This window comes from Phacochoerus africanus, chromosome 11 (assembly GCF_016906955.1).
Source record: "Phacochoerus africanus isolate WHEZ1 chromosome 11, ROS_Pafr_v1, whole genome shotgun sequence".
Lineage (NCBI taxonomy): Eukaryota > Metazoa > Chordata > Mammalia > Artiodactyla > Suidae > Phacochoerus > Phacochoerus africanus.
The window spans coordinates 99,509,439-99,653,617 of NC_062554.1; the positions used below are offsets into that span (position 1 = coordinate 99,509,439).

A 144,179-nucleotide genomic window follows, 5' to 3' on the forward strand; every position below is an offset into this window, starting at 1 on the left:
TTTTGTTTTTTTATATGGTTTCTATTTTTTTAGATGAACTTCATATTTTGTTCATGCATTTTTTTTCTTAATTTTAGTTGTCTGTGTATTTGTATAGTTCACAAGACTTCTTTAAGAGAATTATTCTGATTTCTTCATCTGACAATTCATAGACCTCCATTTCTTTAGGGTGAGTTTTTGGAGCTTTATTAGTTTACTTTGGTGGTGTCATGTGTACCTAAATTTTTGTGATTCTTGATTTCTTACACCAGTATCAGCATATTTGAGTAAATGGTCTCTTCTTCCAGACTTTACATCTTACCTTGGCAGAGACAGTTCTTCTCCAGTCACCTCAGTTTGAGCTTCTGAATGTATCTACTTGTAACATCCCTGGGTAGGTACAGATTGTTATGAGGGTCTGGTTTTGGTTGAGGCCACTGTCAAAGCTATGAGGTTGGGGGTGTGGGGTGCTATTGGCTGAGAATAATCAGTTCTATGACTATAATTACTGTTTAGTCATAGTCTTATGACTTAATTTCTTAATTTCTGAATCAGGCAAGGCTGTAGGATGGGTTCTGCAGTTTTGTAGGTTCTCTGGTCAGACTTATTAGATGTTTGGGATTGGATACTATACTCAGTAGTAGGAGGAGCTCTGAATTAGCTTCCCTGACCTGACTGGACAGCATAAGGGGCCCCAGGGACTTCATGGCTCATTGTTTGAGGATCTCAATTAGGAAAAACTCTTCACTGAAAACCCTGTCCAGATGGGACAACTGGTTTTTCTCCAAAGAGGGAGAAAGTCCTAGGCTGGACTCTGTTCAAGTGCTACAAGAAGCAGAGATGTTAGATGGGCCATACAGCATCTTGGGCACTCTAGTTAATCCTGATCACACAAGCTAATGTCTATCTTCAGCAAGGGGTGGGGCCGTAAATTAGTTTCCTTTCCTAGGTAGAGAGAAAACTGGCTCCAAGCCTGGAAAGGCTCTTTGTTTTTGGTCTTGACTCAAACTGATCCATGCATCAAGTTTTCTGCCTGCACAGGGCCACTGCCTTTGCCCTGTGAACAGTGAAGTCTGCCTGCCAGCTACTCTGCTCAAGTATTACTAGGCTATGCAGATTTCCATGTCTTTTGGCACACTTTCTGGTCAGTCAGGGTTGGGAGCTATCCTTAGCAGTGCATGGAGCTATGAGTCAGCCCCAACGCCCTCACCTGGGTGGGAGCCGACCTGCCTCCAAAGTCAACAGTGTCCTTCTTTAAGGAAATTGCTCCTCCCTTCAACATCACAATCAGATTCTCAGTGGTCAAGCCTGGCAGATTCTCATGTAATTTCCCTGGGGTGAGATTGGAATAGGGACTCCCAAGAACTGAATCACAATGCTGAGGGAGCTGGATATTCACTCTGGGCTCTCTTTTGCCATTGTAGGAACCACAGGCTCAGGGATGGCTTCCCAGTGTGGTGCTGCTGGCCTGGGGGTGGGGCAGTGTGACATGTAGTTGCTTCTCTTACCCTTCAAATGCAGTCTGTTCTGATCTCTGTGATGCAAGGGTATACTTCAGCTTCACTTTGTGTTCCAGGGTTTTCTCAGTAGTGTCTTGCCCATGAATAGTTAGTTGTTTTTTCATGGAGTGGGGGAGCAAAATCAGTAACGATATATGCTGCCATCTTGGTGATGTCAGTCCTGCATTTTTAAGTTGCTTTTTGATTTGCTGTTAACCGTAGTGTCTATATGTAGAGCTGGTTTAACAGGTCAAACGTTTCCCAGCTGTCCTTGACAATAAAGAAACAGAAAGGACTTTTTTTTTTTTTTTTTGCCAACAGTTCAAGAAAAAGAAAGGTAACATTTAATTAGAAAGTATGGAACTTTTATACAGCCTATTAGATGAACTCTTGCCAAATTTGAGACAAATCATGTTGAGAAAGAGCTCTGGGCTGGAACTGCCAGCCAAGTGTGTGAAGTCTTTAGCTGCTTAATAGACAGAATAATCATAGACCTAACAAAAAAAAAAATGGACTCTAAGAAATTAGGTAGAGGATTGATGCTGCTTTTTTCCCATGAAAAATACTATTTCCAACATGAACCATGATGTATTTAAGTGAACTTAAGTGCAATTTACTAATTTAGTGATACAAAGGATAAAAACAGAATTAATAGATATAAGATAGGGCTTATGTATGAGCATGATTTGATTTCTTAAAAATGGATTATTTCAAACATTAGATATAAAAATACATGAATATAAATTTACTGGAATCTTAATATCTTTAATGGACATATAATCATTTAATTAATAATGAGTAAGTTGATATAAAATCTAGTCTTTTTCTTCTTGTAATTGTTAGAGCAACTTAAATGGGCTTTAAACATTTAGGCTATTACAAACTTAGAAAGCAAAATAAAACTAGACATATTTCTAAAATGTATCTTGATAATTTCAACTATTTACAAATGAAATCACTGATATATTGCAATATAGTATTATTTGATACACATAGTACCAAGGAGAAAACATCTTATTTCTCATGGAATGACTTATGTGTGTATACTCTAGTGAGAATTATAGCTACAATGTGCATACATGTAAAATAACCTTTTTCAGATTGATACTATCAAACTAATGAACTCAAATCCTGAGGAAAGTTTGAGAATCTAGAAAACAAATTATACAAACAGATGTGATTTTATTGCTGTCTTCTGTCTTTATGAAAAAACAAAGCATGCACCTAAGGTCTTGGCATATTCGCTATCCTATGCTGATTTAAGCCCTGCAGAATATCAGATTCCTGTCCTCCTCCACACCTCCAGGGAGCTACTCTTGCCGAAAAAAAGTTCAGAAGCATTTCTAATGCATGACTGTGCTTAGCCCAGTACTGTGGGAGGTGTGGAGGAAGAAGGAATTTGGCTGGAGGAATTGAAACGTATTAAAAAACAAAACACAACACAATAACATTAAAAAAAAAAAAACACTAATGTTGTGATTTGGTTTGAGAACACTAAAGAGATGGGTTTGTAAACCAGGATTTAGTACTTTTCCAGTACTCTGATGAGTTTTTTCCTATTCAGTGTACTGGAACTAGAAGTAGAAATATAGCTAATTGAAAAACTCAGTTTTATGATATGGATTTAAAATGTGTATTTCTCTCTTTTATTATAGCTGACATATTTGAAGTGAGAATGAGCTAGTCCACCCTCCCCCACCACACACACACACAGTAAAGGCCATATCCCATCAAACCAAACCAGAGTATTTTATAACTGGAATAGTCTTCAAGCTTTAGCTTTTTATCCATGATATTTGCTTCTTTAAAACTTGGGACCTTTTTTATGGTCTGCAAATAGAGATTTTTTTTTAGAAGAAAAAAGAAATGTTTTTCACTTTCCAAAGAGAAAGAAAATGCAAGATGCTTGAGTATTTGATATACTCCACGAGGCACATTAACCATTTAAGAAGAAACGGGTGGAATTTTGAAGATATATTTAGTTTAACCCAGTATATCCAAAATGTTAACTTAACATGTACATTCTTTTCTCATGTGAGTCTTAGAATTCCTGTGTGTGTTTTCCCCTCACACCACATCTCAGTTTGGACCAGCTAATATTTCAAGTGCTCTCGAGTCATATGTGGGTAGTGGCTGCAGTGTTAGCCCAGCTCTAGTGTTTGTAAAGCAGCAGGATAACACACAGGGGCTTCCTTACACATGTCTTTGTATGGCCTTTGATAAGCTAATGTTCACCAAGCACACTTCTCAAAGTCTGCTTAGGCAAGACCATTTGGGACACGCTGCATACACCCTATGGCACTCCTAGGAAAAACTTCTTGTTGCCACTGGATTCCAAAGCCATGGCAGACAATTAACTTAGAGCCCTGGATTTTTCTCACAGTCTGCCACTTACCAGAGAGTCAACATTACAGTGGATATTTAACTTTCTTACTTTGTCTCCTTATCTAAAAAATGGAACTTTGACCAAGGACATTACAAGGCTGCTCTGATAACTAAATGAGAGCATCAGTAAAGCACCATGAGAAGCGCCAAGCACACAACAGACACCTGGGAAACGTATTACATATGCATTTTCTACATATATTTATGACATTAGAAAGGACAGAGTATCTGTAATAGATTAAAAACTTACATAAATGTTTATATGGTTTGGTGGGTTTTTTTTTTTTTCCTTGGCTTTTTAGGGCTGCACCCATGGTATATGGAGGTTCCCAGGCTTGGAGTCCATTCAGAGCTGTAGCCGCTAGCCTACACCACAACCACAGCAATGCCAGATCTGAGCTGAGTTTGCGACATACACCACAGCTCATGGCAACGCTGAATCCTTAACCACTGAGTGAGGCCAGGGATCCAACCTGCATCCTCATAGATACTAGTCAGATTTGTTTCCACTGAGTTATGACGGGAACTCATAGCTGATGACTTTTGAATGAACCCTATTACATTAGTAAAAAATAGATACAGATATTCTTTTTCAAATGCCTTTCTATTTTAGGTTATTAAAAATATTGAATATAGTTCCCTGTGTGCTATATGTAAAATAAAGCACTAGTTTGTTTTCAATCTGTGCTTAGAAGCCTTAGGTGCAAGAAATTGGCGGAGTACACATCTCAGAGAGAAGAATGGACACTTTATACTGGCTCCAAGCCTTCCTCTCTACCTTTAGCCAGGACTCTTTAATCATTAGACGTTAGATGAATTTCCTTTTGAAGAAAAAGGTACATAGTTAAAAGTAATTGGTAATCTATTAATAAAAGGAATTTAAGAATGGAGTAAAATGTGTGTCCAAGCCTGTAAAAAAGTTCCACTTATTAGAGATTAATTGCATTGGGAAGTAGGTTGCTATGAGAAATTGTCACATATTAACAAATACTTAAGTTTGTGAAAAAGAGAAATGTGTCATGTTCTAGTGCAATTCTGCACAGTGTCCTGCACAAATTAGATACAATAATTTGCTGTTAGAATGGTTCACATTCTACAAGCTATAGAATTGATAATTCAGTATCACTTTTTTTGAATGAATACATTTTTATTCATAGACAAGTACCATTTTTGGTATCAAAGGCCATCAGACATCTATTTTTTATTGAGATATATTAGCTTAAGGTGTATAAGAGACTTCATATTTGTATAGAATATTTAGTATCCATCACCATACATAGTTTAAAATAGTTTTTTCTTGTGATGAAAACTTTCAAGAGTTACTCTCTTAGCAACTTTCAAATATATAAGATAGTATTATTAACTATAGTTATCACGCTGAATTTTACATCCCCACGAATTTTACAACTAGAAATCTGTACCATCTGACCACCTTCACCCATTTCCCCCACTCCAACCCACCCCTCACCCACGGCAAGCACCAGTCTGTTGTCTGTATCTATGAGCTGAATTTTTTAAAAAGATACCATATATAAGTGGGATCATATGGTATTTGTCTTTGTGTGATTTATTTCACTTAGTATAATACCCTTAAGGCCCATCCATGTTGTTGTAAATGGCAGGATTACCTTCTTTTATTTTACTGAATAATATTCCACTGTGTGTTTATGTGATATCTCACACACACACACACACACACACACACACACACACATGATATTACATTTTCCTCATCTATCTATGCATCAGTGGATCCTTAGATTTATTTCATATCTTGCCTATTATAAATAATGCTGCTGTGAACCTGGCACAGATATCTCTTCCACATTGTATTTTTTTTTCCTCTGGATATATTCCTAGAAGTGGAATTACTGGGTCACATAATGTTCAATTTTTAATTTTTTTAGGAAAGCTCCATGCTGTTTTCCATAGTGGCTACAACTATTTGCATTTGTACCAGCAGTGCTCAATAATTCCATTTTCTTCACATCCTTACCAATGCTTGTTAGTCCTTGTCTTCTTATGTAATAACCATTCTAACAGGTATGAATGATGTGATAGTTCACTGAAGTTTCGATTTGCAGTTCCCTGATGGTTAGTGATGTTGAGTGCTTTTCATGGACCTGTTATCCATCTGTATGTCTTCTTCTGTAAAAGGTCTATTCAGATCCTCTGCTCATTTTAAAATCAGATTGTGTGTATTTTTTGCTAATTACATATTGGTTTTCAGAGGACATATCAGATGTATGGCTTGTAAATTTTTCCCTCATTCTGTATGTTGCCTTTTCAGTTTATTTATGGTTTTATTCACTGTGCAGAGTCTTTTTTAGTTTGATGTAGTCCCACTTACCTGTTTTTGTTTTGTTAACTGTATTTTGGTGTCGAACATAAAAAATCATCACCAAGATCTGTGTCAAGTAACTTACTAAATGTTTCCAAGAGTTTTATAGTTTCAGTCTTATCAAAGTCTTTAATCCATTTGCAGTTCTTTTATATGGTGTAAGATAGTGGTCCAGTTTCATTCTTTTGCATGTAGCTCTCCAGTTTTCCAAACACCATTAATTAAAGAGATTGTCCTTTTCTCACTGTATATTCTGGAATCCTCTGTCTTAAATTAATTGACCATGTATGGGTGGATTTCTTTCTGGACTCTATTCTGCTCCTCAGATCTATGTGTCTGTTTTTATGCCCATGTCATACTTTTTGATTACTGTAGCTTTGTAATATAGTTTGAAATCGGGTAGCATGCCTCTAGGTTTGTTCTTCTTGCTCCAAATAGCTGTAGATGACTGAAAACTTTTGTGGTTCCATACGAAAGTTAGGATTGTTTGTTCTGTTTCTGTGAAAAACACCATTATAATTTTGATAAGAATGGTATTGAATCTGTAGATTTATTTGGGCTGTATGACTGTTGTAATAATTTTTTTTGTTTTGTTTTGTTTTTTGTCTTTTTGCTATTTCTTGGGCCACTCCCAGGGCATATGGAGATTCCCAGGCTAGGGGTCCAGTTGGAGCTGTAGCCATCAGCCTACACCAGAGCCACAGCAACGCAGGATCCGAGCCGCGTCTGCAACCTACACCACAGCTCACGGCAACGCCGGATCATTAACCCACTGAGCAAGGGCAGGGACCGAACCCGCAACCTCATGGTTCCTAGTTGGATTCGTTAACCACTGCGCCACGACGGGAACTCCTGTTTTAATAATTTTAAGTCTTGCAGTCCATGAGCATAGAATATCTTTCCGTTTGTCTTCAATTTCTTTTCTCAATGCCTTATAGTTTTTAATGTACTACTCTTTAACCTTCTTGCTTAAAATTTATTCCTAGATAGTTTATTCCTTTTGATACAGTTGTAAATGAGATTGTTTTCTTAATTTATCTTTCTGATAGTTTTTTATTAGTGATAGAAAGGCAACAGATTTTTGTATATTGATTGTATAGCCTGTAACTTTACTGAATTTGCTTATTGTTTGCCTATTCTAATAGGAAACAGCTTTTTTTTTTCCTCTTTTTCTTTTTTAGTGCTGCACCCATGGTAAATGGAAGATCACAGTCTAGGAGTTGAATTGGAGTTGCAGCTGCCAGCCTACACCACAGCCACAGCAATGCCAGAGCCAAACCTAGTCTGCAACTTACACCACAACTCATGAGAACACTGGATCCTTAACCCACTGAGTGGGACCAGGGATAGAACCCACATCTTCATGAATACTAGTTGGGTTCATTACTGCTGAGCCACAATGGGAACTCCACAGTGGTTTTAAAGTATGAAAACGTATATAGTCCTATGGGACCACAAACACAAATTCTACTGGCCATCAGAGCCAGGTGATTTGGAGACATATTCTGGGCAGCAAAAATCGGGGCGTCAGGTGAGTGTTCAAAGCCCTTTCCAGGAGATACTGCCATTCAGGAGTGAGATGGAGAGAGCATAAAGGTGATGTCCCCTGGCCTCCTTCCCCAGAGAGCACTCCAGTAGCCCCTAGATGTGTGCAATCTCAAAAGCCTGCCCCTTTGGTTGCAACTCCAGGACAAGCAAATAGACATCTTTCCCCTAAAGACTGCAGGTGTGTTTCAGTCTACTGTCTGTGCAGCTGCCTGGGGGTGGTAACCAGCTACAAATAGTCTCTCTGTTTGTTAAAGTCCCATGAAACCTGTGTATGAAAGCAGCATGGACCATCATAAACAGGCATTCAAGGGGCATCCTCTGGTTGACAGCCAGAAAAACTAGGTCATCAGACATGTGTACAAGTGCCCCTCTAGGAAATTTTCTCACCCAAAGAGGTAGCAGAGGGAGAGTGAAAAGATAGTGCCAGCCTTCCGAAGTCGCTGGAGAGGATTAGCATTGGCCTTTAGCTGTGTGTTTAATTAGTAGCCCTCCCCTCAGGCTGAAGCTGTGAAGATGAGCTAATGTAACTCTTTCACAGAAAGACTGGGCACCTCAATCTCTTGTCTTTTGCTGGGCCCTGGGGATGGTAGCCTGTTAAGAACACTTTCTCTATGTGTAATTGTCCGGTGGGAACCATGAGTGTAAGCCCCACTGGCCACTAGAGCAGCCAGGCATTCTAAAGGGGTCCCCTGGACAGTAACTGTAAAAACTGGGGCCCCAGATGAGGGTGAAAGCACCTTTCTAGGAGATGCCAGTGACCTGAAGCTAGGAGGCAGAGTGAGCCTGCTGGCCTCTGTCAGCAGAAAGTATTTCAGTGGTCCCCTAGATGTGCATTGAATTAGATGCCTGCCACTCAGCTTCATGCTTGAAGATCAGCAAATAAACCTCTTTGGCAGAAAGTCTGGGTGCTTTTCCTTTGGCTGCCTCTGTGATGGGCCCTGGCATGGGTGAGTCTGTGTATTCCAGCCCCTTGAGTAGTGTTTCTCCATTTGCTGTAGTCTTGCGGGTCTCATAGGGATGAAATCCCTGGCTTTCAAAACTAGATGTTTTGGGTGTTAATCTCTCAGTTGCAGGCCTTAAAAGTTGGGGTGACCAATGTAGCTTGGGGTTTTGGGCTCTCCCCTGACTGTGGGTCGCCATGCTCGGATGGGTTTTATGACAAGATCGTATCTCAGTCTCTCTTCCCTGCTTCGATGTGTTGTTTTTTCTTTTTCTCTCATTTGCCCAGTGTGCAGGAGTTGCTCATCTAGTTTGGGGTTTATTATTCAGAAGAATTAGTTCCATATGTAGCTGTAAATTCAGTCTGTCCAGGGGAGGAGGTGAGTTCAGGATCTGCCTATGTTGACCTATGGAACTGGAACCCAGTATTATTTGATTCACTGGAAATTAAAGACAGAATTGTTTAGAAGTAGCTTTGACCTCACTCATTTTGATTTTCAAAAGTAAGGGTAAAAGCTGAATTACTGTGACATTTTCACAGAAAATAATTAAAATTCAAGAAGGCATAAGTGAAAATTTCAGGTAATATTCAGTCTTATCAGTGGTATATTTTTAAGACTAGCTTTACAATAAAAATTGCAAAAATATGTCAAGTTAGTAGAAATTAACTGCAAAATTATAAATCTAAATTAATAATGAAAAAAGAAAATCCTAGTAAGATAGAGAATACATATTTAATGTGTTTGAGCAGGAGTAAAATTAATCTTAAGAACCCCTTCATAGACACCTCTGTTGGAAAAGGAGTTTCTTTGATTTGGATTCTTAGGTTCTCTAAAGTCCTCCTCCATTTACTGGCTTTTAAGTGAGGCACTATGCAATTCAGAAAGATACAGTACCTTCTTTTGCTAAAAGTGGCACATTATCACCTGCTAAAACAGTACTTAAATCTGTTTTGATTTATCTTCTATGTATAATTTGCTGAATACTATGGCCTCATTTTTAATCAATTTCAATTTTTTTTTTTGTTGTTAGGGATTTTTTTGTGGTTGTTTGGTTTTGGGGGGTTTTTTTTTTGTTTTTTTTTTTTGGCATTTTAGCGCTACACCTGTTATGGAAGTTCCCAGGCTAGGAGTTGAATTACAGCAGCAGCTGCCACCAGATCTAAGCCATGTCTGCAACCTATACCACAGCTCATGGCAACAGTGATCCTTAACCCACTTAATAAGGCTAGGGATCGATCCCGCATCCTCACAGATATTAGTTGGGTCCATAACCTGCTGAACCACAACAGGAAGGCCAATTTTAATGTATTCTTAATTGAAATAACTATCCCTTGGCAACAATAGTGTTTCCACTCAGTTTATTGGTATGGAGACCCAGAAAGATAGCCAGTAAATCAAAGAAGTTGGAAATAACTGACCTCATATATGATGCTTGAGATTTATAACATGGTAGGACTGTCCCAGTTCAGGCCTCCTCAGCCCTGGCCTGCATAATTCCTTCTTGTGCATATTTGGGTTTTTCTGGACTTGATGAAATGCATTTCATAACTTTTAAAGTAACTAAAAATTCCAAGTAAATAATAGAACACATCACAACAGACACCAAGTCAAGCAGTTGTTGGTTAAGGGAAAAATGCCCAGGAAACAGGCCAATGAAATTGTGAAATATGACTCCTGATATAAAGGCATTTTAATTATTAAGCTAGGGTTTTCAAAAGTAACTGCAAGAGAAAATTTCCCAAACTTTAAAATGACATAAATTTCTTTTAGTTGCATTAAATAAGTAATGCAATAAATGACATAAATAAATCATTAATGATAAAAACTTTTCTGATTAATCACTATTTTTTTCAGGTGATAAAAAATAGGCTAAGAAAAATTAAATAACTTGCCCAAGTTTACCAGATTAATAGGGGTAGATTCAAGACTGGAACTCAGACTAAATGCCAGTGCTTAGGCCACCCCTGGCCCTCCCCCTACACCCACTTTCTATTTCTATCTAAATTAACACACTAAGCAATGATGATGCTATTATCTGTAATATAGATTAAATTATTAACTAAATTCCTTTCCATGTGCTTTTTGGCCTTCTGTACGTCTTCTTTGGAGAAATGTCTATTCAGGTATTCTGCCCATTTTTCAGTTGGGTGGTTTGTTTTCTGCTGTTGAGTCATATGAGTTGTTCATATATTTTGGAGATTAAGCCATTGTCAGTTGTCATCATTTGAAACTGTTTTCTCCCATTCCATATGTTATCTTTTTTCATGGTTGCCTTTGCCATGCAAGAGCTTGTAAGTTTGATTAGATCCCATTGGTTTATTTATTTATTTATTTATTTTCTATTGCTTTGGGAGACTGACCTAAGAAAATATTTGTACTGTTGATGTCAGAGTATTCTGCTTATGTTCTCTTATACAAGTTTTATGGTCTCTTATGTTTAAATCTTTAAGCCATTTTGAGTTTTTGTTTGTGCGTGGTATGAGGGTGTGTTCTAGTTTCACTGATTTACATGCAGCTGTTCAGTTTTCCCAGCACCATTTGGTGAAAAGACTCTTTTTCCCATTTTATATTCTTGCCTCCTTTGTCAAAGATTAATTGACCATAAGTGTCTGGGTGTATTTCTGTGTTCTCTATTTCTGTTCCATTGGTCTGTATATCTGTTTTGGTACTAGTACCACACTGTCTTGATGACCGTAGCTTTGTAATATTGCCTGAAGTCTTGGAGAGTTATGCCTCCTGCTTGATTTTTGTTCCTCCAGATTGCTTTGGCAATTCTGGATCTTTTACAGTTCCATATAGATTTTTGGATTGCTTGTTCTATTTCTGTGTCATGGGTAATTTGATAGGGATTGCATTGAATCCATAGATCACTTTGGGTAGTATGGCCATTTTTATGATACTGTTCTTCTAACCAGGAGCATTGTATATCTTTCAATTTATTTGAAGCCTCTTTGATTTCCTTGATTAATGTTTCATAGTTCTCAGCATGTAAGTATTTCACCTCCTTAGTCAGGTTTATTCCTAGGTATTTAATTTTTTTGGGTGGGTGCAATTTTAAAAGGTATTGTATTTTTGTATTCCTTCTCTAATATTTCATTGTTACACAGAAATGCAACTGATTTCTGAATGTTAATCTTGTATCTGCTACTTTGCTGAATTCATTGATCAGTTCGAGTAGTTTTTGTGTGAAGTCCTTAGGGTTTTCTCTGTATAATATCATGTCATCTACATAGAGTGACAATTTTACATCTTCTCTTACAATTTGAATACCTTTTATTGCTTTGACTGCTGTGGCTAGGACTTCCCATACTATGTTGAATGAAAATGAGAGTGGGCGTCCTTGTCTTATTCCAGGTTTTAATGAGAATGAATTAGAGACTCTCATACTAAGTGAAGTCAGAAAGAGAAAGACAAATACCGTATGATATCACATATGTGGAATCTAATATATGGCACAAATGAACCTATCTAAAGAAACAAACTCATGGACATGAAGAAGAGACTTGTGGTTGCCAAGGGGGAGGGGGAGGGATGGAGATGGACTGGAAGTTTAGGGTTAGGAGATGCAAACTATTAGATTTGGATTGGATAAGCAATGAGATCCTGCTGTATAGCACAGGGGCACTATATCTAATCACTTGTGATAGAGCATGGAGGATAATGTATAAAACTAAGTCACATTGCTATATAGCAGAGATTGACAATATTGTAAATAAAAAATGTTAAAAAGATAACATGAATATCTTTGAAACAAGATAGAGTATCAATGTATTTTTAAAATGTTTATGTATTTTTATTGAGCTATGTTTGACATATAACATATATTAGTTCATTAGTACAACATAATGATTGTATATTTGTATGTATAGTAAAATGGTCACCACAATAAATCTAGGTAACATTTACCATACATAGTTGCATTTTTTTTTATTATGACAAGAACTTTTAAAATTTACTCCAAACATGCCATGGAGTGTTACTAACTATAGTCACCATGCTATTATATCCTCATGACTTATTTTATAGCTGGAAGTTTGCATCTTTGGACTCTCTTTACCCATTTTGCCCACCTTCACACACCACCTCTGGCAACCACCAATGTTTTCTGTGTCCATCAGCTGAACTTTTTTTTCAGATTCCACACATATGATATCACGTATTTGTCTTTCTCTGACTGACTGACTTAGCATAATGTGCTCCTTAAGGTCCATCCATGTTCCTGAAAATGGCAAGATTTCATTTGTTTTATGGATAATTCCTCTGTGTATATCACATTTTGTCCATTTCCAACCCACGGACACTCAGGTTGTTTCCATGTCTTGGGTATTTTAAATAATGCTGCCATGAACATGATGATTCATGTCTTTTTGAGTCAGTTTTCACATTCTTTGGATAAATATCCCAAAGTAGAATTGCTGAATCATATCATAGCTCTGTATTTAATAGGAAACTTGGTCCTATTTTCTATAGTGACTCCTCCAATTTACATTCCCCACCAACAAGGCACAAGGGTTCCTGTTCACCACATCCTTACCAATACATTTCTTATCTTTTTGGTAATAGCCATTTAAATAGGTGTGAGGTGGTGGGTAGCTCATTGTGGTTTTGGTATTTCTCTAAGATTTAGTGATGTTAAGCAACTTATTATGGACCTGCTGTCCACCTGTATATGTCTCTTTTGGAAAAATGTCATGTTACCAGGCTCTTTTAAAATCAGATTGTGGGGGCTTTATTGCTACTGAATTGTGTATTTTGGGATATTAACTATCTCCTTATAAGATATATGATTTGCCATTTTTTTTAAGTCCTATTCCACAGGCTGCCTTTTCATTGATGGATTCCTTTGCTGTGCAGAAGCAGCTTTTGAGTTTGATGTACTCCCACTTAATTTTTGCTTTTGTTGCCTTTGATTTTGGTATCAAATCTAAAAAATTATCACCAAGATCAATGTCTAGGAGCTTACTGCCTATGTTTTCTTCTCAGAGTTTTATGTTTTCAAGCTTTATATTCAAGCCATTAATCCATCTTGGCTGGATTTTTGTGTGGTATATGCTAGTGGTCCAGTTTCATTCTTTTGCATGTGGTTGTCCAGTTTTCCCAATACCATTTATTAAAGAGACTGTCCCTTCCTCATTGCGTATTCTCGGCTCCTTTGTCATAAATTAATTGACCAGATATGCCTAGTTTATCTTTGGGCTCTATGTTCTGTTTCTCAGATCTGTGTGTCTATTTTGATGCCAATACCACAATAATTTACTATAGCTTCCTAATATAGTTTGAAATAATGCAGCATGAGGCTTCCAGCTTTGTTCTATCTTACGTGTTTTTAATCTAAATATTATGATTCATATAAACTCAGAGATGAATGAGAATAATTAAAAGACATACATTTTCTGGAAATAAGGTAGCATTCTTCAGACTTCTGAAGTAAGAAATCATAGGTTTGACACCGTGATCATGCTTATTAACCTGAGCCTTTCTCACTCTAAATCAGTTACTGTTGGCAATTAGCAAGAACATATATGCATGACAGGATTTTTTTTTTCCAGTAAAAGACTGAACATGAATGAATTAAATGAAGCAGAAAAGGTTTTTTGTTTTTGACTGAAAAACTCTCCACTGAGAGATTCAATGAATGATGGTAGAATAACAAAATCAGAGGGTGAGGACTAGTTTACAGGGAAAATGATGATGAATTTGGTTGGGGTATACTGAGTTGAAACAGGCAATCAATTCTCAGAAGGGGATATCAAGCAGACAGATTCCCAATGTGGCAGCACACCTCATGAGAAAACGGGGCAGAGAAAACTCAAGCTTCTAAAGTAGGTGAAACTGCAAAATGACAGCACAAATGAAGAAATGAATATACTATAGACTGATACTTAAATGCTAATGCAAAACATGTATTTAGCCAATAGGTTTGTAAAATTTTAAAAATTCAAATTTATTAAGTTTTATTAGTAACACAATTACACAGAATAAATTTCAGGAATTCATCAATGATGTCACCAATGTGTGCTTCTTTGTGGCTTTTTAAACCACTACTTCTCATGATTCAAATTTACTAATAGGAGAGTTGAATTTCATACATAGCTTCATAATATGAATATAACAGGTCTTCCATCCATAAAATTAATGAAAACATATCTTTCATGAAAGGCACATAAAGAATCTAAACTAATACACTTAAAGGATTTTGGTAACTTTGAATTTCTTTACATTACAAAGGAGAAAAACAAATCCCCAAAATGAAACAGTTGTGAATGTAGTTTCTGGTTACACACACACATAAACACACACAGACACATGCACACACAACAGACAGACTTCAACAAAACGATAGCACACAACTAAATTTAGAAACTACTTACCCACAAAGGTTACTGAAAGACTAACCTTTTCAAGATGAGTTTCAAAAAGAAAAGAGAAGTAGGGTATGGAATGCTATTCATTTTGCTATAATGAGGTCACAGAGATACACCATGAATGAATAAAACAAAAATGACTATAAAGTTCAGTATCTAGCTGATGTGTAACACTTATTTGAGCATACAACCACTGACTTAAATGCTATTACTCATTTTCTAAGTGTAATTGCCCATTTCATTCTCAGAAATAACAGCGCAATTTAAAAAGAAATGATAAACTCAAGCGAGTGGAAGAAATTTGAATAATCTAATGGAAAAAAGTAATTTTAATATAGCATGATAATTAAATTTCAAATTAGTTACAAATGTGAGTTTAAAGCTTGCATTGTATCAGCAGCAGAATATTCAAAGATCTTTCTTGTTATCTTCCAAGCAAGGAGCTATCATGTATGGTAGGTACGAGGGATTTCCCAAAGGAAATACACAAATGAATGTCTCAAAATTCATTATGCTAACTTATTTTTTACCCACAAAAATGCTCTCACATCCACCTAAACTTAGTTATAAATAAAACTGTAGTTATTTAAAGTGTATAAAAATTAATCTAGCATTACCTTTAAGGCAATGCATGAATACATCCAAATATTAAAATTCAAAGTGAAAACAAACCAACTGAATAAAAATTGTTTATAAGTCTAAGATAGTGTACTATCTTCAAAAACCTGAAATTTTACAGTTTTCAAACCAATTCTATTAGCATGCACTCTTCAAAGAAAAACTGAAATGCATACAATGTTTAACTGATCCAAAGGCAGGTATAGTCATCCTCTTCAAGAACATTTCAATAAAACACATTAAATTTAAAGAACAAATCATGTTATTAAAATAGTTTGTGCAGTGTTTGTACAAATAACATTTTTATGATCATTGGTATACATATAATCAAGACAAAGGCTTCAATGTGTCCTACTATTTAATTACTGTACTTAAAAATTTACAGGACATGAACATAAATAAAAAGCTGTTTAAAACTGGCAAACATGATAATAGTCTGTCACTGAGTACAAAGTACTTTAATATTTGTTATTTCCAAAGCCATCACGCTAAAATTCTAAGTTGCCGCTCTTATTACCTAAAAGTAATGTGGAAAATTAAAGTCATAAATACATGTATACATACATTTTCATATTTACACTTACGTAGAAGTCATCCATATACTAGAGCCCAGCTTTAACACTGCCCTTAGTTTCACATTGCAGGACCACCTCTCAAATTTAAGAAAGGTCCTTACATTACTTTCAGTTAAAAACAAATAAAAACAAAAACACAACAACTTTGGTCAGGTCCCAGATGCATCTGTCATATATTCTGTGTTGGTGCAAGACTCTAGTCTAGAGAGATCCATATATAAGTACTCATTTGGTTTGAAAATGCATTTTACCATTAACTGCAAAACTCAGAAGAGACCACAATCTTTAAGATTATTTTTTATGATGACATCTGTTACAGCATCAAAGACAAACTGCACATTCTTGGTATCCGTGGCACATGTGAAGTGGGTGTATATTTCCTTGGTGTCCTTTCTTTTATTGAGGTCTTCGAACTGACATTGAATATATGCAGCTGCCTCTTCATATGTGTTTGAGCCTGAGATGGGAAAAGGAAAGAAACATAAGGTAAAAATTTAAGATGAATACACAGCTAAGTAACACGCACCTTAAAATACTGGAATCAGTTTCATATGTATCAAATATGTGGATTCAATTAATCATCTTATCAAGAACAGGATAAATGATTTAAGTGAAATGTACCCAATGTTAATCACCCTTTAATAAGTTAGCCTTAAAAAAAGCCCCAAAACCAAAAACAGGGTATTCCATGTCCTCCATGACCTTTGCTCCTGCCTTAATCTCAAACTGTTGGATCCTCTTTTTTTTTTTCTTATCCTTTTTACTCTACATCCCAACACTGAACCACTCAGTTTCCTGGTGGTGGCATGCTATCTCAATTTTAGCCTTAGTGGCTGATCAAGAAATGCTAGCCTGGAGTTCCCATCATGGCGCAGTGGTTAATGAATCCCACTAGAAAGCATGAGGTTGTGGGTTCAATCCCTGGCCTTGCTCAGTGGGTTAAGGATCCGGCGTTGCCGTGAGCTGTGGTGTAGGTTGCAGACATGACTCGGATCCCACGTTGCTGTGGCTCTGGTGTAGGCCGGCGGCTGCAGCTCCAATTAGACCCCTAGCCTGGGAACCTCCATATGCCGCAGGAGCAGCCAAAGAAAGGGCAAAAAGACCTGAGTGGGGGATATATTACCATTTTAACTTTTCGAAACTCAGGGTTTCATACTTGTCCTCAGTGAGTATTTATATAGGTTACAGATGTACATATATACTTCATGAAAAAAACCTGTTAATTCTTTTGCAGTCATAACACAGTTATGTGCCTGGTTTTCAAGGTCCTATGTTACCCAGTCTGCTTGGTATGACCATTCTGAGGCCCTCTGTTCCATAGCTGAAGCTCACTCCCTGTCAGGAGGGTGGCCCCATAATTAACTGCCACCTATATTCCTAAAGTGCTCACTCCCTGCCCCTTTGCTTCACCAATTGTTTTCATGTCTTGGCTACTGTAAAGAATGATGCAATGAACAGAGAGGTGCACACATTTTCTGGAAAGTATTTTTCTTGTCTTCAAATAAATACCCAGAATGAGACTGCTGGATTGTATGGTAGTTCTATTTTTTAGTTTTTTGGAGGAATCTCCTTATTGTTTTCCATAGTGGCTGCACCAATTTTCATTCGCAGCAAGAGTGTATAAGGGTTTCAATTTCTCTAAATCTTCACCAACATTCATTTTTTTTCACTGCAATAACAGCCTTCTAACAGGTGTGAGGTGATTGCTAAGATTCTGATTTGCATTTTGCTAATGATTAGTGATGTTGAGCACCTTTTTATGGACATGTTGGCCACCTGTATATCTTTGGAAAAATGTCTACTTAGGTCCTCTGTCCATTTTACAAGTCAGATTGTGAGGTTTTGTTACTGAGTTGCATTGGTTCTTTGTACAGTTGGCCCTTTGTGTCTGTAGATCTGAACAAGCAAATACAGAGGACCAACTGTACTAAGGGACTTGAGTATCCACAGATTCTGGTACCTATGGCAGGTGCTGGAACCAATCATTCAAGGATTCAAAGGGATGCCATTATATTTTGGATATTAAACCTGAATCAGATAAATGTTTTGCAAATATTTTCTCCCATTCCTTAGGCTGCATTTTTATTTTGTTGATGGCTTCCTTTGCTGTGCAAAAACTTTTGGTTTAATGATGTAGTCCCACTTGCCTATTTTTGCTTTTGTCGCCTTTGCTTTTGGTGTCAGATCTAAAAAAAATCACAGTCAAGACCAATGTCAAGGAACTTACTACCTGTGTTTTCTTCTAGGGGTTTTACAGTCTCAGGTCTTACATTCAAGTCTTTAATCCATTTGGGTTACACTTCCAAAGTATATACATATACTTTCTGTATGGTGGAAGAAACAGTCTAGTTTCATTCTTTTGTATGTGGCTGTCCAGTTTTCCTAACACCATTTATTGAAGAGACTATTCTTTCCCCACTGTAGAGTCTTGAATCCTGCCATAAATTACTACATCATGTATGCTTTGGTTTAGTTCTCTATTCTCTTCCTCAGATTTATATGTCTGTTTTTTATGCCAATGCCACATGGTTTTGATTACTACAGTCATGTAATATAGTTGGAAATCAGGTAGCAAGGTACCTCCAGCTTTGTTATTCTTTCTCAAGATTGCTTTAACTTTTGGAGTCTTTTGGTGATACATAAAAGTTTTAAGATTTTTTTTATTCTCTGTGAAAAAGGCCACTGGATGCCGAATGCATTGACTTTGTCAGATAACTGTAGGTAGTAGGGACTATTTTAACAATATTCTTCCAATCTATGGGCATGGAATATCTTCTCATTTATTTGTGTCTTCTTCAACTTCTTTCATCTGTGTTTCATCCTTGGTTAAATTTATTCCTAGAAATACTGCTCTTTTAAAGCAACTGTAAGTTGGACAGTTTCCTTAGTTTCTTTCTTGTAGTTGATTACTACTCTATCACTATGCAGAAACACAAGAGATTTTGTATCCTGCAATTTTTCTAAATTGATTAAGTTTTAATAGTTTTTTGGTGGAGTCGTTAAGATTTTCTATATATAATATCCTGTCTCCTGCAAATAGAGATGGAGTTACTTCTTCATTTCTGATCTGGGTGCCTTTTCTTTCTTTTTCTTGCCTAACTGCTGTGGTAGAACTTGTAATACTATATGGAATGAAAGTGGTGAGAGCAGGCAACCCTTGTCTTCTTATTCGCTATTTCAGAGGAAAAGCTTTCAGCTTTTCAATCCTGAGTGTGATGTTAGCTGTAGGCTTGTCATCTATGGTTTTTATTATATTGAGGCACATTCCCTCTGTATCCATTTTGTTGGTTTTTTATAATACATAGCTATCAAATCTGTCTATGCTTTTTTTTTGCATCTATTGAGATGATCATATGATTTTTATCCTTTATTTTGTTCAGGTGTATCACATTAACTGATATGCAGATACTGAACCGTCCTTGCATCCTGGGAATAACTCTCACTTGGTTGTGTTGTATGGTCCTTTCAATATATTGCAGAATTCAGTTTGTTAATATTTTGTTCAAGATTCTTGTATTTATGTTTATCAAGGATATTGGCCTATACTTTTCTTTGGGCATCCTTGCCTGGTTTTGGTAACAGGGTGATGCTGGCCTGGTAAAATAAGTTCGGAAGTGTTCTTGCCATTTCCATATTTTGAAAGAGTTTGAGGAGGACTGGTAATAATTCTTCTGTTAAGTAGAATTCATCAGTAAAGCCATCTGGTTATGAAACTTTAGTTTGTTGGGAGGTTTTTGATTACTGATTCAATCTTCTTACTAGTAATAGAAAATAGAAGATTTTCTATTGCTTCATGATTCTAGCTTCGTAGGTTGTTTCTTGGAATTTTTCCATTTTTTTCTAGGTTGTCAAAATAAGTTTACATTTTATCTCTCTTAACTTGCTAGCAGACAACCATATTCTTTACAAATCAAATTTTAGTTTAGCTTATTAAATCATAATAAGGTTGGTGGTCTGAAATTCTAAAGCAATAAACAGTGTCTTGTTGAGTCACAGAAGCTAATGCAACCTCTAACTTAAAAATATGTCTTGGGAAAAGAGCTGGCACTGGATGCATGGCTCGATTTGCTGTGTATATTCTGGGTGACCAGTTATATTACTGAACCCCCAGAGCTATGAGATACATGAATGAACTAGTAAGTACATTCCTCAAGAATATACCTTTTTTTAAGTTTTGGAAAAGAATGACTAGGGAGAGGGGTGGTGGTGGAATACGACAGATATTTTCTAACATGATAGAACTGTTTTGAATAAAGGCTAAGCATAGATGATAACGTGGTTCAAGACTAGAGAATATGGGAGGTGTTGTGATATATTTCAAAGGGAGATAAGGGAGATTTGAAGGGAAAAGTGAGTTCAGTTTGAGTTTCAGATGCTAAAATATAAACAGATGTTCAACAAGCATTTGGAAATGGAAGCTGGAGTCTCGGCAGAGAAAAGTTGAACAGACCTTCATATGGTGAGAATAAAGATGATCATGAAAGAACAGAGTGCTGAAAGATTATACTACTGCAGGTGGAATCTGGTGAAATCCCAATGTATAGATTAAAAAAAAAAAAAAGCAGGAGAAGGTAGGAGCAGAGAGGTAGGAGAGAAACCAAGTGAGTAGCTGGGAGGCTATACTGGGTTCTTCTAAAGAAAACAGTACCAACAGGAATTGAGTTGAGGTTGTAGCAAGAGGTGCTTGCATTAATATTTGGGGCATGCAATGAAGATTTTAAATTACAGTCAACACTGAGAGTGTGAAAGAACTATGTAATAGTCTCTTTGCTCAAAGATTCTGAGATCAGTGATTCTTATTAACTTGGCAACATAAGAAAAAAAAACTTGAAAACTTGAACACACTGTATACCTGGCAAAAAAAAAAAAAGAAAGCTAATAAATGAGTATATTCTTGGTTGCTCTAAAATCCCTGTAGGTATGTAATATTTGTGGGTTCATTTGGGTCTTCTGGTAATAGTCACACAAAATGTCTGCTTTACAGTAGAAAATGACAAAAGTGAAATCAAAGACAGATTAAAGTAAAGGCAAAACGGAGTCACCTTGATCATGGGTAACTGCAATCTTGGAATCAGAACTATAAATAATTTTATTCCTAATAAAACACTAAAAATATTTGTGAATAAGGTGACTATGATCCTATGGCTTTCAAAAAGAAAACAATACTTTTAAAATACGCATGTCTGTGAGATTATTTTGAATTGAAGTATAACTCCTTTGCAGTACACAAAAAGGGCTCTCGTAATGAGTAATGTGATTATATGTTTGATTTATCAAAGAACCCTCCCCCTTTGGCTCCAGTGAGAATATAATTAAATGTATTCTGGTTATTAATGTTCTGGATGCAGGAGTGTGACAGATGTAGGTCTGGATTTGGACCACGCTGCTTCATCGAGCCCAGTGCTCTTACCTATGTAAGGGGGGACAGAAGAGCACTGTTTGAACAGTGCCTAGGAGAAGGCAGCAAATACTCACTGCAAAGTTTACTCAGTACAAAATAAACTAAAAGTTTCTATAATGAAATAAATTCTTGAAACTTTTTTGGGGAACATTTAGGATGGAGTGAGGGTCAGTAACTTGCACCAATTCGCTAAATTAACCAGACTTTTGAGAATGCTTAGATTTAGAGATCAAATGATTGTCAATTTTTTTTTTTCCTTAGGGCAGAGTGCTTTCTTCATTAAAATAAAGTAAAACCTTACCCAAAACCCAGTATGTAAAAGAGGTGAAAGCTAAGTTACTCTGCTTTAACAAGGGAGAAGTTGCCTGTGTTGGAGGGAGAATAAATCTCTGTTCCCTGCACCCACTTTCAATAGCAGCCAGAGAAGTGTTCCAAGGAACTAAAGTAAACCAGTGTTTGAGCCCATTGTCTGATTTCACAGATGGAGTACTGAGACGTAGGGAAATTAACTTCCTTGTTCAAGATCAAAGAGCTAATTATGGAAAAACCAGGAATGCCTCTCGGGTCTTTTCTCACCACAGACTATTTTTCCACAGTCATAAAATTAAAGCAATAGTCTCCTTTCCAAAGTCTATATTTTCTTTGAAATCTTTCCTGACTTCTCTGAGTAGTTAGCTAACCCATGGAGTCCTTTCTCATTTTCCACCTTACAATGACTGTTCATGTTCCTTTATAGTCATGTGCTGCACTGCTATTGTATACTTGCTTGTTTAGAAGTACATCTGTCTTTGAGATAAGATGTGTCTCTGCTGACTGACTAATTTATTGTGCATCAAACAACACCTGACAAAAGATCTGTCACCTTGATGGATAAATCAATACCTTAAGTTTACGAAGACTGGGAGTCACCATAGGAAATTACCTAACAGCTTTTCCATAAAAAGAGTATGTTATTTTCAATCATCTCATCAAGAATTACTTGTGCTTGAATGCAGTTTGATAAATCATTTATCTTAAAAGCAAGAATTAATAAGCCAAGAGATTCAAATCAACAACCGAAATCTTGCCTTAGAGGAACTTTCACTTAGAAATATATGGGATGACAAGTTAACAATAAGAAGTAAAATACCTGCATATTCTGGATAGCATATAGTGAGAGGGCTTTTTTTGATTTTTTCTTCAAAGAGATCCTTCTTGTTTAGAAAAAGTATAATGGATGTGTCTGTAAACCATTTGTTGTTACATATGCTGTCGAACAACTTCATGCTTTCATGCATTCGGTTCTATAACAGAAAAGAATACAGCCAATGTATCATAACAGCAAGGATTTTGAGATATCTTACTTAAAAAAAGGAGTGGTAATGAAAAAGAGCTTAGTCAGCTGGAAAATATTTGGTTGCACAAAGGACATGGATATATTTTATAGTGCCAGAATGATAGCAGTGAATGCGTGCACACCTACTGCACAATAATAGCATATGCCTTACTTCAAAAATAAGAAATTGATATAGCTTCCCCCACGCCAGTCTGTACTAAATTTAAAATGGCAAGAGTTTAAATTTTCTATGTAAAAATATTTCCCCCAGATTAATGGTACATTGAAACACACCTGAAAATTACATGATGGTAGTAGCAAAGATACAGACCAAGGATTACAGAGGTAATAAGAAAAATATGTCTTGGACTCTAATGGAACTAACTTTTTCTTCCAGTATGTATGTAGGTACCAGAAATGCCTAGTTAAGCATATAGGGTTGAGGTAAGAGTAACTTCTTTCCTTTTTTCAGGATCCATCTGTGCTTCTTCACATACTAAAAGGGAAATAGACTAAACAGAAAAGTTAGAGAGAAGAGCCTAAACTTTCAAATAGTTCAGGCGTTAGCAAGAATTCCTCAGGAATGTTTTCTCAGAAAAATTCCTGGCACCATCTCCATCTCTTCATATGCCACCATACTCAACGTCTAAAAGTGATCTCAATCTCTACTTGCCATTTCTTCATCTTCGGCCAGAACCAGGTCATAGTCACTCAGCGCCACACAGAAGATGATGGCCGTCACTCCTTCAAAGCAGTGAATCCATTTCTTCCGCTCAGATCTCTGTCCTCCCACATCAAACATTCTGGAAGAGGAAAAATCGTGAGTTTGACATCACACTGCATGTTCAGCAGCTCTGCGAGTTCTAGAAAATCAACAAAAAAAGCTCCAACTTGCCTAGGGAAATGTGAGATAGAAGGAAGGAAGGAGAGAAGGACTTTATGGGAGGAAAATAATGTCACAAATTGATTTTCACAAAGAAAAAAAAGCCTGCTGGTTTTTAAAATTTTTGGTTGAAGGCAAAGTATCTCACAACAAAACAAAAAGCCCAAAATACTCTAAAAAAGCAACACATTCTTAACATGAGAATACTTTAGAACAGAAGATTAAATAAATACAAGTGAAAGGGCTGCATATGTGTAAACCCTGAGAAGCAGCTAGAGATTTCAGAATAGAGTATATTCCATTTGCCCAAATCAGGAAACTTGAGAGGCAGAGAACATGGTCCCTTCTTCCCACTACAAGATGTTGTTTTCTCTCAGAAGCAACCAGTAGGACTTTTACATAAAGGAGAAACCATTCCAGGTAAGAAAAGCTGAGTAAGCAAGTCATATTTAGACAGAGACAAACAGACCACTTAAATTAAAAAGTAAAAAAACCATGGTATAGAAAAAAAAAAAGGGGGGGGGATGAAATGAGATAAAATGGGTGGCCTACTGAATAGTCTGAAAATTAGGAGTGAAAAACCTCAATTTTTACATGGTATACAATGGTAGACCACTGTAGGTTACTACATAGGATAGTAACATGATTAAACACCGTAAAGGCAATGATTTTTTTCCTGTTTTTCTTCTAAGAGTTTAAGTTAGGCAAAAGTTGAAATTCACATAGATTACATTATGCAACCTAGAAATAACCACTTACATAATGGAAACACTATACAAAATGGTGCATTTTTAAAAGGTTCCATTTATCCAGATAGTGCACTAATTAAAACAGTCCCTATTTAATTCTCAGGCAAAAAGAATTTTCCCTATAGAATAGTATTGGCCTATAAACCAAATCTGATTACATCAAATTTGTATCCAGTACAAAATTAACTAGTATTGTTACTTTTATCATCAATTAAGGCATCTTCTTTCTATTCGTTTAGCTAGTAAATTGTTCATTAAGTTTAAGTATGCCATGTAACAAAATGATTCTTCAACACACTAAATTAAAATGGGTAAGACATAAAAAGGACAGCTTTGGTAATAACAATCAAACAAAAACAAAAGAAATTAAAATGATTACCCATTTGTTAACAAAACTGCCAAGGAACACAATTTGCAAATAATTTTACCAAAAAGATAATACAGTCTAGAGAACTTCTCTGATCAATGGTCACATGTTTCCTGGCTACTTGATATAAAATAACAACCAAATGCACCCCATCACACATTTTCCCTCTGTGATAGTTGGTTTTATGTGCCAATTTAAATTAAATAGCTGCTTATGATAGCCTAACCAATCAAACACTAACCTGGATACTGTGGTGAAGGCACTTTACAGTTGATTCTCGGTAAAAAAGTATCCTGGATAATGTGGGCAGACCTCATCCAATGAGCCAAAAGGCCTTAAAAGCAAAAACTGCAGTTTCCCAGAAGAAAAAGAAATTGTGCCTCAACAGTGCAACATCAGTTTCTGTCTGCACCTGCTGTACTGCCCTCGCTGTACTGCCCTCAAACTTCAGATCTGCCAGTCCCGAGAGTCACCTGAGCCAGGTCCTTGAAATAAACAGAATCTAGTGGTTCTCTTTCTAGGGAGAACTCCAACTAATATAAATTCTAGTACCTAGTGTAGGGTCATGTTATAAAAGAAATATCCCAAACTGTGCAAGTGGCTCTGGAAATGGGTAATAGGGAAATGCTGGAAGAATTATGAGTTATTTGACAGAAAAAGCCCAGACTGCCTTGAAAAGATGGTTGGTTAGGAACATAAATATCAAAAGGTGACTTTGAAGAGACTTAGATGGAAGTGAAGAGGACAGCAGAAAAGCTTCTGTCTTAGAGAATGAATACGTATATATGTATATGTCTATCATCATGAACACAATGTTGAAAGAAATATGAATGTTATTTTTGATGAGGTCTCAGAAGGAAATGAGAAAAATATTACTGGACACTGGAGAAAAGGTAATCCTTGTTTTAAAGTGGCAAAAAACTTGGTTTCACTGTGTTCTAGGGTTGGGTGTAAAGTAGACCTTGCAGGAGATGATACTGGATGTTCAGATTTAGCTGAGAACATTTCCAAGCAAAGAGTACATGGTTCAGCTTTGGCTTTCCTTGCTGCTAAAATAAAATGCAAGAGGACAGAGGGAAAAACTGAGGAGTGAACTATCAAGTAAAGAGGAAAAGATACACATAGGGAAGGCCATGTGATGAAGGCCAAGGACTGGGGTGAAAGGGCCATGAGCCAAGGAACATCAAGCCCTTCCTACAACCACCAGAAGCTAAGAGGAGACAACGGAGGACTCCTCCTTGACCCTTCAAAAGCAATGCAAGCCCTGCTAATATACTGATTTTAAACTTCTAGCTTCCAGTACTATCAAAGAATAAATTTCTGATGTTTAATGCCATCTAGTTGGTGGTAATTTGTTAACAGTAGCTTTAGGAAACTAGTATATTCCCTACCTTGTTTTAGTTCTCCTTATGGCAGTTATCACCCCCGAATATTAAATATTTCCTTTCCTCTCCTCCCTATCCCTAAAACAATGCAAAAACAAAGACATGGTTGGTTTTGGCCATGTTGTATCCCCTCCACTGGACCAACAAAAGCACTCTGTAAATATCTGCTGAATCAAAGAATGAACTATGTCTACAGAATATTTTAAAAACTTTTAAAACAATGATAGACTAAAAACTTTTAAACAATGATAGACTACTACATTAAAAGATCTAGATCTTGGAGTTATGCTGTGGGAATGTAAAATATAACAAAGATTTAACTTGATAATCAAGTAATTTGCCTAAAGAAATCTCTTTAATTTGGAAATGAATGATGGTCATTCATATATTGGTCATAAACAAAAAGCCTTTAAGCCAGTGCTTCTCAAACTTTAGTGTGCCTCAGCATCACCAGGTGGGTAACTGGATGCTGCTGGAGACCACACTTTGCGAATCACCAGCCTGACTCATAAGTCAAGAAGCAAAAATGACTAAGAACTGATATGACAAAGGATCAGGCAAAGCACACAGCATTATGCAGTTTCACACATACATTAAAATTATCTTCATATTCTGAACTTCTATTTTTTTAATGCAAAAGAAAACAATATTATAGTATATTCTCCTTCACGTAAAAAGATGAGACTTTTGACTAGCATCTAATAGGGAGTGAAACTGAGTATTCTCAGGTGTCTTTTTTTAGGGGGGATTGGGGGAGGGAGGGAAGGTGGAATAGGATATTGGAGATCCTGAGATGTGCTGACTAACATTCAGACTATCATTTAATACCTCTGTGACCAACACTGGTCCAATGCTGGTTGATCATATATGAATGTCAACCCTGTAAATATGACACTGCACCCCAAAATTAAATGCACATTTATATTACTATAGAAAAGGAACAGAAACTTATGATGATGATTTTCTAATAGAAGGGATGCTTTAATAGCTATATTCAGCAAAAATATTACAGTAAAATAAAACCGTTGATTTTTTAAAGCAAAATTATCTGCGGAGATACTTTCCACAAATGCCTAGTCACGGAGGTGAGTCACCCGCACTTAAAATCAATGAATAGATACAACAAAACACACAAAACGATAAACACACACTCCAAAGAGTTCTCAGTAGAACTATTCTAAGTACATTTTTGTCCTCATTCTTCTCAGGCTCATTTAACATATAAAAAGCAAAGTTGGAACCATATGTTAGCAATGATAGTAATTTAACAGAATTCGAATCCAAAATAAGACAAAGTTTATTTGAAATTCCTGACAGACCTATGTTTATCTTTAAGTCAGCAAGTGCAAACAGTAACTAAAAACATCCTGTGAAATTCACCCAAGAAGACTAGACAGAGTGAGATAAGCGGACTTCCTGGAAGGATCATGATGACAGACAACTTTTACGGAAATTATATCTTTGAGAAACAGCTAAAAGTGAAAAGTATCGTCTAGAAATGAATGTTTAGGGTGCACCTAACCAAGAACAAAAATGAATTTTACCAAGAGTGTCTAAGTACCAAATAACTGATGTAACATTTACCTTTCCCTTTGCCATCATTTACGGAACTCTCACCTCTCTATTTCCTTTATAGACAGTAACTCATTTTATGTTTAAACCTCTTGACAATGAGCAAGATTGTAATAGTCTGTTAAGAATCTTCAACAAGTTTATGCTTACATAACAGGGGCCCAGGTCTAGAATCCTTACTTGTTAACCCCAACTTCATGCATTTTATCCTTGGACTACATGGCTAAAACAAAGTCATCTGAACATAAGAATTTAAGTTTGCAATAGAATACAGTCTTAAAGTTAAGGCAAATAAAAAGCAAAACGTCAAAATTTAAGGTACACTAGGTTTAAAAACAAACCTTTGGAGTTCCCATCATAGCTCAGCAGAAACAAATCTGACCAGCGTCCATGAGGACACAGGTTCAATCCCTAGCCTCACTCAGTGGGTTAAGGATCCAGCATTGCTGTGTGTAGGTCGCAGACACGGCTCGGATCGGGTGTGGCTGTGGCCAGCATCCATAGCTCAGATTCGACCCCTAGCCTGGGAACCTCCATATGCCACAGGCGCAGACCTAAAAAAGACAAAAAAAAAAAACCCAAAAAACAAAAAACAAAAAAAAAACCAAAACTCTTAAAGCCTAATTGTAACAGTGAACTTCCTTATATAATTAAAATAAATTCACAATTATTAAACACAGCAATAGTTCTCAAGGTAAATCAGATTATATAAAGTAATAATATTTTAATATTCCTGGGTTTGGTTATTTAATATTCTAGAAGTTGTAAGCAAACTAATAGAAGGCAAATGATTTCAATAAAATAATGCCAGCAGAAAAAAAGAAAGACTCCAGCAGCTTAAAAAAAAAAAAGAGTGAAAACATTAAGGTGATAGTGGTGTCACAGAATGTCTTTGGGAGTGTTCCTTCTTCTTCAACCTTTTGGAAAAGTTTAAGGAGGATGGGTAGGTATAAGTTCCTCTTTGTAGGTTTGGTAGAATTTGCCTGTGAAGCCATCTGGTCCTGGACTTTTATTTGTAGGGACTGTTTTAATGACATATTCAATTTCATTTCTAGTGATAGGTCTGTTCAATTGATCTATTCCTTCTTGACTAAGTTTTTGCAGGCTGTGAGTCTCTTGAAAGTTGTCCATTTCTTCTAAAAGAAAAAACATTTCTTCTAAGTTGTCAAATCTGTTGGCATATAATTGTTCATAGTATTCTCTTATGGTTTTTTGTATTTCTGCAGTATTTGCTGTGATTTCTCCTTTTTCATTTCTTATTTTGTTTATTTGGTTTTTTTTTCCTCTCCGCTTCTTGGTGAGTCTGACCAGAGGTTTGTCAATTCTGTTTACCTTTTCAAAGAACCAGCTCTTGGTTTTATTGATTTTTTTCTATTGTTATTTTGTATCTCTCTTTTATTGATTTCCTCTCTGATCTTTATGATATCCTTCCTTCTGCTGATTTTAGCTTTTGTTCCTTTTTTTTTCTAATTGATTTAGGTGGTGGGTTAAATTGTCAATTTGAAATTTTTCTTTTTTGAGGAGGGCCTGTACTGCTATGAATTTCCCACTAAGCACAGCTTTTGTGGCATCCCATAGATTTGCTTCATCATCATTTGCCTTGAGGTCTTTTTAATTTCCTTCTTGATTTCCTCATTGAACCATTCTTTTTTTAGTAGCATGTTGTTTCATGTCCACGCAGTTAGTTTTTTCTCATTTCTTTTCATGTGGTTGATTTCTAGTTTCAAGACATTCTGTGATGCAACCACCACCCTAATATCAAAACCAGACAAAGATACCACCAAAAAAGAAAACTATAGGCCAATATCTTTGGTGAATATAGATGAAAAATTCTCAACAATATTTTAGCCAACCGAATCCAACAACATAAAAAAAGATCACACACCACAACCAAGTGGGATTCATCCCAGGTTCACAAGGATGGTTAAACATTTGCAAATCAATCAATGTCATAAACCACATTAACAGAAGAAGTCTAAAACCACATCATCATCTCAATAGATGCAGAAAAAGCATCTGACAAAGTCCAACATCAATTCATGATAAAAACTCTTACCAAAGTGGGTATAGAGGGAACATACCTTAACATAATTAAAGCCATCTATGACAAACACATAGCAAATATAATACTCAATGGAGAAAATCTGAAAGCCTTCACCCTAAAATCTGGAACAAGACACAGATGCCCACTCTCACCACTTTTATTTAACATAATATTGGAAGTACTAGCCACAGTAATCAGACAAACAAAAGAAATAAAAGGCATCCAAACTGGAAGAGAAGAGGTAAAACTGACACTGTATGCAGATGACATGATACTATATATAGAAAACTCTGACTCAGCCCAAAAACTACTTGAACTAATCAACAAATTCAGCAAAGTAGTAGGATATAAGATTAACATTCAGAAATCAGTCGCATTTCTGTATACTAACAATGAAATATTAGAAAAGGAATACAAAAATACAATACCTTTGAAAATTGTAACCAAAAAAAAAAAAATCAAATACCTGGGACTAAGCCTGACCAAGGAGGTGGAAGACTTAAATGCTGAGAACTATAAACACTAATCAAGGAAATTAAAAAGGTTTCAAAGAAATGGAAAGATATTCATGCTCCTGGGTTGGAAAAATTAATACTGTAAAAATGGCCATACTACCCAAAGTAATCTACAGATTTAATGCAATCCCTATCAAATTGCCCATGACATTTTTCACAGAACTACAACAAACAATCCAAAAATTGATAGGGGGGAGTTCCCATCATGGCTCAGTGGTTAACAAATCTGACTAGGAACCATGAAGTTGCAGGTTCGATCCCTGGACTTGCTCAGTGGGTTAAGGATCTGGGGTTGCCATGAGCTGTGGTGTAGGTTGCAGATGGGGCTTGGATCCCACATTGCTGTGGCTCTGGTGTAGGCCGGCGACTATAGCTCCGATTCAACCCCTAGGCCTGGGAACCTCCATATGCTACAGGAGCGGCTCAAGAAATGGCAAAAAAGACAAAAAAAAAAAAAAGATTATAGGGAACTGCAAATGACCCAGAATTGCTAAAGCAATCCTGAGGAACAAAAACTGAGCAGGAGGCATAACCCTCCCCGACTTAAGGCAATGTTACAGAGCCACAATAATCAAGACAGTGTGGTACTGGTACCCAAACAGCCAAACAGACCAATGGAACAAAATGGAGAACCCAGAAGTAAACCCAGACACCTACGGTCAATTAATCTTTGACAAAGGAGGCAAGAATATAAGACGGGAAAAAGACAGTCTTTTCAGCAAGGGGTGGTGGAAAAACTGGACAGCCATATGTAAATCAATGAAACTGGAATACACCCTGACACCATGCACAAAAATACACAAAATGGCTTAAAGACTTAAATTTAAGACAAGACACCATCAAACTCCTGGAAGAGAACATAGGCAAAACATTCTCTGATAGCAACAGCACAAATGTTTTCTTAGGTCAGTCTCCCAAGGCTACAGAAATAAAAGCAAAAATAAACCAATGGGACCTAATCAAACTGACAAGCTTCTGCACAGCAAAGGAAAACATTAAAAAAATAAATAAAGACAACTTATGGAATGGGAGAAAACAGTTTCAAATGATGCAACTGACGAGGGCTAAATCTCTAAAATATACAATTTGTATAACTCAACAGTAAAAAAGCCAACAACCCAATTTAAAAGTGGGCAAAAGACCTGTATAGGCATTTCTCCAAAGAAGATATACAGATGGGAACAAGCACATGAAAAAATGCTCAACATCACTGATTACTAGAAAAATGCAAATCAAAACTCCTATGAGGTACCACTTCACTCCTGTCAGAATGGCCATCGTTAGTAAGTCCACAAATAACAAATGCTGGAGAGGGTGGAAAGAAAAGGGAACTGGTGATGGGAATTTAAATTGGTACAACCCCTACAGAAAACAGTTTGGAGGTACCTTAGAAAACTATACATAGAATTACCATATGGCCCAGCAATCCCACTCTTGGGCATATACCTGGACAAATCTTTCCTTGAAAAGATACATGCACCAGTATGTACACTGCAGCACTATTTGCAACAGCCAAGACATGGAAATAACCTAAATGTCCATTGACAGATGATTGGATTAATAAGATATGGTATATATACACAGTGGAATACAATTCAGCCATAAAAAGAACAAAATAATGTTATTTGCAGCAACATGGATGGAACCATAGACTCTCATGCTGAGTGAAATAAGTCAAAAAGAGAAAGACAAAAACCACATGATATCACTTATATGTGGAATCTAATATATGGCACAAATGAACCTTTCCACAGAAAAGAAAATCATGGACATGGAGAACAGATTTGTGGTTGCCAAGCAGGAGGGGGAGATAGGGGGATGGACTGGGAATGTGGGGTTAAAAGATGCAAACTATTGCCTCTGGAATGGATAAGCAATGAGATCCTGCTGTATAGCACTGGGAACTATACCCAGTCACTTATGATGGAGCATGATAATGTGAGAAAAAAGAAGTACGTATGTATGTATGTGTCACATTGCTGTACAGTAGAAAATTGACAGAACACTGTAAACCGGCTACAATGGGAAAAAAAAAGTGAAAACAGAAAAAAGTACAAGCAAATGTAAAACAGTATATAACATATTGAAGCCCAAAGTTTCATGGTCAGATAAACTAATTATGATCTGTATCTCTGTTTAAGAAAGCAAGGCAATATTTGTTTTTTTGGAGGGAAGCTGCCACAGAAAACAAATTAAATTGTAGTTTTCTGGAAAACCCAATTACATGAACCACTGAATATGGGATAACTTAGTGGTAAATAATAGCAACAGATGTTCTATATTTAAAATACTCATGTAGAGAACCGGACATATAGTTGCATACATTTAACAGTGCTTCCCATAAATTGTGAAACTGAGCTTCTTCTTGAGGTGAGCTGATGAATATTTGTTTTTTAATCTTTGACTAAGAACATTTTTTTGTTGTTCTTTTTCTGTCTTTTTGGGGCTGCACCAGCAACATATGGAGGTACCCAGGCTAGGGGGTTTAATCGGAGCTACAGCTGCTGGCCTATACCACAGCCACAACAATGCCAGATCTGGGCCACATATGTGACCTACACCACAGCTCATGACAATGCCGGATCCTTAACCCACTTAGTGAGGCCAAGGTTCAAACCTGCAAACTTATGGTTCCCAGTTGGATTCGTTTCCGCTGGACCACAACGGGAACTCCTAACAACGTTTTTTTTAAGATGGTTTCAGAAATTCTGCTTTATTATTGTATTGTTTCAGAGCATTAGAGTTAACTGAAGCAAAATTTAGCAGTTTTTCACATATTGTGAAAATGGTTACTTCCTGGAAAAAGAAAAACCTAGTTCTGAATGTAATGATGAACTGAACTTCCCAGAGCCTGGTTCATTATAAAATGAGCAGACGAGACAATATGAACTACAGGATCCCTCCCATTTCTAAGGGCTACAATTCACTGTTACTCTGTTCACACCTCAGTAAGTTATAGGGCATTCTCAATTAAATGTATAACTTTTTATAAAAAAGATACAATTTTAAGGAGTTCCCGTCGTGGCGCAGTGGTTAACGAATCCGACTAGGAACCATGAGGTTGCGGGTTCGGTCCCTGCCCTTGCTCAGTGGGTTAACGATCTGGCGTTGCCGTGAGCTGTGGTGTAGGTTGCAGACACGGCTCGGATCCCGCGTTGCTGTGGCTCTGGCGTAGGCCAGTGGCTACAGCTCCAAAGCCCAAAGAAATAGCAAAAAAGACAAAAAAAAAAAGATACAATTTAAAAAAAATACTTCCACAATTAAACATATAGTCTATCAAGTAAAACATTCTTTTTACCTAAAAATAGATGGCAACATGTTCCTAAAATATACAATATTAGAGCAGGAGTTTCTATTTAAAAATAAAAGGCAAAAACAATTTTTATTTAAATCGATGAAAAATATAGCCAGGAGGAACTTGCATGGCTACCTTTTCTTATGTAAGAATATAAATATTCCTCCTAAGAATGTTTCTTGACCCCTTTCACCCCCAAATTCTTTTGTCCAATTGTCTGAGAAATTTTTTTTTGTAATTTCCAACTCTAAAATTTTTAAACCTTTATTCTTATTCCTTTTTTTCTTAGACAATGTTTTATATGAAAATTTAGAAATTATATGCTTCGAAGCTACTCACTTAAAATGAAGATCTTTGAAAGTAAAATGGGTTTCAACAATTCCTGTAGTTTTCACTCGAGTTCTGAGAACATCTTGTTGAGTTGGGATATAATTTGGTTGTGCAATTCTGTCCAAGTCATTCAGATAGCTGAAAAAACAACCAGCAATATGCCAACAGTTAATACTGACAGTAAAGACCATCTAAGATCACCTAAATCAAAGAGTAAAATACTGTAACACATGCACTAATCCAAATTACTGGAAGTTTTACACCTCTGTGTAATGACATAATCTGACCTATTTAATTTTATCTTATACAACTCCCACTGAAATGAAAATGTTAATAGTTCTTCAGCCACAAAGCTCTTTAAACCTTTTAAAAATGTCATGTACTTTGATTTTTGATACTAATTAGCAATTCTCATTGCTGAAAAAGAAAACACAGCAATAATTTTATAAACACCCAAACTAACTGCATACCATAACCTTGCCCCTTAAAATTCATTACACTTTTTTTGCTGTAGCGCTGTTTATGTTCCAAATTATTCTTGTTGAGGATTTAGAAAGCCTTCGTTTTTGCAGTGAGGAAACCTCTGGCCAAAGATGTGATATTGTTCCTTTTCGACCAGCCTTAAGTTACATACAAGAAAACACTGCACATGTTCCTGTAGTCTACATTTAAGTGGCACTCTGAAAGTTCATATTTTACTCCTTACTCTTTTCACAGTCACTCACTCAACACTCTGCTAATGATGCCAAATATGATGTGATATAAAAATGTAGTGGTGTCCTACCATGCAATTATTTTATTTTGTGTCAAATTATGTAGTAGAGTCAATAAATGTCTTAGTCCAGATACTGAGAGATTAATGTGAATTTGAGTGGTTAAAGAAGGACTCATGGATAGTGAGGAGTGTAAATAGTACAAGGGTATTAGATTCCAGTTATAAGTGACTTATAACTGGAATCTAATATCCAGCACAAATGAACATCTCCTTAGAAAAGAAAATCATGGACTTGGAGAAGAGACTTGTGGCTGCCTGATGGGAGGGGGAGGGAGTGGGAGGGATCGGGAGCTTGGGCTTATCCAACACAACTTAGAATAGATTTACAAGGAGATCCTGCTGAATAGCATTGAGAACTCTGTCTAGATACTCATGTTGCAACAGAAGAAAGGCTGGGGGAAAAATGTAATTGTAATGTATACATGTAAGGATAACCTGACCCCCTTGCTGTACAGTGGGAAAATAAAAAAAATAAATAAATAAAAATAAAAATAAATAGTACAAGGGATAAAAGGGAATGTCATTCACATCAGGAAAAGCAGTAAAACAGTATGGAGGCAGGAATAGTCATGTCTTGTTTCTCAGAAAGTGAGGCCATTAGTAGGCTATGCAAGGAGTTAATCCTAAGGTCAGTGTGGGGAGCATCACTGCAGTAATTTCTAATACCGGAGTGGAACAGTCCAAGACACTTTAGAAGATACATCTAGGTTTATTACAGTGAAGCACCATCTACTGCAACTTTAATTGATGTTATCCTCTGAAACTGTTCCGTAGCCATTTGGGATGGGGTCTTCAAACAAATAGGGTCTTACAAACAAAAGAAGCTCAATAAATATCTGATTTGTGGAGATGGGAGTTGGAAAGCTACCCACTGAATTAACCATCAAAATGTTTTAGTCAGTGAGGAATGTGTATGATATTGATACTAGAATACCTAGAGATAGCTTGAGTTATCTGTATTACATTTACTGAATTAAAAGTAATCTTATATTATCACATTGGCGATAATCCCCTAGTACTTTGTCTGTGTTTTTAGTTCCATATATATTATGTTCACCTTATTGTAAGAAAATGTGACTTAACAGGCAATGGCAAGATTTTACTAACTGTCCCTTTGAAATACTGAGCTACTCTAGTTTAAGATATATTTCTTAGCTTAAAATGGCTATAGTTCTATTAGTCTCAAAAAATAATGCACATTTATATTTCAGCAAGACAAAAAAGAAAAACAGGCATTGTAAAAAACTCTTGTTTTAAAAGATGACAAATTTGAAGTGTAAATTTGTGGTTAGATGGTCTCAATGGGCAACTTGGCAGCATCTCTTATCTCAAGGATTCAGAAATCAAGATACCCTGTAACCACTATAGAGAAAAAGATTTTTTATCACTTTCCTATAATCTTGAAAGATGGTTCCATTATTGCCATAAGGTCAGAACTGCTAGTAATAAAATAATGGTGAGCCAAAGGTACACACTTTTTTCAGTGTGTACCTTTGGTTCACCAAGCACTGTGCACAGGACAAAAGGTCTTGGCCAATATACTGGGGGGGCGGGTAGATAGGAGGAAATAAAACTTCAATCCCTCATTCCTGAGAAGCATCCCTTAATTACTGAAATAGTTCCCCTTTCCGGGTTCAGCTCAGAGCAGTCTCTTCACCATAAATGATTTCCGCTTAGATCTTTCTGCAGGTTCTGGGTGATGACAAAGCAAGTATCACGGACTAAGAGTTGTGTTCTTGTGCTAGGAAACGTTTTTCTAATTTTTTCTTATAGCCTCTGTAGAGTCTTGCTTATTAATTTATTCATTATTAAATAAGGGCATATTGCATGATGCCTATGTGTCAGCATAAGAAAGAAAACTGGGCCCAAACAGACCTTACTGAATTCACAATGTAGTGGCAGAGACAGAAAATAATCAGAGTCTCAAGTATAAATCCAATTACCTCAAAATGAATGCAAATCTGTGAGTGCTATGAAAGAAAATACACTGTATCATGAGTACATAAAACAAGGAGGCAAAGGCCTATTCACTGAATCAAGGAAAATTTCCTTGCAGAAGTTAGGATACTAGGTGGAGAGACATGCTACCTAGCAATAGGAAGATGTTACATATATATACATAAACTATATATGCAACAATATATATGGCTTATATACCTATAAAACATTAAAATACATATTAAGATATATAGCATAAAAATTGTGCTGGGTTACACACTAACTTGTATTACTTATTCACTCACACTAAATCTAACACTGAGTACTCTGATGTGCAACACATGACATGACATGGTATATGATAGTTAAGTCCTCAGGAACCACATGCTGAAGCAAGGTATCTGTTTTGACCTAGATCTTCTAATGCCTGTCTTCTTCTATCTAATCCCCACTTGTGTCCCTAAGAGCCAACAGCTCTGTCAAGAAAATAATAATTTTGGAAAGCAAATCGAGTTCACAGCACGTGTTTCTACTCATACCACCTTTGATATTTGTTAGTATGTGTGCCAAAGAATGGAAACGAATCCTTGTTTTTACTCTACACAGATCACCAAGCAGAAAGCTCCCTAATTAGGTTTTCTCACAAACTGCTTTACAGACTTTTTGGGTCCACCACTTGGAAAATCAAGGCAGATACTTCCTCTGAGGAACTGGACTTAGATATCTGTAAACAGTGTCTAATGCAACAGAGTACATACAACCGACAATTTTCAAATGTAGACCTACTTTCTTTTCTTCAGTGAGAAAGTATCTTGGGATCACCATGCACCCCTTCAAAAGGGCTGCCTGTCACTCAAGGTGCCTGTCACGAGACAAGCTACCATCCAGACTAAGGCACCATCGGTAAGCGAAAACACTCAAATCAGTTACACTCCCTTTCGGCTAGCCCCAGGTGAACTAGAGATACACCCTAATTCAGAGTGAACTTTGGGAAGTTCTAACTACTTTCTTGGAAATGTATGAGAAATAATTTCATTCTGCATGATTCAATTAGAGTTACATTATTAAAGTTACATAAGCATGAGTCCCTCGAGACAACTTTTGAACACAGAGGAACTAACAAATTGCACTGCTACCTACAAACACACACAAAAAAGATAGAAGAAGTTTTCAAATACTGTCATCCTGAATACCCTGAGTTGTATAAGAATGTGTCACTAGATTTTCTATTAAAATTCACTTGGAGGTATATCTGACTTAACACGTAATTATTCATTATCGTGTAGTTCTGAACTTATGATTACTTACTATGCTGCAGAATCATTAAGCTGGTACTCTCGGGATCTGTTGAAGCAAGCTTGTACGCCGCTGTCTTTCCACAGCCTCTTTATAACTCCAGCAAGTTCGGCAGTCATAAAACCTTCCTCAGCAGCACCAGCGAGCACAAAGAGTTGGCGGGCATCATCCTGAACATTCAAAGACCATTTTTTTCAAAAAAAAAAAGAAAGAAAAGGAAAAAGGCAGATAAAATACATTATTGATTACAAAATGTACAATAGTGAGTTTCCTTTATGCTTTTTATTGGTGTTATAACTTGATTTATCTAAAACACCACTTAAAAGTTGGCTTAATCAAAAAAGGATAATCTTAAACCCTAAGTCCATGTTTTGTGATATTAGTGACAGCTATCAAAGCACTAGGAAGCTCAAAGAATGACCACACTTAGAGCTCATGAAGGAATCTATTAACCAACTACTCACAATGGATACCAAATAATTACAAAGTATACCAGACTAAATTCTAAAAATAACCTGTTATATACTGAAGATGATCACTTTTGAGAAAAGAGAAGAATATATGCTTTACCCTTCTCTCACCAAAATGTTTCTAATCTAAAAAACACATTAACACTATTAGAGGTTACTTTTAGAGTCTAATTCACTGTTAGCTTTCTGGTATGCCTTGTAGATACAAAATAAGTTCAGAGAAAGGAGGAATCAATGTGGAATATAAAGCAAGAATAGTTCCACACAATGGTCTGAGATTTTCATGAGACCTAAAAGCATATACACATTAAAATCAAAGGGCCAGGAAGGAGGGATAGGTGTTTGCTAATCCAGGCATAGGAAACAAAATAAACCTAGCTTTGGAGTGGCAATACTCATGACACATATAGAAGAAAGCATGGAAAAGTTTTTAAATGAAGGAATACTGCACATAAAATTAATTAAATTTTTATTCCATTTTCAAGCTACAGCATTTAGTTATTCTGATCCATACGTCATCAACCCCACAAGGTCAATGCTGTTCAAAAGAAATACGAGCCGCTTATACAATTCTGAGTTTTCTAATAGCACATTTTAAACAGCAATAAAAGGTCAAATTTAAACAATATATTTTATTTAACCTAGGTATAAAATATCATTTCAAAATGTGATCAATATTAAGTTACTGAGGTATTTCATATTTTTATAGACATCTATAACTTTGAAATTTGGTGTTTCTTTTATAAAGACAGAGCATCTCAATCCAGATTAGACACATTTCAAATATCTAACAGCCACGTATGGGTAGTAGCTCAGTCTCTATAACACAACTCTAATTTTCAGATAATAACACAGTTAATACAAAAATAAGGGAGAAGTGAAATTACCATCTTCACAAAGATTCTTTGTGGCCTGAGATTTGCAGTTTTACGTTAAATGGGTAGACAATACCTAATTTTCTCCTGGAGTGTTTTTCCAATGCAGTGTCTTAGTTCTTTATGAAGTGATGGTGCATTATGATAAGATGTGCAGAAGAGAAGCATTTGGTGACACAGACTAGCAAAGGGGACTAGCTGATAATACAAATTCATTCTGCTGCCAATTTGTGAAACATTTTCTTTTCAGATGGAACCCATTGTGAAAAACAATTAATTCACTCAGCATGGGAAGATATTATTCAAGCATATGTTTCCCTTTTTAGTAAGTCACAAGAGAAATGAATGTAAGCAAATAACACGTGTACAATATCCTTTTAACAAACCCCAACAAAACAGTTGCATGTCATTCTTAGCACTGTTTACCTAATTTCGGTAAACAGTTATTCAGTTTACCAAATAATGACTTATACATGAGAGATTTCTACACTTTGTTTCTATTTTTAGCTAAATGATGTCAAACATACTTTTCCCCACTATAGAAAAGTGCTTTTCATTTAGTGGGCTTTAAAATGAGCTTTCATTATGATGCATTTATTCAACTTCAGTAAAATTTCTTGATAGAAAAGACTAATGCCTCTGGTATGGGTCATAAAATCACAGTCTCTTCAAACTTTCTAAGAAAGAAGCCTGAAGAAAAGACATGCGAAACTTTGGAAAGCTCTATAAGCTGTTTTCTCTCTGTGGCATTCGCAAATGTCTCTTCTTCACAAAATGTACAAGTCTTTTTTCCTTATAAAATGAATAGAGTATTTTTCTGCATATCATCATCAGAGCATTCAGATGTCTGCAGATGAGCTTTAAGTAATAAATTTAAGCAGGAACTTACTGTAGAAATTATTCTACCTAATTTTTTGTTTTGTATAAAAAGAACCTGAGGCACAGAGAGATTGTGCAATTTATTTAAGGTTTCACATTTAATTAGTCACCCTATCACAGATATTGGTCAACAACAATTACTAAGTAGCAATTGCCTAAGACAAGATATATTTGAAAATTACAGAATGATGGCAATAATCCTATCTTGTCATGGATTGAAGTCTTTTCAAGATTCTTATAAAAATGTTACTTAAGAACATTTAAGAAAGATCAACTTGAGTGTACACAGTGTGACATAGTGTAGAAAAAGGGTAGGGATTACCCATAGGTAAGGAAACTAGTTTATAGGAACTCTACTGTGGTATTAAAAAGAAAGAAGCTTATTTATCAGGCAATTATTTGTGAGTATAAGGAAAAACATTCTTGGATGTAGCCAAGTTAATATGTTTTCAAACGCTAAGAACTAAATGAAAATAAGACGGTTTCAAGAATGTAACTTCTAATTCGTCTAAATGTGTTCAGGGAACTCAAAAAGGAGATAGGACATGCTATCATGTCAAGAGACACATCACAGCCTATTTTCCCACTGATAGGGATCACAAGGCATCCTTTATTTACTTGGTTACAGTACATTTTATTTGAAGCCATCACCTACTTGATGAGAATTATGGCGAAGAGAGGACACTGAGGAACCATGATGACTGTCTTCTGATATATCAAGGATCATTACAGGTAAGAAAGAGAAGTTTTGTGCTTAGGCAGAGAGCAGAAAAACAAAACAAAACCACTCCAGAAAAAAGAATTTTTACAGTAAAACATGAAAGAAAGAAAGAAAGAAAGGAGAGACTGATTTTTTCTTTTTTTTTTTTTCAGCTTTTTAGTGCACCACCTGCAGCATATGGAAGTTCCCAGGCTAGGTATTGAATTAGAGCTGCAGCTGCCAGCCGACACCACAGCCACGGCAACATGAGATCCAAGCCGTGTCTGTGACCTACACCATGGCTCACAGCAATGCCAGATCCTTAAACAACTGAGTGAGGCCAGGGATCAAACCTGCATCCTCATGGATACTAGTTGGGTTTGTTACCACTGAGCCACAATGGGAATTCTGAGACTGAAAATTTTAAGCAAAGGCTAGATCATTATTTATTGCAACAGAGCGGACAGAATTTATGAATGAGATTAAGAGTTTAAATAGAAAACATCAGAAAGCCCTTCTACCATAGTGGCTAAATAATATGATAAAGGAGTGTTAACAAAGGGTGACACCTCTTAATTTTCGGCTAGAGGAATAAATATAGAAATCCTTTGTTTCAAAGGTTCAGTGCAGTTATTTCATTAATAACATTAGCCAACAATACTGAACACCACATATAATGAGAATTACTCATGTATTTAATCTACCACATTTCTACAGCATACAATCATTTCTATAAATTTAAGATAGCTATAATGCTTTTACCAAAGTTAATGCGCTTGTAAGGAAATCTTGAAAACTTTACTGAAGCCACCTCTATGTGCCTCCTGGGGTCAATCCCAGATATTAAAGAAATGCTTGAAGAAATACAAATTCTTGGAGCTCCCAATGTGGCTCAGCAGAAACGAACCCAACTAGTATCCATGAGGATGCAGGTTCAATTCCTGGCCTTGCTCAGTTTGTTAAGGATCCTGCATTGCCGTGAGCAATGGTATAGGTCACAGACGTGCCTCAGATCCTATGTTGCTGTGGCTGTGGTGTAGGCTGACAGCTGTAGCTCTGATTTGGCCCTAGCCTGAGAAATTCCATGTGCCGCGGTGTGGCCTTAAAAAAGAAACAAAGGGGGGGGGGGACACAAATTTAACACTACTTTTTTCCCACAAATGTCACCAAAGAAAAAATAACTGAGGTCAGGAAATAGGAAGTCACTTTTCTTCTTTCCTTAAACACTGCTTAAAAGGAGAGGGAAAGCCTAAAAATAAAATAATCTAAGTTAATTTTAACTAAATTGCAGACAGCACAATTTTTGACTAAATTGCAGTGAGTATGAGCTTCATTACGTCAAGAAATTACAATAAAAGTTGCCCCAAAATAACCTGTATGTATATATTTACGAATCTTACAAATGTATATATTTTTAATTTTCAAACTAATAAATATTTAAGTATTCTTTGGACAATATAACCTGCTGTCAAAAGACACAGAGAAATATGTAATAAATGATACATGAATTGAGCGAAATAGAAAAACACTCTGCTAGAGGGACCTAATACATTTGAAATGAATGTTAATATCACTGTCACGGAGTTCCCGTCGTGGCGCAGTGGTTAACGAATCCGACTAGGAACCATGAGGTTGCGGGTTCGGTCCCTGCCCTTGCTCAGTGGGTCGATCCGGCGTTGCTGCCGTGAACTGTGGTGTAGGTTGCAGACGTGGCTCGGATCCTGCGTTGCTGTGGCTCTGGCATAGGCCGGTGGCTACAGCTCCGATTCAACCCCTAGCCTGGGAACCTCCATATGCCGCGGGAGCGGCCCAAGAAACAGCAACAACAACAACAACAACAACAACAACAACAACAAAAGACAAAAGACAAAAAAAAAATCACTGTCACATATATAAATCGTTATTTCTCAGAATCAAAAACAAAATAACTTCATCTTAGTTCTCAAACATAAAACAAAGCACTACTATAAATAATTCAAATATTCATATGGAGAAATAACAAGTAGAAATAACTGGAAACATTTTGAAAATGCATACTGGAGAAGGAAGGCTGAAACGATCAGATATTAAAAATCTACAATAGGTAGGACACTCTCGTACTAATGCAAACCAATAAGGGAAAAAAGGCCCAAATCTGAACTTACAGAATATAAAGGTGGCAAGATAAATCAGTAGGAAAGAATATGATTATCCAAAAAACACTTATGAATAATTAGATAACCATCTGAAGAGGAAAAAAAAAATAATGCCATGCATACAACAAAATGAGTTTGAGGGATTAAAGGACAAACATAGAAACAATGCTAAAATTCAGTTCCCCAAAATACTTTTAAAATAGCATGAATATCTGGTGAATCTTTGGTTCAGAGAAAATTTTCTAAATGTAAACTTATTGGAAGAAATAATCAGAGAAGATTTTAAAAATGAAAACCTAAGATTAAAGGAATAAGCCAAACGTGAGAGAACATTTCCATTTGTGGACAAAGGTTTAATATATATGTATATACAAACAAGCAAACAGATAGTCAAAACACCAAGACTCCCTTCAGTAAATGAATAAAGGATAAAAGCAGCCACTAACATAGAAAAAGAGAGTCAATAAAGATATGGAAAACTGCATATTTACATTAAAAAATAAAAAATGAAAATTAAATTGAAATAAGACTTACTAGTAAGTTAGTCAATATTTGAAAAATATAAGACTTCTAAATTTTAGCTACCCAGATCACTAAAAAAAGATGCTGCTGCTCAGAAGGTAAACTAATACAACCTTTCTCAAAAGCAATCTACAAATTTGGCAGAGAGACCTTCTAACTAACTAATGAAATAAGTTACAAAATTAGAGGAAGAGAAAAGCCAAAGTTTTCCATTCCTCACAGCCAAACTCATTCCAAGCATTGCTTCTCAAGTTTTCAAGGATAAAAGGACCAATCTTGCATTTTATTTTCTTTTGTTTCCCATCTATTTCAAAGCTAATCATACTGGAAAAATAGCATTTAAGTGACATAGAATATCAATAAAGTTTGTGAGCTATCAGAATTAACATATTAGTTACTCTGTCAATGGCTGTAAGTTTGGCTAACCATTCACTCCAACTTCTGTGTTCACCTGTGCACATGCTCGTGCACCTGGACCACACTCTGAGCAGCACAGCTCTAAGTGATGCAGCACCTAAGACATGTTGATAGGCTCTTGGATAATGCTTCCCTAACTGCACATTATTAAAAACAAAATAATATAATTTATCAAGTTATTGTCATCCACAGATTGACTAAGCTCATTATGAGAGAGTTGAGAAAGGATATTAGGTACAAAATTTGATTGCTCTATGCCAGCTTTGAAAACAATTTTGTTCCCTCTCATTTTAAATAACTAATGTGTAATCTGCTTTGCAAATCTGCTAACTGCCAACTATGAAGCAAACCACTGCAAATAAGTCACTGTGTCTTAAAATTTTACAATTTTTAGTCTATTCTCACTGAATTAACTCACATATTACATGTAATTTCGATCAAGATACTGACAAGCTTTTTATTTGTTTTAACAGGGATATGAGAAATTAAGTTGACTCTCAAGTTCATCTGGAAGAGAAATGCATTAATAGCCTTGAAATTTTTGTTAAAAGAGAACTCTGGGATGGGTACACTTAATTGAACAGAGAGCAAAATCCTACAAAACAAAAGAAACTAAAATAATGTGAATCTGACAAAATAATAATAGTAATCATTATATATAACAATAGCAGTAACAAACATTTATTGGGCATCTGTTATGACCATGGCATGTGGTAAAGTCTTGTCATTATTTCTCACAATTCTATAAGGTAGAGGTAACAAGTACTTGCATCTTATTATGATGAAAAAAACTTAGAAAGGTTAAGTAATTTAATAAGTGACTGAGCTGGGGAAGAAAAGCATCTATCAATGAGGGAAAAACATGGAGTCCAGAAACACACTCCATTTTGTGCTTAAGGGTAGCATTTTCAAATGAGTATTTAATAAATGGCTTTAAGACAAGAAATGATCAGATATACTTATATTCCACCTAGCAAGAGACACAAGTAACATTTCTAGATGAGTAAAGAGATAAATCTAAAAAAAATTCTATAAACAGTCTAGAAAAATGATTATTTAAAAATAATTTTAAGTTGAAGAATGTTATTAACAGGAACACAAAACACAGAAATCAGAATTGATTAAATAAGGTTCAACAAGAAACAAGAAAAATCCTATTTCAAACAAGTAAAAGAAATATGGTGAATAAAAACATATGCAAAAAATACAGAATTAATATTCTTAATATTCAAAGAGACTCAACGTGAAAAGAACAAGGAATTTAACAGAACTGCGTAAAGAATATTAAGAGGAGTCCACCGAAGAGCTACAAAGACAAAGAGAATCTCAACCTCATTGAACATCACAAAAATATAACCTGAAAAAAAAGTATTTTTCACTAAGATATTAAATATTAAAATGATATATCTAAGTTGATGAGACTCTGGGAAAGTAGACAGCGATGCACAGCTGCTAGAAAAGATTATTTGAATTGTTTTTTTCTGAAAACAAATCTATGGTATGTATGAAACTTAACTATCTGGTTTATCCTTCGACTTAAGGCTAGTACTTCCGAGAATTGATACTTTAGTAATGGAAATATATTCAAGCCTTTGACTATACTTTTTTCTTTCTAGAATCCACTTTCCTTGTTTTTTGTCTAGAAAACTCAAGATATGTTCCCACACCAAGCTCGAAGTCCTTTCCTCCCATCTTGGCCATGTTTAATTCATCTTTGTATTCTTTGGTACAATTTCAAGAGTCTCATAACATTTTAAAACTTGCACAGAGGCAAGGCAATACCAGACACAGAGGAGACCAATCAGAACTATGAGAGATAAGACAAACAAAAGTGATAGTCTCAAGGCAGGAAGAAAACACTTACTAGGGTATAGGTAGAGAATCTAAAATCAATGGGTGAAACTAATACCAGTGAAACAAAGATGCACAGAGCAGACCCACATGTAGATTCCAAAGCATGAAAAAAAAAAAAAAAAAAAGTTAAAAAATCTGCCCCTAAAGGACAACTTTCCTTGAAAGAAAATAAGCAAATAAAAAGACCTCATAAAAAGCTGCTTGCAATGACCCTTCATTACCTCCTATCATGGGGGCTATAAAACCTCTAATAATCACACATAAGATCTGAATGCAGAATACTGAATACATGAATTCGAATGCATAAAGTACAACTTATTCAATTCTTTCTCTACTTTGAGAGTAGTTCTAAGAGCTCAAAAAGCATTTGTTGGATGAATACATGACAAATGAATAAGTCACAGCCTGAATGGATAACAGATAAGTCAAAAACTGGATATGATCAAATCCTGTTTCAGAAGATAATTTATAAGAATGTTATGAATTATTATGAAAAATTATCTAGAGATCTACTTGAAAAATTTAATTCATTACACTAAGCTTTTAAATCTTTGTTCAAAAAGAAAAGTTCAGTAATTTCATATTGCCTAGTAACTTATAAAGAAATTTTGTAGTAACCTATAAAAAGTAAACCAGGTCTGTTTTACACACTTCTAAAATGTATGTTCTCTAATGATGATTTCATTACTTTTTTTCCTATTAAGCAAAGACTGAGCATCTATGTCCAAAATAAATAAATAAATAAATAAAACTAGCAGACACTAAGACAACAAAAAGAAAAGGTTATGGTTTCTAAGCAAAAAATCTTCACAGTATTATTAGGGAGATGGCACAGAGACAAACAGAACACAGTAAAATAAAAAAGAACTATAAAAAGGGGTAATTGTAATAAAAATAATAATACAGTTATTTGTAAAAATATTTAAAATTAATCTAAAGATTCAGTTAAAGGTTTCTGGGAAGGTCAAGTTTTGTATCAATTATTTATTTAAAAAAAAAAAAAAAAAAGAATCAGGGAGTTCCCTAGTAGCTCAGTATCATCACTACTCTACTGTGCCGCTGGTTACAACTGTGGTGAGGGTTTGATCCCTGGCCCAGGGAGCTTCCACATGCTGCAGGGATAGCCAAAAAAAAAAAAAAAAATCACTGAAGAATAAATCATACACAAATAATAAAACCTGAAATTAACAGATTAAGTGAGCAAACTGGGGCTAAGGAAGGAAGGAAGAAGGAGGTATCCTATGGACTGGGTTAGGGCCACTTCCAACCAAAAAGCAACAAGTTACCTACTGGGCCAAATAAGGAAGCACAGGTACAGAGCCTTGGTTACTACTGTGTGGCAACTTTTGTATATCATGTAATCTCCTGGATTCCAATCTCTTACTGCTAAAATAAAGGGGCAGAACTAGCTGGTGTCCTAAATTCCTTGTCCCTCTAGATCTGAAATTCTGAAAGGTGTTTTCTAATAGCCAGGATTTTATGATTCTAAAAATAGGCAAACTTTTATACTGTTTTACTGCTTTTTAGTTTGGGCATGAAATACAAATAATGTGATCATTTCAGCATTCCAAATCATAAAAACAAATTTTGAAGAATGCTAATGTAGACAGTTCCCTAAACTCAGTAGTAACTACCAAAAATTGTGATGGAGATAAAGAGGTACCCAATACGCATGTTATATAGAAAATACCACAGTGGTTATAGAGTTGTCCAAACCATCTGAGGAATAAGGAAAATAGTCTAGCTCTCAAGGGAAGATGATGCGAACCTGTGTATTCTTGGTTCACTCACTTCTAAAGCTCCTGGCCTACTTTACTCACTACTGTCCTTTTGGTCATTAGATGGTAAATCTATGTTATACAGTATGGTATTATCATGCAAGTTGCTGTTGCTTTTTAGACTTATCGGATGCACTCTAACAACTTCAGTAACTTACCGCTCGAGCTGAGTCACCAAAGTCTATCTTCAACCTCCCCATGGCCCTAATGATAGCGATGATTGACTGGATGGTATTACTGTAGACCACTGCTTTGTACTGCTTACACTCCTCTTCTGAATACCCAGCTTCATGGATAATTCTAATGAGACAAAATGAAAAAGGCAACATTTACTTCCTTTGATGGAAGGGTACACATAAACATAAAAACCAAATTCAGGGTTTTAAATCTACTTACTTCATTTGTTTCACAATTGTACTTTTCCCAGATTCACCAGCACCTAAAAAAAGGGGAAATAAAATAAGGGATTTATTTAATGTATCCCTTATGCATATCCAACTTCTAACACACACACACACACACACACACACACATGCACGCACGCACACTCTGTCTCTTACATATGAATTTTTATATCAAAATGATCTTTATTGATTTCCAGACATACAGAAAAGTTCTTAAAAACAAGTTCCATCTGTTTATTACTTCACTGATAGTTACGTTCAACTGAAAAATACAGCTTTCATTGCTGTTTGTATGTATTCTTGAAAGCATTAAAAAAAAAATCGTCCTTGGGAGTTCCCATCATGGCTCAGTGTTAATGAACCTGACTAGGATCCATGAGGATTCAGGTTAGATCCCTGGCCTTGCTCAGTGGGTTAAAGCTCCAGCATTGCTGTGAGCTGTGAGGTGGAGGTCACAGATTCAGATCCCGAGTTGCTGTGGCTGTGGGTTAGAGTTAGGGTTAGACCAGCAGCTACAGCTCCAATCCGACTCCTAGCCTGGGAACCTCCAAGTGCCGCAGGTGCAGCCATAAAAACAAGACAAGAGGGCTGGAGCCTGCATGAGATCAGAGTGGAGAGGGAGAACCTGCCGCTGAGGAGTGGAAAGCTGATGCTCAAAGAGCAGGGGACTCTTGGAGGGAAGACCTCAGAAAGTGAAGAGGGGAGGGCTGTTGTTTTCATAAAAATAAATAAATAAAACAAAAATCATCCTTGTATAACTTACACTGAAGCAGTATAAATTAATTTTATTCAAGGTTCTGCTCCTTATTGGAAGATGTTTAAGTCATTGGCCAATTATCATACTTTTAACCTTTGCCTCTTGTGAAGTAGATGGTCAGTGGTGCCAAAAAACAAGAAAATTATTTTAAAATGCTGTGTTAAAATAGCTCTGTCTCTTGCATTATATAGTCAACCATCATTGTTAAAAACAACCAACCCAAAGCCAACATGATTTGCTAGAATGGGGATGTGATGGTACCCAGAACAGAAATGCCTCCCCCTATGTTCGTCTGTATCCCCATCACCTGAGTCAGAAACCCATTCTCAAAACCCTCCTTCACTCTCTACATATCAGGGTTTCCTCGCAATTGGAGACTCTAGAATTACGCCATCGTAAGAAGAAAATATAACTAATCAAATAGCCCTTTATAATATAAAGAAACTGAGAACAACTGGGCATAGAACACAAAACAAGGAAGGGCTGACAAGTCTCTCATTTGGCTCTCGCTGTCTCTGGCAGGGGCTACAGATCAGGGAACTATTACTACTGTTTCAGAGACAGGGCTCAGGATTTTCATTATCTGGACCACATATTCCCATTTTCCCAGGACCATTTTTATGCTGCTTTATGTTCCAGCGTTACTGAACTTACAGTTCCAAGAACACCTACTGCTGATGACGCCACAAATCTTCAAACATACTATTTCCTCTGCCAAAGTGTAATGTGCTCTGCTTCCTGCATGCCCCACTGGTGATTCTGTGCCAACCATCAAACCGACCTCCTTCATCAGCCTTTCCTGACCCACTGCCCCTGTGATCCCTGCTGCCTCTCCCTCTGCATATGTTTCTATTTGTATGCTCAGCAGCTAACTCAGGCTAGACACACAGTCCACCAGAAATGTACCTGAATTTATTTAAGCTATCTGTGCCGAAGTTACAGTTAGATGGAAACCTTCTGGGCCTCATTCCCTTTGCCCCTCCCCCTCCAGCCACATACACATCCAAATCATCAGAAGCATCTGAGAATAAGTCATAGTTAAACGGCCTATTTAAAAATCTGGGGGAAAAACTGCTTCAATTTTACTTGTGATTTGATATTCAAGAAATTTTCCCAAGATAGCTGCATATTAAGTAGAAAATCAGGAGCTGAATAAACAATGAGGGCATTCTTCATTTACAGACAGCCTTTGAATCTTTCATGGCATCTGCCAATACAAACAACTCCAAGATAAACAACCCATTATTTATTAATCAACGACAGTGTACTTGGCTGTATGAAAAGCACAATCGTAGGCATTATGGCTCACACATTTCTCTAACTCAAGGAGGTGTGCCCAAGTAACACACCCTGGGCAGTTTCCAGGCAGGCTATCTTCAAGGGGGCCCTCCACATTTCTAGAGCACTGCAAGTTGACTCAGCAATTGTGATGACAGGACTTTCTAGATACCAACACCCACACACACAGGGGCAGCGACTCCACAGGCATAGTGAGCTTCGATCAACAGCCACCCATGGTTCACTCTGCTAGTCAAATAACTCGAAGGCTCAAAGAAAGGCTCACACTGACACCAGCTCATCAGGTTTCAGAGCTGTACAAGGGGAAAATCAGCAACGGTAAAGAATAAGATGGTTCAAGCTGAACTATGTGTACACAGATGAGAATTTGTAAATCTTAATGATGAAAAAGCAAATTTTCCTAATGTCCTTAATTATCCTTACATTCTAATTCCCTTCATATCTCATATAGTAATTGCTAACATGCGACAGTAAGCTTACTCTGCAAGGAGCATCTAGACAATAGCTCGCGGTTCAAAACTATCTTGAAATATGTTTAACATTAAAGAGTGGGGATGGCAGTGTTATTGGTTGGATTTCTTGGCTAGTTACAAGGTAGTCTTTGTGGGATAGATATCCTAGAGGCAGAAACACTGAGAAAAAAATCTTTTAAAGCTTAGCAATTCATGTAATTAGTTTTCAAATCTCAATTCCACCAAGACAGACTTCTAACAGGAAAATTAGAAATGCTGCATGGTTACAGTTCCAACATCTAAGCACTAGTATTCTTTCTATATAGCGAACAAGAAAGAGTTAAAAGTGCTACAAATCTCAGTCAGCACAGTCTTGTTTGAGAGACTGGCAGGAAGCAATACTGTAAAAACAAACAAACAAACACTCTCAGAGGTAGTCAAGGCAGGAGAAAAGGGTAAATTTTCCCAGCAGTACTCAGCTAGGCAGCTATTGCCTTTCAGTTCAATCCCAAAATGAGATAAAAAAAATAAAATAATAAAAAAAAAGAGTTGGGAGCACCCTTCTTTCAGGAAGAAACAGGGAATATGTAATAACCCCAAGGTGTGTGAACACAGCAGTCACAAAGATGAGCTGGTCAAGGAGACCAGGTAGCCTGTAAGATAACAGTCCACAAGCTGGTCGCTGTGAAATAAGCAAAACCTGGGGGTATGGGAAGAGAGAACCCAACTCCTTAAGAGCAAGAATGGGTGCCATGTTGCCACAGAGGGCCAGGATCCAAAGAGATACTGCCGGGATCTCCCAGGCCAGGAGGAAGTGGTGGGTGGAAAACTGCATCTCGGAGAGCAAACACGAAGCCCAGCCAGTGTGTCAAGTGGAGTTGAGCATCTGGTGGTAACACACCACACAGATGGAGGAAGGCAAAGAGCATCACCACAGTAACCCTGATGGGGACTCACCTGCAGCTCAGGTCATAGGCATCAGGCTGCTCATAAACAGGACCCAAGAAAGGAAAACAAATAAAGTTCTGACAAGGAGAGGGAGGAGGGAGGGGAAAAACTAAAAACAAATCAACATCTAAGTAACCTCTGGCGAGATCCTAAGACCTTGAATAGAATTACATAATTTACCACAATAAAAATGATAAGCAAATAGTGCCTACTCCTGACTTTTGTTGAGGGGGGTCTAGGAAATCTGGAATTTTAACTGTGGTGAGGTTTAAAACAAAAAAAGGAAACGCCTCTGATCTCAAAAAAAAAAAAAAGAAAAAAGAAAAACAACCATTTATGGTTTTCAAGAATATGCTTCATCCAACTCTCTGCTTAAGTTCATGTATATATCATTTATTTACTGGTTTTAGGGTTATAAGCTGCCCAACATCAGAAGCTGTATGGTTATTAAAATCGTGATTTAGTCAAAGTTATCTTATGCTAAATTTCTGACACCATTACTCTACTTTTAAAAAATCCCAAAGTTTATGTAGGATTAATTTTAAACCGAATAAGACTAAATTACAATTTAGTTTAAACTGGAATAAAACCAAATGTACAAGTGAATTTAAGTCCCTCTGTTTATCATAATGCCACTATAAGATTAAAAAAATCAAAGTCCTTTCTTTTAAAATAGAAGCAAAGAGAGGATGCAAGGGCAAAGATAAATTGAAGATAAGAGGCTTAATTATCCCTGTTGAAAGTAAAGGAAAACGTCCCTCCCTTTGTTTTTCTTAGGGCATTGACTTTAGAAAAATTTTAAGTGTAAGTACATTCTCCTCTCTTGGAAACATATACACAGTTGGCCCTCGAACAACATGGGTTTGAATTGCATGGGTCTACTATTATATGTGGATTTTTTTTCAATAAATTCATTACAATACTACACTGTCCCCAGTTGGCTGAATCTGTGGCAGGTCCTGGAACCAATCCCCTGTGGATACCAAGGGACAACTGTTTATCCTTTTGAAAATTCAACAGGCCTTTTTGGTCAGTTTTATGTACCAAGCATGTCTTTCTCAAGGACCTGGGGACCACCTCTTTGTAAGGTAAACATCACCTTACAGGGAGATAGCACTCCTTTCTCCCAGCTTCGGCAGGTGGGTAGGGGGTCTAAGTTGAGTGGGTGCTTTGCTCCAAGATGCAAAACTACCTCTTGTCATAAAGATAAGAGAAGTCTGTTTCTCTTCTGGATAAGGCCAATTAGGTAAAAAATATGGGCACCTCTGATACCAGGTAAAGTTAGGATGAACTATGTACGATATAAGGTGTTGTAAAGCCTCTCACTTAGGGACCAGTTGTTTGTCTTGAAATATGTACGTATTAGATTGTACTGGCTTGGCTATGTAAGTGGGTGAGATACCTTTCTGTTTTGGCAATCTTTTAATGGACTGCCTATCATGCAATCCATTCAATAAAAATTTTCTTTATCTACTACGTTTGTGAAGATGATTTTTAGGTTGGGAGAAGACTTTGTTTTTAATTCTAATTTCCCAACATAGGTAATAATCTAGAAATCATTACTTAGCTGTAAGAAGCTTTGAACTTAACCAAAAAAGGAGAATTGTGGGCAGCACAGGAAGCTTTTTCCTGGCATCCCAGTCCAAGAGACCAGTAAGAATATGTAAGTAGCTAACTGAACCAAAAGATCAATGTTTCTACAAGTCTACAGACTCACAAGGTGAAGGTGAGGAAGGCAAGAGGACTGGAGGCTCCAAGTATATTCTTGGGGCGGGGGGGGGGGGTGTCTTTAAGTTTTCTGCAAGAATTTTTAATTCAGCGTTTTTATTTGTATATTAAGAATAATTTAAGAAATTCTGAGTCACCTGATGAATGCCTCTTTCTGACTGAACTGAGCAACACAATTTTAAGGTCTATATTTGCGTTTGTGTTTATAAGTGCCTAAGATACTTGAGCAAGTGCCCAATGCCGAGCCTTGCTTGGGAACCTATCCATCCATCACTCTATCTGGTCTGGCTGTCAATCACTCAATCCCTCACCCAAAGAAAGAGCCATGTGTTTCCAGCAGGCCAGAGTTGTGTTTGGAAGCAAAATTCCCTGTGCTTACAGATCTTACACAGACCACAATAAAATATTTTACAAATTATTATGTGCAAATATATTTATATACAATATACATATGTTGAAAACTTAGAAAATAATCCCTTTGGATGCAGTAATTTTTTTCTCCTCCAAGAAAGCAATGAGATCTAAGCGTCAGAGATTTTCCCTGGTCTTTTATGTAAAAGTCACCAAGGGAAAAAAAAATCGTAGCACCGAAAGGCTAATGTGAAATCTGGCCCAGAGAAGCTGTCTTCCACCATCACATCACAGAAAATATCATTAAACGATGAGGCCACAAAAGAAAGAAGCAGCACTGAGAGAAAGCCAAGATGAGAACTCTCATAGCACCCCTTGAACCTTTAGATGTAGTCATACTTCGGGAGACTTGTGCAACTCACCATCCAAAGTGGGACACTGTTGAAAGTTAAAGGTGGCACAAGCATAAATCAGAATTGACCTGGGAAAAGGAGAAAACATATCACACTAGTCAGAACTGGAGACAATTTAACTTGACTTCCAAGCTATGAAAGTCAGTTATGAGTCTGCTTCCTGTCATGTGGACCAGAAAAGAGTTTTGGGCTAACCCTGTGCCAAACAGCATTACTTTATCTTTAGCTAATAAGGAAAAAACGAGGGAGGTTAATGAGGCCTTCGCAGCAAGTAAAGGTCAAATGATAAATACTGCATGCTTTACACAAGAAAGTTAGAGAAGTTTAGAAAGAGAAAAGACATAGAAAAATTAGTCATTATGTAGCCCACAGTAGAAGAGGTATGGCTTAATCCAAAAAAGTAATACTGTAAGTACAATTATTGTGACTAATACATCATTATTTGTCTGACTAATATTTACTTTTTAAATGTTCTATACATTATTTTATAACATTGTTTTGTTTCGTTTTATAGTTCATAGAAGAACTATAAAGCACAAGGAACTTTGCTTCCAATGACAGTTACACACATTTACAAAAATAATTTAGAACCACACAGTGGGGAAAGGTTTTCCTTTATCAGGGAGCCATATATTGCAGTGTCTAAAACTCAAGTCTAACTGTTCTCATGTTTTTGCTCACCTGTCTACTATTAAGGACCAGTAAATAATTAACATATACAAATGCTCATCTTTTCCTATGTTGCCCTGCAATCCTCTGTGGGGGTCTCTCACGTTTCTGAACATACGTGAGCAGAGGCACTGACTGCCTTTGTCCTCAGCCTTCTTTTCAGGGATATTTATATAAAGAAAAGTTTTGGAAGACAGATATAAGGCCTCTCTCTGGAACCTGCTGTCTAGCATAATAAAGATAACATATCCTCCAGAGCAAAGTTCAGATAGGCATACTTAACATTTTGAAAAAAAAAATATTGGGGATCCCTAAATTCAGGGCTCCTCTACTGCAACATAGCCCATCGCTTGTGCAGCTGTGGCTCTCTTCATCTTGCCCATAGGCAGCTGAGGCTGGGTAAATTGCCATAAAGGCTGAGACTCTGACAACTGGAATTGCTGTAATAAAGCCATTTTTGTCTCTGAATCAGGATTCTTATGTCTTCTGCCAGCAACGATGAAAGTGGGGTAGCATAAACTATTAACTTGAAAGTAGGGTAAAGCTAAAGCTTCCAGTTCCTGAATAGTTCCTGGCATGTTTTTCTGCTTACTTTTTAATTAAGTCCCAAAATTTCTGGCAACTACAGACAATTCCAGCCATTACCTCCACACCTGTACTACTCATTTCTTTTTTTTTTCTTCCCTCATATGGCAGCTCAAATAGATTTGTACAATATGTCCAAAGAAACTGCTAGAATAGTGGTTCTCAAAGTATGATCTAAGAACCAGCAGTATCAGCAACGTTTAGGAAATGTGCATTCTCAGGTCCTACCCAGAACTTACTGACTCAAACTCTGTGAGTGGGGTTGTGATCTGTGTTTTAACAACCTCTCCAAGTGACTCTGATGCAAGCCCGAGACTGAGAAACAGTCAGGTAGAGAAAGGTCATCTCCCTTTTTTTTTTCCTTGAATAGAGATCAGAAAAATTATAATCATTAAGCTGCTGATGAGCTATAAAAAACATTATTTTTATGAAATATTTATATTTCCATCTCCCCTTTCCCAAGAGTGAATCAAGTAATCTTGTTTTACATTTCTGCAAATAGCTTATTAAAAGAAAGCTGGATTCAGGAGTTCCCTTCGTGGCTCAGTGGTTAACGAACTCAAGCAGTATCTATGATGATGCAGGTTAAGGATCTGGCATTGCCATGAGCTGTGGTGCAGGTCACAGATGTGGCTCAGACCCCACTTGCTGTGCTATGGTGTAGGCCAGCAGCTATAGCTCCTATTTGACCCCTAGCCTGGGAACCTCCACATGCCATGGACACAGCCCTAAAAAAAGACAAAAGACAAAAAAAAAGTTGGATTCTCATATCTACACCTGAATTTAATATGGTACAATATATTACTGTGGTTGAATGAAGAAAATCCATTTTCAGAGAATAATAGTTAGAAAATGAAAGAGCATTTTAATAGCATTTGCAGATAATTATGGATAGTCTTGATTCTATACCAAAATTTGAAATGAGCGTCTTAAACTTGGTTATAATGCTTTTTTTGAACTTTTCATATTCTGGCAGTTTAAAATCCACTGGTCTATTATGTACTTGGAATGGATCTTCTACCCATGTCTGATTCAGAAATTAGTTCATGGAGGTATGGAGAAGTGAATGCAACATTTTCAATATAAACAATTACTTATGTTTGTCTTTTTAATATTATCCATAACTGTTTCAGAAACAGCTTTAGGTCTTGAGATGACACCAAGTTCCCAGTGATATGGACAAGGTTTTTAAATTTCAATTTTTTTTTTTTTTGCTTGCAAGCTCAAATTTTCTTACTGGCAACAAATACTATTAGCTGTTTTCCTTGAAGTGACAACCCACTAAGGCTGCCAAATCCCCAAGTAGGATTAACCATAATTTGTCTATCAGTCATTCTTTCAAATGAAAAGGGAATGGTATTCCAGGAAGAGAGCAACTAATTCAATTCAGAGCTCAAACAATCACACAACTGCTCTTCCTCAAAGAACAGGCTTTGGCATATGCAGAAATAGTTTGAATGGCCCTCCCATTCGGTCACACAGAATGTTAAAGAAGTATGAACTTAATGGTCAAGATTTAATGAAAATAATGTTTATAACCTCAATATATTTTTAGCACAAGTTCATAGTAGTGGCGAATATAATGACTACTGGTACAATTTTGTGCTACTGATTCAGCAGTTTGACCCACTATTATTTTGCTACCATTAGAGTAAATAACACAACAGGAAAGGCAACAGCACCTTAAGATTATTATGAAAATGGTCTTAGGGGCCCCCAGCGTCCATGAATCCCCTCCTAGCACTGCTGATTTAATGTCTTTCGCACCCACTGGATTATAAACTTTGAAAGAGGAGAGCCCTTAGTTTTTATGGCCATAATATCCTCAAAGCTTATGCCCTGCTTATTAGCACAAAGCAGAAGCACAATACACATTCACTTACTGTCTGGGGAACAGGAAGAGGGGTGGCGAAGGGAGGGGAAAATATACCGTGAAGAAAGTGTAGGAAAATGTAACTGAATATTATATGAACCGTGGAAAGGGAGAATTGTTAGAAGACCAGAAGAAATAAAGGGGGTGAAAATTTGTGTTTGGCCCATTAAACAGGAGCTCTCTTTCTTCTATTGGAATATGAGTAGTGGCTGGGAACATGGCAGCCAGAGTCTGCATTTCTCATCCTTCCTTGTTGCTAGGTGTATTCACATCACCACATTTCTCATCAAATCATGATATGTGCAAAAGGAAAAAGCAGCCTTGGACTCACTCCCACTCTATGTATAAGCCAGAACGTGGGTGTCCCTGTAGTCTTATTCCAGCTGTATTAAGACAGTGTCCAGGGGTGGTGGGGCAATGAGGAGGCAGGAGCAGAGTCCCTGAATGCCCGGGTGAGACAGAGCTCTATTTAACCTTAGCTCCGCTATATGAGAGAAAAAAACACCCATTTTTAGGCCATGGTCACACCAGGTTTCTCTTATACAGAGCTTGGCCTTTATGCTGACAAAATTTTTAAAAGCTGTCTAGGTTCAAATATACAAGCAAATATACAAACATATAGATATATAAATAAGACAAACTAAAAAGTCCCCAAAACTACAAATGTTTAAAAAATGACCATAAATAAAGTGGAAAGGCAAATTACAGAACAGGGAAAACTATGAGTAAATTAACATGAATTAATAAGAAAAATATTGGCGTTCTAAATAGCAAAAGACACAAACACAATTTACAGAGGAAAACAAGCATATGTAGTAGTTTTAAACTATATATATATATATATATATATATATATATATACACACACACATATTCATACAAAAAAACCTTGAGAGAAATATACCAGAGTGTTTACATCTGAGTAATGCAATTTGATGCCTCAAACACTTGTATAGTTCCAAATTTTTATACTATATGTGAGACTAAGTAAAAATTATGGAATTTATTTAGAAAAATTTGGTCATATCTCTCCCTTGATTAAAGTTGCATAAGATCATCATCTTTAATCTCATTTGTTTCAACCCACGATCAGATCTCATCACTCATGCACATAAATCTCACATTCTAATCACAGTAAATCACTTTTACTTCCAAAAGTTTCATGATCATCCTTGCCTCCATTCCTCCCCCATACTTCCTCCCAAGTGGAGCCGCTTGTCAACAGAGGCACTAAAAAGGACCACACCATGCTTGGGCAGGGAGCACCTGGGGTTGAACTTTACCAACTAAGGCTCGTCTACTTCTCAGGGAATGTGAACTAAGCACAGACACCAGGCCACCAGGCCGACCACAGGGCCCAATCTGGTAGATGGAAAACCATCAAGACTGCAGCCCTACGGAGCCTTCGGTGAGACATTCCGAGGCCTGCTCTTAGAGGCAGCTGTGCTGGTAAGGCTCTAAGATGGCCAGGAGATACAGCACCAGAGACTTCAACTGTGATGCCAGGAGCACTGAGGTGACAGCCAGGGACTCCATGACCAGAGGGGGCAGAGCACATCACACCTAAGGGAACAAACCCTGTCCCTGCTGCAATGAGTTCAAGAAAGTCACTCTTCCCTCCCTTACCACCCATGGTCCCCACATCAATTAGGGAGAAGGAGACATGCCAAGGGATATAAAACATTTTTACCTGAATACTACATAAATGGAGTGTTTAAATGATCAGCTTGGACTAAGGCTTAAGCCACACTAAGGAATATTTTGTAATTTTTCCTACTAACTAACAGGAGGTAAAGTGATTTTAGGGCAAATTAAAATTAAGATAGTATGAATTAACTCTTATAACCCTCACTATTAATACATAAGCAATGATTTTTAAGCATATTTTTAAAATATGTGGATACTATACGTTCCCCTATTAAACATCCCAAATTATACAAACTATCTTCATATCTTGCTCGGAGGAATTATGAAACCAGACTTGGATGACCACGTTTCACACCCGGTGTGAGCTGACAACATTCTTTCACCACTTTGAACACTTTCCTTCGCACATAATCTGATGCAGATACACCATTATTCCCTTATCAATTTTTACCAAATGAGATGAAATCAGTTCCATGTGGTGCCGTGCTTTTGGCATGTATACATGTACCTTCAAGTTTTAATGAGATTCTGGTTCAGGCAACCAAAGTGGTTAAAACAAGAGAGAAAGAATACCATCGCTCTTTCACACAGAAGTACAAGTGTAAGGAGTCCAGGACTCATGGTCAGCTTGATATTGTGAGAGATTCAAATGCCTTTTATCTTACTGCTCTACCATGTTCACGACACGGCTTCCAACTCAGGTGTAGGTGCTGGAGATCCCACTCGTACATGAAGTTGCTGTCAGTGGGAGGGACAACAAGCAGAGGAAATACACGGAATACGCGTTCCCTTTAAGGGTACAACCCAGAAGCTGTATCCTCATTTCCCCTCACATCCCCAGGACTAGAACCCAGCTCCCTGGCCTCACTTGGCTACTAGTAAGGCTGGTGTTAGCCAGTTACAAGCTGTTGGCTGTGTGTCCAGAAAACAGATATAAAGGGATAGTGGATACTGGGAAATAACCAGAAAATCCCTGCTCATTTCATAAGTCTATTCTTTTCTTTCCTGTGCTGTTTGTTCTACGGTTAAGGTAAAAAAAAAAAAAAAAAAAAATTTAATTAAATATTATGCCAGACATTATATACAAAAGTTTGTGTTTTGTTATTTGTTTTGGTTTCCTCCTGAAAACTAAATTGGATGCCTTGGAAAAAGTCAATAAAGCCAGCTGCAAAAAAAGGCTACTGAATTAGATAAGTGTGAGAAACTGTTCAACGGAGAGGAGAAAAAAATTAAATCTAAAAGGATTCTTCATTCAGATTCCTTTGCAAGTATCTTTAAATTCTCATTAAAAAAAAAATACAAACTAGAAATAAGGGGTCCATTTTGGATACGCAAAAAAAGAAAACTAAACTATAATGAGTGAATCATACTCCCCCAAAAAGGCCATGATCCGACATCAAAAGACTGCAAAATAAAACTGTATCTGTATGTTTTAACTAAAATAAAATATTCAAGTTAGATTTGCAAAAAAAAAAAAAATTTTTTTAGGATTTCCCCTTAAGACAGGTAGCTTTTGACAGATAAATTCTGATCCCAGTAGTACAAAGGAATTTTACGAAGGACATTTCCCCTTGCATATTAACATATTTAGATCTTACTTTATCTTCCAATTTTTATACTCCTCCCAAAACTATTTTTCTAAAATATTTAAATTTATATCAACTCTTTAACACAAACTTCTGAGCATGGCTTTCCAAGGACTCTAGGATTTGACTTCACATGACTTTGGCCTCAGCTCTTTTACATACCCATCATTGTCTAGTCATATAAGTCTTCAAAATAACCTATCTAATCTATAAAGTCAGAATTGTAGCAAATTTGTGTTAAGGATTATGTCAATGAAGTCAAAGTCGAATAAGTCATGAGGTCCATACTCTAGAAAAGTATATCCAGAATAAAAGGACACAGTCAAGAAAATGAACAATTTTAACTTATTTTCTTTCATTAGGTATGAAGTACCCACTATATGGTAGGGCATTGAGGGCAGAGTGAGTAGGCATAAGAGCTGTGGTTCCTCGTCTCATGAGAAGGAGTAACAGGTGGCAGGAAACACTTTAGGTCCTATGGTAAGAAGAGACTACACAGGGGAGGTGATTAATAGCAGATCCTGTACTTAAAATATCAACACCTACTACTAACATATCAACAAATTTTTGTAAAAATTTGTTTCAGTAAAAGGTTAAAGAAAAATTAATACAAAAAAATGTACACAAGTACATATAATTCCAAAGTTCAAGAACTACAGAACTATTAGACTTTTCACTGGTTCACTAACATCTCAAACACCCTCTTTTGCCACTCTCCTAGAAAGGATACTGATAAACAAGACCATGTTCGGAGATGTGGTGCAGAGGACTAGAAACTACTTCATTTGAGGAAATGCTGAGGAAGGGAGGAATGCTTAAGGAAGAAAAAGACTAGGAGAAAACAGGATGCCTGATAAATACCCAAAGAGCCCTCACATAGGAAGAGAAGTTTTACTGTGATGCTCAAGAAGGCCAAATAAAGATCAATAACATAATTTTCACGGAAGCAAATCTGTCTCAGTAAAAGGAACAGCCTATTAATAACCTGATGCCAGAATCTATAGTCAATGGAAATATTACTTCCCCCCTCCAGTCTTTATTGCAGAAGGCACACACATTGCTTTGTTAGATGTCATTTTCCATAATTAAGATTTAAGTTAAAAAGAAATGGGGCAACTCTCCATTTCCCACAGTTAACAACACTTCATTGCAAATTTAATGTTTTTGTTAAAAGGGTAATCTCATTTCAGGTATTCTTACTACAATAAAAGGGGTGGAGTGGAAGGAATGGGGCAATAGAGAACTCTGGATTACACTACTGGGAATCATTAAAATGATTTGTACTATCCTGATTTATGCAGTCAGGTTAAAATGTAGGTTTCATACAAACTACAATAAAAGACTACAATAATAAAAGACATATATTCTTCTGGCCAGAGTCAGTTTCTATATGAGGTCAAAGTCCCATGGAGAGCAATAAAAGAGAAGCCTTCACTGCTTCTTTCTTTCTCTCTCTCTCCTTTTTTTTTTTTTTTTTTTTTTTTGGCTATGTCTTCAGTATGCAGAAGTTCCTGGGCCTGGGATCAAACTCCACATCCTGGACCAATGCTGAATCCTTAACCGCTGGGCCACAGGGAATTCTTTCACTGCTTTTTCTCATTGCTCTCTCCACCAAATAAGAGAGAACCTAAAAATGATAAATGATGGGGCATTTAACTAAATCCCTGTACTCCATGCAAACTGTCACAAAGAGTCCCAAAATTTACAAGGAAACAGGGAATCATTTTTGATTAAAAAGTGAGGATAAATAATGTATCAAATAATGTATCAATTCCTAATGATTGGCTAGAACATGATATAATAGGTTGGCAAGTATTAGCATACTAATTAGAAAAGGTTTATGTAAGCAAAGAGGCTTCACATTATGAGTTATTTAAAAATTTAGTCTGGCGATCTGCAAGAGAAGGAATTACTTGGTCTCAATTTGAGAACACTTAAGTTTCTAGTTGAACCAGTTGCTTGAGGGATATGGAACCAGAAACAGTAAACTCTCAAATGCCAATTGGGTTTTCTTCTTCAAACTGTCTTTATTAAAGCCATATTACACTTACTATACGATATGCTGATGTGGGAGTTCCCACTGTGGCTCAGCAAGTTATGAACCCAACTAGTATCCATAAGGATGCAGATTCAATCCCTGGCCTCACTCAGGGGGTTAAGGATCTGGTGTTGCCGTGAGCTGTGCTGCAGGATCCAGTATTGCTGTGGCATAGGCCAGCAGCTGAACCTCAGATTGGACCCCTAGCATGGGAACTTCCACATACCACAGATGTGACCCTGAAAAAAAAAAAAAAGATATGCTGATGTGATGATGTTAAATGTGAAAAATTCATATCTAACAACTAATGAAATACATGTCTCCTCAATTCATCCTCACTAACGGATGTAAATCCCAGGTTAGAACTTCCATTAGGGATTTAGTATACTTAAGTTTTAAGAGTTAACAAATAGGATACTACTTAACATACAGCAGGATGGCTAGAATCAAAAAGTCAGATAATAACAGGTGCTGATGAGATGTAAAGAAATTGCAATGCTCATACTCTGGTGGTGGGAATATAAAATGGTACAGCCACTTCTGAAAATGCTGTAACAGTTCAAAAAGTTAAATGGAGTTACTATTTGATCCAATATTTCCACTCCTGAGTATATCCCCAAGAGAAATTAACATAAGCCCATGCAAAAATTAAACCCATGAAAATGAATGTTCACAGCAACAGTATTCATAACAGCCAGAAGACAGCAAACAACCCAAATTACCTATCAACTGATGAACAGATAAACAAATGGTGGCATACCCATACAATGGAATATTATTTGGCCATAAAAAGGACTGAAGGATTGACAGGTGCTACAAACATGCTAAATGAAAGAGATCCTACAAACAGACCACGTATTGTATGCTTTCATTTTTATGAAATGCCCATAAATGTCAAATGTATACAGACAGATTAGTGGTTGTGTAAGGATGGGCGTTGGGGCAGGGTTTAGAGGAAACGGGGAGGTAACTACTCAAGAATACAAGTTTCTTTTGGAGGTAATGAAAACACTGTAAAATTGACTACAGGAGTGGCTGCACTACAATGTGAATATATTAAAAAACAATGAATTATACACTTTAAAATGGCAAATGATATTAGCTGGTGAATTATATCTCAATAAATATATTTAAAAGGCTAATAAAAATTGATAGTCAATAATTATAATTTAAAAGACAATTTTAAGGCTATTTTAAAAACCAGATCACAGACATTCCATTTACCTCCTTCCTATGAAATTGTCTTGAAACCTTGACTAACACTTAGTTCCTTGCTCATATAAGACAAAATCTTTTCTAAATGGAAACTTCATTCTACTTTCCCTTTTACTGTGTAGCATTTCTGACTACACAGTTTGCTGAAAGACTCATGATTTTATCTAAAGCAGCATTCCAAAGATTTTATACCTAGCAGGCAAGTGGTGTTTCTTATGAGGTAACAATGTGCTTCTACTACTTCAGTCTGAATCTAGTAACAGCAAAATAGTCCCTAAGGAGGAAATTTTAGCCTGTAGGTCTCTAGACATGCAAAAGTTAAATGGTTTTAGGCCATTCAACACACTCATTTTAGAGCTTCATTAAAGAGAGCCAGAGGGCTCCTACAGGGGCAAGTAGATGGAAAAGGCTATCCCAAGTGTAGGGCAGGACGTGGGAACTTCCTAAAGCTGTAATCTCTTTTTTTTGCTTTATGGCCCCAGCTGCAGCATATGGAAGTTCCCAGTCAAGGAGCTGAATCGGAGATCCAGCTGCCACAGACACAGCAACATTAGATCCTTAACCCAGTGAAGGAGACCATGGATCAAACCTGCATCCTCACAGACATCATGTCAGGTTCTTAACCCATTGAGCCACAATGGGAACTACAGACTCTCATCTTTTAAATCGTGATTCTTGCTCCCTATTTTAAATCCAGGAATATTTTTAAAGATTAAAAAAATCATTATTTTTTTTATATTCTGACAGACAAAATAATCACAAAAATCAAGAAAAGAACTATAGAAAGAGGGTAATGACAAGACTGTTATTTAAAATATTGAAGCTAGATAGGACGAAACCAATAAACTAATACAGAATGAGAACAAATCAAGCAACAATAAAGAAACCAAAAAATGAAGCACAAGAACTGACAACAAAGGAAATACCAAGCCCTGTAAACATAAGAAGACAATCAATCTCACCAATCAACAAAAAGAAAAGTAATAAAATATTTTTAGCCAAACCAGTACGGTAAGTTGTCAAAAATGGTGTGGAAGTGAGAGTACATCACATACTATTACTGAGGAAAGAACTGTCACAACCTTTAGAGGGTAACAGAGAGTGTATCTCGAAACCTTAATAAATACTTTAATCCAAATATTATGATCCTTTTAGAGATCTGACCTAAATACATTTATACATTTTAACAATATGAAAAGCGTATAGTCAACCTAAATGTCCAGTAATAGTACGCTGATTAAATAATTATAAAGCCGTTCAAATTTATTTTTACAAAAGCATTAAAAATGTGATGGTGCTACATGAGTCAACACAGAAAGATATTCAGGAGACATATTATGCGAAAAACAAAAAGGCTATGAGAGTATATGGACAGATTAAATGTGCATACATGAATATACACATATAATCAGTATCTAGAAGGATATACACAAAACTGTTACTATCCCTTCAGGCTATGATTATGAGTGTTTTTCATTTTCTAATTCATATATCTTCTTGGTAAATTCTTATCATAATCACATATTACTTTATAATAAAAATAATAATGGAAAAATAGTATTCAAACCAAGTAAATAGTACATCAAGTGAGAAAGTGCAAAAAGAGATTGACAGATTACAGTTAAAGATAAGAAAGACTGAAATAGAGAACAAAGCCAGAATAATTTTTTAATTAAAAAAGGGCTCATATTTAAGAAGAATGATTGCATAACACAAATTAGAAATTAAGTAGAATATTTAAAAAATTAAGTAGAAAAGAGTTATATGTGAAAGATTATGATATAATGTTAAGATGGCTAAGAACTATAAACAATTTTAAAAGTGAAAAGTTTAAAATCTAGTAAACTAAACATCCACGTGCAAAAGAAGCAAGTTAGATCCTTACCTTGCAACATGTACAAATATTAACTCAAAATGAATCAAAGTTCTAAATATAAGGGATTAAACTACAAAACTCAGAAGAAAACACTGGGGAAACACTTCATGGTATTGGATTTGACAAGGATTTCTTGGATATGACACCAAAAGTACAAGAAACAAAAGAAAAAAATAACTAAATTGGACTTCATCAAACTTTAGAACACGCATTATAAATCAACTACACTTGAATAAAAAAATTAACCCATTTAAAAATGGTAAAGGACTTGAACCGACTTTTCTCCAAAGAAGATAAACAAATGGCCAATACACACATGAAAAGATGCTCAACCTCACTAATCATTAGGGAAATGCAAATCAAAACAGCCATGAGATAACACTACATACCCATTAGGACAGCTATTTATCAAAAATAAATAAATAGGGAGTTCCCACTGTGGCGCAGTGGTTAACGAATCCGACTAGGAACCATGAGGTTGCGGGTTCTATCTGTGCCCTTGCTCATCGGGTTGGGGATCCGGCGTTGCAGTGAGCTGTGGTGTAGGTCGCAGATTCGGCTCGGATCCTGCATTGCTGTGGCTCTGGCGTAGGCTGGCAGCTACAGCTCTGATTAGACCCCTAGCCTGGGAACCTCCATATGCCACGGGAGCGGCCCAAGAAATGGCAAAAAGACAAAAATAAATAAATAAATAAATAAATAAAATAAAATAAATAAATACAAACAAGTGTTGGGAAGGATATGGAGAAAATGCACTCCCTGCACAATATCGATGATAATCTGAAATGGTGTAGCCACTACAGAAAAATGGTACGGCAGTTTAAAATAAAAAATACGTAATGAATGAAAATGAAAAAATAAAATTACCACATAATTCAGAAATTTCACTTCTGGGTCTATACCCATAAGAATTAAAAAGTAGCTTCTCAAAAAGATATTTATACACCCATATTCACAGAAGTATTATTCATAATACACAAAAGACATAAACAGCTGAAATGTCTATCAATGGATGAATAAACTGTAGTATATACAAACAATGGAGTATTATTCAGCTTTAAAAAAAGAAGGAAATTCTGATACATGCAGAGAAGTGGAAGGGCTTTGAAGACACTATGCTATGTGAAATAAGCCGAAGAGAAAAGACAAATATTGCATGATTCCAATATATAAGGTATACAGAATAGTCAAATTCAGAGACAGGAGAATAACGGTTATCAAGGGCTGGGAATGTGGAGCTATTGCTTAATGGGTACACAGTTTGGGCATGGGAAGATGTCAAAGTTCCAAAGATGCACAGTGGTGATGGCTGAACATTAATGTGACTATATACTTAATGCTACTGAACTGCACATTTAAACATGGACCACTTTTCCTTAGTCAGACGCCTGACTTCATCTTCACTTCCGCCACACTGACCTCCATTGCAGGTACAGAAGCTAACTCCATACATGACTCCTGCTGTACATTACAGACATTGTAAATGTCTGTTTTCACAGAACACCAAGCATTGAACCTTCTTCTCTTCCTTATATCCATCCTCAGAGGTCAGAATGCCTGCCAGTCAGAGATGTAGAATGATAAACGTCATTCTTACATTACCTAAAGGCTGGGCAAGGGTCAACTCCAAGTTTCTTTCTAACTCCAAGAAGTCCATGAAACTATCAATGGTTCTAAGGTGGCTTTAGAATACAGAATCCCAGGAAAGAACAAGCCATTAACAAACTCACTCTCAATGGTTTTTGTTTATTATGATGTCCATCAATCTGGTCCTGTCTAAAACGTCCACAAGACACTGCGTCCATAAGACATTTGATTTACTCCAAAAGGTCCTTATATTTGCAGGTTCATTTAGACCTATCCAAAATGTCCATAAGACATTTGGTCCATGCCAGAAGACCCCTGACATCACTGATGTTTTAAATAGGACCAAATATCCTATAAAGACTCTCACAGGCAACATAATGCCCCAGGTGATATAAGACAATGATGACAAATAAACTTGTCATGACCTTTATACACCCTGTCAACTTATAAACTGGAAGGCTGAAAGGAAAGAATATTTGAAATCTGCTTGGGGGACTGTAGCAAATCGCTTTTAAAAACCACAGGTAGGAGTGTCTACAATCTGACTGCAGCAGCTCAGGTCACTGCAGAGGTGCAGGTTTGATCTCCAGCTCAGCACAGTGAGTTAAAGGATCCGGCATTGCTGTACTGGCAGCATAGGTCACAGCTGAAACTTGGATTTAATTCAGTCCCTGGCCCAGGAAATTCCGTATGCTGCAGGTATGGTCATTAAAGAAATAAAACAACACACACACACACACACACACACACACACGTGCTGTATATTTTATGGAGGATTAGGTGTATAAGACACATTGCTATCCCCAACCAATGACATTGAGAATAGTGGGGCGTGGATTAAATTAAGCATAACTTTATAAATATATACATTTATATATTTATATTTATTATATATAAGTATATCATATATATTTACTGACAAAATGCTCATAGTTTAAAAAGAAATTAAATTATAACATACAGCGTTAAAGCAACAAAATTAGAATGGAGACTTAATATAAGTAATCATAAAGTGAACACAGAATTCTAAATTAATATCAATATGCAAGTATTCACAATGGAATTATCTGTGAGACTTGTTTCCTCCAACAGTGCTCTATGAGCAATCACTCACAGCCGAGCAAATGCCACATGTATTTCTACTACATGTATCAACCTTATTTTGCACACAGGAACACGATCTAAATAACATACCCTACTTGAAAAAATAATTAGGAACTTCTGTTTTTCCTAATGAGCAAGTTATTATCCAATTCCGCTTTCTCAAAGACTGCATTTCTATGATCACTTTTGTATCACAATGTCTTGTTTCTACCTAATGTTTCCTGTGTAAGCATGAGACTTCCTCCAAAGCAAGAGCTGAATATTTTCATTCTGACCTGCTCAGGGCCCAGCATAATTCTCAGTAAACAGCAGTAAGCAAACACTTATCTGTTTTTGTTAATGCATAAAAATGACTACCTTTATAATTCTTACTATGTGACAAGCACCATGCTAAGCATTTGGCATTCATTTCTTTCATCGATTTTAATAAGCATTGTGTCATTACCATTTTATATTATAAATGGTTAAAACTGGGAGTTCCTGTTGTGGCTCTGTGGTTACAAACACGACTAGTATCCATGAGGACGTGGGTTCAATCCCTGGCTTTACCTCAGTGGGTTAACGACTGGGAGCTGCTGTGAGCTGTGGTGTAGGTCGCGGACACAGCTCAGATCCCATGCTGCTTTGGCTGTGGTATAGGCTATCAGCTATAGCCCCGATTCACCCCTAGATGGGAACTTCCATGTGCTGCAGGTAGAGCCCTAAAAAGACCAAAAAAAAAAAAAAAAAACTAAATAAAAATTTTAAAAAAATGGTAAAACTGAAACTTAACGTTTAATCCAACTTCCCAAGGGTATACCACTTGCAAGCAGAGATCCAGAAGTCAAAGGTTTTATAGTGATTTACCTTCTTTATCATAAATTCTCAATGAACTAGAAAATAATGAAGGTCAAATGGGATGATACTACCTGTCCAAATGGTATAGTAACTATTATGGAAATATTTTACAGATTTACTTTGATATTTCAATTATATTTTTGATTTATTTGCTTTCCAAATCAGAAAAACATTAGGGATGATAACTTCCAAATAGCATTTGTTCTTTGAGATAGAGTAATGTAACCTGCTTAACAATAATCTAGTTTCTAAAAAGTACTATGGTGAAAAATATTTCCAGTTATAGAAAAATTTAGCTAAAAAAAATACCTACTGGAGTTCCCTTCGTGGCTCAGCAGTTAACAAACCCAACTAGGATCCATGAGGATGAAGGTTTGATCCCTGGCCTCACTCAGTGGGTTAAGGATCTGGTGTTGCTGTGAGCTGTGGTGTAGGTCGCAGACACAGCTCAGATCCCGCATTACTGCGGCTATGGCTGTGGCCAGCAGCTGTAGCTCCGATTCTACCCCTAGCCTGGGGACTTCTACATGCCTCACCTGTGGCTCTAAAAAGGAAAACAAAAAACAAAAAACAAAAAACAAACTATTAATGAAATATTTCAAAGATAGAGTAAGAATTAATGCATGCAGGGCATATTCAATTTCACAACAGATAGAAAAAATGTCCAGCCAAACTCTTAAGGTGAACTGAAAAATAAAGGCAGTCATTAAAAAGTTTATCAAGTATCTCCTGCATTTGAATTACTGAAATATTATATGAAGTATTTATATTTTATATAAACACATGAAGCAGAGTTTTATTTTTATACAGCATAGCACACTAAACTGCACCGTCACTTTTCCATTAGCAAATTCATGATAGAATGTTAACAGCACTTTAAATGACAGAAAGAGCAAAAACTGCAGTGACTCTCAGGCAAAAGATCTTTAGATGTGAGGTGAGATTGGTGCAAAGACAGAATTACTGGGCCAGAAAGGACTTGTAAAGGTCAGCTAGTATCTCTGTTAGCCTTAGGGAGCACTATAAGGCTATACCACTACTGAGAGATGAAGATCTGTTAGAGGCTTTTGAGGGGAGAAAAAAATCCAACTTCCTCTGAAAAGTCATCCCGGAGATGAACAATATTTAGAATCATAAAACTTCTATTTACACTCAATGTAAATCCTTGAATAATCCAGCTTACATCTATTTCCTTTTGTTTGGTCTTTGTGGAATGTACAAAACAACTGGCCATCACCCTACACGTAAAGCCTTCAGCTTTCTCTTTTGCAGGGACAAATATGCCATCTTTAGTGTTTTCTCATAAGCTTTATTTTCTAACCTGTTATAAATCCTTTTCTCTGATCCCTCTCTATTCCTCTTAAAAGGCCAAGTGAGGAAGTAGGTGGTACCTCAAGCTCCAAAACATCAACCCACTGTTACAAAGCCATTATTATTCTTGCTTCTCCAATTGCTGATATCTATGTAAAGTCATCAAATGAACGCTGAGAAATTGTGGAGAATGCTAGAGAAAAGAAGAAAAGGGCAAGGCAGAGTGGAGAAATGAGGTAAGCCTACAGTCAATTTCTGACAGTTTTGAAGACAACTCACTACAAGGTAAATTGTGAGCAATTAGAACAGAAATACCTAGCTTGAGGAAGCAGCGCAGCTTCACTGAAAAAGGCCAGTGCTGTTCTGTTAAGATTATTAGAGAAAAAGGCATAACTATATTTGAGCCTACGAGTTCTTAATTCACTAAGGCCTTCTTAATTTCAGAAAGGCTTTTACAAAATGCCCCATAATAGTATTGTGCAAAACCCAAGACTACAATGCTAGACTCTAGTTCATTTAGGTGTTTGTGTCTATTATCTATTTAAAGAATATTGATTAATGAATTACTATTTGTGTGTGAATAATGTGTTATAAAATTTATACTTTAATCATGAGGTGGGCAAAAAAAAAGAAGGAAAACCAGTATCTCAAAATTCAGTAATAATGGGCTAGAACAAATTGCCTCTGCATATGTTAAAATGGATGTAAAAGAGAGTTCCCTGATGGTCTAGTAGTTAGGACTTTGGTGCTTTCACCACTGCAGCCCAGGGTTCAACCTCTGGTCTGGGAACTGAGATTCCCACATCAAGCCACTGCACATCAGAGCCAAAAAAAAAAAAAAAAGTAAAATACAGAACTTAGACTCAAAATGTCCAATTTTTCAAATATGTGTTACAGCTAAGTAGTTACATAACGAGTTTCAGTGGAATACAATTAACATGCCAACAGTAAAGTTTCCTAAACACAAAGAAGAGTGACGTGGAGTCCACCCTGAACAGACAGGTTACTAAAGGACATGCAGGGATCAAGCAAGATCTCAGTACTTGCTACTGTACAAATATATACCAATATATCTGAGGTTTGCAAACAGGTATAGGCCCACCTACAGAGGGGCTACTAGGATGCTAAGGCATCTGGGGGTAATGTGATAATGATGACTAAGGAACTAAAATTACTCAAAAGATTGAGGGGTTCTAGGGTAGAAAGCATTCTGTCCTTGAAACATCTAAAACCCTTTCAGAGGCTACACAAAAGAGAAGTCATGCATAAACTGCCAGAAGGAAATGATCTCCAAGGACCAGAGGCACACGTGGAACCTAGATATTGTCAGCCTCCCTTGGGTCACATCAGGAAGTCAGCTCTGAGTCTCCCATGAAGCTGTAGTCAGGACTTGGCCACATTCCCTAAAATGAACACAACTCCACACATTATTTTTTTTTTAACGTTTAATAAAGATTTTTTGGGGAGATACGAAGTAAGATTTGTATCACACAATGCACACTAGAAACTTAACAATATTACCCAAGCACATCCATTCTTTCTTTCCCTGTTTCTCTTCATTTAAAGTCACCCTACCCCTCTTCTATTCTCTTTTCATATGTTTTCTCAATCCAGCCACCATGCTCAGCTACACCAAATCGTAGTCTGTGGATGTACATAGACCATTTATTACTTCTCCCAGGTATCTTAAACATCATTCCCTCAACCACAAGGAGCTTTTCAGAGCATTCTTTCAACCCAAGAAGAGGTTTCTTTCTAGGTGGAGAGATATACCATTGCTACTGAAATGGTAGCTCCAAGAGCTAAACCCCTTTGAAAATATGAAATTGAAGATAATTCTACTGTTTTTGCATGTATCAACAAAGCCAATTCTTGCCTTTGTGATTCACCTTGGAATTTCAGTATGTAGCCTCGGATTGAGAGGCATGAGAAGAGTATCTGTTTGCTCATCTATAAAGTAAGAGAGTAATACAAACTTCCTCAGACAGTTGCAGGATTAATAAAATGCCTTAAAGATTGAGGCAAACTAGGGAGTTCCCATCGTGGCTCAACAGTAAAGAACCCAACTACAATCCATGAGGAAGCGAGTTCAGTTCCTGGCCTTGTTCAGTGGGTTAAGGATCCAGCATTACCATGAGCTGTGGTGTAGGTCCCAGATGTGGCTCGGATCCCACACTGCCATGGAAACTTCCATATGCCTCAGGTGCAGCCCTAAAAAGGAAAAAAAAAAAAAAGAAAAAATCCAGGCAAACCATCTGGCATATTAGCAAACACTCAGGAACTATTAATGAAGTAACCTGATATTTACAAATCCCTTAAAATGCTAAGCAATGTATAAGCATGTGCTATAAATAAAACAACTGAGTACCTTTCTAGTGACTATCAATCATGCTATCACATTCTATGATTCAGTACAAACGTTGCAGGGATAATTTCAGCTTTTGGAAAGGGAAGATGGACTAAGGGACACAAAAACAAAAATCTCTTTGAACTAAACTTCATATCAGTCTACAATTCGGTGTTTTGGATTGTGGAGCTCACATTTTAGAAACAAACACAGCCTGCCTTAAAAACAATAATATCGCAGATTAACATTTATTTTTAATTTTATGGCCACACTCAGGACATATGAAAGTTCCTGGGCCAGAGATAAAATCTGAGCCACAGCTGCAGCCTACACTGCAGCTACAGCAACTCCAGATCCTTTAACCCACTGCTCTGGGCTGGGGCACAGAACCCTTATCTCTGCAGTGACCTGAACGACTGCAGTCGGATTCTTAACCCACTAAGCCACAGCGGGAACCTTGAATTAACATGTATTTTTAAATTTAATTTAATAAGACTCCAAGGAGTTTATACTGCAGAGCCATAATATCCTTCAAACAACATATGACATTTAACAAAATTCTTTCTTGTTGATATAAACATAATTAAGGAGTGGAAAATTTCACTCACATACCCAGTGGTAAATAGTTGACATTCTTAAACTGTCATTCACTAAATCAATGTCTTCCAACAGATTTCTCTTTAATCACCGAAGCTGTACTCAATTAACTTCTCAAATACTTCTCAAAACAACATGCTATTGCTGACTTAAGATCTAATCTCCTTCTCATCATAAATTTCCAGCTAAGCAAATATGTGCCTTCATAACATAGCCAGTTTCTCAATCCTGACCAGTAAAATAATACCTAATAGGGCAGTCTATGAAAATAGGACATTTCACATTTTATGCAAAAAAATCAAAGGGGGTAATAATGCAACAGTATTTTATAAACTGCAAAAAAAACTATATATGAATGAGCTTCTCTCAAACTGTATCCTTGGAATACTAACATCATAAAGAACGCCAACAGGTGTTCTGTGAATACCAGGATATACAGTAATAATTAGTGTGTACTATGCTTACTTTTTAGGGATACACACAGTGCACACTAGCATATTAAAGACTCACAAGTGTCCTAAATTTAAAAGTCTGTTAACTTTACTTCAGCACTTCTTAAAGGTAACCGAGAAGATGTTTTACTTGATTCAAGGAAAATCAGAAAATGACTAGAAGATTAACTACACAGTATCAATTATGATCTTCGGTGTCAAATTTTTTTTCTGAAAAATAGTTATCACTAAATGGAAAGGATATCAAAAATACGTACTTCCTGCCTTTCTTACAAATATTCTAATTGTTTTAACAAAATATCCTCTTGAATTGATTTTCAAGAAGATATTCTCAAGAATGTAACATGCTGTAACGATTCAAGGTAATATCCTTCCTGAACTGGTAAAATCACTCCAGATAATACACTGGCAAATAACGTGAAATGAAACCTTTGATTTGCAAATGGATATCTTATGCACTATCCATTTTTAAAATGTAATGAAAATTTTCAAAGGCAACAACCAAAAGGTGCTAGAAACTGTTGGATCAATTTCAAAACTCTGACGTGTATTAGCTTTCTCCTGGATTCTTATTCCACAATGGGAATACCAGAATACATCCTATTTGTGAGAAAAGCACCTGGTGGAAATGTAAAGTTAAGCCCAGTAGATGCTGTCTTATAGAATAATACATTTTTTTTAACAAGGAAAAGTTCCTCAAGATCACCTGGTTCATTCCTCCCATTTTTCTTAAGAAACAAACTGAGGTCCAGAGATCTACAGAGAAGCTAGGCTCTCTGAGCTGTTACATTTTAATCTAGACTCTGCTGTCACATGCTCACATAGTCTGTAAACAGTTATAATGTTATCCCCCATATTTTAAAGGAAAACTGTCTTTAGTGAGCTACGAGTAACAGGCAGAAGCCACTTCTGCGGTGTTGGTGGGATAATTTAAAAGGGAAGCAACCATTTTCCAGAGAAGCTACAGGGAACTGATTTGCAACAGAGCTGGCTCTAAGCACACATCTATGAAGCAAAGTAACAGGAGGGATCCATTTATTTGCCGAAGGTTAATGAGTAATTCAACCAACTCGGGAAGATCAACATTAGCTAACACATAGGAAGCACCTAGCATGTGCCCAGCGCTTTGGGCATACCTAATCCTCACAACAATCTCTATGAGACAGATAGTCTCTTACAATTTCACACAGGAGATTAAGTTCCCTAGAAATTTAGAAATGTGCCCTGGTCACCCCAACAGTTAAAGTGTTGAAGTTCGGAGTTCCCATCATGGCTCAGTTGTTAACGAATCCAACTAGCGTTCATTGAGGACGTGGGTTCGATTGCTGGCCTTGCTCAGTGGGATTAAGGATCTGGCATTGCCCTGAGCTTTGGTGTAGGTTGCAGATGTGGCTCAGATCCTTAGTTGCTGTGGCTGTGGCATAGGCCAGCGGCTACAGCTCTGATTCAACCCCTAGCCTGGGAACCTCCATATGCCGCGGGTGCGGCCCTAGAAAGACCAAAAAAAAAAAAAAAAGTGTTGAAGTTCAAACTGAATTCAGCTGAATTCTGCCTGCTTGAAAAGTAGCATCTTTTAGCATAGAAAAGTGAAATGGGGACAACTGATCTGGAGACAGCTACAGCTAAAGATTACTGGCCATTCAAACAGGAAACAAAGCATATTTCAAAAGGTTAAAAGTTTGGTGAAAAAGAAGACAGTTAAGAGAAATGTCTCAAGTGCAAGCTAAGGACCACCCACTAAGTGTATTGAACTTGAGCTAAGGCCACCTAGGATATAGGCTTTTCTAGACACTAGAAGACACTGTTTCAAAAGAAAGAGGGTGTTGAGAAGTCAGTCACACAGTCTGGCTTAAAAACCTCAGAGCTGAGGTTCTTAGCATGGTGTCATACAGCCAAGCCTATCTGGACTTGGCCTGAATAGGGTACAAGGGCACTGAAATAAACAGGCAAGTAAAATTAAAAAAAAAAAAAAAAGAAGAAGAAGAACTGTTTCACAAAAGTCTCTGTGGGACTGTGAGGGCACAAGGCTCCAAAGCTTGTGCCAGCAGCTGTGGCCCAGGACAACGCTCTCAATCTTTTATGGGAAACATCACAAGAGACTTGGAGAGACAGACCATGAAACAGACACAGCACACTCCAGCCCGAGCACTGACCTTCCCAGCCTGTCTGGGTGGGCAGTGAGCAGCAGCAAAGCTAGGCCACCTCTGACTTCGAAAGCTTTAGATGACATCACCAGTGGGACCCACAGCAAGAGAACAGGAAAACGACAGAGGCAGTGTGGGAGCAAAGAGCAAAGACACAGCAAAGAGATTCTCTCTGACAAACCCAGAATGGACTGGGAGGAATCTGAGAGGAATGGCTTTCTGGAGGATGGCAAGAGTAGCTTGGTGTATATGAAGAAAACAGTGTTTTGTCATTTGCACTGTGACTTTTTATTTAAAGGTCACTCTTTGGAAAAGAAAATTTTAATTAAATATCTAGAAACATTGTTAAATATTAGCATACTGATTAAGCATGCAAACACCTCATTACGAGTTTTGGAATTAGACATTATTTCATTTCAGTACCCAAATGCCCTCCTTTAGAATAAGAATACTTATATAACATATACTTGGGGGGGTTGTTTCACCCAGAAGAGTATCTTAAATCTCTTACTAGATCCAAGGTACAAGAGCCTTCTCTTTCCTTGTTTTCCTTCACTTCTTCCAAAAGGAGGCATGGCACATGATAAGGCCACAATAAGTACTTACAGAATACAGCTTATTTATTAAGATGGGAGAAGATGGGAGAATTATGCAAGGGAGCACGGCATCCTCGACAACTATGGTCTGCTTGAGCAACTCCGATTTTAATGTCACCAAGAAGAGAGGCAAACTTGCCTGCTCATATGTACATTCACTTTGTAATAGTCTGCTCAGTGACACAGTGAATTCTGTTCTCTTAAACATCTAGCTGAATAACTCTGTTATCATTCTTTCTAGAATGCCACTGCTACTTAAAATTTCAAAACCTCAATTATAATCACTGATCTTTAATAATAAAGACACCAGCCTACTCACTGACTTTGACACCTTAATGACTAAGAGTGCAGTCTTGAAAACTAGACTACATAAAATATATTTAAGGAAGGAAAGCTCATTGGAGTTTTTGTTTAACCTTAACGGAATCACTTTCTTTCAGAACAAAAACAACAACCAAATTCTGAAATCACTAAAATCTTTAACTTGTGCAGACCGTGCACATACCCCAAAAAAAAAAAAATCATTTTATGCTTTATACATGTATAGTCTGATAGAAATATAGAATTAGAAATGATTTGAAATTTACAATGCTAGCAAGGAAAATTTTGTTTCCTTTTTATGTAAGAAGAAGCAATTCAATTATGATTAAAATATTCAAAAAAAAAACAATTTATATTTTTGATTAAATATCAACTCTCTGATTTGTCTTTATTCACATAAGGAGCATCTATTAAAAGCATTAAACTTTTCCTTTTACCAAGAAAAGCTCAATAATTCAAAAGCTGTATAATCCCACTTATTGAGTCAATAATTTTGATATATCTCTGCTCTTTAACTAGAAATACAACATTTAAAGATAATCCATTTAAAAAATGAATTCAAAGGCAGACTAAAATGTAATAAAGAATAACCAGCACATTATTTTATTTTCCATTCTATAATATAAAATAGCTATTTCTGCTGTAGTAATGTATCTCATTAAAGATGAAACTATATTTTATTAAAAATGATCTACTTTTAAAAATATTCTGTCTATAACCTAATAAGTTCAAGTCTTTCACAATGAGACTCCACATAATAATTCTGGAAAACAGCCCAGAAAGCTATTGCTGGGGCCAAAGCTCTAGTTACAATAATCACAATCTTTCTAAGTTCTTGCAACTTGGAGAAAATATCATCTTCAAGAGACATTTTATAGTTGTCTCTCAAATGTAAAGTGTACCTACCATCTGCTTTACTATAAACAAATAAAACAACCTTAAATATAATTGAACCGTGTTTTTTGTCAACCGTGAAACTAAGTTACTTTAGTAAAGAATATAAGTTATAGCTCAAGTTTGTCTACCTATGAAGTACTCGAATATGAAAAATGAAAGCCCATGTAACTTCAGTCTGCAACTTAATGTACACACAAGAGTTCACAGAGTCAAGTTCTGTCACCCCATCTTTGCCACTCTTTTCAGAACAAAATTTTAACACTGTGGGATTAATTGGGGCTTTATTTCTCAGGTCCCTGTGCACTCAGTGCAATGTTAGTTTATCACAACTGTTCCAAACACAAAATTGACCATATTTGTACACAGCCTCTAAAGTACATCTTTAACAAAACATTTACAACCCAGAACTCAAGCACAAACCACTATAACCATAAAAATAATAATTAAGATAAGGGTGTACTTCTCCATTTCTTTCCTAAAAAATCACTTCATTGAGTACATAAACCTGATTTCCATAAATGGGCTACTTGAAATATTTCTAGGAATTTTATTAAAGGAAACAAAATGGAAGGAAGTCACAAAAGATTAAGGGTAAGAAAACAATCTTTTAAATGCAAGGAAAAAAGGTACAAAAGCTCATTAAAACTTTTTTCCTCCTTTTTGACCATGGCACAAAGGTTGTTTTTTTGTTTTTTGCTTTTTTTCTTTTTTTTGATGGTTTCTGGAGCAAAGTATCTAGAGCCATATTTCATGACCCCTCAAAATAAGCTTACCAGAACCACTCCGTTGTAATATTTACAGCATTTTAGCAGTCTGGAGGGAATAAGCATCCTATCCCAGGAACTTCTGACTTATTAATAATCTCACTGCTTTTGTACACAGAAGAATCAGGGCAAAAATATCCCCAACATATTCCTGGTTAACCTGAAGAAATGGAAATGGTTTTCATTCCAATTTGATAATTAGACATTATCAGTGTTTTTCAAAATACTTACAAAGCTAGAAAAAGATAAGCATTAACTACACTTACCATTTTTTAAGATAAACATTTTGTAATCAAAACTTTAAACCAAGAAATGTAAAACTGTGTATTATGCCTATGCCAAAGAAAAAAAGAATTCAATGTTAAAATGAATACTTTGATTTTCCTTGAAGTGTATATTAGACATGACAAGCTTGATTAATTTAATCTGCCCTCAGGATCTCCATCATTATCATGTAGGGGCCAGTCTGTCAACGAAAAAGCTATTTTTACACTGCAGCATGTTCTTACAGATGTAATGTTTTAGTTACTTCAGTTAATGGGAAAGTCATTGAAGTAGGAAAAAAGTCATTCTAAAATAAAACAGTCCATAATTTTTCTATTGTAAATATAGTATAGTAAGTATAACTAACTCTTTCTTCAAAGATTCAGGATACTTAAATTTACAATTTTTTTAAATAATTAATTTCACTTTTCATTTAAAATACTTCAGCCCTAGGTCTGGAGATGGAAAAGATAAGCCTGAATTTATATTAATCTGAGATTATATCCCCAGGTTCGTTTGTCATACTCAACATGGATACTATTTTAACATACATGTATGATTTAGTTTCCCCTTAAAAAAATCCAGCTAAAACATCTCCTTGTTTATATCAGATAATATTGGTGTTTTAAATTATAGTTACTAATTCTTTCAACATAAGACATAATTGTTAGTTGATTTATTCAACCAATATTTAATAAATGTCTAATCTTTACCAAGTCCTGTCCCCCTCATGTACCCTTTAATTTCACAAATGCAAAGGCCCACATAAAATTACAGAAGGACAGCAGCTTACTTTAGATCTAAGCATAAGAAAGTACTGACAGGCAGTATACAGAAAGGGTTAAGAACCTGGAATTTGATAAGGAGATATATAAGAACCAGCCTGGCCACTTACTAAGTGTGTATATCCTTACGCAAATTACATACATGTCTAAGCCTCAATTTTCTATTTGTAACATGAGATTAACATTGCCTACCTGAGTTCTAGAGAACTGAAGGAACTAGGGCCCATGAAAAAGGAACAAAAAGAGGCTGGGGTTCCCATGAGGTTGCGGGTTCGATTCCTGGCCTCGCTCAGTGGGTTAAGGATTTGGCATTGCTGTAAGCTGTGAGATAGGTCGCAGATGTGGCTCAGATCTGGCATTGCTGTGGCTGTGGTGTGGGCCAGCAGCTACAGCTCCGATGAGACCCCTAGTCTGGGAACCTCCATATGCCACAGGTGTGGCCCTAAAAAACAAGAGACAAAAAAAAAAGAGAGGCAATAAAAGGACAATAAAGAACATAAATATACAAGTAGAGACATCAACTTAAAAATAAACACAGTGACCTAATATTCATCATTAATGATGTTAAGTGCTGAATTGTGAACAGCTCTGAATTTGAAGTCCAGATGTCTCCTAGTACATGTTCAAATACCACACCCAGCATTTATCTTTCCCATAAATAATATTTCCTTTTGCTTTATTTTACCATGAAACCCCTTGAGGGCAGGATCCATGTTTGGGTCCATATACTTGACACAGCCTATAGTAGACAGTAGCTAATTTAATATTTATTGAGTGATATCTGCATTTAAGTCCAGATATACTTTTTTCACATATAAAAGCTGGCTACTTTATGGGAACAATATTGAATCTTATGATTGATGATATCACAGATGAGGCCTCCATGAGGCATTTAGTCCAGTGAAGGTGGGAGCACCATAGGAATGAGGGTTTTGCAATAACTCAGAGAAAGGAGAGGACAGAATTGGGACATCTTGTGTCATCCAGTAGCATAGGCATGCCAAATGCAAAAGCACTATATACCTGACTCTTAGCACAACCAGCACAGAAAAAGTAATGTTTATGAGAACTGTATATATAATTTTGTATTTTTTGGCTTTACGGTTGCTTAGGAATAAGAAACATAGGATTTTTTTTTTTACCTAATTACATGGTTGCATAATTGTATATATTTAAGTGCTATTGTAATATATTTAAATTAATACTAGGAATCTATAAGAATTGCCTTGTCTTTATAAAGGATTCAGGTGTTATTCAATTTTGACAAAAGTCGTCCAAAACTCTACCATGAACATACATGATACATGGGCAGGACTGGAAACAGGTAAGGATGGAAGGGTCTTCCTAGAAAGAGGAACAGCATGAGGAAAGGTATTAATATGGGAAAGCAAGGAAGTGCTCAGAGGGTGTCAAGGGATGGTCATGGGAAATATGGGAAGCTAGGGTAGATGCTAAACCACAGAGGCTCTTGATTACCAAAGTAATAACCAGGGTGATATTCTATAGGCAATTACAACTGTTAAAGGCTTCTGAGCAGTTATTCATTGATCAAAAGTGTCATTCAAGAAGATTAACTTACAAGAAAGGGCAGAAAGTGTGTAGATAGGAAGGGATTACAAAAGATTTACTTATAAGATAGTGGAAAAAAGAGGATGGACAAGGCAATGGAAATAAGAGTAAACAAGGCTTGGGAAATAACAGATGTGAAAGCACAAAAAAAAAGAAGTTGCCAAAATTGACAGGAACTAGCCTAAAAAAAAAAAAAACAAACCTCTGTTTACGTACGAAATACCTCATACAGAAATATCTAGAAAATAAGAGAATCAACATCCGTGTGGTGCATCCAGCACCCCAACACCCTGGATACCTCTCCGTCATTCACTTCCCTCTTTCCCTTCTCAGAAATCACTAGCACGGTGAGTGTGATGTTTATCTTCCCCATGCATTTCTTTATACTTCTGCTAATACACATATGTACTTATAAACATATAGTATATTTTTAAAGATTGTTTTAACTTTACATGAATGTGTCACAGATCATATCACTTTGCAAAGCTGAACTTTTTTTTTTTTTTTTTTTTTTTTGCTTTTTAGGACCACACCTGCGGCACATGAAGGTTCCTGGGGTAGAGGTGTAATCGGAGTTACAGCTGCCAGCCTATGCCACAGCCACAGCAACCCCAGATTCAAGCCACGTCTGCAACCTTCACCACAGCTCATAGCAATGTCAAATCATTAACCCACTGAGCAAGGCCAGGGATAGAATCCACAAACTCATGGTTCCCAGTCGGATTTGTTTCTGATGCCTCATGACCGGAACTCTGCAAAGCTGAACATTTAACTTGTCACTGAGATTTACCATGCTTTCTCTGTACAGTATTTCATTTGTATAGCTCTATACAGTATTTCATTTTTAATATATACTCTCATTTATTCACTCCTGTGGATGAATAATCCTAGTATTTCCAGATTTTGCTTTTACTATTAGCAATATTGCAGGAAATATTTTTCTTGGTATTACTGCAACACTTTCTCTGGGGTCCATACCTGTAAGTTGGATTTTCTGGTCCAAGGGATGTTTCCTTTACTAGATATGGATAAAACATCACCCCAGATGGTTCCTACCCTGATGCTTCCACCAGTACCCTATTAAAGTTGTCCAAGTCAGTATTTGGTGTCTCATTCTGACAGGTGTGAAAGGGTATCTCATTTTAATTTGCACTTCCATGATAATAGGTATGGTATATTTTTTGCCCCACTTTGTTCAGGGTACAGGTGTCATCAAATGTTAACATGAATGAATTAATCAGTCTTGCCTATTATAATTTGCATTTTTTTCTTCTAATTTAAGACAGTCTTCTCTACTTCTGATAAAAAAAAAAAGTTCTTAGGTTGTATATCCTGAAGGAATATATAATTATGCGAATATAATACTACCAAGGCAGAGTTACATGGGCTAACAATTTAAGCAATTCTAAATCTTCTGATTTAACTTGAAATGAAACAAGCAATGTATGCCAAAAAGCAAAATCAAGAAGCACACAAGTGAGGAAAAATATATACAAAAAGTATGCAAAGTATTACAGGACATGGTCTGATAAATCTCCAAATGGACCACTGACTTCTTTAGAATACAAAGCCTTTCTATTGCCCTTTAGCAAATCAAGGACTGCAGATTAAAGTAACAACATGAAGCCATTTTTACCCGACTTAGTACAGATAATTACAAGAACACTTAACACTAATAAAGGTCAGGTGAAAACATCAGCCTCCCATACCATGTTTAGGGGTAGAAATTTGAATATTTGGAGAAAGCAATTTACCTGTACACATAGGCCTTAATTCACATCTCTGAAGCCAGTAACTTAAGAAAATAATCAGGGATATAGGCAATGATATATGCATAAATCATCTCAGCATAATAGATGATTATAAAACTGGAAGATCTCAATTTTAAACATTGATGTGATTAAATAAATTATAGCAGATCTATAAAATGGATTATTATGTAGTCATTACCTTGAGATTTACAGAATATATTTAATGGCAGGTAAACATTTAAGCCAAACAAAGTTGTTTTATATATATATATAGTGTGTGTGTATACACACACACAGACACACACACACACACACACATAACCATGTCAGCTATTTAAAATGCATCAAGAAACTCTCAAAGGTCTATTTTCCCGAATATCCAAAGTGGACTCATGAACATTTATTATATAATCAGCACTTGAAAATAATTAACTACTACAAAAGACAGCAATGTCTATATTTTCTCCCTACAACAAAATAAATAAGACACAAGTCACATTTAGATATTAGTAGTATCTTTTATCAGACTTAAGACTGAATAACTCAGAACAGGAGACAATGATCATTACTGATGGGACAGCTTAATAAAAAGCCCTTTATGTTTAAAAGGCTATAGATTATATTTTTATAGACTATTTTATTATATTATACTGAATATATAAAGCATTTGAAGCATGCACCGTACTTTAAAAAAAAAAAAAAAAAAACACAGTCTGACAGACCTTTCCTTGCCTTGACTGAGAAGCAGGCTCAGTGATCCTCCCCTGCTCTCCCACCACAGCTACAGAGAAGGGTTAAATACTTGTCTGAAAGGGAGCCAAATCTTCACCTACCAAAGACCTAGGACTCCACAGCTTGGGGCAAAAGCTGAGATGGAAAGATCAGATGTGTCTAATTTTAGAAAACTAAGAGTTTGAGGCAGTGACCGGTGTGAGCTAAGCTCAAAGCTCATGGAATGAGGAAACCAGAGGCTGGATGGAAACCATGGAGGCAATATCATGCAGTCCAGAACCAAAGGTACCAGTCTTGGTTCCCAACCCACCGGCTTTGAAGAGTTTTGGCCCTGGGCTTCCCCTGTGCCTTCTGTAATAATGATGTCCTGTTTGCCAGATCTGGTTGAGGAGTACCTCTTCCTACTCCTTAAAGAGCCCCACTTAAAAACAGAGATGTTCCTCACAAACTTATCACGTCAGATATGTACTGGATCTATCAACACGAATGCCAATTTATTTTTGAGAGAATGCTATACAAACATGAAATAAAAACTTAGAGAAACAAATAGTAGAAAGAATAATACTTTGTGAATACGCCCAAGAAAGTTGAAGAATGTGTCTTTTACAAAGTCTCTATAATAGTTGTTAACAGCAGACCACGTTAAAGTATGAAATGATCTTGGATCCATATCATAGAGTCCATTCTTAGTAAAAGACATGTATTCAGAAGAGTACTACAATAACACAAACGCTCTGGCTGAATGCTTCAATTTAAGGCACATCAAGTTTTAGAAAATTAATTACAGGAAACTAATCCTTGAAAATGCAACAAGTGTAAATGATAAATACTCTATTAAAAACCAACTTTTCTTCAATCATAGACTACCAACATGGAAAACACATGACAAGTACTTTACCCCCCTCTATTTGTACTCAAAATGTTTTAGTAAGCTGGCTGTCTTAGTTGCAAACTCATCCACATAGTATTTAATGATTAAAACTATCATCAAATCTAAATAACTAATCTTAACTTTCAGAATCCAGATAATTCATTATGCCAAATGATTTTTAGAATACCATATAATTCTTAAAATATTAAAGTTCGGCTCTCAATTTATTCCTCCATGTATATGAATCCATTCTAAAAATTCCCCATGGCATTTGCTATCTTTATTCAGAAAAAAATAAAATGCATATCTGAAAGACCCATTCTGACATTTGAATTTTCTCATGTTTTTGTCTTTTAAAATAAGTTGTTTACAAATGAACAAAAAGATCCACACACACCCAAACATAATTCAAAATCTACACAAGTCTATGAATTATAAAGTACAGGTCCTGCTGACTTCTCTCAAAAGGCAGTCACTGTGAAGAGTCCGTTAAGAATTTCATATTTTTCAGAATCACTCTTTTTCTACAGCTTACTTTTTAGATTACAGCTTAAGTTATTTCAGATGTAACTGCTAAAACTACAATGAGCTACAGTTGGTGACTGATAACTTTTCAGGAAATTAGTTCTGAAATACTAAGCATCACCATGTGCATAGTATAAACCACTGTGGGACTCATTACTTATTCTCTGCTCTAAAAGGTTTTGAATACCTTTTGGCAAAAAAGCAATAAAATTCAACCTGACATATAAAATACAATCATCCAAAGCAAAGTTAAAAGATCTACTAAAAAAGGCTTACTAAGACAAATGGCAGAGAGAAATACTCAGAATCCATGTTTTTAATACTTAAACTTATAACAAAAAAACCTTATAATAAGCCAAAATAACTATATTATTTTTATCTAAGGGTGAAATGCTTAAAGAATGCTTTCTCTACTTTAATTAATTAATACCAGCGTCCTAAAGATTGTTCCATTCCCGGAAACCTAAATGCAGGCCATGGGGTTGGCATTCTAGTAATACTTGTTGAATGAATTTACACGTTTCATAAGAACCAGATGTCCTAACTAAAAGTTAAGCCCAACCAGCTAACGATACTATGATGAAAGCAGATGTTATAGAACATTTATGCTATCTATATTTAATCATATTTTGTAGGTACCTGTCAGTAAATATTAATGCAATGGGTAGTTTTCCAAGATCAGCATTCCCTTTTGAGGACAATGGAAAATATGCTGTACGTGCATATAGATTAGGAGAGTTAGGTTATATAAAAATAGCAATGGCTATAAAACTCTCAGAATTTGCAACCATTTTTTACTTCTTTTTTTTTGGTCTTTTTTTGTCTTTTTCTAGGGCTGTACCCACGGCGTCTAGAGGTTCCCAGACTAGGGGTCCAACCAAAGCTGTAGCCTCCGGCCTACACCAGAGCCACAGCAATGCAGGATCTGAGCTGTGTCTGCAACCTACACCACAGCTCAGGGCAACGCCGGATCCTCAACCCACTGAGCAAGGCCAGGGATCGAACCCACAACCTCATGGTTCCTAGTTGGATTTGTTAACCACTGAGTCACGACGGATACTCCATCTTTTACTTACTTCTAACGAAAGAATTTCATCATAAACTTTACCAGATGAAAATGTTCATAAAAACATTATTAAAAAGTCACATTCCAGCTGACCTGAAGAATCATATCATGAAAAGAAAAAATCCATTGTAAAATTTTTGCTAAATCCACAGAAGATTATCACTAATTATAAGTTTTGACCACTTTCCAGGAAGCACATGTTTCCATGCAAGACAATATCAAATAGTTTTTCTCAAAATGCACTACCAAAACAAGGTTCCAGATTAACATTAGAAGTTTAAGTATATAATATTAAGTGGCTAGGCATTATATATGTATATACATATATGTGAATGTATAAAACAAAGTTTAAACAGTGCCTTGCACAAAGTAAAGTGGTTACTTTGTGCAAGGCACTGTTTAAAATACTTTACTGATAAGGTTATAGGAGGCTTCGTAAATGTGGCAAACACAGGATAAGTCCTAACAAATGCTCATTAAAATGATAAATGGAAAAGGTCCAAGAGGATCACCTGTACTAGGACTTTGTGACTCAAAGAATGGACTGAACCATGGATGAGCAACCAAGGCCTCCTCTCTGAGTTTGTGAGAAATGCAGAAACTCAGGCCCCATCCCAGTTCTACTGAATGAGAACCTGCATTTTAAAAGACCTCAACTTATATCGATACATATTAAGGTTTAAAGTTTGAGAAGAGCTGCTTTAGGAAAATAAGGTGAGCACACATAGAGCAAAAAGAATATACAATTACGACAATTGTGGAAAAAACAAACTTCAGAGCAAGAATGTAAAAGACAATAGAGAATAATGCAAGAAATACTTTGAAAATTACTGTGTTTTTTTTATCTTTTGCATTTACATGAACAATGAGATGGGGCAGATGGGGTATGTTAATGTCATCTAGATAGAAATGAATGAATACAAGGGGCTTACTTTCCAGGCACTGCACAGCAGAGACTGTAAGCCTGGAAGCCACAAAGTACTCGGTGGCCTGGAGGCAATTGCAGAAGGGGAGACAGGAGACAGGGAGTCATCTCTATCTTGATCTCTTCTTTGGGCCAGAGTTTCACTGGTGAACAGTACGTCAGAGCAGAAGACAAGACTGCTGAAAGCAAAAGGGCCTATTTGGGATCCTGGGAGAAGAAACTTGCATAAGCAGCAACACATCCAAGCAGCCTAGTGGAGAAGTGTGGTTCTGCAGAGAGAACGTTTGAGCTCATCTCTCCCTAGCACCTTCGCACCACTGCAGAATGTCTGCAAAGCAGAACCTTCCACACACTTGGTATGACCAGGAAAAGTAGAGTACTCAGGTAGCCTGGCTATCACATACTGGCTCCACAACTAAGGGCTGCCTGGAGAAGAGCAGGATCAGGAGGCCCTCCACACCCAAAAGGGAAAAAAAGGAGGGCCAAGACAGTAAGGCAGATGATCCTGATGTGATCAAAATAAGACATAACGGACCATGAGGATAGCCGACAAGAAACAAGCTGACTTCCAGGGTCATGGGTACAAGTGAAGTAAATGAGGACCCCCAAGGAGACCCAAGAGACCCTCCCCACCATGCTCACACGAGGGCAGATACACACGGACGGACGGACAGAAGGATGGACACACGCACACACACCCCCCCTCAACCTAAGCAATGGAGGGTGGCAAAAAAAGAAACAAACACAACCCCCCCCCCCCCGCCGGCCCCCCGGTCCCCACCCCGCGGCAAATGGCACAGGAATGAAAGTAACTGTAAATAAAGTAAATAAATTCAGTGTTGCCGGATGGTGAGAAGATAGGAAAATAAGTAAAATATTTCAAAAATAAAGTCAATGGAGATATTGACTAATTGGGTATGGAGGCAAATAAGAAGTCAATAACTGGTAGTGTCAGGAACTAAGCAAAAAACTGGAAAAAGGGTAAAGTGGCTGAATAAGTGGGTGAGAGATGACGCCTTCAGCACTGGAACACTGTGTTAAGACTAATGACAAATAAACCTGCCCTCTGCCCTCAACCCACAAGACTGAAAGGAAAACTGCAGCCAATCCAGGGAGCCCAGGAGTCACAAAAACCACATACTGGTTCATATATACTAATAATAAAATATTATAAGAGAATATAATCTACTTACTGTGGGATACAGTCAAGACACTACAAGTAGCTGAAACCCAGGTGTTTTTTTTTTCCCCCAAAATAATCAACTTTTTGCAAAGAGACTATGAAATAGGTGTAGTATTATGAAAGCGAATTTTTTTTAAAAATAGAATACACTATTTTTAAAAGAAAGATTAAAATAGTTTCTAGAAATAAAAACGTCACCATTAAAAGTAAAAACTCAATTATGTTAAAAGGCACATTAGTTTATGACTGAATAGAGAAAGTGAACTAGAACATATCTAAGAAACACACACACACACACACAAACTGAAGCAAGGTCAAGAGATACAGAAGTTAGAATAAGCCCAAGCTAATTATAAAAGGAACTCCCATGGACAGAGAAAAGTCACAAGATATTATCTTGTCAAAATAATATACTAATGTGAGGGAGTTCCTGTTGTGGCACAGTGGAAATGAATCCAACCAGAATTTATAAGGACGTGAGTTCGATCCTTGGCCCCACTTAGTGGGTTAAGGATCCGGGGTTGCCCTGAGCTGTGGTGTAGCTGGGAGACACAACTCGAATCCCATGTTACTGTGGCTATGGTGTAGGCCAGCAGCTACAGCTCCACCCTAGCCTGGGAACTTCATATGCCACACCTGTAGCCTTTAAAAAAAAAAAAAGTATATCTATATATAGGAATGTATTACATGAGCGTCTGTTCTATTTCCCAACACTCTGTATCACTGGAAAAAGTCCATAATTTTAAACCAAAAAACAGCTTAAGAGTGTATGGAGAGTAAAAAAGTAAACATGGGCATGCAGCCTAATATTTTGAAAAGTTTAGATGAAAAAAATGCAGGGTTAAAAATTAGTTAAAGAGGGTTTATGAACAGCTTTGCTTGGATTGTGTTACTTTTAATGCTGGGCATGACTTAAGAATGTTTATGGACCAGGACACAGGAGTCTTTAAAGAAGTGTGAAGATGGCAAAGAATCTGAGAGGATGGATTGAGAGCCAGTGCACAGCTGAGAGAACTGGGGAAGTGGTTCCTCATCAGTTCCGGCAGCTCCACTAACTGGCATCATCACTTTTTACTATCAACACACCTCTCTCAGGCATGTGTTGATCTGACTGCTGATACTGATGTGCTCAGTTTGTGAAAACTCAGTGGATCAATTTTAAATTGCATAGAAATGTGCAATTTTTCAAAAGATTAGCTTGAGAAGTACTGATCAGAAGGTAGTTTAACTCTCATTATATTGATCTTAAGAGAAGTTTACTTACAGTTTCCATGCTTCTTAAATACATGAAAAGCTGTCAAATAAAAGGCATGTGCCCAAATAAAAACAGAATATGGATTAGATTAAGTATATTACTGGAAAAAAATACCTGAGGGGTACCTTAGAATGGCAAGGTAAACAGAGGAATTCCAAGTAAGAAGGCTAAATCTCAAGGGTTTCCTTGAAAAATTACTAAAAGGTATAAATACCATCACAGATTGAGTGCTTACACTGTTTCTGTTTCAAGGTTATGACCACATTTCAAGAGATGCTCCTTCCTTCTAAAGTAAATTCATGGAATTCTGGAGTTTTATTAGGAATCTCTCTGAGTTATCAGTACAGAGAATTTCAGAAAGTTTTTAAATTTGTAGGAAGTAATCATAGACTCCCCTGATAAAATGGTACATTCATTTGAGTCAACTCAAGTAATGTTTAATAATTTACACTAACAGCTGTATTTTATTTACAAGAAAGATAAAAGGAAAGTTTGCAGGAAATTACTCCATTTATTCTAAAAATAGGCAATAAAATGTAGAGAACCCTACTTTTCTTATTTTGTTTATTTCTTCTTTTTATGGCTGCTCCTGTAGCATATGGATGTTCCCGGGCTAGGGGTCAAATTGGAGCTGGAGCTGCTGGCCTACACTACAGCAACAATGGATCCTTAGGCCATGAGTGAGGCCAGGGATCAAACCCACATCCTCACAGACACTATGTCAGGTTCTCAGTTGGCTAGGTCACAGGGGAACTTCAAGAAAACTACTTTTAAATCATTTGTAAAGTTTTCTAATTTCTTAAAATTCACTCTCTATAGAACTCCTAACCTAGGACAGATATTTACCTGGTCTGCTCCCAGTGGGGAGTCTGTTAAGAGAAATCCAAGCCCGACAAGGAAGCTGTGGTAGGATCAAAAACTAGTAATTACGATTGATTTTATAAATCTTAAAATCTTTGCTATGTACACACCCTTTGCTGAGAAGAGCCAACAAGAGGATTTAATGCCTATGACCATAAACAGATCAAACTACAAGGAAGCAGGAAGGGAAGGCTGACCCCAAAGAGTTTCTAAAGAATTTATAACAACAGCTTGTTTTTATTAAGAATTCAAGTGTCATGTAAACTGTTCTAAGCAATGTAACACATTAGCTTATTTTATCCCCCAGCCCTATGAGAGAGGTACATGTATTTTCTGGAATTTATAGAAAAGAAAACTGAGGCTGAAAGAAGTGGATAACTTGTCCAAGGTCTCAAGGAAAACATTTTACTGCCCATGTTCTTTCCCAACTGGAGAGTCTCCCTACAGAGATTTAAAAAACAAACAAAAAACCTTGGAGGGATAAAACTCTTTATACATGGAAAATATAAGAAAACTAAACTCTATAGCAAAGTCTCTTCTACATTGTACGTTTCTGCACAACACAGAGTTTACAGACAATTAGGATCCAAAAGTGAACTCAGAAATACATGAAGGGAATGGACAGCTCTGTAACGGCTGTAATTTCTGAGAGACCTCCATCCTCAACCCATAAGACAAGCAACGAAGACCCCGATATTAAAGATTGCAACCCCTGGTATCTCTTATACCACCTCTCCTCCACATTCCATTATGAGGCACTGCCTTTATGTACATATTTTATTTCCCTAAGTAGACTGTAAATTCTCTTAAGGATTTGATCATCTTAAGGCATAAGTGGACACCAAAAACTTTACACTGACAATTCTCACCAGCCAAGGACAGGGAAGACATAAAGAACACACCATGGTGAGCTTCTAAGCACCCTGCTGGCTCCTGAAAGCCAAGATGCATACAATCCCATCATTCTGTAGGACAAATATGGTTGTAAGAATATATTTAACGTCTTGGTGCACTACTGGATGCTTTTAAAAAAGCAATCAAATAAAGTATGTGAAGTAGCAATGTTAACAATCCTATAATAAACAATGTGTCCAGAATATACAAATTATAAATCACATTTCACCCCACTACTTAATTTACCAAATTTCAAAATGTTTTTTCTGATCATGCAACAAGAATTTGGTCCTAAAATTAATTTCATTTTTTAAAACTCTATTAGGAACAATTAGTAAGCTTTAGTTACTCCAACCAGCAAGGTATGAACGAGATAAATGTGGATATAATGGGCCAAAGTTCACTAAAATTACCCAAAGCACAAGGAAAATGCATCAATTTTTTCGCTTTAAAGGACTATTACTCAAAATTAATCACTGAGCCAGTCATTCATTTAATTAACATATGTGAAAAGACAAACATGTGTCACCTCGTTAGGTGATAAACAAGTCAGACAGGATTCTATGGAGCCAATCCCCATAGAGAGATGCAAGAGACAATGAAAAAGCAAATGCACAAGATGACTTTAAAACGGTGTGATCTGGCAAGGGGAGAAAAGAAGACTAATTTGGTCAGGAAAAACTTTACAGAAGAGGAGGCAAACAAAGAAAAGTCTTATTCGATCACATACTATCTCTAGTGAAATACAATGAGTTGAAGCTGGTGCTTTCACTGTTACCAGAGCAGTCACATAAATTACAAAAATCCAAAGAACATAAAATTACAATCATTATACATTCCCTAAAGTTATACATGAGCTATCAAGGAGGATATCTGGAAGTAGGGTGTTGCTACAACAAATACTAAAAATGTAGAAAAGGCTTTAGAATTAGGCAATGAGTAGAAGTTGAAAGAATTTTGAGGAGCATGATAAAAAAGCCTGGATTGCCTTAACATGCTATTAAAAATACTGATCGTAGCGGCTCCCCTAGTGAAGGCTCAGAAGGAAATAAGGAACATGATAGAAAACTTATATGATCTTAGAAAATAACAACTGTCATGAAGAAACTAGGAACAAATATGTGGACTTCACATGTGCTGCTAGTGAAGACATGGATGGAAAGGAAGAGAATATTATTAGAAACTAGAGAAAAGTAGGTCCTTGTTATACAGTGACAAAGGTGTAAGTGGATTATGTCTTGCAGTTAAGTGGAAAGCAGACCTTGTAAACCTGAAATTTGGACATGTGAACGAGATTTCCAAGCAAAATACTGAAAGTGTGACCTGTTTTTTTGTTGCTGACTATAGTAAAATGGGAGAAGAAAAGATAAATTAAGAGTTCAAAATTAAAGGATGCTATCAGATCACCATCATACAGACAAGAAACAGGCTGATAAAATTACTCAGCTGCAAAGATGTGCTATCTTTCATTATAAAAGGATGACTAGAAGGGCGGAGTCCAGTGCCCAGAAGGTGAAGCAGAGTCACAGAGGATTTGTAGGCCTTGAAACCTAAAGCAGTTCGCAAAGCACATGGGACTGAATACTTTTTTCATTCCATTTTCTCCTTCTTTGAATGAGAGTGACTCTAAATGGTACCCTATGCCTGCCCTATCATTCTACCCTCCTGCTGTATTCTGAGAGCATATAATGTGTTTTCTAGTTTCACAGTTGACAGAAATTTGGTCACACTATAGATTATATGAGACTCTTGCCCATACCAGAGTTAGATTTGGAGATCTGGATGAGAATTTAGACTCTGAGTTGATGCTGTAAGGAAATGAGACTTTAGAGATGGTGGGATGAGGTAAATGCTTTTTGCATATGGGATGGACATGAATATTTCAGAGCCCAGAGAGTAGACTATAGTAAACTGAATAATAGCCCCCAAAGATGCCCATGCCCCCAGCCCGGCAACCTGTGAACACGTTACACGGCAAAGGGGCTCTGCAGACGCGATTAAGGTAAGGATCTAGAGGGAGTTCCCTTGTGGTGCAGTGGGTTGAAGATCCAGTGCTGTCACTACAGCAGCTGTGGCTGAGGTTGGATCCCTGGTCCAGGAACTTCCATACACCCAGGTGAGGCCAAAAAAAAAAAAGAAAAAAGAAAAAAGAAAAAAGAAAAAAGAAAAAAAGATAAGGATCTAGAGCTGAGACTGTTGTGTGGATTATCTGGATGGGCTCAATGTAATCACAAAGGCCCTTATAAGTTTAAGAGGGAGGCCTGAGAGTTGTGCTAAATGAGAAAGACTATTGCTGGCTTTGAAAAAGGAGAAGAGGCCAATGTATAGAAGCAGGTAGCCTCTATACAGAGGATAGAAAAGGCAAAGGTATGGACTCTTTCCTACAACTTCCAAAAATGAAAGCAGCCCTGCTGACATCTTGATTTTAGGCTAGTGTAACCTTCTGACCTACAGAAAGGTAAAGTTAATAAATCATGCACTGCTTTATAGCACTAAATTTATGGTAATGAACACTAATTTTAAAATTATTTTTGCCCCATTTCTGTTAAGGTCTTTAATTAGTATTCAACAAATGACAAGGCAACCTAAGCACTACAAGATTAGGTGTAGCCGATCTTAGCTCATTCAACTCAAATACCATCTGAGATCTGAGCTTCACCAATGTCACATTCTGGAAGTCCACACTGGGTAACTGCATGCCAGAACATGTGACCAAGAAATATGTGACCTAGAAATGTGATAAATACATGAAGGTCCTCCCATGTGAATTTATGGTATCTTGCTTTTCCAAGGCAGGGAGAAATACATAACAAAAGAAAAATTAAGATTATGGTTGGCTATTCAATTTTTGTCTTATATATTACAGCAGTCTTTTTCAGGTTTAAATAACATCTTCCCCTAAATCCTATAATATTTATATTTCCTATAACAAATTAACAAGATTCATGCTCCTTATTTGTAGCTATAAGAGACCAAAAATAGTGAAAAAATGAGATCTTCCTTACCAAAAAAAATCATTTTTAAGGAATAACACTACACTATAACACTGTAACAACATAGCAGGCACTCTTCCAATGACTATCCATCGTCATTTTCTTGAATTTATCTATCTTGTCAAATAAATATAATGATATGAAAAGCTCTTATAAATATGAACATCTTAAAATGAACAATTTGCTTTTAGATACCATGCACTTATTTTGGTTATCATTTACTTTTATACTCCCTGTTTGTTTATATTGTCTGGCTGGGCAGTTATATATTCCCATCAATGTTGAAAATGGCCAAGTATAAAGTTTATATTCTGGGTAAGTCCTAATCCTACATAAGATATTAACATAATTGAGAACTAAATATGCACATGACAAAGTAAAAGGGTTGGTAGGGAAGCAAGGATGGCGTACAAAGATTCTGCCCCTGAAATGCTCACATTAGCAGGGGAAGCAGGCAGGGTATAAAGCTAAATAACACTAGAAACCAGATGCAAGTATGCTCTGCCATATGGCAACTATTTCTGCTTGGAAAAGAACGGCATCCTGAGGAAAGAGTATGAGGACTGAGGGAAACCAGGTCTAGAAGAAAATTTTTATTCTTTGGGTAATGGAGAAGTCGAAAATGGTTTTCTGAGCAAGGAAGAGGCATGTCCTATCCTATGGAAGGATGAACAGGCTAGAGGCAAAGACCAGAAGCAGAGAAGTATACTGGAATAAGGCTGCCAGGAGCAGAGGAGAACTTGACTATAAAAGTGAGAATGAAAAACAGAAGATATAGGAGTTCCCATCGTGGCTCAGTGGTTAACGAATCCGACTAGGAACCCTGAGATTGCAGGTTCGATCCCTGGCCTCCCTCAGTGGGTAAAGGATCCGGTGTTGCTGTGAGCTGTCGTATAGGCCGCAGATGCAGCTCGGATCCCACATTGCTGTGGCTGTGGTGTAGGCCAGCAGCTATAGCTCCGATTAGACCCCTAACCTGGGAACCTCCATATGCCTAGGGTGCGGACGCAGAAAAGACAAAAAGAGAAAACAAGAATCAAAAAAAAAGAAGAAGAAAAAGAAAAAGAAAAACAGAAGATACAGAAAAAAAAATCAGCACTTTCAAAACATTATTAACGCCACCTGTGGCTTCTATCAAAGCAACTGCTAACACGAAGGAGGTGAAGGAGAAAGAGGCCCACAACCCAAGTTGAAATATGACATCCATTCACTCACTTCAAGGGAAGGGGCTTTCTGACTTCTAAGATCCTGAGCCAAGTCTAAGGAAACTGCCAAAGCAATGCAAAAATCACAAGTTCTGCAAGGCCAGAATTTCTCAACTAGGTAAGTCATAGGGCAAGCTAAAAGAAAACAAAAAAGATGAACGATGTAGTTTCTAAAATAGCTGAGGAAAAGTAGCAAAGGAAAAATACTCGCCAAGCAAAAGAAATCCAGTCTCTCACCTCATTTTAAGAAGCTCAAGGAGGAGATAAAGATGTGGGATCTTATTTACTTGTGAGGATGAGTCCAGTGGAGGGAAGGATAATGAGATAGAGTGAAGGAGAACACAAGCTCAAAGCTTCAGAGTGAAATGATATATGAGCAATTAATTCACTAAAAGTTGACTTGTGTGTATATAATCTAACCTCATCTATCTTTGAAAAAGTGTCATAAAATATTTAACAAGTACTCATATGTACAATATAGTCTGACTGAAACAACAACCTAGGCCTAATGATATGCCCTTAAAAGGATAAGTTGTAACATCCTCAAAGAAAGAATAATAAAAGGTGTTTTCCCTTGAGAGAATTAGCCATATATAATGGAAAGAAAACTTTCATTATTAAAATAAGTTTCTTTCTTTAGGATATTTATTCTAAAACTAAAACCTGGAAGATAAATCTAAAAGGCTGGAACTAGTCAAACCCTGACCTAATTTAGATCAATTTAGGTGCTTTAGGTCAGTGATTAGACTAGATCCTCTTTTTTCTTTTTTTTAAAGGCCTAATTCACTGTTCCTAATAAAGACAGTGAAATACCTCTGATATATATATATACACACACACATATGTACATATATATATGACAACCAATACCCCAATTTTTTTACTAATAATGTGTGTGTCATACCCGAATCTCTCAACCCAGATATCTAAAATAACAACACACGCCTTAAGAAAAAATGAAATATAATGAACTACTTAACATACCATCTTAAATGCACTCTGGAGGCTTTATACCTTAAATGAAAAAAAAATTTGATGAGAAAAACATAGTAACTGAAGAGGAAGAAGACACGACATGAATGGAATTGACATTTGTTATGGATTGCCTAGAGACCATGTTATATTTCCAGTTGGTTCAGTTGTCATGTTTTATATGGAATGACTGCACTGAGCTGCTTACACATATAATTTGAAACATCCAAAGAAGGTCAACTCTTCAGCACAAGTCAAATTAGTGTGGAAAAAAGTTTTTGAACATTCTAAGAAATAAGATTTATGAAAAAAGCCAGCATTCTGTTCATAGAAAGTAGAGTGTTGGAACACTGGGCAAAAGGGTAGAGTAAAATGGGAGTGAGAGAGTAGAAGGGGAGGGAGTAAGACGCATGAGGAGGAGGAGGAGTTCCTCCACATGAACCAGACAAGGATGTGATGTGATATCTACAAAGAAAAGATGTAGGCAGAGCAAAAGACTAAAACTTGAAAAGGGAACTGAAGGAATTCAGTCACCCAAAGATTTTAAAGTCATGGTGAAAGCTTTCTAATGCTACTGGTATGGAGAAACAAAAGTTCTCTAATTTCTTCTCAAAATCATGACTCTGCTACCTCTTTCTCTTAACTCTCACTATAGTTGGCTATACAGATGCAACTTTTGGTTCTACACTACACATTCAGCTATATTTGTTAGTCTAGAACAGTGACTCTCCACTAAGATTAAATTTTGCCCCCATGGGACATTCTGGAGATATCTGGAGACATTTTCTAGGGTCACGGGTGGAGGGGGCTGCTAAAAGGTGAAGGCCAAAATTTCTGCTAAACACCCTACAATGCACAAGACCGTCTGCACAACAAAGTATGATTCCACCCAAAATGCCAATAGTGCTAAGGCTGAGAAATAGTGATCTCTTCTGACTAGAAGCAAAAACCAATTCCTTGAACCTTTCTTCTAGTCCATCTTTCTCTGCAAGATATCTATTTAAAGCATAAAACAACATTAGAGGACTCGTTTCTTGATGCTTTAAACATGGTGGATGGCTGGCTCAAACTGAGTGTCACACAATACAGTGAAATAATATATCGGAGCAGGAGTGCAGAAACTGCAGGAAAAAACTTCCCAAAATATTTTCCCCCATTTTCTTCTCAAGTACATTTGATTCTAAAGAGAAGCACCTACTTGTTTCCATGCCAAGGTGTCACTCCTGTGCTCAATGCACTGAAAATACAGTGACTTCCTCAAAAGACAATTATTTTCTTACTGATGTGAAAACTTAAGTAAACACTATTAACTGAAACAATTTCTGCTGTGGGGGGCGGGGGTGAAGAAAGCCACCAAGTCTTTAAAATGCAAAGTTATTACACAGTTTGAGTGCAGAATGACTCAGATCATTATTACTTTTAGTCATACCAAGTTTGCTGCTTCTAAGCCTACTAGTAATGGAGAAAAAAACCCACCATTTTCCTGCAGTCACTAAACCAATGAAACAGAAGCTTACTGAAAACAGGTTTATGCAATAGTATTTCTCCTCTATTATAACTATTGTAAAATAAAAGCAGTCGCTGGGAATGAAAACAAAGAAATCTTTCACCTACTTTACCTACAGGGTGTGTGTTGTTGGGGGTGTAGGGGTGGGAGGACAAGCAAACAAAAGAAAGCCCTAACTCACGCATCAACCAATCTTAAACTGTGAATATTTTCCTAATGCACATCTCAAAAACAATCCTGGCTTACTCTTTTTACGTTTCCTCCCTTCCAACAACTGGAAACGACCTCCTCCACATAGCGTTTCACCAGGAGAACAACACTAATAACAAATAAAAGCCTCGCGGGTACCTGGCAAATCTCATTCATCAAAAACCGCGGCCAGCAGAGAGAGAATCCCGTTGTCTGGTGTGACCCATTCGCACCTTTCACGGTGGTTTTCAGCGCTGGAGTATCTTACTGAAGCCACTGTTACCTAACTTCAGTGATTTCCATGTCCCCACAGCAATAAAAATCCAGCATCCAGCGTAGCCTACTCCCTTAACACAAGGTAAATATAATCACTGCTCCTGTAACACTTACTGAGTCGCCATAGGAAGTTCACCAGAAAGACACATTTCAGTCCCTCGGAGGCCCCATAAAGGTTCACTGATTTCACAAAACGTGGCACTCCTGACACAGGAAAACCACAACCGCGACACGACACCTTGAATGAAGGGTTTTCGAGGGGGGCGGAGGGTGCTTTTATTCTCCCGGTGCCAATGCCCTTTCATCTGTATACAGCTGAGCTAACTTAAAAGAAAAAGGGGCTCCTCGCAGGTTCTGCACCGAGGCACGCCAGCGAAGTGAAGCTCCTGCGCCGCCGCGGGAGAGTTCTCCCCGGCCAGGGAGCAGAGGGGAAAGAGACCCGGGAAAGGGGCGCCTGCCTCGCCTCCGCGCCACACCACACAAGCTCGCCCTTCGAAACCCTCCTCGGGCGGGCTACAAGACGCGCCCTCGGCCGTTTTGGCACGTCCCCTCCGGGCTTCCCAACGCCAAGCCAGCAGCGGCCGCCGCGCCGCGCCCAGCACATCCGCCCGACCCCCTGGGTGCCCCCAGACGCCAGCCCGGCCCGGCTGCCCTCACCCAGCAGCAGCAGCTTGACCTCCCGAGCCGCCTTTTCGCCATCCTCGCGGAGGTTCCGGTCGATCATCTTACTCCGCTCCACCGCCGCCTTGTCCTCGGCGCTCAGCGTACAGCCCATTGTGCCAGAAGCAAGAGCTGCCCGCCGCTCCCTTCAAGTCCGGCGCGCTGCCTCGAAACACAGGTGAAATCTTTCCTTCTGGGTGCGGGCGTTCGAATTCCTCCCGTCGCCGGCCACGCCACCCCCACCCAGTTCCGAAATGGAGTGTAGAAAGCGGTCTGTAAAGGAGCAAGCAGCACCGCGCGCTTCCTCCCCCTCAGCGGGCTCTGCTCCTCGCCTCCCTCCGCGCCCCCGAAGTCCCGGGTCTCGAGGCTCAGGGAACACAGACTGGGGGCCTCCTGCCAGTGGCTGCGCGGCTGCCTCTAGAAGCCCGGAGCGGCTCAGCGTCCGCGCGCCGCCGCGGCCCCGCCCCTGCTCGGCCCCTCCCGCCACCCCGCGACCACTCCCAGAGCGCGCGCTCCCGCCAGAGCCCTCGGACTGCGCCCCCTCGGACGGGCGCGCGCGCCCGCGCTGCCGCGGACCCCGAAGCGGCGCAGTCCCGGAGGGCCCTCCTCCTTCCCGCGCGCGCCCCTGGGCCCCGGAACCCTGAACTGTCAGGCGAGCTCCCCTACCTCACTTCTTCCGCGGGAGTGTGATAATTTCCTCCCGTTTACTCACACCCAGGGATGTGTGCGGACCTGCCCCTTCGGGGTGCGGGTGGGAGAGCTGCCAAAGTTGGAAACCAAAAAAAGCCATTCCTGGGCGTTTGAGCATGCCCAGCTCTGGCAGCCACGAAAGGGTTTTCGACCTGTAAACCCGCGTCCAGCTTCCTGGGAAACATGGAGCTGGGGAGGGGATCGAGCCGTGGCGAAAGCACAGGTGGGGACAATGGGGGACAGAAAAGTCTGGGGCGGACAGAAGGTCAACTTTCTTCCGTTTCTATCTCCTTCTCTCCTCGCCGCTTCCATCCATTCTCAGATTCTTTTTCACAACCAGAGAACATTTTGAGGGATTTCCTCATAAACTGAGAAAGTGTGAGACAAAGAATCAAAGAGTATATTTTTAAATGACAAAGCCAGTAAAACACGCCCACACAAATATGCTCCACACCATAGCCAAAGTCCTCTGCAGCGGTGTGTAAGCCTCCAAGCCAAGTTCTGAACCAATATTTACGACCATGTTAGTAAATCATAATCCATTGGACATGTCATTCATAGGCTTCCTCTCCCATAAAATGATATAGAGTTGATCCACACTACCGCTCCATCCTTCCAGCTGTACCTGGTCCGGGGGGAGATGGTTCCTGTAGCCAGAAGAGGTATTTAACCCAGAACGGAATAAAGGCGCTTAGGTTTAAGGTCTGGTCTCTCCCTGTCACTTGAGCTTCTACACCTTTCTCTTTTAGAACATCTCAGGAAATGGTGATTGACTATAAGATGGGGTTGGTAGCAAAGATCATCTTTGATGTGTTAAAAAAATTAAGAAATTGCTCTTTGGTTTCCATCTGGAATTCTGTTTTCTAAAAAACATTTGTAAAAACTGGGCTTGAGTTTTCCAAGAAGGTAGCGCTGAGCTGATGCTACAGGAAAGGTTTAGAATGGGTCTCCTAAGCAAGGCCTGTAGGCTAGCAGAGCTTGCCAGTTTCCTCCTTATAGGACATGCCCTTTCCTGTTCTCTTACCATAGTCAAACCTGCTGGCCTCAAAGCTGCCATTTCAAGAACTGCCTCAGCTTTTCCTATGGCCTTTTGTAATAAAACAACAAAAAGAAACAAGCCTTAAATTGTACTTAATTATCTTCTACCCTCTTTTTATTTCTTGGCAGTCTAAATGTTGATACTCATCAGAAACTCTGAAATTGATTTTAGCAGAGTGAGCTTTCAACACAGTGTTTGTGTATTACCATTTTGGATTATCTGTTATTCTGAGTCTGTCCTATAAGCTTCAAGCCATGTAGAGTATGGACCAACAATTGCAAGAAAAAAGGAAGCAATTGTGACTGAGTATAGTGGACATGACTACAAAACTTATGTTTTGGAGAAAAGAAGGTGTAACAGAATGATACACATTACCTCTCTCCTTTGAGAAGCTTGTCAAGTAGGTGAAGGGTTAAAATAAATGGATGAATAAGAACTGAAAATTAGCTTTATTATGAAGCTAAACTTCTGAGAGGATGCAGAGTAATGGAGTCACCAATATGAAGGGAAATTCCGAGAGGAGAATGTTTTTTCAAAACATGAAGAAAGCCATGACTGGGGATTGGTGGGGAGTTTCAAGGGCTTTGTGTTGGTCAACTCAGGATGCCATAATAAAACACCATAGACTAGGTGACTTGAGCAACAGGAATTTACCTCTCACAGTTCTGGACATGAGAATTCCAAGATCAAAGTATCAGCAACTTAATTTCCCAGTGAAGACTCTCCTTGTGGCTTGCAGATGGCTACCTTCTTACAGAGCTAGAGGTCTAATCTCTCTAACTCTTCCTATAAGGACACTAATCCCATCATGGGGGCCCCACCCTCATAACATCATCCAAACCTAATTACCTCTCAAAGGCCTTAACTCCAAATTCCCTCGTATTGAAGTTAGGGCTTCAATGAATTTGTGGGGTTGGGGACACACATTCAGTTCATAACAAGGTAAATTTTGAGAAGAATAACCAGCCAAAAAGGTTAAATGTAAGGTACATGATGGAAATAGCAATTGTCTTATAACCGAAATGTAGTTTGGTTGTAAAGAATCACAGGAAGTGTGGCACAAAGTTGAAGGAGAGCTTTAAATGTTACGGTGAAGAGTTGGACTTTATACAATGGGTGCTAAGTGTTCCATACATTCTCTGAGTTGAGTAATAGGTATTTAAAAAAAAAAAAAAAAAAGAGGAAGCTTTTACCCAACAAAACAAGTGGGGTTACCAACAAGTGCATTGTGTTCATAGTCCAGATATGAGGTGGTGAGAATCATTCAAATTACTAATCTACATAATTATCCTGTTGAAAAATAGGATTCAACAACCTTGTCAAGCAAGAAGCAAGAAAAGATAATATTAATTCATCTATTTTATAGAGAGTGAAACTGAAATACAGAGGTTAAAGCAATCTACTTCAGAGTACTGTTTTCCTTTCTGGACATCATATATTTTACTTTTTTTTTTTTTTTTCTTTTTAGGACTGTATCCAAGGCATATGGGCATATAGAAGTTCCCACTCTAGGGGTCAAATCGGAGCTACAGATGCCGGGCTACACCACAGCCACAGCAATGTGAGATCTGAGCCGCATCTTCAACCTACACCACAGCTCATAGCAATGCTGGATCCTTAACCCACTGAGTGAGGCCAGGGATCAAACCTGCCTCCTCATGGATACTAACCAGATTCATTTCTGATGGCCCACAGTGGGAACTCCTCTAGACATCATATATATTTTTTTATTTTATTATTAATTTATTTATTGTCTTTTTAGGGCCATACCCATGGCATATGGAAGTTCCCAGGCTAGGGGTCGAATTGGAGCTGCAGCTGCCTTCCTAAGCCACAGTCACAGCAACACCTGGTCTGAGCCAAATTTGTGACCTATACCACAGCTCACTGCAATGCCAGATCCTTAAACCACTGAGAGTGGCCAGGGATCAAACCTGTATCCTCAAGGTTACTAGTCAGGTTCATTATAGCTGAGCCACAACAGGAACTCCTTCCTTTCTTTCTTTCTTTCTTTCTTTTTTTCTTTTTTTCTTTCTTTCTTTCTTTTTTTCTGACATGATGTATTTTAAACAATTATATTGAGATATAATTCATAAACTGTATAATTTATCCATTAAAAGCATATAATTCAATGGCTTCCAGTATATTCACAGAGTCATGTAACTATGACAATAATCAATTCTAGAACATTTTCATCACCCCAAAAAGAAACCCCATGCCCTATAACCATTATTCCCCCAATCATTTCACTCTCCCTCCTACCCCTAGTCCTAGGCAATCAATAACTTACTTTCTGTCTCTATAGATTTACCCATTTTGGACAGTTTATGTAGAAGGAACCATGCAGTATATGGTCTTTTGTCACTGCCTTCTTTCACTTAGCATAAAATTTTCAAGGTTCATCCATGTTATAGCACATATCATACTTCAGTTCTTTTTATTGCTGAATAATAATACTGAGCATCAGATGTTAAGAGAGTTAGAGACATATGCTAAAGACAAATTGGGGCACACTCAGCTGAGAGTCTAGGTCTTAACTCAAAACTGTGTCATAAGGAATAATTGAAGAAACCAAGGTTACTTAATGCAGGAATAAGAAGATACAGTGACTTGATATCTATTTACAAATGACTGAAGAAATAGCATAATTCAGAGATAATTGACATTTTCTGTCTGAATATAGGTAGCAGATTTAAGAACTATTGGAAGAAGCTATAGCAAACAAATTTTACCTTGAAGCTAAAAAAATGTATACAATTTCCCCCAAAGGAAATAGAGAACCTCTGAAACACATATATTCTTGACTAAGATGTAAAAATCTAGACCGGATGATCACAAACTGGGAAAGATCTAGAGAAAGATGAACTTTTGGCATCCCTTTCAACCTTGAAATTCTATATCATTCAGAAGTCGAATGGGATTAGTGTCAGAACTGAGGTTAAAACTCAGAAACTCCTGGCTTCCAAACTTTTGCCCTACTCAGCCATCAGATACACAAGCAAAAGTGAGAAAAGAGAGTTTATCTAAGATAAGTTGGCTTGGTGTGTTGATGGATTACTGTGGGGATAAGGAGGAACCAAAGAAGAAGAGAGAAGTGGGACAACCTGACATGTACACACACACACACACACACACACACACACACACACCCCAAGAGATAACTGCAGGGCAATGTGTATCTTTGGCTAAGTTGGGAGCAGACCTGACATTTAGACCCCTACATTGTCTATACTGAAGCTTTTGCTCTCTAAGAAGAGAGAGTTTGGTTTGGGAAGAAGTTATAAATAATTAGAGAATAGAGGCGTTAACATCCATACCTATCTATAGGCCTCAAACCCAAACCATTTTTAATATAGATGTGAGATTCTAGGCAAAAGTTGAAATACAAAAGCTCATTGAATTATTATTTAAAGACTTTATCAGACAAACAGCACTCTTTGGTTTGCAAATTACAGCACCAGGGGGCAATAATATGGAGGCCATTGTCTGCATGGATCACACCACCACTCAGGCACCAGCTCATGATGGACTGAAATCATATAGAGACAGCACATGGGTAAAGGCATTCTCAGGCTCCTAAGGGGCACTGCACTGCTGGCAATGCTCAGTCTCCTTTGTTCAGCTTCACAGATCGTGGCCATGACAGATGGGAACTGGAAAAGAGGAGAAAAAACCTGGAAGATATAGGCAGTGACTTCAACCAAAAGACTGGTTTGTGAGCACATGTTAATATGACGCCACCATGGTGGACTCCCAGAAACATTAGGGAGACATTTTGAAGATGCCCGATTTCCTGTTGAAGCAGGTAAATCTTGAAGTCACTGTCCATGAGGCCAAGAGGCATTGAAGAATGTAACGGTACCGTATAAAGGAAGGAAATGTTTAAGAAAAGGGGCGGGGGCAGGATACATTATTTCAAATACATCAAAACTACTCCAGGGACAAGTATTAAAAAAAGAGAATTGGCATTAGTATTATTGTAGAAGAAGCTCTAAGCAGGTAACCAAATAACCTTGGAGCATTTCAAAGCTCTATTTTCAATTGCTTATCTGTCTTTGAAAGTACCTTAACTTATGTAAACTGCAATATCTCTATCTAAAACAAGTATGTGTGTTGAACTAGATCACCTGCAAGGGCCCAATAATTCTGAATTCCTATGAGTCTATCATTTCAACAGGAGAAGGTTGGGAAATATACCCAAACACTTTGATATACTGCTCTGAGTAGAAGCCATACTATGTAAAATTAAGGAGGAAGTGAATGCTGAGAATGCAGAGATTAATGTGGTATTGTCCAGAATTTTAACCATGAAGGGTGGTAGACATGTGGGGTGATAAGTGGAGAGGTGGGTTTGGGATGTGTTGTTTTTTCATTTAAGCCATAACTCTTCTTCCCAAGTGTCAGACAGAGGTAAAAAAGGAAATTGTTACCATGCAAAGGAAAGAGCATTGGCTGCTCCACTTTCTGACCTCTACCTCTGATTTTTCCATTTCAACACCTTGTGAAACCTCATCACCATCAATTATTCAATCCCACAGAGACCTTCCATCCATGGACTATATGCCTATTCCCTATCCCTCATGACCTGATAATTTCTCTCCTTATGCAACTTAGACATCTTGTACCAGGATAAACATTCTTTTGCATGTATCCTCAAAACACCCCCACCATTGTATTCAACAAGAAAATCCCAAATGCAGTTAAATCAACTCTCAGCCTATCTGTGTCTGTACCTGTACAACTGAGTCTGAATGGAGGAAAATAGAGTAATCAGCAATTCTATCCTTCCATTTGCTCAGGTCCCCAAACCTGGCATCATCTTTGATGCTTCCCTTTCCCTCAGACCCCTCAGGAAATCCTGTTTACTCTGCCTTCAAAGATATTCAGAATTTGGCCAAACATTACCATCCACTGATATATCTTAGTTTGAGATACATATGGAATATCACAACAGCCTGCCTTCTAATCTCTTAACAGTTATCCATTTAGAATTGTCTCTCCTTTACTCAGAACTATTCATTCATTCACTTTCCATTTTACTTAGTGAAAAATCCTACCTAAAGTTCCTATAATGACACACAAGGATTTACTTGGTCTGTCAAGTTCACCTCTTTCACCCTCACTATTACTTTCTACCACTCTCCTCACTATCCGTGGTTCAGCCTCATTGACCTTCAGGCTATTCTTTCATCTTGCCAAATACATTTGTCACTGTGCCTTTGTACTTATTTTCCCCCTGCCTGGAACACTCTTCCTCCAGATATGTGCTTGGCTCACTCTCTTATTCCAATCTTGGTTAAATGCCACCTTATCAGGGAGTATATTGCCTAATCACCCCACCTGTCACTCTTCATTCCCTTACTATGCACTGCTTTTCTTTATAACTCTTATCACACCATACACATATTTTTGTGATTTGTTTACTGCCTGCCTTCCCTCAGTTGGACATAAACTCAGAAGAGCAGAGACTTTGTCTTGTTTGTTTGCTTTTTTATCTCCAATAGCTAGCATAGTAAATATCCATAGTAAATAAATAAAGAGGAGTTAGATTTAGACTATAAAGCGAGTCTTCAATACCATTAATTCATTCATTCCACAATATCAATTGAAGACCTATCATGAGCCAGGCAATGTTCTTAGCACTGGAACAAGGTGGTGAATAAGACCTATTATGTTGGAATATGGACAGTGGTAGAAGAGATATTAAATAAGTAGGTAAGTGGATCAATTCAACAGGATACAATTGCAAATAGTTGTAACTGCTAGGAAGATAATGAAACAAAGTGTTTTACAAGAGAGTACACTAGTTCGGGTCTCCTGAGAAGCAGACTCCAAGACAGAATTAGAGAGGGACCAGAAATTTCTTGGGAGAAATGCCCATGAAGGATAAAGGAAATAGAGCGGGCAAGAAATGCTGGGGAGAACCTTCTAATGAGATGCACCTCTGGTACCTGGGGAAGAAGAGGAAAGAAGAGTTGTGTAGGAAGAGTCTCAGACTCCCATGTAACTCTGAGAAGATCTGGGCCAGGTCAATGGGGCTCCTTCCTCTACTCCCTCATATATTCTTCTCCTTAGAAAGCCCTGTTTTTGGTAGAAACAGCCTGGGTTTGGTACCCCCTCCTTGCTGTGTCGTGGACTCTGGGCAGCCTTAGCTGTCAGTGCTTCAGTGGATCTAAAAATGGGGATGCCGGAGGTGGTCAGCCAGCTTAACTCCCCTATGCAATCTGAGTGAAACACTTTCATGGCCACAATAGGGAGTTACTCTCATGGAAGAATTACTTTCAACTATGTGTTCAGGGGGTTCAATCTGAGGAGGTGACACTTCTAAGCAAAGAACTGGAAGAAGGGACCAGATTTGAAGGAAGAGGTTTCCCTTCTCTCTCATTGCAAAGTGCCAATGCCAAGTCCCCAGGGTAGAACTGAATTTGGCCTAATCAAGGTCCCATGGGTCAGTTTGACTGAAGTGTAATAGCGAAGATGAGTGGGGGTGAAAAGAAGAGAGGAGAAGGTTTCAAGGGAGGTGGGGGCCAGATCCTGTAGAGCCGAGCAGACCATTCTAAGATGGTCAGAATTAATTTTAACTTTATTCTAAATTGGAATTTGTAAGCCTCAGTTTCTTCTTCAAAACTGGATGTATCAGCAGATATGTTTTGATGATTAAATAACATTAACATCAAGTGTAACACAGGTCCTGGCACTCATGTGCTCGTAATTGCAATACATTTTCTTTCTGCTTTATCAGATCCAAGAGTTTAAGTATTTTACTCTTACACAAAATAGGAAAGAGAAGAAATTAAGGTGGAGAGCAGAATGGAGGGTGTGGAGGGCCAAGATGAAGAGTTTGGATAAGATCCAGAGAGGAGAAATTACATAATAGTCAAATTCATGATACAGTATCTATTTGTATCTTGATAGGCAATGCTAAAATTTTGAATGTTTTCATGGTTCTATTTGCCTTGTCTTTTCCTGGTTCTTAAACATTTTGCTTCTCTATTTGAGTATAAACTTAAGAATGAGGTTGTATCTTTTTTTTCTCCCAAATTGTTTGACCATACCAAAATTTCAAAAGGCTATTCTGAAAAAGGATCAAGCAAACCTTGGGCTAAATTTGAAGCATAGGCTAGCTTCTCAAGGAAAGAGCTACCTGGCTTTATTAAAGGCTTTGTGTTATTTACTACATCAGGTTAAAAATAGCTATATTGACACCTCCCCCTCAGTTTATGCTTCCTGCTTGGCTCAGCGTTTTTTCTTACACTGTAAGTCTCTTTAAACTGTGAAACTGGCATGTGTGTCTCTTGTTCAGCTCAGCAGGAACTGCAACAGAAGGGTTGATCAGAGCTGGGATTAGCAGCCAGGATAAGCACGTGCCCCATGCTTTTCTGTCCTAATTACAGTATTGGCATTATTATTCCAAATCATGGTAGTAAGGAGTTTAGCAAACATGTGTTGAATATCAACACCTTATTAAGCTATGTGTAGATTAGGGGCTTAAAGGAAAAAAAATAAGCTTTATATGAAGTTAAGAAATCAGTTCTTTGAAAGAATTCAGGGTCACTGAACAGGGGGTGGGGGGGAGAAGGAAGGAATCACATATGAGGAGTTTTAAGGCATGAAATTTTCCAGATTTTTTCACATACCCAACCACAGGAGCATGCCAAATAGAGAGTCAATTATTCAAATGCTGAAGCTTATACCTGAAATTTTCACTGATGAAAGTGACTGGGGTAAATATGTATTGGTAGAAAATCTCTGGTCACCCCTCCCTAGGCCTGGCTCCTTCCCTTCCCTTTATTACCATATCACTGTTACTCTCTACCCCACCACTTAGGAGGATAAAGTCAATAACTCAAGAACATGGCATGGGTTCCGGTACATTCATGTTCTCTTAGAATCCATGCCTCCCTTGCTTGTCCTGCTCCCAGTCTCCATGGCGCTTCAGCAGAGCTTCTCTCTGCCAGTGGATATGCTCTGGGTGCTTTCTGTGGGCTCAACCCCTGCTTAGGCTACACTGTTTCTCACAAGCGAGCCTGAGTATGTGGGCCCACAAATGTTTACCGGGAAGTGCTTATCCCTCAAGCTTCGGGCACAAGTTCATCCTCATCCTTTCACCAGTGCTCTACTCCAGACACCTGGGACTGCGCAGCTGCCAACACAGCAGTGCTGTGATTCACAAAGTACTCTTGTTCCTATTCTAAACAGCTCCCTTGCACACTCCTGGGTGTGGAAGAGTGTTTCACTGGCTGAATACCTTTCAAGCAGCAATTGGTCCTAGAAAGTAAAATTTTAAATAATTATCAAATCTCTTTCCTTAACCTCTAAAATTCTCGGAGAAGCGATGGACAACGGATCTATACTATGTTGAGTTACCAGCAATTGCCTTTTAAACAACAAAAGCTTTATTCTGAAATCACAAAACAGAACCAGAATATTTGAGAGGTAAGGTTAAGACAGCATGTGGTTCTTTTTTGTGTGTGTGTTTTGTCTTTTTAGGGCCACACCTGCAGCAGATGGAGGTTCTCAGGCTAGGGGTCAAATCAGAGCTACAGCTGCCAACCCACAGCCACAGCAACCTGGGATCTGAGCCACGTCTGCGACCTACACCACCTCTCATGGCAATGCCAGATCCTGAACCTACTGAGAAAGGCCAGGGATCGACTCCCCTGCCCTCATGGATCCTAGTTGTGGTGTTCATTAACCACTGAGCCATGACGGGAACTCCCAGGATGTGGTTCTTTTTTAGCTATTCAGTTTTCATAAGATTATTAAGACTCCTTTTTAACAGAAAGTGGTTGACTTGCGGAAACTTTGGAGAGCAGAGGAAAACACTGAAGGAAAAATGGAGCAGTGGGAATACTGACTGCAGTGGAGTTAGTGTTCATTTTGACAGTGATTTTATTAATTGAATTTATACATAATTAGAAATGTGATGTGGTTAGTTTTTTTTATTTTTATTTTTATTTCATTTTTTTCTTTTTAGGGCTGCACCTGGTCTAGGGGATGAATCAGAGCTACAGCTGTGGCCTAAGCCATAGACGCTGCAACACAGGATCTGAGCCACATCTGCAACCTATACTACAGCTTGCCGCAATGTCAGTTCCTGAACCCACTGTGTAAGGCCAGGGATTGAACCTGCATCCTCATGGGCACTATGTTGGGTTCTTAACCTGCTGAGCCACAACGAAAACTCCTTTTTTTTTTTTAATTGAAATATAATCCACATATAAAATTCATCATTTTAAAGTGTAAAATTCAATGGTTTTTAGTATATTTATAAGATCATGCAACCATTACCACTAATTCCAAGACACTTTTATCGCTCCAAAAAGGAGACCTCATATGCTTTAGCAGTCATTCCCAATTCTCTACTCACCCCAGCCCTTGGCAACTACTAGTCTACCTTTTGACCATATGGATTTGATTTATTCAAGATGTTTCATGTAAATTGAATCATATTATATATAGCCTTTTGTGTCTAGCATAATGTTTTTAAGTTTCATCATGATGTAGTTGGTATCAGTAACATCATTTCTCTTTATTGCTGATAATAGTATTCCATTGTATAGATAGGCCACATTTTGTTTTTCCATTCATCAGTTGGTGGACATTTGTATTGTTTCCACTTTGGGGTTATTGGAAATAGTGCTGATATAAACATTTGTGCACAAGTATTTATTTGAATACATGTTTTCATTTATCTTGGGCATAAACCTAGGAGTGGAATTTCTGGGTCTTATGGTAACTCTATGTTTAACTTTTTGAGGATCTGCCACTGTTTTCCAAAGTGGCTGCACTATTATGTTCCTATCAGTAAGGACTGAGGGTTGATGTGGTTAGGTTTAGAATCTTTTTTTTTGTTGTTGTTTTGTTTTGTTTTGTCTTTTGTTGTTGTTGTTGTTGTTGCTATTTCTTGGGCCGCTCCCGCAGCATATGGAGGTTCCCAGGCTAGGGGTCGAATCGGAGCTGTAGCCACCGGCTACGCTACAGCCACAGCAACACGGGATCCGAGCCGCGTCTGCAACCTACACCACAGCTCAAGGCAACGCCGGATAGTTAACCCACTGAGCAGGGGCAGGGACCGAACCCCCGCAACCTCATGGTTCCTAGTCGGATTCGTTAACCACTGCGCCACGACGGGAACTCCCAGGTTTAGAATCTTAACTATTCAGTTCTGCTGGTGAAACTAGATCAGGCTTTGTGTGACGCTGCAATTTCAAAGTGTACTAAAAAAAAAGAACACTGTGAAATGCATGGTTCTCCATTACTATTTAGTCTTTTTCTTTTACAATTTATTTTTTTGGCTGTGCCTGTGGCATACAAAAATTCTCGGGCCAGAGATTGAACCCATGCCACAGCACTGACAATGATGGATCCTTAACCTACTGAGCCACCAGGGAACTCCCTACAATTTTAAGATTCACTTTGTTCAAACTATTCTCATTCATAGCAAAAGGCTATAACCTACAATAGTTCTACTCACAGAGTAGGAATTCAATAAATATATATTAAATGAGTAGATGAATGAATAAGAGGTAATCTTAGTGGTTTCATTAAAAAACATTAAAAAGTATTTCACAAAAAGCATTGTCTTCTTGATTCTATGCTACCCCTGTTCTGTCACTGATATAACATTTGAAGGCAATTCTTGAGTTCCCACTGTGGTACAGCGGGTTAAGAACATGACTAGTATCCATGATGATTCAGGTTCAATCCCTGGCCTTGCTCAGTAGGTAAGGATCTGTCATTGCTACAAGCTGCGGCACAGGTCACAGATGCAGCTAATCCAGTGTGCCATGGCTGTGGTGTAGGCCGGCAGCTACAGCTCCATTTTGACCCCTAGTATGGGAACCTCCATATGCCATGGGTGCAGGCCTAAAAATATGAAAAAAAAATAAGACAATTAAATGCAGTAACATGAACCCAGGAGTGAAGACATATAGGCCTCAGTCCTGCTCTTGGACTAATTTACTGTAAGACATTGGGTAAATGATTTTTGGTTTTCTCATATGTCAAACAGTAATGATATTCATTTTAATTATTTGACAAATTGTCGGGAAATAATATATATTTATAGCCCTGAGTCAGCCGCTGCCTCCCTGGCCTTGAGATCCTGGGTGTTGTATGCTCTCCTTTCGCTTTTGCACATATTTCTTCTGTTGCTTACTGATTCAGTCCAGACATAATTAATTTACACACACACACACACACACACACACACACACACACACTCTTACCTCATTCACATAATTGTGCAAAGAGCAGACACATGACCCAGATTACACAGAATCAATTAAAAACCACATTAGGTTATTTTTCTTCTTAAATCATTTTTTGGGGAAAGCTATGGCTGAAGCTTAGCTGAGCATCAGGGAGATTTTTTTCAAGTTTCTTACTCCATGCAGCTCTGATGCACAGCATTTCTTGGTCTCTTGGCCTCCCTGTTTTTTCTTTTCCCTCCCTGGTCCTCCTAGGAGTCAAATCCTTCACCTTTCATTTTCTGGAACAGAGCACAGTCAAGTCCTCTGTTGTTCCCTTGGGACTCAGGTGTTACCCATACCCTCAAGATCACACATTCTTTTCAAAAAGCTTGGCAAAGTTTTATTTTTTTCTCCTTAACAAAAATAGTTTCATCCCTCAGAGAAATTCTATCTATTGAGTATGATCTTAATACATTTTTTTATCTCCTTCACACGTGAAAATGCTTTGGAACGTTAAGGAGAATAGCAGGTACCTAAGGGATTTTATGTCTGACAAGCCTTTTTCTTGAGAGGGAAAAAGTATCCCTTGTTCCAATATTTTAAAGAAGAGCAGTATTCACCAAATAGCTGCTTCATTCATCTTGTGCTTGATCATTCATCACAATCTAGGGCACAGGTGGGAACATCATCCAAGCATAACCAGAGTCCCTGTGAATTTGTATTTGGAAATGAAAGGGCAATGCTTGTCATTAGGTAGCTGGATCTGTGAAATATATGCTTTGAATATATGGGTAGCCACATTTTCATTCATGTAGAAGCAGAAGAAATCTATTTGTAGATAATAAGAAAAAGTGCTTCCAGAAAAGAGACTAGAAGTGAGAAGAAAAGTAACTGGTTTCGTTTTTTCCTTAAGACGTTGTTGTGCTCTTGGTTTGTGAGGCCAAGAGAGGCTTTTTTGCATTCTTCTAATACAATCCTCTCTCCATGTTTTGTCATCTTTAAGCTTATTTGAGTTGATTTCCATCACTTGCAATCAAAAGATTCCTAATAAATATTTACAAAACCAGGACTTACCATTGTTACTATTGTTTCAGTTTTTCTAAGCTTCCAGGAATAGTATCTTTTTGTTTGCAAACATTTTAATATGTTTTATCTCATTTGATTCTCATGACAATCATAAAGTGAAGTAGGAAGCATACAATTTATTGTCCCTGTATTATTCATGTGGAAATTAACTTTCAGAGATTAACTAACACACCCTTGGTAATATAATCAGTAACTGGCAGAGCCAGAAAAAGAGAACATACCTTCTGCTACTTCTGTGACACTGTTGAAATTATGTAGACAGGAATGGCTTCTAACTGAATTACAATATGTTCAGATAAAAGGTGTATCTGTTAGAAATTTAACGATGCTTAGATCTCGTTTATTACCTATTTACACTGAGTGAAATTGTAATAAAACGTCAATGTAGGACCTAGGAGGCAAAACCCTTACTGATGAAATAAACAGATGAAAAAGACTCAATTGTTACTGCTCTTAAGCAAAAAAAGTCGTATGATTTTATTTATGGGGTAAATAGCATAACTGGTTCAAATTAAAAAAAAAATTTCCAGCAGTGCTAAATATCTTAATATATTTTGTTTCCATATAATACCATAAAATATTTCCTCTAATGTATCCATAATTTCCTCAGTATTAAATTTGAATCTTTTTCTGTCTAGGAACCTATCAGTGGTCTGAGAACACTGGAATTTGTAAATTCACATGCTACTGAAACACTGAACATAGAGTGTGCTCAAAATTCTTGGAAAATCAAGATAGTCCTACTCCGTATCTCCCTTAATGTGGTTCTCTGAACACGATATTGTTACAGATTCTGGATACCTGGAGTATATTTAACAGGCTGGAGCACAAAGGCTAAAGACCTCCCTGAACTGGTCTGAGAACAATTCCATTCCACATCCCTTGGCAAACCCCTGGGGCTGGCCTAGATGGGTAAATTCTGATGTGTTATCAGAACAGAGATAGCACACACTTTCTCAGGAGGGCTGGCCAGGTGTACCTGTCTGTACAAGCCCTTTGTCTTCTGAGGTTGCAGTCACAGCATCTTCTACCATCAGGCAAAAATGACAGATATAGGCCATTTTAGCCTCTTATATCCATGAGCTTGTATTCTGTTTTTAAAAATAGCAGTATTTCATTTATCTAAAATTGGGTTTTTTTCAAAGTGTTCTCAGAGAGATCAAATCATCATATAAAACATTTTTTCCAGAAAATTAGAACCATCATAGATAGAATTTTTAAAAATTATTGTTGTTGAAAGAAGTCTTCATAGTATATGGTATAAGTTATTTAAGTTCTGCCTTAATAAAAATATGAAACATATAAAATACCTTGTTCATTATTATTATTATTATTATTTTTTGTCTGTGCCTGTGGGTATGGGAAGTTCCCTGGTCTGGGATTGAATCAGAGCAATGATGATGCAGGATCCTTAACCCACTAGGCCACCAGGGAACTCTCTCTTGTCCATTATTCTAATTAGAACAATTCTAAGTGGAACAATTCCTTCTTTTACAACAATGTGTGTAGGAATCAGGTAAGGTCATTTGGACCACACGTCTTCAGACAGACTTGATGCCTTGATTTCAGCCACCTCTGTCTTCTGTTTGTTACTGTTCCCACTGTCATTGAAAACTCTTCTTGCCACCACTTGTGCTCCGCCTGGAACACAATGTGACTGATTCTTCATCTATTCTTCCACTCTTACACATACTAATCCACTCTTGCTTTTTGCTTTCCATTATTTTTACTACTACAATGATTTTCTAAAAGTTTCTCCTTGCCTACTTTAATTCCTTTAATCTTTAGCATTGAAGGTTTTTTTTGTTTGTTTTTGTTTTTTTTTGTCTCTGCCATTTCTTGGGCCGCACCCGTGGCATATGGAGGTTCCCAGGCTAGGGATCAAATCGGAGCTGTAGCCACTGGTCTACACCAGAGCCACAGCAACGCTGGATCCGAGCCGCGGCTGCAACCTACACCACAGATCACGGCAATGCCAGATCGTTGACCCACTGAGCAAGGCCAGGGATCAAACCCGCAACCTCATGGTTCCTAGTCGAATTTGTTAACCACTGTGCCACGACAGGAACTCCACCATTGAAGGATTTGTCCTTCATAACCATCCCTCATGCACAAATATCCCTTAAAGTATTTCCCTAGCATTGTATATAAAAGTGAAAATTTAGAAATCATCTAAACGTTCATTAATAAAGAATATATCTAATATTCCACACAGTGAAATACCAAACAGTCATCAAAAAGGCTAAAGGTCTGTACTTACTGACTTCAAAAGATGGTTATACAATACCACTAGTCAAGGCAGTAGTTTATTAAAGAATTTGTCTTATAAAAACCTATAAGTATACATACATATAAATGTAGATGTATATGCAAATGTAGATGTATATGTATAAAGTGCTATTCAATAGAAGCATAATGTTAGCTACACATGTAATGTAAGTTTTGTGGTAGCCACTTTAGTAAAAGTAAAATAAATAGATTAAATAGCTGCATTCATGGCATACAGAACTTCCTGGGTGATGGGTCAAATAAGAGCTGCAGCTGCAACTGCAGGCTACACTACAGCCACAGCAACACCAGATCTTAGCCACATTTGTGACCTACACTGCAGCTTGCAGCAACACTGGATCCTTAACCCACTGAGTGAGGCCAGGGATCAAACCCACATCCTCATGGATACTAGACGGGCTCATTAATGCTGAGCCACAACAGGAAATTCCTATAATAAAATATTAATTGTGGTTTTTGACCAGTAGATGGAATAGTGGGAATTCTTAATTTTTCTTACATATCTTTTCCAAGCTATCCGCAATTGTATATGTATATTTCTTCGTAACTTTTCAGAAAAGGAAAAATGTGTCCTTTTAAACTTAATATATTTATTTTTATTCTCTCAACTATGTTATGCTGTTGCTCCATATGTTCTTGGATTATTTATATTTTTCTGAATTTTCTAGACATTTGAGGGCACTGACCACTTAGTTTGGGTTAGATAGTGATATCATCCAATTTCACAATCCTTGACCTTTTTCATAAACAAACATTTAGTCATACATTTTATTCAACAATTACCTATCAAATGCTATACAGGGGAGACATTGGCCTGGGTCTAAAAATATTCAAAACTGATCCAGAGAAATAATGTCCCTATTCTCTAGGAGCTTTAAGTCAAATGAACATTCAAACGAATAAAGAGTGAACAAGAAACCAAATGAGATGTTTTCAGGTGGTGACAGTGTAGGCCAAAATAAACAGAGATGATAAAAAGTAGTAGGCAGAGGCCGCTTTAAATGGTGAGGGGGAGTGGAGGACTCTGCAAAAAGAGACATTTGAGCTGAAATGTGAAGGATGAGAATGAGCCAGGCAAAAGTTAGGGGTGGGAGAAGATCATTGCAAGCAGAGAAATGCAACGTAGATACTGAAAGAGCAGTATGGAGGTCAGATAGTGAAGAATGGAGTGTAAGCAAGAGGTGAAACAGATGACCTATATTTGCTGAGGTAAACCGATGTTTGGTCATGGAAAGATGCCAGGGGGAACAATTAGAGAAGAATAAACAGAGAAGTGATGAGATCTTATTTATTTTAGGACATCACCTTTGCCACAATTTGGAGAATGGAAGAATTGTTCATGAGAGCAGGGATTATAATTAAGAAGTTTTTGTAATATTTTAGGCAACACAGCAAGGCAACTTAGAAAAGGGCTGGTGCAGTTCAGAATCACACTTGACATCTTTTAGATAAAGTCAAGACATTTTTTTTTTCTGATCATGTCTGTGGCATGTAGAAATCACCGCCCAGAGATCAAACCCAAGCCACAGTAGTGACGACACCAAATTCTTAACCACTAGGCCACCAAAGACCTCCCAAGACATATTGTAGAATTAGTTAGACCAATGAGATTTCATGATCAACTGGATTTAAGGATGAAGATGTGGGACAGAAAGGAATCAAGTGTGATTTTTTAGATTTTTTTTTTTTTTCTGTCTTGAGTAACTGGCAAAGCCATTGGATAGAATGAGAAAATTGATCAAGAAATAGGTTAGTGGGGAGAACCATCAGATATCTGTTGAACATTTCCAACAAATGAGGTATCTAATAGAAGATGTCAGTTAGGAAGGTAAATATATGAGTCTAGATTTCTTGGGCCAGGATTCAGACCTAGAGTATAGGTGTGATGTGGAGAAACAGAATCGGAATGTGGGAGAACAGGAATACTATCTAAAGCTATGAGAAAGAACAGGCAACCAAGGAAGAAGATATGGATAATAAAGAGGAGGCAGCACACTAGGAAGGCATTTAGGAAGACCTAAATTGGAAACTGAGTGAGCTAGGAGGAAAAACCTGCAACTATTAGGTCAAGGAATCCAGGAGGGAAGGTTTTCAGAAGAACAGCACTTCCAGTATATTGAATACTGACAAGAAGCCAAGTAGGTTAAACAAAGAAATTCCCGTTAGAATTGGCAACTTTGAGGTAGTTGTGACCTTGAAAAGAACAGAGTCAGTGGAAAGTCAAATATGTTTAGTCTGATGGATGAATTGGAGAAATAAAGTTGGAGAGTGTAAGCAAAGCAACTAAATAAAGAATGTATTCTGGGAAGAGGAGTAGAAAAACAGGACAGTAACTGGAGGGATTTTAAAATGGAAATAGTAGAGAATATCTGGAGCTGCTGGAATTATACCAGTATAGAGGAAGAGACTGATGATGGAGAGATGAAGAGATTGAGGAAGTAGAGGAGAGGAGGCTGAGCAATCAGAGTTCTTGATAAGGCAAGAGGGGACAGAGTCCAATGCATGCAAGGATAGATTTGATAGGACATTCAGTTCCTAGTCTAAGTAGGACTACAGAGAAAATGAATAAATTTTCCGCTAGGAATGTGAAGGAGTCCCCTGCAATAACTTTTCTCAGGGGCCAACGAGGTGGGGTGTGCCTCAGTTGAGTGAGAGTTAAGGACTGGGGGAGAGGGAAGGCAAGTACCAAGTAAATGGACAACGTGAGGGACAGTGGCTGGGGGTGTGGTGGGGAGCTGGTATTCTCATTATGAGAAAGTGGGGATGTTTCTGTTGTATTTTAATATCATAATGAATGGGCTACTTTTTAAGATATGAAAGATGAGTGCATCAAGTCATATGACTGACGTTTTTAACGGTTCAGGAAAATGTTTCCACGTAAATTTTAGAATTAGCTTTCTAATATTTGTTAGAATCTAATTGATTCTGTTTCCATTTAGTTCACTTATATTCTGTCCCAATTTTATTGACCTTGGAAGCACTTGATGTCTACATTGACTGACACCTGTCTAGACTAACTGTCTATCTTCAATGAACGGTGATGTTTAGAGTCTCTGAGATATGATAAGTCTTAGAACTACAATTTACTATCCTATAAATTCAGGTATTATGCTATTGAAGGATTCTACATCATATTTTCCACAAGGATTTTCCAAAATATGTACAGAAGCATACACAAAAAATTTCTTTTAAAATATTCAAATAAGTCAATAAGATGACAAGTTATAAAATAATTGGAGATTATGAAGGTTAGAAATCTCAAAAACATGTATTTTTAGTAATCATAATAAGATTACATAAAAAACCTAATGTGTCTAAAGCAATATCTGGTGTCTTACTAAATAAATCAGATGAATAAAATTAATCAGATTAAAATTTAAAATAGTCTTTTCAACCCTTTAAAATGCCAAATTTCCCCATCTTTATATGTTGTATCTAAATATTTTCAATTGGGACAGTATATAGGCTGTGATTTGTATGTGTGTATGTACACTTGTACATAACCAAAGTATTATTTTATGTGCAGTAAAAATAAATCAATAGAGAATGCAAATATATTAATTTTTAATTTTCAATTTTCTTCGTGCAATGATTTCTAATAGACTTATTGTCTAGTTTAATTATGTATTATGTTTACGGGCTAAATGGAAATATAAAGTTATTTTTTCTATTATCTTATTGGACTCGATTTGATTAGATCTCATACAAAATTATTGCATTCATCTGTCAGCTGGTCTTCCTACTGTCAACTAATCATATACTTATGCAAATAAATAACTTTTGTCTTAAGTCACAGAATTTTGGGATAATTTATTAAATAGTGTTAATGTGGTGATATCCAGTTGATAAAAAAAGGCTTCTTAAATTAGCCAGAACATTGTTTCTATCACAATGCTGGCTCCATCAAAATTGGTATTCATTTTATCATTGTAAAAATTAATAATTGTATCTTAAATGTTGAGCTTTTTAACCAAATTTACAACTTTTATGTAATGCTGCAAATGTCAGACACTTCACCTTCAAAAGTTTTACTTGCTTGCATGAGTTTGGTGGAAAAAAAAATCTGAAGCATTATTAGAATTAACTTACTTGAAGTCTTATCTGAAGCATCTAATGACATATAAAACTGACATCAGAACTACTGCTTAAATTTCCACGTGTCCAAGAAAAAATAGGATTGAAAAGAAACTCAGCTATTTATTTGATCTAAATGAAAACTCATGCTTCTCGGAATTAAATTAGCTGTATGTACTTAGGTGTTATCTTTAGGAAAATTCTTCTTAAAATAAGTATTAACCTGTGAAGTAGATGATGTTTCTTCAGACATTATATTTTCTGGCTTTGTAGTGAGTATTAGCTTTACTCTGACTTCTGTGGGGAATGGTATCCATTTATAAGCTTTCTGTGCAAGTTCACGTTATATCCACTTATTTGAAAAGTAGATATTTAGTACTAAAGTTTTCATTAAACATGTTTTTCATATTTTGAGTTCACCGGTGCCCAGTCTATTGCAAAATAAAAAAGCTTTACCAAACAGTATAATAAATACTGTAATTTACAATATTTAATAAATGGCCAAACTACTAAAGCAAGAAATTTTAAAGTACCCTATATGCAGAAGTATCATGTGTATCTAGCCTTTAATTTTCCATATTTACCATTGACCCTACTGATTATTGACTGGTGGCTTCATGTATCTTCCAGATTATGACACATGCCCCAGTTGACTAGTTTACAAGTGCCTGGCAGAGGCTGCAACTTCACGTGTCTCTCATCAGCAGCTGAAACTGCAAAGTTAACTATATCTAGCTATTCATATCCAAATGTATTTGATTTTATCAGTGAGCAAACTGTATACTGTTCTTGAAAGGGAGGGGCTTGTTACACTGAATCTGAACAGGGTCAGGAAAAGGTAGGTGGTTATTAAAGTCTATTTTAAATCCATAATTGGAGTTCCCATCATGGCTCAGTGGTTAACAAATCCGACTAGGAACCATGAGGTTGCGGGTTCGATCCCTGGCCTTGCTCAGTGGGTTAACGATCCGGCATTGCCGTGAGCTGTGCTGTAGTTTGCAGACGCGGCTCGGATCCCATGTTGCTGTAGCTCTGGCATAGGCTGGAGGCTACAGCTCTGATTAGACCCCTAGCCTGGGAAGCTCCATATGCCATGGGAGCAGCTCTAGAACAGGAAAAAAAAAAAAAAGACATAACCATGTTTCTGACTGATGATGACAGAGTTGGAAATACAAAGAGTAGATCTAACAGACTCATCCCTGATTATTTTAACATGAATACCAATATTTTAATAAAAATAAAAAATTCTGGGAGTTCCCACTGTGGTTCAGTGGAAATGAATCTGACTAGGATCTATGAGGAAGCAGGTTCAATCCCTGGCCTCGCTCAGTGGGTTAAGGATGGTGTTGGTGTGAGGTGTTGTGTAGTGGCAGACATGGCTCACATCTGGAATTGCTGTGGCCATGACATAGGCTGGCATCTGTAGCTCTGGTTTGACCCCTAGCCTGGGAACCTCCATATGCCATGTGTGCAGCCCTAAAAAGACAAAAAAGAAAGAAAAGAAAAAGAAGAAAAAAATCCTGGTCAAATCCTAAGTAGTTGTAAATGAGGCCAATTTTAACTTAACTGGGACACATGTAAACACATACACATATTGGAGCAATAGGCTCCTAATTGCACTGGCTTCCCTCAATCCGTTCTTCCTTCTATTCCAAGCATTTCTCCAAAAGAAAGAAAAAAAGAAAAGGAAGACTACATAGGGGAGTTCCCGTCGTGGCGTCGTGGCCATGAGGTTGAGGGTTCGGTCCCTGCCCTTGCTTAGTGGGTTAACGATCCGGCGTTGGCCTCAGCTGCGGTGTAGGTTGCAGACGCGGCTCGGATCCCGCGTTGCTGTGGCTCTGGCGTAGGCCGGTGGCTACGGCTCCGATTCGACTCCTAGCCTGGGAACCTCCATATGCCGCGGGAACGGCCCAAGAAATGGCAAAAAGACAAAAAAAAAAAAGAATACATAGGGAAAATAGTAATAAAATGTCTCTTGTACTAATCAGATGAAGGTTTACCTTGAACCCAGAAAATCAACATGTCTATTCTGTGGGTTTAGTATATTCTCACAGCAAAAAGCTGGGTAGCAGTTTCTCAGCCTTGATGACACTAGCCATTATAATTATCCACCTAATGTCTTTGGCTCACGATAACTTTCTGATTATAATATTGCTTCCCACATATATTTGCCCCAGGAAGAGAATGTGCTGATCAGCAAACATGAGTATCCTTTCTTTTGATAATGTAATTCTTATCTTTATATAACAAATTGCCTTTCTGGTTTCTAAGCAATCAAACAAAAACACTCTGAAAGTATCTTCTTTTTGGATATCATCCTATATCTTTTTCTGGCACAGTCTATTCTAGAAAGAATAGCCTTTGTCTCTAATTCAACACTGATTCATTCATTCAACAAATGTTTGTAGAGAACTCAAGGTGAAGGGAAGAAAACTTTCTAGCATATGCTTTTAGTGAACTGTCAAAATAGGACCAAGTCATGTTACATTCCCTATTATAGCTCCTTTAGATTTGGAAATCTCAAGTCATTCAAAGAAAAGTGAATACAATGTTCAATCACTTGAATATTTAAGGATTTTTACATTTAGTTCAGTGACCTATTGACTATTATGGAAAGTATGATTTAAAATAATAAATAAACCAGAAAAATATATCACTAATAATTACTTGATATATTTTTTCTATTGTCTTTAAAATTTTCCAACTTAGAATATTACATAAATAATATCTCTTGTTTCTACTCAAATCTGAACTATGACTATTTGTTCAAAATAACTCACTCAATGACCCATTTATAATATACTGATTCTAAAGAAAACCCAAGATGTGAAAAAGTAAAGTTAAATATAATGTGAGCTGTATTTCTTTGGAATATATTTTCTTTCCATACCACCTGGGACCTTTAAACTTTCCAGCATACTCGTTTTTTTTAATCCCTCGAACATTTCTGTTCAAATTCTAATGTGCATGCATCTGAGAACCTTATCAAATTAATATTCTGATTTAGCAGGTCTGAAGTGCAGCCTGAGATTCTCCATTTATGACAAGCTTCCAAGAGATGCAGATCCAGGGACCACATATGAATAATAAGTTCTAAGAGACAGATCAAGATATAATTTGGAATAGTTTATAAAAAGAATTCTTACAAACAAAAACATACAAAAATTGTGATAAATAATCTCCGTAATAAATACTGGTGTGTCCTTAGGGTCTCAGCATTAGCCCAATGATGTCCAGAGATGCAGAACCATAGAAAGGAATTTTTGGTTTTACAAATGAGAGTTTATCCAAATCACTACAAACCAGCATGTTAACCATACTATGTATTACCAGATATTTAGGTAGGTAAAATTTAGTTACGTACTGATTTAATCAGTAAAACTGATAAATGTATAGCTTATCTAGGTTTCTTAGCTGTAAACACAAAATTCACAATTTGTATACCATGCTTATGGAAATGTTTTGAAATATGAATAATAATCAAGAATTTGAGAACAATAGTATTATTAATGTCCTATGTGTATGTTCTTAGTCTATTACAAACTATTTAACATTATTAATATTTGTTATTTTTTCCCTTGGTTGAATTATTATATGCTTAAAAGAAATTTTCTATTATGTAACATAATTTTTTTTTTGGGGGGTGTACTTGCAGCAAGTAGATATTCCTGGGTCAGGGATGAAAACTACACCATAGCAGCAAGCTGAGCATCTTCAGTAACCATGCTGAATCCTTAGCCCACTGCTTTAAAAGGGAACTACCACAACATAAATTAAAAAAAAAAAAAAAACTGCTTCAGCCTTATATAGGAAAATAACAAATTCGGTATAAAAGTACAAAATATATAATATCATTAATGTAATATTTTATTATCAATTAATTATATGTTGAATGAAGTATATAAGATCTTTCGGACCACATACTGCTTCTACCTCTCAATAAACCTCGAAATGCTACATTAAGAAAAGGGGCATTTAAAAAACTCAGTTATTCTATTTCTACGGTAATCAGAACCCTCAATTTCAATCTGATTTTTGAATTAAAGCAGTCTCATTTACCTGACTACAATAAATGTTTTTTAAGGGTGGCCAGGAGCATTTCCATAATTCTACATTTTTTTCTCTTTCCTTAGTCTTCTGGAACCTGACAGAGTGCTATAATTTGCAAAACTAAAATCCATTCAGAAATAAAAATCCTTGGTAGAAAAAGTAAAAACCGAGAAGACAGGCACCACATTCAATGCCACTCTGCTCTTTCATCATGAACCCAATAGGCAGGAAGAAAAGCCTCACAAAGTAGTTCACCGTAAGGGCGGGATTGATTAATTTGCTTGAAATAGGCATTGTTTTCATCCAAGTTTGGAGTGGCTCATATGAAATACTATGTGATTTCACTTGGAAATAAATGGAACCAGCTACTGGCAGCCTAAGCTGAGCATAGTGTGTTATTTCTCTCCCTTTTGGTCTAGCATACTTTCATAAACATAATGATAAAAGCCAAGAGAAAACGCACAATTATTAACTGCAATACTGAAATACTTATACAATTTTTCCTGGAGTTTGTGTGCTTCACCAATAACCTCTGTACACATTTCCTTTTCAAACAAGAGACTTATTCTGTGTATCTTGGCATTCTAGCAAACATTTGCATCATGTTTAATTATGAATGTGTTCATTTAATTGAGAGGATTGAATAAATTATATACTTAGCTCATGGAAGCACTTCTTTTCTACATAAGCAGATTGACAAAACATATTTTAGTCCTTTATCTATATTTGACTGATCTTGAAATTTGTGTCAGGAACTTTCAGTTTAGCTATGGAAACTACAAATTTACTTACTAGTTTCTTTCTTTTTTTTTTTTTCTGAAATAAGGCAATGTTACTAGATGAAGTCAAATAAAATTTCCATGTAGTTTTCTCTCACACCCTAAAAAGCAAGCACTTAAATAAAGTAAAAGTGTGCCTCATAAGCCACATCCTCAATGTATGTTTTTTAGAGGAAGCACTTTTTTTTTTTTAATTGAAACAGGATACTTAGAGCCTTTAGAGAGAAAATAGCAGAAGCCACCAGTCTCTTGGCATTTGAAGCCACAGTCTGTATCTGTCATTTATTGTTTTGTAAATGACTTAAAAATACAAGGTTGATGGGCTGTGTGAAATCCATAATTTTTGTTCTTGGTCTAAGAAATCCTATGTTTAAGACATTTGCTGTTACTTAGTGATTCTCTCTCCACATTGTTTTAAGAGAGCTCTTAGAGCACTTGTCTAGTCATTTTCCCCTATTTTGACTTTGAAATAAAATAATAATTTTCGCTTGTTCATTTTGTTTCTTTCTATAAATAAACTCAACACACGATTTTGCTTTCTAACTTCACAGAAAATCAAGTGTTCTCAATTTCCCATCCCCTCTCCACTTAACACATCAATTATCTTTCTTTCTGGTCACAGGAGCTGTGCTTGTGTCCAAAGCTACTGCTAATGTATATCATTGTCTGGATATTAGCAATTGTCGACCCCCCCACCTCTCATTCGACCCTCTCATCCCTACCACTATCTCATGTCTGTCTTTCCCTTTGTCATGTATTTTCAACTTCTTCAGTTCCACCTGCTTTTTGCTTTCAAACTTTTTTTTTTTTTCAAACTTCCCTTTCTGAATATACACACTTTTTTTTTCTTTTTGGTCTTTTTGAGGGCCGCCCCCGCGGCATAGGGAGGTTCCCAGGCTAGGGGTCTAATCAGAGCTGTAGTTGCCGGCCTTTGCCACAGCCACAGCAACACCAGATCCGAGCCATGTCTGTGACCTACACCACAGCTCACCAAGGCAGCGCCAGATCGTAACCCAATGAGCGAGGTTAGGGATCAAAGCTGCAACCTCATGGTTCCTAGTCAGATTCATTTCCGCTGCGCCAGCACCGGAACTCCTGAATATAAACACTCATAAGTCTCTTGTTCTAAATCATAACATCCTATAGCTGCCCCACTTTTCCCTTCCTCACAAAACCAAACTTCTCCACGGAACATAGAGCACTCCACACTCCATTTCCTCACCTCTAATTCACTCATGAGCTTACTGCAATTTGGCTTCTGCTCAGAGAACCCCTCAAGTCACCAAAGATGTTAATAACTCCCTCCACACAAAACAGTTTCCAGGTAGTATTTTCTTGGAGTATGAGGCATTTGATAAAGTTGACTCTTCTCCTGAACACATCCCTTTCTGGGCTTGTCTTTTTTGTTTATACATTCCCTTCTATCTCTCCCTAGTCTTGAGCCAAAATATATTTCGAAAAAACCGCATGCAGAGCTAAACAAATCTTAGGTATAAAAGAAAAATAAATGCCGATTTGATTATACAGGAAGAGATATCAAATTGCCCAGACTCTAAAGTTATATATGAAAAACAGTCATCTCCATTTCTAATTAGCTAAATGTATAAAATTATCAATTTATCTTCAGTTATGAACATAGAAAAAACCTACTTTATTCTATGCACTTATCACAGAGTGCTTGAACTGACTCGACCAGGAGAACCCACTAGATAGGAAGAGACAACACTACCTCTTTCAACATTATATGGGTATAAGGAATAGGTTTTATATTCTGAAATGTTTGTGTTTTCTATTTCTCAGAAAGGAAGGTTTAGGAGTTCCTATTGTGGCTCAGCGGGTGAAGGACCTGACTTTGCCTCTGTGAGGATTCGGGTTTGATCCCTGTCTGTGCTCAGTGGGTTAAGCTGATGTTGCCATAAGCTGTGGCATAGGTCGCACATGCAGCTTGGATCCTGCATTGCTGTGGCTGTGGTATAGGCCTCAGATACAGCTCCAATTCGACCCCTCACCCAGGAACTTCCATATGCTTCCATATGTAGCTGCAGCTGTAAAAAGAAAAAAAAGGAAGATTTAAAAGGAACTAATCAGAGAAAAGTGCTTTTTTTTTTTTAAGAGCAATTTAATCTTTCTTTTTTTTGCTAAATTTTAAATTCATTTTAATGGGGAAAGATGTATTAGTTTCCTAGGGTTGATGTAATCAAGTAACAAAATCTGAGTGACTTAAAACAATGGAAATTTACTTTCTCATAATTCTGAAGGCTAGCAGTTCAAAATCAAGGAGTCAGCAGGGCATGCTCCTCTGAAGGCTCTAGCTTCTGGTGGTTGCCAGCAATCCTTGGTGGTCCCTGGCTCATACATGTATCATTCCAATATCTGTCACTGTCTTTACATCCATTCTCCCCTGTGTTTGTCTCTCTGCTCAAATTTTCCTCTTATAAAGACATTTGACATCTTGGATTTAGGACCCAACCTACTCGGTATGACCTCATCTTAAGCTGATTACATCTAACCCTATTTCTAAAATAAGGTCACATCCACTGGTTCTATATGTCCTTTGGAGAGTCATTATTCAATTCAATACAAATAGAAAGCAAAAATTAGTGTTTTGTAGAATAAAAAGGGATTTCTTTTTTTAACAAAATGGCTGAACACATTATTTTTCCTCCACAGCAAACCTTACTAAAACAATAGCAAAAGAAGAAAGCAATAAAAAAAGATACCATAACAGATATCAAAAAAATCCATTGGAAACAGAGATAACACAGGTACTACTATTTTTAAATGTGAAAATACTTTAATATTGTCCAATATGTATACAAATTGGATGCTATGGAAAGGAAAGCATTCAGACAACAGAAATATGATAGAAATAAATAAAATTATAAAATAACTGAAAGATAAATCACAGGACTAAAAGTAAAACAAAAATCAAAGAAGTGAAACATAGTAAGTACAGAAAAGAAAATGTGTAGATAAGTCTATGGGGATTTAGAGTCCACTCATAAGACTTATGGAGAAAAAAAAGAAGAAAATGAATTATCAAGAAAAAAAATAATTGTTTTAGACTGGAAGGACAAAAATCTCCAAACTGAAGATAATAAGCACAAGTGGCCTATAGAAATAAGAAACAAAAAGCCTATAAAGCATGTAATGTGATATGTCAAAATAACAAATATAAAGTAGAAAATATAAAGCTTCCAGAGAAAATAACAAAAGTCACCTACAAGAGATGGCAAATCAGAATTGCATTAGCCTTCACAAGAGCAAGTGAACAAGAGAACACTTTGGAGCAATAGCCTCAAAATTTTTAATAAAAATGATATTTGATGAACAACTCTATAAAGCCAAGCTAATGTTCAAGAATGAGAGTAAAATAAGGACATTTTTAGGAAAGCAAAGACTCAAATACACAAATACATTTGTGTATATACATTCAAATATATATATTTAATATATTTTAGTCACTCACTAACAGGAAGCTACTAGAGGATATCTTTGAAAAAAGGAAAAGCAAATTAAGGAAAAGACAGATATAGTACAGTGGATCAAACCTACAAAAGTGGCAGAATTTCTGAGGATGACCGTGAAGGGAAGTACCAGTAGCTGTGCAGCTAGACTGGAGGATAACCAATCCACACTGGATGAGGAGAAGGACAGTTTCAGCCAGGGGTTCTTTATTCAAAGGGAAAATCAGAACTGCAAAAATTATTATGGAATAGAGGAATGAATGTTCAGATGAATTGTAAATGGAGACAAAATTAGTTTTCCACAGAAGGGAGGAAGTCAATTAAATCACTACTAAACAAGACAAAATGTACTTATCTCTCAGTTACCTACAATTTACAGAGTTGTCAGCTGAAAGAAAAGTAACAGGGCTTGAATATGATAACCTAGGAGGGTATAGTACAAAAGATGTACAGTTTTCCATGGAAATGCAGAAAATATATATATATAAAATAAAATATGAAACAATGTATAAGGTAATTTTTTGAGGCAGAAACTAAAGATTTCTTTTTTGTAGAGGAAGAAACTAAAGGTTACCAATTGGTTATGTAATTTATATTCTCATAGTCACCAAAAGCATAATTAGGACTGTAAATTTTTTATTTTTTTATTTTTTTAAGGGCTTTACCTGTGGCATATGGAAGTTCCCAGACCAGGGGTCAAATCAGAATTACAGCTGCCAGGCTACACCACAGCCACAGCAATGTGGGATCCAGCTGGATCCCTGACCCACTGAGCAAGGCCAGGAATCAAACCCGCATGCTCATTGATACTAATTGGATTCATTTCCACTGTGCCAAAAAGGGAATTCTAGGACTGTAAATTGTACATGTGTGTGTTTACGAATCCCTCCTGATACTGCTAACTGTGATTGTTATTTTTTTTTTAAATTTCAAAAGGTAATGAAGATAATGATATCAGTTTCTTCAGCAGCTTCTTGTTTTTTTGTTTTGTCTTTTTCCTTTTTTAATTTTTTCAATCTTTTTAGGCCTGGACCTATAGTATATGGAAGTTCCTGGGCTAGGGGTTGAATCAGAGCTGTGACTAAGGCATACATCATAGCCATGCGCAATGTGGGATCCAAGCCACATCTGCTATGTCCACCATAGTTCATTGCAATGCTGAATCCTGCTTCTTATTTTTTCAAAGCTGATATTGTCACTTTACCACCTGGTACCCAGTCAAAGTAATAAGATTTTACTTTTTAGGGTCTTTTACCTACAGGGAATAGTACTATGAATTTTTCTAGTTGCTTCTAACATGAGGAGGCAACTTTAGGACAGCCAGAGAAAGAGTATGTACCCTGTCAGTCCTTGAAGTGGCTGTGAAAGACATAAGGATTCCACACCCTTCCCAAAAGAATGGCAGCCCTAGAGGGACAGGAACCAGAAGTGACTTTCTCCAGGGACAGAAAGGCTAATGGGCATTATTTTTGGAGCCATCCTTCTAGCATGCTAGCATCTGTGGGCATGCTCTGCATACCACTCCCCCACACAGCTGCCAAGAATCTGCGCTTTTAAAGGGCTCAACTGTAGATCCACCTGCCCTGAGATCCATCAAAAAGCAACAGTGTGAAAAGCATCCAGACAATATGTGAGGGAGTCCCACTAACTAATCCTAAAGTGGCTACCAGAGAGGTGGAAATATTAATCAACTTTCTCCAGATAAGAAAATGCTGGTGGGCACCATTTTTGCAATCTCATTCTAACCAGCTGTTGAAAGAATTAGTGGAAGCCATTTTTGGTGCCTCCCTCTAGCTTGCTAGCATAGTAGGTGTGCTCCATGCCCCCCACCCTCACCCCACACAGCAGCCATGCTACAACAAACTGGGCAAGTGTACCATGCCATGCCCTCCCTGCATAGTAACAGAGCTGCAGATGGACAAGCTCCCTGCCCCCAGCCAACCCTGCAGAGCAGCCATATCACAACCAGGACAGGTATACACTAAATTCCCTGTGCCACAGCCATGCTATATCTGCACAGGGAGGGTACATCATATCCTGCTTTCTCTGACAGCAGCTGTGGCCCCACCATAGCCACCAGGGACATGCAGTCCATATAAAGGATGTGACTTGAGCATCTGGCTCTGGAGGGCAGGGAAGATAGCACTTCTGGATGCCACAGATCATCTCCTACACTGACAATTTAAGACCACAGTTTTAAGGCTGGGAAAGGTAGATGTTTTGTCTGATACATGTAGACAAACACAGAGTCAGACAAAATGAGAAGGAAAATATGACAAATTCCCAGAAAAAAAGACCTTGATTGAAATGGAGATTAAAAACCTATCTGATAAAGAGTTCTAAGCAATGGCATAAAGATGTTCATCAATTACAGGAGAAGAATGGATGAACACAGTAAGAACTTCAACAAAGAGATAGATAATATAATAAAGTACCAGACAGAGGACACAACTGAACTGAAAAATCAACCAACGGTTCAACAGAATGGATAAAACAGGAACTCAAATCAGCAAACTGGAAGACAAAGAAATAGATCCATCCAGACAGAGCAGCAAAATTTAAAAAAATGAAAAAAAGTGAAGATAACTTAAGGATCTCTAGAACAATATTAAGAAGAATAATATTCATATTATGGGAGTCCCAGAAGGAGAAAAAGAGAGAAAGGTCCAGAAAAATCATTTGAGAAAACACTCACAATAAGAAATTTTGTGGAAAAACCACAAAACCATAAAGGTTAAACAACATGCTACTGAACAACAAATGGGTCATCAGAGAATCAAAGGTGAAATTAAAAAAAAAAAGGTAAAGACAAATAAAAACAAAAATGTGACTGGCCAAAATCTATATGATGCAGCAAAAGTTGTTCTAAGAGGGAAGTTCATAGCAATAGAGGCTAACCTCAAGAAACAAGAAGAATCTCATATAAAAAATGTATTTTACACCTAGACAAACTAGAAAAAGAACAAATTAAGCCCAAATTTAGTAGCAGGAAAGCAGTAATTAAGATTGGAGTGGAACTAAATGAAATAAAGTATAAGAAGACAAAAGATCAATGAAATTAAGAGCTAGTGTTTGGAAAGATAAAACTGAAAACCTTTAGTAATATCAACCAAGAAGAAAAAAGGAAAGGCTCAAATAAGTAAAATCAAAAATGAAAGAGGGGATATTATAACTGAAACCACGGAAATTTAAATTATAAGATACCAGCATAAACAATAATATGTCAACAAATTGGACAACCTGGAAGAAATGCATAAATTCCTAGAAATAGAATCGTCTAAGACTGAATCAATAAACAAAAACATCCCAGAAAACAAGTTCAGGACCTGATGGCTGCTGAATGGGAGAAGGCATTTGAAAATTATTCTGTTAAGGGATTGATATCAAAAACATATAAAGAACTTATAGAACTCAACAAAAATGAACAACGTGGTTAAAAAATGGGCGGAGGATCTGAATAGACATTTTTCCAAAGAAGACATACAGATTAACAACATACACATGAAAAGATGCTCAACAACACTAATCATCAGGAAAATGCAAATCAAAGCCACAAGAAAACCTCATCTCACACTTGTTAAAGTGGCTACTATTGAAATGACAAGAAATAAGTGTTGGAGAGGATGTGGAGAAAAGAGAACCCTCACACACTGTTGCTAAGATTGTAAATAGACTGCAGGCATTATGGAAAACAGTATGGAGATTCCTCAAAACATTAAATCTAAAACTGCCATATGACCTAGCTATTCCACTTCCAGGTATTTATATTTATTTGAAGAATATGAAAACACCAGTACAAAAAGATGCAACCCTATGTTCATAGCAGCATTATTTAAGATAGCCAAACTGTGGGGAAAAACTAACTGTCCATTGATGGATGAATGGATAAAGAAATAGTGATATATACATATGTACACATTCACATGCAAACACACATGTGGAATACAACTTAACCATGAAAAGAATGAAATTTTGCCATATGCAACAAATATGGATGGTCCCTGAGAGTATTAGGTTAAGTGCAGTAAGTCACACAGAGAACGACAAATACCATATACCTTCACTCATATATGGAATCTAACAAAACGAAACAAAGGAACTGATAAAATAAAACAACAAACTCATAGACGCAGAGAACAGATTAGTGGTTATAAAAGGGGAAGGGGGCTGAACATGAATGAAATGTGTAAAGAAGGTCAACTTCATGGTGATGGATGGTAACTAGACGTGGTATTACCATTTACTCTGCAGCACATACAGATGTTGAACTGCAATGCTTCACACCTGGAACTTACACTTACATGCACACAAAAGAATGGTAGCCCTCTTTACGGGTATGTGCTTTTCTTGTGTATAATTACCAAAGCTCTTTTCACATTCTCCTCTTCCCCACTTTTTAAAAATTTATCTTTGTAAATTCTGTCTCCTCCACTGTGTTTCGCCTCACTAGTCTGATGCCTAGCTCTGGACCTGGCAAGAATTTGTATATAACTTTGTATATAAACTTGCCATAACTGATTTACACAAAGGCAGCAAGGACCACAGGGACAGTGCTGGATTTTCCCACCTGTAATCAATTTAGTTCTTGTGACATTTATAACCACCAGCAATACTTATATCATCCAGTAGGTTTGAATGTCATATCTTTAGGGCTACACCTTCCCTGGGAGGCCACACAACCTCCCTCCCCTGCCATATTCATACTGTGTGCTAGAAGGGCCTTTGGGATGACTAGATGTTTAAAGTAAGATATACTCTAAAAACTATAGCAGCTCTCAAACAAAGTAAAAGCATAAAGTATACTTTTAAAAGTATGGTACATTTCCTTTAAAAGATAGGGAAGCAAGGATACATAAAGTCAAATTGGTCCCCAGGTTTGCATGTTTAGTCAGTTATTCCACAGAGTTGTTGTGTATCTATTATATGCCAAAGTTAAAATTTCATCAGGTAATTCATAGATTTTTAGGATCTTGGGAAATTATTTCATATGAATAACCAGAGATGAATAAAATCAATGTTTAAACTGGCACTTTCTGGAAATATCTGCTTCTCTCCAGGTCAGAGCTTGGGAGGGAAGGCACCTCTCACAAAGCCAAAGGTGCCCATTAATGAAATTAATCACAGGACAAAAGATAACACAGCCAGATCTCCCTCACTTTAGTTTACTGAGAAATAGAGCTGATAAACATTCATGTTAAGACCTATCACCAGGAATTTTAACGTTATTCAGATAAAAGACATGTATTTAGACTGGATTGAAATAGACAATCACTTCACCAAGATTATATTACTTGTATGTAATATGCGGAGTCATGGTACAGAGAGCTGAGTAATTTCAGGAACCAAAGTCATGAAACTATTATATCCTAAGTCAGAAATGCACTTCTATTAGTAAAGGAACCTGCCTGGGTAGTATAAAGATACAATGACAGAATCAGCTCAATATTTCTTTTTATAGACTCCATGAAATCAGTCTTCTTCCACTATGACAATATTACTCTGAATATTTAAAAATTGATTGTCTAATAACCAGATGATAGCTTAATAGTCAACATCAGTCTGAGAAAACTTTTTAGTCGCTTAAGAGACGCTTGATATATATCTTCAGCCAGACTTTAGAGTTATATGGAAAAATTCCACCAAAATTCCATGGTGTTGAAATACCATGTTGTAGGCCAGAGCAAAGAGGTAGTACCAACTCTACAGCACACTAAGAGATTATAGTAATGATTTTATTTAGGTTTATTTTGAAGAACAAATAGAGTCAGCTCTTAGCATATTTTTAAGAAAAGGGTCTTCTATATTTAGCTATCAATGAGCTGGTTACTTCTGAAGATAACATCAACTTCTTTAGTTTTGATGTGGGCCTATTTATATCCAGTTTGGGGTCAATGCCAATTGATAGGGTTAATAAAATTGCTTTAAAGATAATTTTCTTACATTAACTTATGCGTGATCCCATTTCTAATTTTCTGTAAACAATCATGTAGGAAAAAATGTTGAGGAGCCAAGCAATATGCCAGAGTTTAGAAATACTTATGCAGTTATCTTATTACATATATTCAAATTACTTAAGCTTTCAGTTTATAAATCCTTTGGTTATTGATCACTAGTCTGATTCTGATATCCTAGCTCTGGACCTGGTGAGAATTTGCTAGCTTTGTATATAAACTTGCCGTAACTGGTTTAGTCAAAGGCAGCAAGGACCACAGGGGTGGTGCTCGAAGAGTCAAAGATTTATATTGATAATGGTAATTTTCTGATTTACCACTTCTGTCAAATATCACATTATTTTATTTTGGTGTGAGTTTGACTAATCTCAGACAAAGAAATACATTCATTCTAGAACAATGTTATGCCAATATCCCAATTCAATATGTGACTTTAAAAGAAGAAAGGAATAAATTAGAGATCAGTTATATCATTTTATGAGTTTTTCACAAAACAGTGGCACCTAGTGGCTGTATAAATCGTCCTCATAGCCGAACTTGTATTTGCTATTGGTTCACATCTGGCATTAGCTGCGTACAGCTGGTTCAGTTGCAGTTGAGGTTTACTAAGATCACTTGCTTTACAGATTCAAAGTTTTGTAATATTAAATTGATCTTTTATTTGGAAGTTGGGTACTTAGCCTAATGTCTGCAGTGCTATTTTTTCTTACTAAAGTTTTTTGAATGTAAAGTTTTATACATGGATGGTGGTAATGACTTACCGCTATTAGATAAATTACTTTTGAAACTTCAAAAAAAAAAAAAAAAAGACCGCCTTAGGATATAAAGCAACTAAAAATGATTCACATTTGCAAGTTATAAATTTTGCCTTTTTATTTCTATGCAGAAAAGAGTAATATAAGCTGGTTTATCACCAGTTGGTATTAACAACTGTTAACAGTATAATAAATATTCTTTCACCTATTACCTAGCAGTCTGTAAACCTGACCACAGCATGTCTGTGTGTTGAGCTTTCTCAAATATTGTTCAGAAGAAAGATGTTGACAATATATTTTATTTATTATGATCAAGTGTGGTGTGTACTGATTTGGTTTAGAAAATACAAATCAAACACTGCCTTTTATATATAAACAAATTAGTAAGTAACAATAGAATATATTTTTCATCAAAGTGACACACACACACACACACACACACACACACTCTCTCTCTCTCTCTCTCTCTCTCTCTCTCTCTCTCTCTCTCTCTCTCTCTCTCTCTCTCTCTCCTTTCCCTGCATGATCTAGGCAATAAAAGACAACATGAGACTGCTTTTTAAATACAGGGATTTCACTTCTGTTTGTGAACATATATTCACTCATATGGAAATTCCATGTGAAACTCAGGTTTCACAATTACCATGTGAAACTCAGATCTCACTCTAACTATAAAAGTGATTTTAAACAATTCTTTTTATTTCTTTTTCATCTGCCCCCATGGCATATGGAAGTTCAGATCATCAACCCACTGCACCACAAAAGGAACTCGGATTTTAAATAATTCTGATTGGAAATAAACTCAAAGGTATGTTGGATGGCAACTATTAATTTAAACAAATTCACATCAGCATCTAGTTCAACATTTACTTTAAAAAACCAGGAGGGACTTTGTAATATTCTCTTTCTTGATCTGGAGGCTAGTTCCACTTGGTGGCAATTCATTGAGCTGTATTCTTATGATGTGTATATGCATATTATATATAACATGCATATTATATGCAAATAAAATTTACATTAAAAAATTAGGAGAGGTGAAAATGATCATGTTTTTTTAGAAAGTTCTTGACAGTGTAAGCATGATTTGAAGCAGGCCTAAAGGAGGATTTTATTTAATTAAAAGAATTAAAACAATCTCTTTTTAAAATTAATACCAGGAGTTCCCATCGTGGCTCAGTGGTTAACAAATCCAACTAGGAACCATGAGGTTTCAGGTTCCATCCCTGGCCTCGCTCAGTAGGTTAAGGATCTGGTGTTGCCATGAGCTGTACTGTATGTTGCAGACGTGGTTCAGATATGGCATTGCTGTGGCTGTGGCGTAGGCTGGCAACTACAGCTCCGATTAGACCCCTAGCCTGGGAACCTCCATATGCTGCAGGTGTGGCCCTAGAAAAGACAAAAAGAGAAAAAATAAATAAATAAAATAAAATTAAATTAATATCAAATTTCCCTGTCTGTATAAACAGGTATTTAATGTTTATTTTTATACTTTCATTATAGAGAGCCACTCAATTATTTATGCAGAAAATAATTCATAAATCTTTTAACATTAATCCATCCCTAGAATTTAGAATTATTTATTTAGTTAACACTGGACTATAACAAAAGTTTGAGGTTTTAAATTATTTCGGAAGCCCTTCTTTTTTTCTTTTTCTTTTTCTTTTTTTCTTTTTAGGCCTACATCTGCAGCATATGGAAGTTACCAGGCTAGGGGATGAATTGGAGTTGCAGTTGCCCGCCTCCACTACAGCCACAGCCACAGCAACTCAGGATCTGAGCCTCCAGGTCAGAACCTTAACCCACTGAGTGAGCCAGGGATCAAACCCACATTCTCATGGATACTAGCTGGTTTCTTAACCCACTGAGTCACAATAAGAACTCCTGGAAGACTCATTTATTCTTGAGGTAACTTTGAGGCAAGTAGTAGCCTGCAATAAAATTTAACAGCAAAATAAATTTTCTGACAGTAAGATTTTATTTGTAAATCTGTAGATCTCACAACTAATTCTCATAAATATATTCTTTTGTTCAGTTGCTACTAAAAACAGAAGAGAGAGAAATGAAAAGAATCCTTGCTGAAGGAGTTCAAACTGAAAACTTAGGAAAATATTGCTTTGGGATTAGATATTAAAAAGTCATGTAATTAATTTTAGTCATCAACTTTCTAAACATTAAACAGATTGAAAGGTGTAATGAGAAGAAAATACAGTAGTATGTATTTTCTAATGTGGGAAAATTAATTTTGGAAATGATTCAAAAACTCTGAGCTATAAATATTCATAAAATAAGCTGATGGTGTGAAATGCCTATTTATTTTCATACTATTTCACAATTATAAGCTACATACAAATTTGATACCCATTTATAAAAATAACCATGAGATAGTACTGATCTCTGATTCTCTTTTTCTAATTAAAAAATTATCTACAATTCAATCTAAAATATTGAAGCATAGGTGTTATCCTTGCTGAGACGAGACATCAATTCCACCAGTGTTTAAGAGACATTAACTATCAAATCAGCCGATGCACTTAAATGGGGTTTATCAAACACATTTCATATATCTCCTCTGAGCTTCCTGGCCTTACCACACTTTCAGACTTTGGGCTGCTTACACGCCATAGCCACCAATGCAAAATAGGAAATCTGCCTTGCCTAGAGGCTGCCATAGAGACCAAATGACAACACAGAAGGGCAGAGTAAAGTCCTCTCATGGGGAAAACTTTGACCAATTGTTGGCAAGAGACCCAAAGATGACAGCAGATAAATTTCCTCTCTTCTTCCTGCCAGTGGACTGTTCCATTACATAGGCTTTCCATGCATGTCTTTTCAAGACTTATCATAGGTGATGGCCAGAATACAAAGTATCAGCTGCATTTTCCTTCTAACTCTCTTCACCTCACTTCCTTTTTCTCTCATTCTTTGTGCCCTGGGGTTGTACACCTAATTAATTAACATGTTAACATGTAGGTATTGTCTCAGGCTCTTATTTTTTGTTTCTCAAGAATCCAAACTAAGACAGCTATGGGTTTAATATTTAATGACATCTTCCTCCACATTTTTCAAATACCTTCAGAGAGCTGGCATTTAATGAGATGGAAAGAGTATGGAAAACATTTTTGTTTCGGTGGTGATGGTGGAGAAAGAGTGAGTTTAATTTTGAACATTTAAACTTGAAGGGACTATTGTACATTCAAGTAGGGATAAAGAGAAGGCTGCTGGTTATACAAGTCTGGATTTCATAAGAGAGGTCCAGGATGAAAATCATAGTGTATATACACTATATCATATGATGAGATTGAATGAGATTCTTTTAAGGACTGAATATTGATATAGGGAAAAGATCCCAAAGGACAAAACCCTAGAAAATTCCACATCTAGAGGTCAGGTAATGAAGAGGGAACAATAAAGAGACAAGGGAAGTGTCCAGAGAGGTAGGAGAAAAACTCAGGAGTGTAATGTTAAATATGCTTAAAGAGGGATAAAGTCAGCTAATGGGTTCCCTGATACTGACAAGTCAAGTTAATAAAAAAAGAGGACTGAGACTACAGACTGGATGCAGTGAGGGAGATAAAAACTTGATTAGAATGGACTCAATAGTGTGGGAAGAGGGAAAGTGGGAGTGTAGAAAGCTCATGGCAGGAAATTCGTATAGTGGAAAAAGAAAGAAATGAGATATAAACAGGAGGAGGCAATGAGGTTAGGGTACTGTTCTTCCAAATAAAATTTTGAGAATATTATGGTTATATACTGAAGGGAATGACCTAGAAACAAAGGAATTATAGATGATTCAAGGGAGAAAGGATTGTCAGAACAGTATCTTTGAGGAAATGAGAGGAGATGACATCTAGTGGATGACTGAAAACTAGAACATAATAACAAATTGAACAGTTCACCCATAATAATAGGGATGAATGTACTGATAGGTTTATATTTTAGTCTTGTGAGCCCATGCTCAAGTTTTTCCCATTGCTTCTATAGTTTTGGTGAAATTGGGAGTCAAATCAACAGCTGAGAGTAAGGATGAAACAGGAATTGTTGAAAGTTTGGGAATAAAGCAGAAAGGATGAAACAGTGTCTAGGTGAATAAGAGAATGGATGGTCTATGAATTGATAATATTAGTAATCAGTAGCATGAATGATGATTTGGGTTAGCGTTTGTCAATTTATTTATTTATTTGTCTTTTTAGGGCCACAACTACAGCATATGGAGGTTCCCAGGCTAGGGGTCAAATCCATGCCATAGCTGCCGGCCTACACCACAGCCACAGCAATGCCATTATCCTTAACCCACTGAGCAAGGCCAGAGATCGAACCTGCATCCTTATGGATATTAGTCAGGTTCGTTTCCCCTGAGCCATGATGGGAACTCCAGTGTTCAGGATTTTTAACTGTTATAAGTTAAGCATGACTATATGTTCTTCTCTAGTTATGCTTAGCTACAGAATTACATGCAAGGAGTTGGCAGATAATTCATTTTAACTAAGGATTAACCATGAAAATAAAACAAATGAGAAAGGGATAAAGAATTGAATATAGACAAGGAAATCATCATAACGATAGAATATAAGATTTAATCTAGGTAAACAAGAAGGGTAAAGATATAGAGGGAGGTGGGAGAGAGAGTGAGAGGTTAATATTCTCAACATACTGTAGGGGCTGGCGAAAGCAAGTAATTTTGGTGTTTAGTGAGTGATCGGGAAAGATTTGGGATAGTATTGGAGCAAGGGATAAAGACTACATAGGTGGTAATAACCATTGGTATTGACAAAGTCATAGTAGTGAGTGGCTAAGGAGGATATAAAAGACCATTGGTAGAGAGGAGGTCCAGGAATTAAAAGGCCAGGGAATAGAAGGGATTATCTACATGGACATTGCCATCTACAAAAAATTTGACAGGAGTAATGCTGGAGAGCATGACAAGGATCTATGAGCCAATTTTCCTTGTTTAAAATAAGGGGAGATGAGATGAACTTGGGAGTTATACATGACTGCAGGGAGGACAGATAATGGGAAATATAAACTGATGACACAAATTTGAAAGCTGGGGACTTTTAAGGGAAAGACAAATGGGCTGGAAGTGGCAAAGAGGAGCAAGAAGGCTCCCTACCTTATCTAGGCCTCTGTTAAGAGGAGAGTGGAAAAGAAATCAGTCATCATTTGAGAAGACTCTAAATAGGGTAGGTTCTCATGGAAAAAGCAGGTTTCCATTAAAGCAACATCACAGAATAAGAATTACAGAAAAACTGGGGTTATGGAAGAATTTATTAATAACCTCCTATGAGTTTCAGTGGCCAGAGTGAGAAGAGATATGAAGAGTGGGATGTGGGGTCAGAAAAGGCACCAGATAGTACTATAACCCAGATAGTCTAGGAATATTAGTTTTTTTTTCTGGTGATTGACATCAACTGGTATAAGGAAATTAATAAGTTTAGTCCCCAAATTTCCAGAGATTGGTGGCCAGGCTGTGAGGAAGAGTGGGAGGGTGGAAGGTCTTAGGAGGACTATGACTACTTCTGGGCTCCCATGTTTCTACTGCTATAGAAGCAAATATCTCTGCAGGTTAGGGTCTTCCTCTCAGGGCAATCTATCCCTCTTGACTTCTGAAGAAGAAAGCCTGTAGCCAGAAGTGAAACAGTCCTACTTTGAACGCAGGGCATCTAGCATCATTTGGCCTCAGTCGAGAGCAAACTACAGAGGAATGGGTTTCAGGTATTTCAGCTCCTTCTTAACTATTCCTGAAAAAAGTCAATGGGAAGAACATAACACAAGAGAACTAGGAACTTGTTTGTATTAAGAATTTAACATGCTCTCCTTTTTCTCAGTTTCATAGAATTATTATTCCCATCTGCAAAATATCGAGAAAGTTGAGAGGGAGCTTGCTTGTTCTTATCCTCTGGAGATCTTCATTATGACAGTTGCAATGGAAGGAACTACAATGAAATTATGATTTAGTGAAAATTCACAATATCTTTTAGGATTTATTATATCAGAATTTAATCTAATTTCAATTAGCTTTGACTAAACTTTGATAAATATGTCTATTGGAGTCAATTTTCACTTTGAAATTGATATTAAGCATCCATCATATATTAATCACTGGGCCGCAAGTTGGGCTATGCTCAAGGAACTCACAGCCTAATGAGGGATTATACTTTAAAAGATAATTTCAGAAGTCTTTGTGGCAAAGTGGAAACAAATCCAACTAGTATCCAGGATGTGGGTTCTATCCTTGGCCTTGCTCAGTGGGTCAGGGATCCTGCATTGCTGTAAGCTGTGATTGATGTAGGTTGCAGATGCAAATCAGATACTACATTGCTGTGGCTCTGGTATAGGCTGGCAGCTACAGTTCCAATTTGACCTCTAGCCTGGGAACTTCCATATGCAGTGGGCACGGCCCTAAAAAGCAAAAAAAAAAAAAAAGATAATTTCATTTCCACTATGACATGAGGTATGTAAAAGTTTCTAAGGAGGTTGAAAGGTTAAAACAGGTAATTTATCTTTTGTGTTTTTTTTTTTTTTCCTTTTCTAGGTCTGTACCTGCAGCATATGGAGGTTCTCAGGTTAGGGGTCTAATCCGAGCTACAGCTGCTGGAACTACACCATAGCCACAGCCACAGCAACGCCAGATCCGAGCCGAGTTTGCGACCTACACCACAGCTCATGGCAACGCCAGATCCTTAACCCACTGAGCGAGGCCAGGGATAGAACACGCAACCTCATGTGGTTCCTAGTCGGATTCGTTAACCACTGCGCCACAACGGGAACTCTTAAAACAGGTAATTTAATTCGAGATACTTTATTTGACTCTTTGTAACAATGGTTCTCACATTATTTTTTGCCCCAGCTCATTTAAAGGATACAACACATTCTCCTTCTCTGGCAGTGGCTTTCCAATATAGTGATTTTCATTCAAGTATTTGGGATGATGTGTCATCCTATAGGCAATGGATCATAATCTCCAAGAGGGAAGAGGACAGTTGGGAAAGATTCTACCTCTTAGCAGAGGTAAGTATCTGGAGATACTTTTCTTCTGTCCTGAGAATAACCACTTTGGAAGTTAAGTAGTTTTAGTCAGAATTGAGAATGTGCATTTCAGGAGTATGGTTAGTGCAAAAAATAGGGAAAACTAGAGGTGAGGGAGACACAGATTGGGAGTGGGTTGTGGTAAGAAGTGAGATAGGAGAAACAGGCAGAAACTAAAATATATGCCTTAAATTGCATAGTAAGAAGGCTTGGAATTACTTTTCTGAAGGTTATCAGGAACTACTGATGATTTTAAGCAATGGCACTATATAATCAGGCATACATTTTCAAAGGCATGCTGTGGTCAAAAACTAAAGGATAAACTGGAGAACATTTAGACTGGAAATTGGAAGACTAATTAAAGATACTGCCAATCCAAGCAAGCAATGATGAAGGACTAATGTGAGGCGGTAGGAATAGAGATGGAAGAGAAGGAATGGTCTTGAAAAGATATAGGAGACTGAGGAAGTGATGAATGGATGTAGGGTGAATGAAGAGTGACAAATGACAAATTAGTACTTTATGAAGGTCTACCATGTATTTCAAGCTAGGTACTTTTATATGTTATTTACTTATACCCACAAATCTGAGAATCTAGTGCTGCCCCATTTTGACAGAAGAGGAACCTGAAGATCAAAAAATATTTCTGACATGCCAAAGATTACCAATTAAATAATGGAAGAGCTACAATTAAGCCAGGTTGTTTGGGCTGCAAAATACATACTTTTCCCATTATAATTCCTCCAAAATTACAAAAGTAACAATAGACCTATCAGATTTTTGGTTTGACCAGTTAGATAAATGGAAGGACCATTAATAAAATTAGGTAAGGAGTTCCCATCGTGGCGCAGTGGAAACGAATCTGACTAGGAACCATGAGGTTGAGGGTTCAATCCCTGGCCTTGCTCAGTGGGTTAAGGATCCGGCGCTGCTGTGAGCTGTGGTGTAGGTCGCAGATGCGGCTCGGATCCCACGTTGCTGTGGCTCTGGCGTAGGCCGGTGGCCACAGCTCTGATTAAACCCCTAGCCTGGGAACCTCCGTATGCTGCAGGTGCGGCCCTAAAAAGACAAAAAAAAAAAAGACAAAATAAAATAAAATTAGGTAATACTGAGTTCCCTTCCTGGCTCAGTGGTTAATGAACCAACTGGGATCCATGGCGATGTGGGTTTGATCCCTGGCCTTGCTCAGTGGTTTAAGGATCTGGCATTGCTGTGAGCTGTGGCGTAGGTCACAGACGCAGTTCAGGTCCCATGCTGCCCATGGTTGTGGCGTAGGCCACCAGCTGTAGCTTCAATTAGACCTCTGGCCTGGGAACTTCCATATGCTGAAGGTGTGCCCCCCCTCCCAAGAAAAGGCAAAAAAAATAAATTATGTAACATTGGTTGGAGGTAAAAGGTGATGTGTGGACTTGTGCATCTGATGAGTTTGAGGTATTGGTGACTGATCCAATTAGATTTATACAAAAGGCATTGTATATCCAGTTCCCAAGGTCAGAAGATACATACTCTGGGAGTTCCTGCTGTGGCTCAGTGGATTAAGAATCCAGCTGCAGTAGCAGAGGTATGAGTTCCATCCCCTGTCCAGCACAGCGAGTTAAAGGATCCAGTGTGGCCATAGCTGTGGCGTAGGTTGCAACTGTGGCTGGGATTTAGTCTCTGGCCAAGGAACTTACATATGCCACAGGTGCAGCCATAAAATTAAAAAAAAAAAAAAAAAAGGATACATACTCTGGATGTAGCTATACTGCTAGAGTCATTCACCTAAAATTTCAGTAAGAGGGAACAGAATGATAAGAGAACCAAGACAGAAATTTGAAGAATAACAATCTTTAACAGTATCAAAAGGATGCACAAGGAAATCAAGACTAATCAGAGGCAGAAGAACAATCAAAATAAACTATTTCCACAAATAGTAAGAGAAGATAGTTTCAGGTATATTTCATAGCTCACAATTCATCAGAGGACCCAAGAAGTTGTTCATTGGAACAGTGGAGGCAAAAAATAGTATTGGAATTTATTAGGACTACTCCTACAAAAAGAGTAAACGTAGCCTGGTGAATAATTAGATGTTACATGTATGCAGTGACTTTTTATATAACACTAGGTCTCCCCATCAGAGACCATATTTTCATAATACTTAAATATATTGAAGAAACAGAAAAAGAAGACATCCAACAGAAGAATGATCAAAGGACAAAAGCTAACAATTGACAAAAGAAGAAATACAAATTTATGTTTAAGAAAGAATGCTATTGATAAGCAAAATGTTACATAGTAAACTACGATGATTTTCTCATCGTTGGTAAACAAATGAACAGAAATATTTAAAGCAATAGTAACCCAACATTGGGATGCAAGTTAGTACAACGTTCCCGGAGGGTAGTTGGGTAAAATGTATGGCAATGGATAGTTCGAAATATCAATTTATTCTTATTTGATATTTCATTTGCAGAAAATTTTCTTCCAAATATAAAAATGCACATTGATGTGAACAAGTACTTAGCTATGGGGTTTTAGCTAATTATGTAGTATTTACATTAGCAAAAGTGTTTTAGTTAGAATATCAACATTTTATAATGCTGATAAATCAAGAGATGTAGGCATTGATCATTAAGGGCTGCTAATGTCAGAAAAAGACAGACAATCCAATATTATGTACTATCTGAGGGCAGTATACCATACCACCACCTGCAAGGTATTACTGCCAAAGCATGAAATCAGAGCAAAGTTCTATATCTAAGTACCTGTTTT

The 144,179-nt window shown here is 37.2% G+C and overlaps 1 protein-coding gene across 1 annotated transcript; it reads right to left on the reverse strand.

Annotated features, from left to right (window-relative positions):
• Positions 1–14,612: 14,612 nt before the first annotated feature.
• GNAI1 (G protein subunit alpha i1) lies at positions 14,613–99,499 on the reverse strand. Its single transcript, XM_047752919.1, has 8 exons — positions 99,025–99,499; positions 48,143–48,185; positions 47,905–48,046; positions 38,129–38,286; positions 34,117–34,245; positions 23,641–23,770; positions 22,782–22,935; positions 14,613–16,708 (listed from the first exon to the last, which is right to left on the reverse strand). Exons 1-8 carry the CDS (start codon positions 99,140–99,142, stop codon positions 16,518–16,520), a joined length of 1,065 nt encoding a protein of 354 aa, XP_047608875.1. The 5' UTR covers positions 99,143–99,499; the 3' UTR covers positions 14,613–16,517.
• Positions 99,500–144,179: the final 44,680 nt, after the last annotated feature.

Bases quoted from the DNA above. Each gene is read 5' to 3' on its own strand.
- GNAI1 (XM_047752919.1), bottom strand. From the start codon at position 99,142: ATGGGCTGTACGCTGAGCGCCGAGGACAAGGCGGCGGTGGAGCGGAGT. The intron at 48,186-99,024 runs GTGAGGGCAGCC...CCCTTTTTTTAG, and splicing joins GGTCAAGCTGCTGCTGCTGG to GTGCTGGTGAATCTGGGAAA. The intron at 48,047-48,142 runs GTAAGTAGATTT...TTGTCTCATTAG, and splicing joins ACAATTGTGAAACAAATGAA to AATTATCCATGAAGCTGGGT.